Here is a 144179-nt window from a genome sequence, read left to right as displayed (position 1 = left end):
TCGTAGAGGAGACTGTAACCCGCTGGAGTGGCTGAGGAATTAAACAATGTCTTTGGCAGTACTGACTCCAACGGGAGATTTGACCCGATGACCAGTCAATGGAGGGGTTATGGAGTCGTAGCCATGGCAACCCCAGCACAACAGGAGACGAAGGACATGAGATAATCAGGAATGACATCTTTTCCAGATGTAGTGCTCCAATCTGGACAGATAGTTCACCGGTGGTTAAAGTGATGGTGTCCGTGGAGAGAGGTCTGTCATCGATGGCGAAGACCCGAATAGGAGGAGCCACTGGAAAGAGGGAAATGCCAACCTTTTTTGCGAATGCCAAGTCCATAAAGTTTCCTGCAGCTCCGGAATCAAGGAAGGCTGAGACTGGAATTGCCTGGGAGGACAACCGGATCTGCACAGGAACATGAAATTGGTGAGATTGTTCCACTGACTTAGGAACAATACTACCAGCAAAAGAAACAACAGTCTTACTTGAAGCAGGAGTATTCCCCAGCTTGACAGGGCAGGAAACCGCTAAGTGGGATTGTCCGCCGCAGTACAGACATAGGCCGGAAAGGCGTCTCCGAAGCTTCTCTTGTGCGGATAGTCGAGCCTTCCCAAGTTGCATGGGTTCCTCCGAAGGGGAAGTGGTAAACTGCGGAGAAGACGGGGGTATCATAGGGTTCTGGAAGCGCGGAGCCAGGACTGGATGAGACTTTTTACTCCGCTCTTTATCAGCCTGATGTTCTTTAAGGCGAGTGTCCACCTTAATAGCGAGAGCAATCAAATCTTCAAGGGAGTCAGGTAGATCTCTGGATACCAGGTCATCCTTCAGACGGGACGATAGGCCTTGGTAGAAGACTGCCTTATACGCCTCCTCATTCCAGGAAGTTTCCGCCATGAGGGTTCTAAAGTCTATGGCATACTCACTGGCACCGAGACTGCCCTGTCGGATTTGCAGCAGGCGTGAAGAGGCAGTAGCGACCCGACCAGGGGCATCAAAGATGGTTCTGAACATCTGTAGAAATTCCTTCACATCAAATGTCAGGGGTGACTGGCTCTCCCAGAGAGAAGTTGCCCATTCCAGTGGTTTGCCCTCCAGACGAGACATAACGTAGCCCACCTTTGCTCGCTCACAGGAGAATTGGGAAGGTTGGAACTCAAACTGAATCTGGCATTGAGTCACGAATCCCCTGCAGGCCTGCGGATTGCCACTGTAGCGCGGAGGAGGAGGTATTCGTGGCTCACGAGCAGGTGACATTGCTGGCAGAGGAACCACCACAGCAGGAGGAATTTCCGCGACAGCGGGAGTAGCGGGCAAACGGGACAAAATGGAATCAAGTACTTGCCCAATTCTGACTTGCTGGGATTCATATGCCTCCATACGGGACGCCAGCCCGCGAAGGGCTCTTCCGACGTCCGGTACCGCTTCCTCGGGATCCATGTCCCGAGTATAATGTCAGCGGGGGCCTTCGGCACCCACGGGGAGGGTGAAGTCAGGATCAAGGAGGAAGGCCGCTTCCAGCGAGTCCGAGCGAAGTACAGATGCAGGGTAATCCAAAAGCAAGGTCAGGTCCAGGCAAAGGTCACTTAAGGCAGGCAGCAAGGTTCAAGGTCAAGAACAGGCAAATAAACAGCAACAGGAAGGCAGATGAGACAAATAGAGACCCAGGAACACAATAGGTAAATTGAGCTATACTCGGGCATTGAACCTGGGTCTCTGGCGTCCTTTTAAGTTTGAATTTGGCGCCATAGCGCGTGACGTCATCGTGCCGGCGTCCTTGCGCCCACGTGGAGCCCTGGGCGCCGCCATCTTGGATTCGCCGCGCCGGGAGGAAGGACGCCGCCGCACAGGAGCAGGTAGGGAGCGTCGCCAATCCATGACAATAATTCTGCTCTGTCTTTGCTTTAATACTCTGTGTGGTTATAGGAAACATAAAAGTATTCCCTAAACTCAGGTAACTCCACAGTTGTTACAAGGCTGTTGTAGATCAATTGGTGCACCCACCAATGGGCTGAATTGGGGACAAGGGACTCTTGCACTTCTGCTCGGTGACATATCTCTAGACTGACTTTATAAATTGATCCCTACCTTTCTGTAATATTCCAGTCCATCAAATTTTCCCGATAGTTAATATCACTTTTTATTGATCCAAACAGGCTTGCTTCCTATCTAATATTTTTTTTCTTTTCACTGGCACTATTTTACAACAATAATTTAATATATTGCCAATTTCTGCACTTTTCTATGTATATTGCACAAGTTCACTCTCTTTCAACTCAGAGACAGCTAATACAATTACCTACTCCATTATCATTTCCCTTCTTGACTATTTTAATTCTTAAGGGCCATACACAGGCTGATGTTGTCTTTTGACTTGTCTTGACTTTTTGAGCAAAGTGACTGCCACCCTAATAATTTCTGGTTGGTGCTCTAGATTTAACCTCCTCTTTAATGGGTCAACAGATATTATCTCACTGATTTGGCCAACCACCTGGGAGTTCAGATCATGCAAAGATCTGCTTATTTCATTACTAGTGAAACATGTACCATAGCATGTTTGCCAAGCTTAACTCCACAGTCTTTCATTTCAGTTTGTTTTAAATGTTGGCACAAGATACACAAATCTGACCTAAACTTTATAACTAATAATTAGGCCCCATCTATAAATTATTGCCAACATTGTCTATACATTCTGCTTTTGACTTCCTCCTCTTTTATTCCACTCTTAACTTCAAGATTTCTATTGAACTTTTGACAGACTCTGGAATTCTCCCTTTCCCTCAAAACCTTCAACCTACCTAAAGAGATGCACTAAAAGAGCCATCATTCTATAAAAAAAAACTAAATTCATAGTTTAAAGTTGCAAGGAGCAGGTTTTAGCCACCTCTAAACTCCGTAAAGAAAATTCCCATAATGCCACGCTCCTGCACCAAGACCCCTGTACATGCACTATAAGGAAGCTTCCTGCTGAATGGCTCAGATCACACATTCCTAATGGGAGGGGGGGGGAGAGGAGTTCTTAGCATTTTTGAGGGAGGGGGGAGCAGGAGAGGGGAGGGAGCTGTGCAGACTCTGGCACAAGAATTACAGAGACAAGGAAGAAGACAAGAAATCCTTTTTCTTTTGATAGAGGACTCAGTTCAGCGTTTCTGTGAGTGCTTATAGCTGTATTTACATAGACCTTTCTAATACAGCTTACTTAGTTTTTATCTTTCCTTCTCCTTTAAGGGCTACCTGATGGAAGGATCTTACCTGCCTCATGGCAGAAAAGTCACTGAAGACATCAACAGACCATTAGGCCTATGCATCACTTTTCTCTAACATTAGCATCAGTTCCTCCCCAAACAATTGATCAGTAAGTTCTTGCAAGAAGTATCCTTTCATCAGCCACTTTTATTCTGAAACCCGCGAAGACCAAAACAGGAATATGCTTCCAACACCTTTTACACAGCAGTATATCTGATTTCTAAAAAGTAAAATCCTCTCTTGTATAAAGTATTGTCATTTCATAAAAATGAGTGACAGTTCAAGGCACAAGCTGGTAGGGAAGCAATTGTTTTGCAGTCTTTCCTCTATGCAGAACCAACTGCTGCATCTTTCATTTGCTTGTAACAATTGAGCACCGCAGGCTATTAATCAGAGGGCTTGTGAAGTTAGTTGTGCTAAGGAAAATTGCTCTCTTGCAACCGTTTAAAAATCCTCACAATTAAATGAAAAAAAAAAAAGACCATATAATTCATTTGCCAGTGCTACAAAATAATTTTGTACTAAATGGCAGGTTTCTTTTTTTAAACTTGATAAAAAACATATTAGATGCCAGCTATTCAGTCTGTGCATCTTGTTTAGTCCGGCTAACAAGAATGAATGATGCAGCTGTAGCTTGACATGCACATCCAGTACCTAAACAAACAGAGATGGATTGGACTTTAGGAAAGAATGACTCATGCCACACACATGCCCCACTGAAATGAAATAGTGTTGCCCATATGCATTCAGAAAGTCTGTTGATAAAAAATAATAATAATAATAATAATAATATTATATATATATATATATATAAAGCACCCTGGGCATTTGAATTCCAATAGGGTGTTGTGCTCCGTTCGTTCCTGTTTTTTATATATATATATATATATATATATGCACACACATACAGATGTAGTAGACTGTGTATTATAACAGAAATTCGTAATTTACGCTCTGCTAAATTAAGCCATGTTGTACCACTATCAACCAAAAAACACATAAATTACTACACTGCAGATCCTGAAATATGGTTTATTGAGGTATTTGTTCATATGGTCCTTTGCTGGTTTATCCATCCCTTACTTTCCTACTCTATCTTTCAGTTTTTTTTTGTATTTGTCTTGAACCTGACTGAATTAAGGGGGCAGGAAATACTCTGCGGGTTTGGGTAGCAAAAAAAAAAGATAAATGTAGCATTTACAGTAATTGTTTGTTTCCGATCAGTCATGCCCTTTTCATTTGTCAGCACTAAAAGGATCAAGCAGACATCAAGAAATGCATACATAATTGTTGTTTATAAAATGGTTTGCAAGGTTGTGCTTTAGTATTAGCAATTTAATACTGGTTCTCACTGTAGGGAAACAGAAATGGATGTTGACTTTACTCTTGTCTTAGATGCAAAATGTTCTTTGGTTCTACAACAGTGTGATACACTGAATAAATGTGAGCACACTGATTGTAGAAAAACTCACAGCATATCCAACAGGTCAGCATCAACATAGTTACATGTTCAAGCCCATTTACAGAGAGTATCTAGGAGACTGTTCAAATGGATGTCGCAGAATGAGGTTTGTCATTAGATATTAATGGACATTAACTAGCTAAGGGCCTTCAAAGGGTTCTCTGTAGAACACAACAATTTTAGCACAAACTTCTAATATATTACATAATCAGTGAAGAAAATGTTATAAAACAACTAGCAGGCCAATGTATAACTGTGGCACGTAACAGAAAATTCTTTAAAATCTTTTCAACTGGGATTAAGATATAAATACTGTAACAGGGGTGTCTTCTAAGATACTAATCTTCGGCTATAAAGGGCTACTAGTATAGGCATGGAATCCATTATCCAGAAATGTGTTATACAGAAAGCTCTGAAATATGGAAAAGTCATCAATTTTAAGAAAATATTCTAATAAATAAAAATGATTTCCTTTTTTTCTGTATTAATAAAACAGTACCATGAACTTGATCCCAACTAAGATATAATAGGGTTGATTCACTAAAGGTCGTTAAGCATTATCGCATGCTTTTTTTGCGTTAAAATTGACGCGAAAAATAATGCACGATTCACTAAATTATTATCGCATGCGTTAAAACGCATATCACATACGCTAAATAACGCATGATCGCAAGGCGTTAACTTTAACGCATTGCGTTAATTCTCGCATAGAAATAATATTAACGCATGATTCACAAACACATAAGAAGTGTTAGACATGCTAAATATCGCATTAGTCTGTGCGAAAATTAACACCTATTTGGGGCAGGCGGTAATTATAGAAAATTGTGGTTTGTGAGCTTCTGGCAAGACAACATAGACTTGGCAGTGGGATTTCTTCAATATGGGGGACAATTATTAATATATGAACGCTCCTAGTGTATTTTCTGCGATTTTCGCAACAATTTTGTACTTTGCGACAAAATTTGTGCAAAAAAAACGGATTGTTGCACCAAACACGAAAGTTTCGGATTCATTCAAGCTTCGGTATCGTGACTTTCTTTTGGCCAGGTTGGAGCTGCAGAGTGCCATTTAGTCCTATGGGAGGCTTCCAAAATCATGCACAAAAGAATCAAAGTCGGAATCCAGGATCCAGCCGTTTACGATCGTTAAATATGAAAATTTCGTGATTTTCGGATCGCCAATATGATATTATCGTGACTAAACCGCTCATCGCAAGTTAAATAACGGAAACAACATTGCGTCTAAATTAACGCAAGCATCCTATAGTGAATCGTGCGTTAAGTCGCAAAAAATAAGAAGCAATAAAAATTTTAACACATGCTACAAATAGCGCTTGTTTTTAACACACCTTAGTGAATCAACCCTATAGAATCCTTATTGATGCAAAATAATCCAATTGGGCTTATTTAATGTTGAATTGATTTTCAGCATATTAAAAGGTACAGAAATCCAAACAACAAAATGATCCCTTATCCAGAAAACCCCAGGTCCCAAGCACCCTGGATAATAGATCCTATACTTGTACTTTAGAGTTACTGCACAAACCTGCAATTTGCACATCCTAAATAATTAATAACGCTCTGTAACATTAGTCTACATGCTTTCTTTCCCTATGTCAGTAATAAAAATAATGTTATGATACTTTACCTTTAATGAAGTGCAGCTATATTATTTGTAAGGTGTCAATTTGTTACAAAGCTGAAGCTGAGCAGTTTCACACAATGTAAAGTGTTAAATGGTTTGTTACATGCTGTATCTTAATTGCTATATTAGAGTATCACATACTGATTGAGCCAGACAGTACAAAATGAAGCAGACTGTGTAGTATTACCCCATGAGCATCAAGCACTGACTGGTTATCTAACCAGTAACTTTAAGGTCACTTTATAATCATTATTATTAATAATAAATGTATAAAACGCCAACATATTCTGCAGTGCTGTACAATAAATGTTTGCATAGGTTGAACATACAGATTTAAATACTGTAGGAACTTGCTCAAGATGGCAGTGGCAGAGTGAATCCATCAGAAAACTGACCGGCACAACAAGTGTGATTGCAAGCGGGGCTTAGCCCCTCTGTGTTTATTCAAATTATAGCAGCAACAGTTCGGTGGCCGTACCCGGCAGAGTGAAGGCAGATGGGAGACAGGAGCACCAAAGTTCCAAATTTAAAGCGGTTTTCTCACTGCACAGTTCATCTTCCGCAGAACAATGTCATAAACAAAATCTCTTCTGCAGCTGCATTAGTTCAACAGAAAACAGGGCTCCTGTGTGGTCTACATAAGGTTTTCCTCCCATCCAAATAAGGTAAGGCATAGTACCTTAAAGCCCCAGCTCCTTTTGCTCTGCAGCAGCTCTTCATAGCAGGGGCGGGCCAAGCCGACCGGGCGCCCTAGGCAACCCAGTCGGCCACCTTGCCCCTGCACCACCCCCCCCCCCACAGACTCTCTTCTCCCTCCAGCCAGTATACAGACTGAAACACCAGACTTTCCCTAGGCTGTCTCTTTTACAGGTCTCTCTCAGGCTCCAGTAGCCTCTCACACATGTATCTCTCCTTCAAACACACAGGAAAGCCCATAGGTGTGGCAGCACACCCATTTTACACCTAGTAGCACAGGGATCCTCAACCTTTTTTTACCCATGAGCCACACTCAAATGTAAAAAGAATTGGGGAGGAACACAAGCATAAAAAATGTTTCTGGGGTGCCAAATAAGTGCTGTTATTGCTGATTTGGCTGTTATTTTATGCAACCAAATCTTGCTTCCAAGCCAGGAATTCAAAAATAAGCACTTGCTTTAAGGCCACTGGGAGCAACATCCAGGGGGTTGGTGAGCAACATGATGCTCACAAGCCACTGGTTGGGGACCAATGTAGTAGCAGCTCTAACCACATCTGCAACTTAATTGACTGCAAGGGATGATTAACCCTACCTCAACCAGGTAAATGTTTGCATCCCATAAAATATACCTTAAATCTACATCTACGTATTTTTGTAAACATTCTAGGCTGCCCTGTCACAATACAAAGAAAAAAACTGATGCAAGAGGTAATGAAAGCCCTGCCCAAAAGAGCTTACAATCTAAATGGGAAAGAGAGACAGAAGGTGTGGAGATGGGCAACTTTGAAGATAAAAACATTATTTAAAGACAGTTTATTATTAATGAAATATATCTTGCTGAAACAATATTTACTTCTGGGCTAGGTGCTATTTCAGCAGCTACAATTTAAAATGTTTGAGGAAGAGTTTATGAGGTGGTAAGTGAAAAAGAAAGTTTATTATGCTTGTCTGCCAGCAACATTATCCCTGCAGCAATGTTAACTACCAGAATGATTCACCTACAGTTGTCATAATTTTAGAGCACCTTATAAATCTTGCACTTGGTTATGAGGTTCCTGACCAATCTGACCTCCCTTTCCCTTAGTTACACCAAGAATGTATAATCCAGATGACTGTTTACCCTTGTCAGTACATGGCAACCACAACCTAACATATGTTAAATGTTAGCATAACACCAAACTGATAAAAAGTGAAGAACAATGCTTAAGTCATTCCCTAGATATTATATTTTTTCACTTTCCCTTTCCAATTAATAAATAATGCCTCATAACTGCATTTAAATTGCCTTTGATATAGATTAACTGGAGGCTGCAGTTAAGGACGGTAATGGCCAAAAAGTAATCATATATTATTTCATCACAAAAGCAGCAAACACAGCCCTTAAAGAAAAATAATAAAACTAACTGTATATATCAATTAAATATTTAAGTACACCTGAGACCCTAGTCATACTTGCTTGGTAAAATTCACATAAATATATTAATACCACTGTATTTATTTATTCTTTTTGCTGATGGTGACATTTTAAAAACATTACAAATTTAAACTGGCCTACAATATGAACAGAAGAGATTACAACTATACCATCTATATTGCTTCTTTAAAATACTCCATGAATATAATATTTTACCAGATGTTAAATTATTAACTTATGCCCATCAACTGGGCAGCGATATTGGGCAAAGATCTTCTAGTAGATCTTCTTGTCCATAATTATAAAGGGAATCTCCAAATCTAAGCAGGCCCAGACTGATACTCAATAAATGCCCTGGCATTTCAAGTATACAGAGCAGAGTCCTGTGGTGGTCGTTTGGGCAGACCAGTGCCCAACCTGGACCTACTGACCCACACCCGGCTCTCCCCTTGAACTGGCACACTCCCTGAACCCTCCCACAATGAATTTATTTACCATTCGATTTGGGACCCGCAAAACTGCAAGTGATGTCACCATGGCCCGAAAGTGACATCACTCTGGAGGTGGATTGACCAGGTAAAGAGGAAAAAAATGTGTTTGCTCATTGGGGGTGGGTGGAAGGGCTAAGAGTCACATCTGGATTCTCAGGCAGGGTACCTATAGACCGACCACCCAGTTGGTAAATTGGGGACTTCCTACACAAAACCTGACCACTTTGAGCGTATTCTGTGGCCCCCAACAACTGCAAGTCTCTAACACAGAGGCCCAAAAATCACTTCAACATGCCCAATAGTTATTGACTGTCTACGGAATCTTACAGCAGCCACTCTGGCATTTGTCTGAATCAACAGTTTATCAGTCTGGGCCTGGTTCTAAGCAGTTAATTAACAGAATTTCCTATGTTCCACTTGTCACCTGTAATTCCAAATGACTTCTGAACCTTTCAAGTATTTAAATTCTTTTATAACCATTATATTAAAACCATGTACACACTATTTATAAAAAATATTGATATGTATTTGATATAGCTTTGACTTTAATTGGTATATAGGGGCAGATTTATGATGAAGGGGTACGCCCCCGAAACGTTGCATTTTGAATAAACACGCAAGGGCTAAGCCCTGCTTGCACCTTACTTGCTGTGCTGGCTGAAATATTTTGACCGGACTGTGTGGAGAGTGCCGACTCTCTAGGCTGTGCACCAAGTAGTAATTCTCTGGAGGAGGTAAGGGTGTGCTGGTGTAAATATTTTTCCCAGATTTATGAAGGACCACACTGAGTATTTTAAGGATCTTCTTTCCTCGCAGTTAGGAAAGTTTTTACCTAATTGGCACATTTGTCAAAGCTGAAAAATTTGTCAGTTTGTCCAAATGTTTTGACTGCTTTGAGCAGTCTGAAACATTCATTTCCTTTAGGAAAGGAAGCATTGCTGAGCAGTCTAACTCATAGCAAATGTTAATCCCTGGAGCAAATCCCATGCAGGAATTAAGGATTTGGACAATTATTTCAAAATGTTGAATGTTAAATAGGAAACAGTACATCTTGCTACCGCTCGTAAAAAAATAAGACAAAAGGCATACTGACCTCATAGTTAAATTGTGAAAATAAAACCCAATCCTCTAACCTATAACAGCCAAATCAAGTTCAGTTAAAAGCAGAAAAATATAAGAACATTTTGGATTGAAGACTACAGTTTGATGAACTGAACTGCAACATATAATATTATATAATATTATATTATAATCAGTGATTATATGCCTGTGTGAGTGTGATTTTCAGAAAACAAAATCTACATATAAAAGTACTTTCACCTCCATCCAGGAGAAGTAGTATTAAAGGAGTATCGTCAGAATAAATATAAAACCAACAAATTTATATCAGAATAAGAGGCTTATTAAAGAATGTTTCCAAACTTGCATATATATCAGTAAATTTTGCCCTTTTCCTTTGAGGGATCATTTTGTGATGGTTTGTGTGCTCCCTCCAAGATCACCTGACAGGAAATAATAGAGCTCTAACTGTAACAGTAAGAAGTGTGGAAGTAAAAGACAGAACTTTGTTAATTAATTGGCTGATGTACCATGGCAGATATGTGTGCCCTTGGTTAGTGTGTAAGCAGAGTGATTCATATGAGCCGGTGGGGCTATTATAAATCTAAGAAAATTTATACTGAAAATCAAAGTACAGTCAACCTGTTACACCCAAGCTACTGTTTAACCATAATTTCCTCACTAAGGAATATAAACCCCTTTCTGTAATCCTGTACGTGAAGAACCAAGCACTGAACATATTCAAATTAAACAAATAAAACAGAGATTCTGCTTGTCATAAGAAATCCTTCATTTATGGCATTTTCTTTGTTTATTTCACAAATGCCCTCAGGGGGTTGCATCCTATCCAGTGAAAATGGAATTCTTTCTTCTAATGCCAATGTACGTTGAAACACAAATCCCGCTGTGCATGCCTGCAGTAATTAGCATAGTTGTCCATTCCCAATTGGCCATGAGCCCAGATTAATTTCTGGGCAGGGTTGTCAGTATCCAGCTAAGAACTGTTTAAAAAAGATTGAGAGTTTAAACAAATTGGAGAGACAAACCCAAATTAATGATTATAAGATTAACTTTAAACATACATTTGTTTATTTTATGTTGTTAATTCCTACCTTCTGTTCCAACTTAAGCTCTTCATATGAGCAATTCAAAATGGGTATATTGACTAGACACATAAGTCATGTGACAACCTAATTCCTCCCATCTCTTTGAAATTAGTATTTGTGTAAACTAATATTAAAAAAAAATGCAATGGATCTCCTAGTGCATTATAATGTGGATTAAGTCTAACCCCCTCTGTTATAAGCCCTTTGTACTAAAGCTTGCTAAAAAGATCTAAATTATTTGGGAACAATCCAAAAATGTGCTCCAGGTATACATATATTAAGATTTTTAGACAATGTATTGTGCAGTTAATAGCATATTCTTTTTTTGTATTATTATATTGGTATTAAAGCTCTCTTAATTTTATGGTAACTAGTAACTTATACTCACTTTGTAATTGCAGCTTACCAGAACCTTTAGACCAGGCAGTCCTCAATTCACTACCCTATTGCTCTGTCAAACATGTAATACTCATTAGCTAAATGTAGTATTATGGCAGGGATCCCCAACCTTTCTTACTCGTGAGCCACAGTCAAATGCAAAAAGACTTGGGGAGCACACAAGCATCATAACAGTTCATGGAGGTGCTATTAGGCAGCCTCTATGCACCCTATCAGCTTACAGGGGCTTTAATTGGTAGTAAATCTTGTTTTAATTCAACCAAAACTTGCCACCAAGTCAGGAATTCAAAAATAACTCCCTGGTTTGGGGGTACTGAGAGCAACATCCAAGGGGTTGGTGAGCAACATGTTGCCCCTGAGCCACTGGTTGGGGATCACTGTAGTAGGGAAACAGGACACTGCAGAGTTAAACTGCAAAAGTACAATTTAGCACACTACATGTTTCAAACTTTATGAGCCCTTTATCAAGTGACATGCACCAAAAAAAGTTGCGGTACCGTTTGCGTCAAAAAAGTTGCATAGTAGCCACATTTCCCTGCTTTGAAAAATTTACTGCAAAGTCAAACAGGACAGATTCACTCTTCACTAAACAGCACATAACTAATATAACAGGTAAAGAGGGCCTGACTCAAAAGAGCTCATGCTGGGCACCAATTTTGCTACTGATGGCACTTTGAAAATAATATATTGTCCCAGGCAATAACTCACAAATATAATATTGTTCAAAGCATTAAGATAGGTGCAGATTTGAAACTGTGTCAGGCATAAAAAAAGGTATGTGAAGACTACCAATAGCTTGCAAATTTGACATTTACTATGCCAGAAATTAACATAGCTGTAAATGGAACAATGTGCCAATTAAGAGACGGTGCTTTAAAAATTGGCCCTAGTCTGTAGTTCGAGCATTGTGCATATTACATACAGGTATTGAAAAACACCTTGAAAATAAGCTACAGCATAAAGCAGGGGATAGGGTATTTAATGGATTAAGAACTGTGTCAGCCATTAATAAATTTATAGACTTTGCATCATGCTTGTAGACAGGCCCGAATTTGCGGAGAGGCCGCAAAGGGCCGGGCCTAGGGCGGCACAAATTTAGGGGCGGCATGCTGCCCCGCCGCAACGAAATTTTTAAATTTTGCTCCGATACGGAGCAGTGGGGATTTCTCCCCACTGCTCCGTATGGGAGTTAAATGCCTGCGCATGCGCGCTTGCGTCGACGCGGCATGGGGGGCTTGTTCGCGCATGCGCAGGGGGCGCGAATGGAGGACGGCCTAGGGGCGGCTGCTTTTGAAATCCGGCGCTGCTTGTAGATTAGGTGATTATCCTACCAGCACAAAGGTAGATAGCATATTCTACAAATAACATTACGGCCCTTCTTTAAAAATCAAGCATGCTAAAGCTGGCCATACATGCACCGATAATATCGTACGAAACCTCGTTTCGTATGATATTCGGTGAGTGTATGGCAAGTCGGAGAGTCGACCGATATCGCAGGAAGCTGCTGATATCGGTCGACTCGCCGATTGGGCCAGTTAAAAGATTTTGATCGGGCGCCATAGAAGACGCCTGACCAAAATCTGCCTTCAGCACTGAATCGGCAGAAGGAGGTAGAAATCCTATTGTTTTTACCTCCTTATCTGCCGTTTCAGCCCTGAACGGTTTGTGGCTGATGGTCGCACAAAAGATCGCAAATCGCCACGTTTGTGTGGCCACCTTCAGCCCAGGCATTATCACTGCTGTAGTTTAGGCATCTTGTGAATCCCATTTCATAGCAGTAGTACACTGTAGCCTAGCAAAGCAAGCACTGGGGTTGGAGGCAGTACTGCTGTCCTTTGTGCACCTTGTCTCTGAGCCATCTGGCTATCTTTATATGCATAATGAACTCTTAAGAATTGAATAGATTTCCTGTGTTCTTGACCAGTTTATCTTAGCTTACTTTTAAAGCCAAAATAAAGTGCAACATGGTCAGAAAAAAACTGTAAGCTGTGTATTTAAATATGCAGTATTTCTGCATGCTATTTACATACATACCATAATAAAAGGAGCATAAAAAGAGCAAGAGCAAAAAGAAGGATTATAATGACATGATGGACTATTCCCATCTGTTAATCATTATTGCTTTTTGCTACAGTAAGAGGATTTCAGGCAGAGAAAAGCATTGGGAACCAGCTGCAGTTTCAATCAGGTGAAATGTTTTCCGTTATGAAGGAATATATATATCAGACTTTATTCCTGGCTCTCATTCTACCATTCAATTTTCTTATTTACAGCAGGGCTTTCTGATATTTCCTGACTTTCTGAGTGATTTGCTAGTAACAAGTAAACATAATCTGGAGTGATGGATGCACTGGGTTATTTTTCATTTTTTTTGGTAATCCCAGCCTGAAACAGATTTAACATTATATTCAGCTGCTATATTATATTTGACAGTATCAAAATGCTCACTGCATTCATTTGCAAGTAAAATGGCCACTGACAAAAAGGTGCCTTTTTAGTTTGTGGTTCAGTTCAAATATTCAATCTCTTGCCTGAAAAAAGAATATATGTGCCAAAACTTGTCTTTAATACATTGATAGCAAAGGAGAAGTTTTCATTACATGCTTAATAGTGACTAAACTATGGGACAGATATACTATTGATTTTAATATAACTTATTTGGTTCCAACTTAGAAAAAAATGAAGTGCATCAAAAAAAAATAATTTGATGCACATATTTTTTTTTGACGCACACAACTTTTTTTTGTCTTGCGGTGAATTTTTGCGTCCCTTTTGCAAAAAAATCCGCCAATGGCGAAACTCAGAAATTCGCTGTGAATCCATACCTGATGAAAAATGTTGCTTATCACTATTAACAATCAATGGTACTCATTACAACAATGAATCAGATCAGTACATCATTAATCAATCAAATTTTAATGATACCAGATCCAGTTCTGGAAAGTGTGGTCACAGTTTCAAGAAAGTGTATTCAATCAGTATTTATATTTTATCAAATATATTGTGGATTGAAGCTGTAACAAAAAAAGTTAACATTGCTCACTATCTACCAGATAATTATTAGATGCCTCAGGGATTTCACGACAGGTTTAGACAATATTAAACAATGGTTTTAATTAAACGGCACCAACTTATCTTAGATAATATGCCCAATATTTGGCAACAAGTTATATCTATCTATCTACATATATATATATATCTATATAGATGGAATAGCTGTAGAGAGAGTCCGCACTCACAGGTCTTACAGAAAATGTAGAGGTGTTTATTCAAATCAACATATAACGTTTCGGTTGCATCCACAGCCTATCTCAAAGACAATGTGAAACAAACAATGGTGCACTGAAAAAAACTAATTTGGCGCCAAACAATGACGTCATAGGTGTGAATACATTAGCATACAGTGTGAAAAAAACGCTCTCCAAATACATTGAATCGACAAAAAAATGATAAAATAATATGGATTAGGCATAGAACACAAACAAAAGGACTGTCAGGGGAAAGGAAAAGTGGGTGGTAACTGAGGAGAGACAGTTACTATTTTCCATCTTTCTCTTTGACTACTTTTCTTCCCATCTGCCTCTTCTATTCCCCTTGTCCTAGCTTTACTACAAATAAGTGTGTATTAAAAAAGCCTGCATATGTATCTAGTGCTGAACTGCAACTCACACATGTTGCGAAGACATCCCCAAGTTATAAGTTTATAAATGTACAAAATCGAACTGGCCCAAGGAATAAGAAATAATGAGGGACAGTAGGGCAAATATACATCAAGGAGTTGCTGAAAATGAGTAACTAACATGACTGTCCTGTGCAGCATGCATTGCCTGACATGACTGACGTCACTGTCAAATAATGCATTATATGGTGTGCCTTATGGGGAATTGGTTCGCTTATTTGTAGTAAAGCTAGGACAAGGGGAGTAGAAGAGGCAGATGGGAAGAAAAGTAGTGAAAGAGAAAGATGGAAAATAGTAACTGTCTCTCCTCAGTTACCACCCACTTTTCCTTTCCCCTGACAGTCCTTTTGTTTGTGTTCTATGCCTAATCCATATTATCTTATCATTTTTTTGTTGATTCAATGTGTTTTGAGAGCGTTTTTTTCACACTGTATGCTAATGTATTCACACCTATGATGTCATTGTTTGGCGCCAAATTTGTTTTTTTCAGTGCACCATTGTTTGTTTCACATTGTCTTTGAGAAAGGCTGTGGATGCAACCGAAACGTTAGATGTTGATTTGAATAAACACCTCTACATTTTCTGTAAGACCTGTGAGTGCGGACTCTCTCTACAGCTACTCCATCTATTATTTTGGGACTGCACCCAGGCTCCCTTGGACCTACTTATACGTGAGTGCCTGTCTTCTTGCAACATACTATATATATATATATATATATATATACTGTATATACTACAAAAAAGACCAGCATCACCAAGATTTCTTGTGAAAAACCAAAACGGGCACCTGAAGCATGGTATGCAGCGGTGTGCCATCCTTTGTGCAAATATATATTTAATTCCTAGAATACACCAGTAATAATTTCCTTCGTAACCTTTAGCCCTGCTGAAGTCTCTGCCCAAAGGGATTCCACACCCTCCCGATTGCTGTCCTTGATAATTTCTTTAGTGCATGGCTTTAATTCTGGCTTATAAATATATATAGACAAAACCCTTTGCGTGTTAATCCCTCAGTTCACAGTCCAGTCTCACGTTTCATCCCACCAGGTTTCAGTGATACCAATTATATCATAATTTTCGATACATGCAATAATCTCCAGATCTCCTAATTTACACAACAAGCTTGTGCATTTGCCAGCATACAGCGGAGGTTCCTACGTTTAAAAATACAATCCCAGTTAACCATTTAATCTAAAGGAATTTCACACATGCTGTGTGATGTGCAGCATGAAAGGTGGAAGGTACTGATAATTTCATTTTATAAACCTATGATAGACTAATGTAGTTAGTGTAACATTAAACTGAAGTGAACACATGACTTATCGGCAGAAGCTGTCAGCAGTAAAATATGAGGTCTATTAGAAAACATTTTAAAGTAAGAATACATTCTCTGTGGCTCAGTGTATGCATTGAGGAAGCTTAAAATCTGCTCCGTGAGAAATAAATCAGTAGCGTTAGACATATTAATATTGATTTTCTTACTGTAACTCTAATCATAATATCTTGTGTTTATTTAAGGCTTGACTTTAATACACTATTGTATATTTGATTAAAGGCCCAACAGCACAGGGCAACTCCTACATATGTCTTGTAGGCACATTCTAACAAACTTTATGTTTAAGGAAGGAGCGCACTATTTGAGCAAATGATCATTTTGAACAGCTCAGGTGCTCTTTGTGTTGATATTGGCAGTTAGCTCTCAGCTTGCAATTCTTAAGACATTCACAGTTGGTATTTTTAGAATCCAAACTCCAGTTCCAAGATTATTTCCAGATTATTCACAGAGGTGCCAGTAGTTTAACAATTGAGGAGGGTGGGGTTTGATTAGTTCACCTTTACAGACTGCATAAATAGAACCACAGGCAGTCCAGTGAGCTGCTTACTAACAGGCTGGTGGCTGGTTGAATTAACTTGCTTTCATTTCAACTAAAAAGGGATAAGTATTCTTTACTAACTTTATCAAAACCATTGTGTTTTTTTAACTGTTGGGTTTTATTTATTTTTTTCATAAGTAATTGTTGTTTTTGGAGCTAATTTACAAAGTTTGTGGGATCCATAGGCTTACAGCAGGTTACATTCCCTTGTAATTACCCTCAGCTTGAGGAGGGTGGGGTTTGATTAGTTCACCTTTACAGACTGCATAAATAGAACCACAGGCACTCCAGTGGAGCTTGCTCTGGTGGTAGGTGCTCTGTAAGTGATTGCTCTTTAAGTGGGGGCTCTGTAAGTGGAGTTATAAACTCTGGGAGTTAGTGGGGGCTCTGTAAGTGGAGTTATAAACTCTGGGAGTTAGTGGGGGCTCTGTAAGTGGAGTTATAAACTCTGGGAGTTAAACACTAAGGGAGTTAAAAACAAGGTAAAACAAGGTATTTACTACAAGTCCTTACACCTATTTTTGTTTAACTGTTCTTGTAACTGGGAGAATGAGTTGTAGCAACATTGAAGGTCTGACACAGTGGATAGCCTGCCACATGTATGCAGTTGTGGAACAACAGTTCCAAAGTGCATACCTCTGTTGTGGATGTGAGCGAATTGCCACTTTAGAGGCTCGCGTTAGAGTCCTAGAGGAACACGTTGCAACACTGCGTTCAATCAACAATCTTGAGAGGGGTCTCTTGTTAACTGAACAAGAACTAGTGGGGTCAGATAGTAGGGGGGGAGGGGAGCAGCAAAAGGATGATAGGGCAGTAAGCTGGGTGACAGTTAGAAAATCTAGTGTGGGTAAAAGGAAAAGGGAGGCTGCTCCAGGGTTTGCGCATCCCAACAGATTTGCCAGATTGTGTGAAGAAGATGGGAGTGTGAACTCTGGATTGGCGGTTCTAGCTGAGGCTGATCTCTCTAGCAGCCGGGAGACCAGTTTCACTAGTAGTGGTGGGGAGGAGAGCAGAGCTAGGCCTAAACAGATGGTGGTTATAGGGGATTCGATCATTAGGAAAGTGGACAGGGTAATCTGTCAGGCGGATCGCTTCAACCGGACAGTTTGCTGTCTTCCTGGTGCCAGGGTTCGGCATGTGGTTGATCGGGTTGACACATTATTGGGAGGGGCTGGGCATGACCCGGCTGTCTTGGTACATATCGGTACTAACGACAAAATGAACGGTAGGTGGGGGACTTTAAAGAGTGAGTTCAGGGATCTAGGCTCTAAGATTAGGCAAAGGTCCTCCAATGTCATTTTTTCGGAAATTTTGCCGGTGCCACGTGCAAGTTTAGGGAGACAGCGGGAGCTTAGGGAGCTAAATGCGTGGCTAAAGTCTTGGTGTAGGAAGGAAGGGTTTGGGTTCCTAGAGCACTGGGCTGACTTTTCCTTGGGGTACAATCTATACAGCCCTGACGGATTGCACCTCAATGGAAGGGGGTCTGCTGTGCTAGGGGAGAGAATGGTTAAGAGGTTGGAGGAGTGTTTAAACTAGACAAGGGGGGGGTGGGTGAGCTAGAATTCCATGGGAAAATTAGTGTAGACGGGGTAGGGGGACTAGCAAAGGGTTGTGGGGGAGGAGTGAGGGGGGCATATAGTTTATCAGATAAGGAGCTTCCGTTACAAGGAAAGCAGTCTCATAATTGCCTTAGCTCTAATTCTCCCTTAGCTAATGTAAACATCAGAGGGAGAAGTAAAAATCTCCGCTGCATGCTGGCTAATGCGCGTAGCTTGTCGGGTAAATTAGGGGAGCTGCAAGCTATTGCATGTATTGAAAATTATGATTTAATAGGTATCACTGAGACCTGGTGGGATGATAAATGCGACTGGGCTGCGAATTTAAATGGTTATACGCTTTTTAGGAGGGACAGAGAGATTAAAAAGGGTGGAGGGGTTTGTCTTTACGTAAAGTCAGACTTAAAGCCATGTAATAAAGACATTACCAATGAAAACGTTGATTCTCTTTGGGTAGAAATTTCTGTAGGGCTGAAGGTCACAAAGAAAATGATCATTGGTGTATGCTATAAACCACCCCGTATAGATGAGGGGGATGAGGCCCAGCTATTGTTGCAAATGGAGGAGGCTTCAAAACTAGGTCAAGTTGTTGTTATGGGGGACTTTAATTATCCGGACATTGACTGGAGTAATGGGGTGGCTAAGTCAGAAAAAGCTAGTAGGTTTGTAAATATGCTAAATGACAACTTTTTATTTCAGGCAGTTCAAGAACCCACTAGGAATGACGCTATTTTGGACCTGGTGATTTCTAATAATAATGAACTCATCTCTAACATTTGTGTGGGTGAGCATTTGGGGAACAGTGATCACAACATGGTCTCCTTTGAGATAATGCTGCAGAGACAGCGCTATAAGGGAGTAACTAATACGCTCAATTTTAGACGTGAAGACTTTGCCAGTATGAGGGCATCTCTGCAATGTGTCAACTGGGAAAGGCTTTTCATGGGGTTAGACACAGAAGGAAAATGGAACATCTTTAAAACATTGCTTTGTAGGTATACACAACAGTATATCCCCCTTGTAAGCAAGGAGAGGCATCGCAAAGCAAAACCTTTATGGCTGAATAAAAGTGTTATTGTCGAGGTTGGTAAGAAAAAACGTGCTTTTAGGGCATTCAAGTTAGCTGGGACAGCAGAAACTTTCATCAGGTACAAGGAAGCAAATAAAGCATGCAAAAAAGCTATCAAGCAAGCTAAAATAGAAATGGAAAGGGATATTGCTGCTAGGAGTAAAAAGAATCCTAAATTATTTTTTAATTATGTGAATAGTAAAAAAATGAAGCAAGAAGGGGTGGGAACTTTATTATCACGGGGGGGTAAGTTGGTTGATGAGAATGGGGAAAAAGCTGAAATTTTGAACTCTTATTTTTCATCTGTCTATACATCTGAGGAGCCAGATAATGAAGGCTTCCCTTGTAATATGCCCAGTTCTAGTAATTTAGCTACTGGCGCATGGGTCACTCGGGAGGAAATTCAAAAGAGACTTGAACATGTAAAGGTAAACAAAGGTCCAGGGCCGGATGGGATTCATCCCAGGGTATTAAATGAGCTGAGCGCTGTGATTGCCAAACCTCTTCACTTAATTTTTCAGGATTCATTGAGGTCTGGCATGGTGCCAAGAGACTGGCGGATTGCTAATGTGGTGCCGTTATTTAAAAAGGGATCCCGTTCTCAGCCTGAAAACTATAGGCCTGTTAGTCTGACATCAGTAGTAGGAAAAATTTTGGAAGGGGTAATAAGGGATAGGGTACTTGAATACATTGCAGTTCACAATACTATTAGTTTGTGCCAGCATGGTTTTATGCGTAACAGATCTTGCCAGACTAATTTAGTCGCCTTTTATGAGGAGGTGAGCAGGAACCTTGATGCTGGAATGGCAGTTGATGTCATCTACTTGGACTTTGCTAAAGCGTTTGATACAGTACCTCACAGAAGGTTAATGATCAAATTAAGGAATATTGGCCTAGAACATAATATTTGTAATTGGATAGAGAACTGGCTGAAGGATAGAGTACAAAGAGTGGTTGTAAATGGAACATTTTCTAATTGGACCAGTGTGGTTAGTGGAGTACCGCAGGGGTCAGTCCTTGGGCCTTTGCTTTTTAACTTGTTTATTAATGACCTGGAGGTGGGCATAGACAGTACTGTTTCTATTTTTGCTGATGACACTAAATTGTGCAAAACTATAAGTTCCATGCAGGATGCTGCCGCTTTGCAGAGCGATTTGACAAAATTAGATAACTGGGCAGCAAACTGGAAAATGAGGTTCAATGTTGATAAGTGCAAAGTTATGCACTTTGGTAGAAATAATATAAACGCAAACTATCTACTGAATGGTAGTGTGTTGGGGGTATCCTTAATGGAGAAGGATCTAGGGGTTTTTGTTGATAACAAGTTGTCTAATGCCAGGCAGTGTCATTCTGTGGCTACTAAAGCAAATAAAGTGCTGTCTTATTTAAAAAAGGGCATTGACTCAAGGGATGAGAACATAATTTTGCCCCTTTATAGGTCCCTGGTAAGGCCTCACCTTGAGTATGCGGTGCAGTTTTGGGCTCCATTACTTAAGAAGGATATTAATGAGCTGGAGAAAGTGCAGAGACGTGCAACTAAACTGGTTAAGGGGATGGAAGATTTAAACTATGAGGTGAGACTGTCGAGGTTGGGGTTGTTTTCTCTGGAAAAGAGGCGCTTGCGAGGGGACATGATTACTCTGTACAAGTACATTAGAGGGGATTATAGGCAGTTGGGGGATGTTCTTTTTTCCCATAAAAACAATCAGCGCACCAGAGGTCACCCCTTTAGATTAGAGGAAAGGAGCTTCCATTTGAAGCAGCGTAGGTGGTTTTTCATGGTGAGGGCAGTGAGGTTATGGAATGCCCTTCCTAGTGATGTGGTAATGGCAGATTCTGTTAATGCCTTTAAGAGGGGCCTGGATGAGTTCTTGATCAATCAGAATATCCAAGGCTATTGTGATACTAATATCTACAGTTAGTACTAGTGGTTGTATATATAGTGTATGTATGTGAGTGTATAGATTGGTAGGTGTGGGTTAAGTGTGCTTGGTTTACTTGGATGGGTTGAACTTGATGGACACTGGTCTTTTTTCAACCCTATGTAACTATGTAACTATGTAATTATTAGCAAAGGAACAATTGGACAATGCATATTTTGGCAATTTCCCTAGCATACTTTGTTAGATTTATAGATTACAGCTACTGCTTTAATAAATGTTTAAGGTAACAATCATTTTGAGGAATAGTGCATACAAAAGGTGCACTTTACAATAATGTCCCTTGAAAAGAAGCTTGGCACTTTTTATAAAAGAAATAGCTGGCTCAATAGTGAGAGTTAGGAATGTACCGCAAGTAGACAACAATACACAGCAAGGTCAGTAGTTTCACAGGATTCAATAAAAGTGAACAAAAACATATCTAAAGAGAGACTTTAACCCTTTAAGTGCCAAGGGACGTAGATTCTACGTCCTAGGTACCAAGGGACCAAAGTGCCATGGGACGTAGAATCTACGTCCAATGGCACTGTCGGGTTTACAAGCGCTGCGCTCGCTTTTAAAGCAGCGCAGCGCTTGTAAAGCCTTCACAACCCCCTAGGCAACGAGCGAAAGAACACATACTTACCGATCCGGTTGCCCAGCCGCACCGATCCGGTCCCTCAGCCAATGACAGCAGTGGACACGCATTGATGACGTGTCCACTGCTGTCCCTTTAAATATCGCCGCCCCCGCGTCGCCTCTTCACTCCTGCTGCGCACATGTGACTGCTGGAGCCCCCCTGCTGCCTTCCTGCTGGATTGGTCGCCCTGATTGCCTGCCTGCATTGTGTGAGCTGAACTACAACTCTCTTACCACTGTTTATTTTGCTTATTTCTATCTCAACTGTCTAAAAATTTTTTTTTTTTTCCCATTTCTTCTTCTATGTCATTATTACACTTTTACACACATACACACTTATTTACAACTTTCCCAAGCACACACAGACACTTACACACACACTTACACTTAGAAAAAAAAATAAAAAAAAAAAATCTTTCTTTCTTTTCTTTTCTTTCTTTCTTTGCTTTCTTTGGCAGTCTTTTTTTTTACTAAAACTTTATTTCTGATCTTGCTCTATAATTATCTGATTTATTTGGTTGCATTTTAGTGTTTTTTTTGCATTTTCATAATTGATTTCTGTTTTTGAATTATTCTATTGCACTGTAACTTTTTTATTGCTATTGGGTGCTGAATTTGCAGTGACGTTGGTGGATCCAGGGCTCTGGCCACTGATTTCATTGCAATTATTGTTCTTCTGTTGGTTTGAGTGGTTTTATTTGAATTTACTGATTTTATGGTGTTTTATCTTTGCATTGTTCTTTATTGTGTATTTAGTGCCCCTAAAAGGTTGCTTTTGCAGTGACATTGGTGGATCCAGGGCTCTGACCACCGATTTCATTGCAATTATTGTTCTTTTGTAGGTTTGGGTGGTTTTATTTGAATTTACTGATTTTATGGTGTTTTATCTTTGCATTGTTCTTTATTGTGTATTTAGTGCCCCTAAAAGGTTGCTTTTGCAGTGACATTGGTGGATCCAGGGCTCTGACCACCGATTTCATTGTAATTATTGTTCTTTGATTGCTTTTAGTGGTTTTATTCCATTTGGTTTCAGTTGTTCTAGAAAGATCCAGAGGTGCTAAGTTCAGATTGTTCTAGTAGTTTCTATTGCCAAAGGTTAACTCCTGGTCATCCCTTGCTGGCTTGAGTTTATCAAAAGGTTACAGTGAGGTTTTTTTTTCTAGCTTCTCCTATTACAAGTGTTGTCTTGCTTGCTGCTTTTTTTTTTTTTTTTTGCTTGCTTGTTTTCACTTTGCCTGCTGATTGCTAGATTTGCAGTTGTCGGTATATTTCTGGCACAATGGCCAAACGGTTTTACAGCACCGAGGAAGCTGCTAGGTATTGCATGGACTCCAGCTCAGAAGAATTTAGCGATTCTGGGTCTGAGTATGTGCCATCTGACCACTCTACTGAGGAATCAGAGATAGACGATAGTGACACGGTTAGCGCAGAGGTTAGTAGTGGTGGCACGCTTACTGCTGAAGAGGCAGAGGCTGGTGGTAGTGCCCAAGATGTACCCATGGAAGTAGAAGAGGGTGAGGGTAGCACTGATGCAGCAGTTGGAGAGCCTGCGTGGGGGCCTCCCTGTAATTATGTCCCTGAAATTCCCCCTTTCACTGCAGTCCCTGGCATCAGTGTGGACACCACTAATTTTGAAATTATAGATTTTTTTAATCTCTATATTACAGAGGCCATCCTACAGGACATGGTCCGTTACACAAATTTGTATGCTGAGCAGTATCTTGCCAGCAACCCTTTACCGGGTTTTTCAAGAGCCCAGGCATGGTATCCCACAAATATAAACAAAATAAAAAGATTCCTGGCTCTTACATTGGCAATGGGACTCGTAGAACGTAATTCTTTAGCTTCCTACTGGGATACCAATACAGTCCTTTCCATCCCTCTTTTTTCAGCCGTTATGCCAAGAAACCGTTATCAAATTTTATTGCGGTTTCTTCACTTTAACGACAACACAACGGCTGTTGCCCCTAATGAGCCCGGTTATGACAGGCTTTATAAATTGAGGCCCCTTATAGATAGCCTGTCTCAGCGCTTCGCAGAGGTTTACACCCCCTCCCAAAATGTCTGTGTTGATGAGTCCCTTTTGCTCTTCAAAGGGCGCCTAAAATTTCGCCAATATATCCCAAGTAAGCGTTCTTGCTATGGGATGAAATTTTACAAACTCTGTGAAAGCAGCACGGGCTACACTAGTTATTTCATGCTGTATGAGGGAAAGGACACTAATTTGGACCCCCCCGGTTGTCCCACTGACTTGACTACCAGTGGTAAAATTGTTTGGGAGCTCATAACTCCACTGCTGGGCCGAGGTTACCACTTATACGTGGATAACTTTTACACAAGCATCCCTTTATTTAGAGCCCTAAATTCTTTGGACACCCCAGCCTGCGGCACAGTCAACCGTAACCGCAAAGGACTGCCCAGGGAATTGCTGGATAAGAAACTGAAGCGTGGAGAAGTACATGCTCTAAGAAGCAATGAGCTCTTGGCCATAAAATATTCAGACACCAAAGTTGTTTTTATGCTTACTACTATCCACGATGAGACCATGATTGTCCAACACAGAAGTGGCGGTAGGCCCTCAAAAACAAAGCCACTGTGTAGTAAAGAATATAGTAAGCATATGGGTGGTGTTGATAAATCCGACCAAATACAACATTATTATAATGCCACCCGAAAAACCAGGGCCTGGTACAAAAAAGCAGCAATTTATATGATCCAAATGGCCCTTTATAATTCTTATGTCGTTTACAAGGCGGCAGTACCAGGCCCCAGATTGTCTTATTACAATTATTTGCTGCAGTTGCTCCCTGCCTTGTTGTTTGGTGATGTAGAGGAGGTTCCTGACATGCCAGGTAACGACAATGTTGCCCGAATGGTGGGTAAGCATTTTATAGCACAAATTCCACCAACACCTAAAAAAACATATGCCCAGAGAAAATGTAAGGTTTGCCGTTCCAAGGGTGTTAGGCGAGATGTCCGGTATTATTGTCCCAAGTGTCCTAGCAAGCCTGCTTTGTGTTTCCACCCATGTTTTGAAGTGTACCATACTGTGGTACACTATGAGAGGACTTGAATTTTGTGTTTTTATAGGTAGGTTATGGTTCTCTGGGTTTGTTGGTGGAATAAGGATTTAGCATATCAGAATAGTGAACTTGGCATGTTCTAGGTTTTTATGCACAAGGTTTCAGGACTCCAAACTTAGCTGTGCTGGCAAAGTGACGCTGTTTTTTATTTATTGAGTTTATCTATTCTGGCAGGTCCGTACTTTACTTATAACTAGGTTATAGATATATTCAAGAATGAAGAAAACAGCAGCACTCCGGTTGTTTTGAAAAATGAGAATCTTTACTAAGTGCCAAAGGCAACCGTTGCCTTTGGCACTTAGTAAAGATTCACATTTTTCAAAACAACCGGAGTGCTGCTGTTTTCTTCATTCTTGAATTTATCTGCCCGGGCAGTGGGTACAGCGTGCACCTGGGGCTGCAAGAAGCTATTTTCACTGTGTAAGCACATGTTAACCGATTCTATTAGGTTATAGATATATGTGATGAAAAGTTTGGTAAGGTGTGTCATATTGGCAAAAGTGTTGTTTTTTTTTTAGTAAAGTAGGGATTTATGGTGTGTGATTTTGTTTTTTGCACAGGTTGTCAGAAAAACAAAGTGTGCTTGTAGCTTGTGGTTGTTTAGACTTGTTCTTGGGCATTCAGATTTTTGTGTTTGAGCTATGGTTATTCAGGCTAGTTGCAGTGTTTCTTTGGTTATGGGGTAGGACTTATATTGTGCTGTTGGTATAGCGAACTGAGGTGCTGGGTGACTGACAGGGCGCATGATAAAACTTGTGGTGTGTGATGAATCAATGAGATGTTTTTATCTCTAAAGCTGATGCCACAAGTCCTTTTACTGGCACCTCAAAAGCTTGCCTGTCAGCGCAGTTATCTGTGCATAGTTTTGTATATTACTTTGTATTTCTGGGCAGCATTTAACTACTGTAAGTGTATGCCTTGAGTTTTTTGCAAAGGTTCTTGAGCACAGGATGACAGATACATTATGGTTTTTTGTGCTTGTAGTACAAATTGAATATCTACTGTATGTTCTGGTTAGGTTACACAAGTTGCAGTGGCTCTCTAAATATAAAAACTTTGCGTAATACTGGTGTGCCACTGGTGACTGCTGCACGGCACGTAATGGTGCACATAATTTTATCTCTGATGCTAATGCCCCAAGCTTTATTGTTGGCACCTAAATTCCTAACCTTTAGTGCAACTTCTAAGGACATTTGCATCATTTATGGGCCAAATTACTATGGATTTTTTGGCAAATATCCTTCTAAATGTGGTGCAGATTTTGTCATTTCTAAAGTAGTGTAGGAAGAAGCAAAAAACTGGTATCATAACACCACAGGAAAGATGGAACTCAAATCAAAGATGCTCCACAAAACAGAAATAGGTGAGTAAAGTACAATTTAGGGGTTTATTTGGGGGGGGGGGGGGTAAAGTAAAAAACTGCAAGGGGTGCATAGAGTGCATTTTCAGGTTTGGCGGCCATGTACTTATGTGCAACCAGACATATGGGGTGTAATTTTATTCAGGGTAACTTGCTAATTGATACTGAGCAAGTTTTTTGATAGTTGCCGTTGAGATTTTGGGGAGAAATCTAACTTTATATTTTTTTTCAGACCAAGAATGGTGTCTCTAAATAGCTGAAGTTGTCTATTTTTAATCAATGTATAGTTTATATGGGTTTTTTTTACAGTTAAGGGGCAATTTTGTCTGAAAAACTTTGAGATGTGCACATAAATTGCAGCCCCATTATTATGCATTGCCCCTGTTTTGGGGCATTTGGTGGCCACGTCTTTATGTGCACCCATACATATGGGGTATCGTTTTATTCAGGGGAACTTGCAGATTGATGTTTAGTAAGTTTTTGGTAGTTGCCATAGAGATTTTGGGGAGAAATCTAGGTTTGTATCTGTTTTTTCCTTGATTTCTGACCAAAGCACCGACTTCTGCAAGGGACTGCGGCCGCAATTTTCCATGTAGAAAGAGGAGAGTGGCGTCTCTGAATAGCTGATGGTGTGCACTTTTCAGAAATATATAGTTTGTGGGGGTTATTTTACAGGTATGGGGGGTTAACACTGAAAAACTGCAGGTAGTGCACATAGAGCTCAGTGAAATTGCCCTTTTGCATTGCCCCTGTTTTGGGGCATTTGGTGGCCACGTCTTTATGTGCACCCATACATAGGGGGTATCGTTTTATTCAGGGGAACTTGCAGATTGATGTTTAGTAAGTTTTTGGTAGTTGCCATAGAGATTTTGGGGAGAAATCTAGGTTTTTTATCTGGTTTTTCCTTGATTTCTGACCAAAATCTAGGTTTGTATCTGGTTTTTCCTTGATTTCTGACCAAAGCGCTGACTTCTGCAAGGGACTGCGGCCGCAATTTTCCATGTAGAAAGAGGAGAGTGGCGTCTCTGAATAGCTAATGGTGTGCACTTTTCAGAAATATATAGTTTGTGAGGGTTATTTCACAATTAGGGGGGGTTAACACTGAAAAACTGCAGGTAGTGCACATAGAGCGCAGCCCCCAAAATTTCAACTGAAATTGCCCTTATGCATTGCCCCTGTTTTGGGGCATTTGGTGGCCACGTCTTTATGTGCACCCATACATATGGGGTATCGTTTTATTCAAGGGAACTTGCAGATTGATGTTTAGTAAGTTTTTGGTAGTTGCCATGGAGATTTTGGGGAGAAATCTAGGTTTTTTATCTGGTTTTTCCTTGATTTCTGACCAAAGCGCTGACTTCTGCAAGGGACTGCGGCCACAATTTTCCATGTAGAAAGAGAAGAGTGGTGTCTCTGAATAGCTGAAGGTGTGCACTTTTCAGAAATATATAGTTTGTGGGGGTTATTTCACAGGTAGGGGGGGTTAACACTGAAAAACTGCAGGAAGTGCACATAGAGCGCAGCCCCCACATTTTTAGCTGTAATTGCCCTTGTGCATTGCCCCTGCTTTGGAGTGTTTGGTGCCCATGTCTTTATGTGCACCCATACATATGGGGCATCATTTTATTCAGGAGAAGTTTGTCTTTCAAATATGCCTTTGTTAGAAAATTTTTATGAGATTTTTTTTTGTCAAATCCACATTTGATCATGCGTCCAAGTTTACGTTTTAGAAAAAAAAAAAAAATGTCATAAAAAGTTCCAAATTTCACAATGCACTGACAAAAGGTATTTGGCTTTTGAGTGAAAACTACATTGCACCTAGAAACCTGAAGGTCTGTAGTTTCTAAAGATACCAAACATGAGGGGATTTTTTAGATTTACATATAAGTTATGCTGCATTAACTGTTACAAGCGCTTTTCTGCTTTGTTCTGGTGTGATATTGTACAAAGTATTGCTTTAGTTTGGGGGTTACTTCTGGACAGGAACTGTGGGGTACCACCACATATTTGGTATCGTTGGACTTGGGAGTATCAGGGCTTTTACAAACAACAAAAAAAAGTGTGTAAAATTAACTTTTCTATGGAAAAAAAACTCAAAATATACAGAAATTTTTCATAATTTTATTTTTTTTTTTACATATTTCACCCAAAATACACATCATATCTCCAGAAAAGTTATAAAATTTGGTATGTATGTCGAAGCCCAATTAGTGACGAAAAAAACGATATATAATTTCCCTAGTTTCATGGAGGTTTTCCTACCAAAAAACATTGTTAAAGTGAATGAGTACAAAATGCTTAAAAAACGTCTGGCACTGGGGGGAACCGAAATGACGAATTCGGCTGGCACTTAAAGGGTTAAAAGCTAAAATAAAATGGTTGTCTAAGCATTCACATAAAAAAGATAGAAACAATTGCCAGTTTATTATGTAAATCTCAGGGCCATCTTGGACATGCGTCCAATAGCATGTCTAATTTATATGGGGGGATGGAGGTCAAGCACATGGGAAATATAATAAAATACTACTGTAAGACCGCTGAGCTGGATGCTCATTCTCCTGTTAGTGCATGCATTTAGCACATTCTCGTGCATCTGGATTGCAGCGGGCTTGCAGATGTGAGAGTAAACAGTTGCACTTGTCTTGATCCTCACACTTGCATGTGTCATGACACACACACCTATGCAGGCGCGGTGTGCATCGATGCACTTGCTTCTATTAGGACTTTTAAGGGAGCCCAGACGTTGTCATCATTGCTAGGTTATCTTAGTTGTCTAAGAATCCCAGCGTTATATATTCAGATCCTCTGTATCCAACTCAGCTTTTCCTGACTACCAACTAAACTCTGCCCGTACCTGATTCCTTGCCTAAATCCTTTTATGAACCTTTACTGCCTGCCCTTGACCATGATCTGTCTGACTACAATTTTGTCTTATCCAAAGAACCTATTAGAGACTTTCCAAGCCCCTCTCACAGCATGATCAACCTATTTAAATCTTCAGCTTTGCTCTCTGCTTGTGTTGCTTGTAAAACCCTCATTCTATGCTTGATCCAAGAAAAATCCTTATAACTATATCTTCACCCACCCTGTTGATGCATGTAGTAACAATGCTCAAACACTGCAAACTTTCACCTTATATGTGCTATAGACAGTGCTTGTTTGTATGTAACTATATGTAACTATAAGGTCAGGTTTGATGGCTAAGGGACTGATTCAGAATGAATTATTATTATTGCTCAAGGCGTACAGAATGATTTTTGTTGTTATTGCTTGAAATACAGTTATTATAGAAATACTACAATGGATTTTTTAAATGAAGAAATATATATTTTATTCTGCTTTATCTCAGTAAAACATTTTTTTTATTCTTACATTGCACAAATACAAGAAAAAATAAATGAATTGTTACAAGACTATGCACCCTACTGCACAAGGAACCTTGGAGTGAGGTGGTTTTGAGAGCAGTTCTATTTACCTTGCATAGTGATGGTACACAAATAAAAGCACATATATTGCATAGTAGGGTCAACTGGCACTGGGTTGAATGTCTTAAGAGAGGCTGTTCTATTGAATAGCACTACAGAATATGTTGGTGTCTTAAAATGCTTGTTATACCTTATACATACATCTTTTATTTGTACAATAATGTTAGCTTATTATGATATATTTCATCACAATTCTACATATATTTAAAAACATATACATACATATATACATAAATTGTGATTAACAGGCTCTGAGCATCGCCTTGGAAGCATTCCGTACAAACCCATTCACAGACTTCGTGACTGCTACCAATCAACACTTCTGTCTACAGAAGGTACTGTAGTTATGATAGGCAAAAAAAACTGTAAGGATATGACTTACGTATTGAGAAGAGCAATACTCACAGTATTCAATGCCCAGAACAATGTCCCTGAAGTAAACTCTAGCTTGATGTTCTGCAAAAGGCTGCTCACTTGGTACCTCCATGACAGGCCTGGAAGGAAACAGTTTGAATAAACATCACAATATGGAGAGATTTTTAAAAATATCTTACATTTTTTTGCCTTACTCAAGTTTTTTTTCTCACAATTTCTGTTGTCAATTATTTTTTTTTTTCAAAACATCACCAACAAAAAACCTGGCACTTTTTATTTTTTTGACAAAAAAAATAAGGTCAACAAAAAAACATTGTGTAAATAAGCAATGCAAATAGATTATTCACATTAGTGCCACCTAGAACACTATATTTTTTCTGCAGAAAGCTTTACAATACCTGAATAAAGAGCCCTAGAAGCTCCCTCTGTTTGTTTTAAGATTGCAGCTGCCATTTTAGCTTGGTCTTCCTAGCTTTCTGCTGTAGTTCTAGCTGTTAGTAGTTCAGATTACAAATTCCTAAAGGAGGGGGGAGTGAGTTTTATGCATTCCTGTGGGAGGGGGGAGCAAAAGAAGGGAAAGAGAAGAAAGCTGTGCAGACTCTGGCCCCAGGAATGAAGGATTTTTCTTAGAGAGAAAGTCTGATACCAAAGAACATGTTTACAAAAAAGGAGACAAGAAACCCTGTGTTTCTTTTGATAGAGGGTTCAGTGCAGCTTTTCTGAGTGCTTATGGCTGTATTTACATATACATTTCTGATAAAGCTTACTTAGTTTTTACTTTTCCTTTAAGGCGTAAGGTAGCTTTGGTTAGGAACTATAATTCAAAAACAGCAGAAGACCTTCATACCATAATCTATTTTATAGAGTACTGAAATATATTCAAGTTGTAGCTCATATCAATGCACCAAAGATGAGGATTTTTCCAAAGTTTACTTTTTACATAAAAAAAAAATTAAAAACTATGAGAAATTCACAAACTTTTTTTTAAACTAAGTCAAGCAAAAGTTGCATATGTGAACCAATAGTTTAGTGTTTGTAATTACATTTTGCTTTTTATGTTGTTAGAGCTCACACTGAATATATAATATATGCTTTGATTTTGTTCCAACCCTGCCTATTTCAGATTTGCAGACACCAAGACCAAAAAGTAATTATAAGAGTTCCATCAACCCCAGAGATCCATTACTCACTAAGCATTTGTGTCTGGGGCACAGCTGCACTCTGCCCCGCATGCCCGAACAGGGCTACTTTGCTGTGCACCTACTGGCATTCTCTAACTTGCACAATTAAACATTATTTTACTTACCCTTTGCGAAAGAGGTCAAACACTGAAAAGAATTGGAAAAAACAGTATATTTAGAATCTGTGCATTTAACAGACAATATATAAATATGCATATGTATTTAACGCATTCTCAGTTTACCTGTACCTATCAATTTTATGTATGTTTATTGCATACAGATGCCTTGTTTCTATAACAGGTTACATGTATGGGTTGGCCTCCTGCATAGACATGCAAATCACTATTTAAATGCCTTGATGAACCTTAAAGAACAGAATCCATCTTTCCCAAAAATTAACACGATAAATAGGACCTGAAGGTGTTGAAGTTACATTCTGCCTATTGCTTTAAATTATAAAAATCCAGATGTTCCTATTTTTGCCATTATAAAGCACTAATTTGAAAGTTGGACTATTTTTACTGACCTTACCCCAGTCCTCCCTTTGTGAACAGTGCAATTTGCTCATAGCTACCTTTGAACTAACAAACCCATCCCTTCTCTAGGCAGCAGCCTTTCAGAAGCTAATTATCAGGGGCTTCTCTGTGCACAGGTAATTATTGTTATTGTCTCCTTTTAAGTTCTTTGGGATCAGGAAGTGGCAGAAAATGCTAAAGTGAAACTGGCTTCATATTCTTTTTAGTTCCAGAAATAGAAATATTTTAATTAAAACAACAGGCAAAAGGCATGTTCAGCACGTGTCCTATTTCTTTAGCTCATGCTGAAAAGTGGTGTATACTGTTCATGTAATAGTTCCAAAGCTAGGCAGGCAGTATAAGATGGCTCTAGCCCATTGCAGGTCTTTTCAGTAGAAAAGTTGCCTGAGTGCCAGTAAGCCTAAGAAGGGCTATCAAGGGGGTAAAGGCCTTACTTAAAGACAGAAGTAACTGTAGAGGATGTAGACCCTGCAACTGCTTGGGGGCCCTAATTATTTTGCTGGGAGGATCACTATTTTCTAGTTACGCCACTACTTAGAGTTAAGTTAGTTGTTAAAGGTGACTTATACCGCCTGCCTGGCTTTATAACTCTTTAGGTGGCTCCCAGGTCATGGAGGCACCCCCATGTACATAAAATTACCAAACAGAAAAGTTAAACTGATATAAACAGTGATGTGATAAAACAATAATTATAGAGAATCAGCATAGACAGAAACCTTTAAATAAGTGCAAGTTATAGTTAGTAATAAAAGAGGTCAGAATTAAATCACATGTACTCATATACACAAATAATTCAACAAAACCCAAACAATTATATATGTATTCAGCTTGCTTACACAAAACAAAACTTAAACAAGAGGCCTCATGCCAGAGGCAAGCATGATTGATAAACTTATAACCTTATTGTGAAAATATAATAGGTTGTAAAATTAGTCAAAATTGTGCATCAGTTTGATAGCTTGTTATCTGCCTTTCATAACATATGTATTACTTCCGATAACTTTACAATACAATACTGTGTGATATTGCATTATTTTGACTTAAGGATTTGGGCACATAACATTTCCTATGTGCACTGATAGAAATGCTTTCAACAGAATGTTGGTTCTCCATCCATGTTGCATAGGGAATATCCTACTTGGGAATTGCACGTTAGGCAGTCAGTGACTATGCAACAATGAACATGCTATGAATAAACCAGCTAGGAACACAAGCTAAAGTTATTAAATTATTACTTACATTTGTAAAATTAGTAAATAAAGGCACATAATAAGCTTTGAAAACTTTGATAAAGAGGTCACAAACTGAAACATAAAATTGTGCATAATTACAGGAACTTTCCAGTACACAGGTACATTTAAATTATTTAAATGATATTAGTAAATGTGATTGCTATTAAAAGCTATATGTGTTCTTTGCTACTGCTTCCAAAGCAGCTTCTGGCGTGTAGCCTTGTATAAATGTGGCAGTTTTGGAGTATTCAGCACTTTTTTTTTTAGCTAAGATCCTATTTCCCTCAGTGTCCTGCACACTTTTGTCATTCTGTAAGCCTTGGATGGAGGAAATATGACTACTGCAACACTGGTAAATGTAGTCTAAACCAGCACTTCCAGGATACTGCTTGTAATTTCATTTACATACATGTATATTGGAAATGTGCTTACAATAAAATTTGCTTTTGTTATTCTAGACTATGTATTGGTTTACAATCGATTTAATTTAGCTTAGGTTTTGATGAATAAAAAATTCAAGGAAATTCCTCGGCAGAGGTGCTGCTTATTCTTTCAGTATTTGACTTTGTTATTAACATGTATTCCTATGTACAACATTAAACTGTTGTTATTGAGGAAAAATGTCCTCACTACTTTAAATACACCCAACCCAGGCTTTTAGCAAGTTTAATTTCCCTCTGGGAAGAAAACACAGCAAGCAGATGAGCTTAAGGAATTTTTAGAATATAAGGAATATGGGCCAATGAAGTGAAGATTACAGTTGGCTTTCTACCCCTCACTAAGGAGCCAATACAGTTACAGCATATCTTGGCTAAAGGCACAGTTGATCCCACCTATTGGTTTTAGGAGCCTCAAGAGAGCCACTGGCCCAAATTATCTTACATCATCCAAAAAGGAACAAAATGTTCAGTCTTTTAGCACAGAGTACAGTGAAAAGCATGAGTATTTGGTTTTGTGACTATGAATCCAAGCTCTGTTTGTAAGGTAGGGAAATATGGAGAAATGCATGTAGCTGCTGCTGTGAAGTCTAACATGATGGAAAGACACGCTACTTCCTGCGCTCTCCATTCAGGTATGCCACAACTGCTATATCTCAAATATTCTCTGGACCGTAAAGGAGACAGGTTGTGTTACTAAATGCTGCATGGTCACAGAAAGGAAGATTATGCACCACAGGGGAAACATATACATGCAGGGCTAATTTCCATTCTTTCAGCAAGCTTCTTTCATCAACTGGAGAATCTAAAATTGACTTAATGGAACTGCAACAACTGTGCTATAAATGTTACTGCATAGCACAAGAAAACAGTGCCCCTGGCTGGAATGCTGCACATTCTGTTTGTGTTCACTACATATGAATAACAATGATATTCTTATACTGCTCACCAGAGGCGTGCTGCCACCAAAGACAGGTATTAACCACATAATAATAGATTATTACATCTGAATTGATGCCTGCAATTAGTGGCTGCAGCATTTTAGTCACCATTATACAAATATCCCCAGTGTTCACCAACATGCCAAATACAGGTATGAACTCTAATGTGAACATACTCCTAATATTCTGTCTCAGACAACACCAAAATCCTGAACTAAGGATTATACAAGATACTGTTTTATTAATGTTTCATATGTGAGAATACTAATTCAGATGTATAATTAAGTGCCTGATAACAGCTACTGAAGCAGTTTATCTGGATTACATAAACAGGGGCATTTAATTATGCAGTGACAAGCTTATGTTTGTTGTAATTACAAAAAAAGGCAGGGAGGATCATCCATAAATACAGCAATGGAATATAAATGAAAGAAATGTACAACTAAAATGCAGAAAGCAGCTCTATTCATATCATAATAGTAAAAGAGTACAATAGTTAACATGTAACACACAAAACCAAGAGGATTCTTTAGTGTTACTATACAAGTCTTATACTATATACAAGTCTTATACTATATAAGTCTATATATATACATATATATATATATATATATATATATATATAAGTCTTATACTATATACAAGTCTTATACTATACAACATCATTTAAACATGATCAAGTTATCAAGTACAAGGTATGACAAATAATTGGCCCGCTCGGTGTTGAACCAGGGCTGAAACTGGGGGTAGGCAGAAGAGGCACGTGCCATTTTAATATGTAAACTAGAGTTTTGTAAGTGTAAGGGTAATATCTTTTTGCAAAGAATTCTAATATGTTATACTTGGGGTGTTCTTTAAAAAACAAACATTTAAAATGTACATTTTACAGGTCCACAAATATACCTAGACTTTTTTTTCAACAAAATTGCACACAGAAGCAGTTGAAGCAAAAGTTATTTGTGCAACAATCTTAATGCATTTCATGTCTTATGACACGGGAAGGCTGTTGCACATAAAACCACTTTCATTAAAGGCACTTGCATCAAAACGTGCAACATGCATTTATGTATAGTTGAACTCGTACCCCCATGGCTATGTATAAGCTTATTTATATAAACTATAGTAGTCTTTCTGAAGCAAACACACAATTTATACCAGCGTAAGGCAACAGTATATTACATTTTAATTACTTTAAAACTTGTATTTTTTGGTGTTGTTGTCCCTTTTAATATCAGTTTCATTAAGGCCTAGAGATTAAAGGAGAAGGAAAGTCATTTTGGCATTTTACTGCCAATAGATTAGCCGCATTAGTGCCACCTAGAACACTATATTTATTCTGCACAAAGTTTTACCATACCTGACTAAAGAGCCCCAGAAGCTCCCTCTGTTCCTTTAAGATAGCAGCTGACATTTTAGCTTGGTCTTAGCAGCTTCCTTCTGCAGCTCTAGCAGTTAGTAGCTCAGATCACACATTTCTAAAGGAGGGGGAGGGAGTTCTTATGCATTTTTGTGGGGGGGGGGAGCAGAAGGGAGAGAGGAGAGAGCTGAGTAGACTCTGGCCCCAGGAATGAAGGATGTTTCTGAGAGAGGAAGTCTGATACTGAAGAACATGTATAAACAAAAAAAGACAAGACAATCTGTGTTTCTTTTGATAGAGGCATAGAGTGCAGCTTTTCTGTGAATGCTTATGGCTGTATTTACATAGACCTTTCTGATAAAGCTTTTTACCTTTCCTTCTCCTTTAAGACAAGCTTCTTAAATACACTACATGAGGAAAAAATTCTTACCCATATAAAGATTATCTTCAGCAGGATCATCTAGTACCTGAAAGATTGTAAGAAAAATGTATCATTTACCTTGTTACATTTGTATGACTGGTGTCAGAAGAATGATTACAGCCTACAGTGCAATAGGGGCACCAGGACATGATTCAAAACACTACATACAGCAGCATAATTAAGTGCTTTGGTTGCAGAAACAGGATTAACTCTCCATTGTGCAGCTCAAACTGAACAGGTTGGAAACTGCAACCTGCCTATGCTTCTGTTTCTCAACAGATACAAATTTTCTTTTGAATCTGTCCTTTAACCCTTTCCCTGCCAAAGATGTAGGTACTACGTCGGTTTAAAAAAAGCAGTTGTATGCCACCGACGTAGTACCTACGTTTTTGGTACTAGTGTAATTCTCTCTGCACCGGCGGCAAAAGCCGCCGGTGCAGAGAGTCAGCTGTGCCCCCAACCCCCTCGGCAAGGAGCCAAGGGGGCTGGCAAGTTGGTCCAGCGATGCGATCGCATCGCACACCTACTTACCCAGCAGCAGACCGATCGCAGCGTCTTCTGCTTGTCGAGTCTGTTCCCCAGCTTCTTGTTCCTCCTAGCTCCGCCCACTCACTTCCTGTGCTGCGAGGACTGCAGAGAGGACTGCCTGCCTGCGATCCCTGCTGGTAAGTGCTCTTTATTTGCCTAATACACACACTTACACACATTTACAGGCATTTACACACATTTACACACATATCTACACACAATTTAGCATACTTTTTTTTTTTTGTCCGATTTTGCACACTCTAGCACACTTATATACACACTTACACACTATCACACACATTTTAGATGTCTGCACACATGTATACACAATTTTTTGTGTATACAAATTTTTTTTTTTTTTACTTTTTTTTTTACCCCTTTGTCTTTAGTTTTTTTCCCTAAAAATTTTATTTTGACACCATGACTATTGGATCTATTATTCTGACCACTAATTACACTGTCATGTGACTTATTTTGTTGTGTCATCGATTTACACAATTTTTGTGGTTTCATTGCATTTTTATCCCTGTATAACTGTTCCTAATCTGTTTTTAGCATAGCTTTGCCATGCGGTACTTTGGTGTAGAAAAATAACTTTACCTATTTTGAATTCCTCAGAATGTGTACTTTCCAAAAATATATGGTTTTCTGGGGGTCCCTGTGTAGTTTGGGGGTGTTACACATAATACGCTGTCAGGGGTCTCTGTGTGCAAAAGCTGAGCTGGCAGGCGAGAAATCCTTATGCGCTATTTTCTTTTTGGGGTCAGTACATACCGCAGACTTTGGTATATCTATGCATATTGGGCATCAAACTGTTCAGTAGGCCTCTGGTGTTCCTATTTGGGGTGATTTGCCTTTGTACGCAAGAAATAGTGTGAGATAAATGCGGCAAACTGCAACATTTTTATGCGATTTTCTCAAATGTCATAAAAACCAATAACTTTAGGAACGCTCTGCAGATTGGTACTTTGGTGTAGAAAGGACTCTTTACCCTTGTTGGATTTGTCAGAATGTGTACTTTCCAAAAATATATGGTTTTCTGGGGGTCCCTGTGTAGTTTGGGGGTCTTACTGCATATAATACGCTGTCAGGGGGCTCTGTGTGCAAAAGCTGAGCTGGCAGGCGAGAAATCCTTATGCACTATTTTCATTTTTGGGTCAGTACATACCGCAGACTTTGGTATATCTATGCATATTGAGCATCAAACTGTTCAGTAGGCCTCTGGTGTTCCTATTTGGGGTGTGTTGCCTTTGTACGCAAGAAATTGTGTGAGATAAATGCGGCAAACTGCAACATTTTTATGCGATTTTCTCAAAAGTCATAAAAACCACTAACTTTAGGAAAGCTTTGCAGATTGGTACTTTGGTGTAGAAAGGACTCTTTACCCTTGTTGGATTTGTCAGAATGTGTACTTTCCAAAAATATATGGTTTTCTGGGGGTCCCTGTGTAGTTTGGGGGTCTTACTGCATATAATACGCTGTCAGGGGGCTCTGTGTGCAAAAGCTGAGCTGGCAGGCGAGAAAACCTTACGCGCTATTTTCATTTTTGGGTCAGTACATACCGCAGACTTTGGTATATCTATGCATATTGGGCATCAAACTGTTCAGTAGGCCTCTGGTGTTCCTATTTGGGGTAACTTGCCTTTGTACGCAAGAAATCGTGTGAGATAAATGCGGCAAACTGCAACATTTTTATGCGATTTTCTCAAAAAAGTCATAAAAACCACTAACTTTAGGAAAGCTTTGCAGATGGGTACTTTGGTGTAGAAAGGACTCTTTACCCTTGTTGGATTTGTCAGAATGTGTACTTTCCAAAAATATATGGTTTTCTGGGGGTCCCTGTGTAGTTTGGGGGTCTTACTGCATATAATAGGCTGTCAGGGGGCTCTGTGTGCAAAAACTGAGCTGGCAGGCGAGAAATCCTTATGCGCTATTTTCATTTTGGGGTCAGTACATACCGCAGACTTTGGTATATCTATGCATATTGGGCATCAAACTGTTCAGTAGGCCTCTGGTGTTCCTATTTGGGGTGTGTTGCCTTTGTACGCAAGAAATTGTGTGAGATAAATGCGGCAAACTGCAACATTTTTATGCGATTTTCTCAAATGTCATAAAAACCACTAACTTTAGGAAAGTTTTGCAGATGGGTACTTTGGTGTAGAAAGGACTCTTTACCCTTGTTGGATTTGTCAGAATGTGTACTTTCCAAAAATATATGGTTTTCTGGGGGTCCCTGTGTAGTTTGGGGGTCTTACTGCATATAATAGGCTGTCAGGGGGCTCTGTGTGCAAAAACTGAGCTGGTAGGCGAGAAATCCTTATGCGCTATTTTCATTTTGGGGTCAGTACATACCGCAGACTTTGGTATATCTATGCATATTGGGCATCAAACTGTTCAGTAGGCCTCTGGTGTTCCTATTTGGGGTGTGTTGCCTTTGTACGCAAGAAATTGTGTGAGATAAATGCGGCAAACTGCAACATTTTTATGCGATTTTCTCAAATGTCATAAAAACCACTAACTTTAGGAAAGCTTTGCAGATTGGTACTTTGGTGTAGAAAGGACTCTTTTCCCTTGTTGGATTTGTCAGAATGTGTACTTTCCAAAAATATAGGGTTTTTAGGGGTCACCCTACATTTCTGCAGCTTCCACCCCTCATAAAACTGCCATGTGTTTATGAATTAGGTAAAGATAAGCCATGAAATTAGTGTGCACAAGGTATATTTGGGGGTCTCTAAGTGCCATGTGCTTTGATAAACCTATGTACAGTGGGCATCAAACTGTTCAGTAGATCTCTGGGGTTCATATTTAGGGTGTTTTATCTTGGTACCTAATGACCTGTAGAAAATAAGATGCTGTATAGTGGAAGTTTTGAGGTGATTTTTGGAAATGCCATAAAAATCATCAAACTTAGGAAAGCTTTATGGCTTGGTACTTTGGAGTAGAAAGACATGGGTACCCATTTTAGATTCGGGGGGATGTGTACTTTCCAAAAATATAAGACTTTCTAGGGTGAATGTACTTTTTACTAGCATTATCCCACATATAATGATGTAAATGTATTGATTTTGCAGAAGCTGAAATGACAGAAATGATAGATCATATGGAGGTATGTTCTCATTGGGGCCCCTACATGCCACATACTTAGGTAAACCTATACATATTGGGCCTTAAACTCTTCAGTGGGCCCCTGGCATTCATATTTAGGGTGTTTTATCTTGGTACCTAATTCTATGTGGGAGATAAGATGCTGGAAACTGGAAGCTTTGAGTGGATTTTTAGAAATGTTATCAAAATTGCCAACTTTAGGAAAGCTTTGCGGCTTGGTACTGTGGAGTAGAAAGACATGGGTACCCATTTTAGATTCGGGGGAATGTGTACTTTCCAAAAATATATGGCTTTCTGGGGTGAATGTACTTTTTACTAGCTTTATCCCACATATAATGATGTAAATGTTGATTTTGCAGAAGCTGAAATGACAGAAATGACAGTACATATGGGTATATGTTCACATTGGGGCCCCTACATGCCACATTCTTAGGTAAACCTATACATATTGGGCATCAAACTGTTCAGTAGACCTCTGGGGTTCATATTTAGGGTGTTTTATATTGGTATCTAATGACCTGTAGAAAATAAGATGCTGTATAGTGGAAGTTTTGAGGTGATTTTTGGAAATGCCATAAAAATCGTCAAACTTAGGAAAGCTTTATGGCTTGGTACTTTGGTGTAGAAAGACATGGGTACCCATTTTAGATTCGGGGGAATGTGTACTTTCCAAAAATATATGGCTTTCTGGGGTGAATGTACTTTTTACTAGCTTTATCCCACATATAATGATGTAAATGTTGATTTTGCAGAAGCTGAAATGACAGAAATGACAGTACATATGGGTATATGTTCACATTGGGGCCCCTACATGCCACATACTTAGGTAAACTTATACATATTGGGCATCAAACTGTTCAGTAGACCTCTGGGGTTCATATTTAGGGTGTTTTGTCTTGGTACCTAATGACCTGTAGAAAATAAGATGCTGCATAGTTGAAGTTTTGAGGTGATTTTTTGAAATGCCATAAAAATCGTCAAACTTAGGAAAGCTTTATGGCTTAGTACTGTGGAATAGAAAAACATGGGTACCCATTTTAGATTCGGGGGAATGTGTACTTTCCAAAAATATATGACTTTCTGGGGTGAATGTAATTTTTACTAGCTATATCCCACATGTAATGATGTAAATGTTGATTTTGCAGAAGCTGAAATGACAGAAATGACAGTACATATGGGTATATGTTCACATTGGGGCCCCTACATGCCACATTCTTAGGTAAACCTATACATATTGGGCATCAAACTGTTCAGTAGACCTCTGGGGTTCATATTTAGGGTGTTTTATATTGGTATCTAATGACCTGTAGAAAATAAGATGCTGTATAGTGGAAGTTTTGAGGTGATTTTTGGAAATGCCATAAAAATCGTCAAACTTAGGAAAGCTTTATGGCTTGGTACTTTGGTGTAGAAAGACATGGGTACCCATTTTAGATTCGGGGGAATGTGTACTTTCCAAAAATATATGACTTTCTGGGGTGAATGTAATTTTTTTCTAGTTTTATCCCACATGTAATGATGTAAATGTTGATTTTGCAGAAGCTGAAATGACAGAAATGACAGTACATATGGGTATATGTTCACATTGGGGCCCCTACATGCCACATACTTAGGTAAACCTATACATATTGGGCATCAAACTGTTCAGTAGACCTCTGGGGTTCATATTTAGGGTGTTTTGTCTTGGTACCTAATAACCTGTGGAAAATAAGATGCTGCATAGTGGAAGTTTTGAGGTGATTTTTGGAAATGCCATAAAAATCGTCAAACTTAGGAAAGCTTTATGGCTTGGTACTGTGGAGTAGAAAGACATGGGTACCCATTTTAGATTCGGGGGAATGTGTACTTTCCAAAAATATATGACTTTCTGGGGTGAATGTAATTTTTACTAGTTTTATCCCACATGTAATGATGTAAATGTTGATTTTGCAGAAGCTGAAATGACAGAAATGACAGTACATATGGGTATATGTTCACATTGGGGCCCCTACATGCCACATACTTAGGTAAACCTATACATATTGGGCATCAAACTGTTCAGTAGACCTCTGGGGTTCATATTTAGGGTGTTTTATCTTGGTATCTAATGACCTGTAGAAAATAAGATGCTGTATAGTGGAAGTTTTGAGGTGATTTTTGGAAATGCCATAAAAATCGTCAAACTTAGGAAAGCTTTATGGCTTGGTACTATGGAGTAGAAAGACATGGGTACCCATTTTAGATTCGGGGGAATGTGTACTTTCCAAAAATATATGGCTTTCTGGGGTGAATGTACTTTTTACTAGTTTTATCCCACATGTAATGATGTAAATGTTGATTTTGCAGAAGCTGAAATGACAGAAATGACAGTACATATGGGGGTATGTTCACATTGAGGCCCCTACATGCCACATACTTAGCTAAACCTATACATATTGGGCATCAAACTGTTCAGTGGACCCCTGGTGTTCATATTTAGGGTGTTTTATTTGGTTACTTTATGACCTTTAGGAGTTAAGATACTATAGAATGGAAGCTTTGAAGCGATTTTAAAAAAATTTCACAAATTTTGATAAAAATCAATAACTTTAGGAAAGCATTGCGACTTGATAGTTTGGAGTAGACAAACAGTTGTGCCTATTCTGGATTCCCCAGAATCTCTTCTTTCTAAAAATGTAAAATTTTCTGGGATAAACTCTCTGTTAGTGGAATTTTTGGCCTTGAAATCTAAAGTATGCAGCTTTCTGGAGCAGTGCTTTGGAAATTTGGTAGTGTACTGCTGGGAGTTTTTGACCTATACAAGTGAGAAATCTCCATAAAACTATATATATTTGGTATTGGCACGTTCAGGAGACATGGGACTTTCCAAATCAGTTGTAATTTCATGCATAAACTAATTTTTGTTTCTGGTGCATGTGTTTATATTATGGAAAATATGATTTTTTTTCATTTTTTAGACATTTAGAAGCCTATATCTTGTTACAGAATTGGAATTACACAAAAATTCTACCATATTTTAAAAGCTTAGGTTGTCCTGAAAAAAACAATATATAGTTTTCCTGGGTAAACTAAAAGTCCCCCCAAGGAAAGGCCCCTAAAGTGAAACAGTGCAAAATGTTCAAAAACTGTCTGGCAGTAGAAGTTCCGCTTTGTCCAAAACGGCTGGCAGTGAAAGGGTTAACAATAAAGCCAGTGGATTTGCTCTGTGTTGTCACAAAATATTATTTTAAATGAACTAATCAGTATAATAAGAAGCCAATACGAAAGCCCATAAAATGTGCCACTTTTGTAGGAATTAAAGGAACAGTAACACCAAAAAATGAAAGTGTATAAAAGTAACTAAAATATAATGTGCTGCTGCCCTGCACTGGTAAAAGTTGTGTGTTTACTTCAGAAAGTCTACTATAATTTATATAGATAAGCTGCTGTGTAGCCATGGGGGCAGCCATTCAAAGGAGAAAAGGCACAGGCACATAGCAGATAACAGATAAAACACTATTGTATTCTACAGAACTTATCTGTTATCTGCTATTTAACCTGTGCCTTTTCTCCTTTTTTCTAGCTTGAATGGCTGCCCCCATGGCTACACAGCAGCTTATTATATAAATTATAGTAGTGTTACTGTAGCAAACACACCAGTTTTACCAGTGCAGGGCAACAGTGCATTATATTTTTATTACTTTAAAGCTCTTTCATTTTTTGGTGTTACTGTTCCTTTAAGAATAACATTGACAGAACAAGAATACATACCTCAACCAATCTGACGATATTTACATGATCCAGTTTTTTTAAAATAGCTATTTCCTGATATACCCTGTCCAGTGGAGCCATTGGTTTTGTTTGATCTCCTGAACCAGTCTTTGAGCCTCTAGGGGGAGGTCGACCTGTATTAGAAGAAATAAACATTGGGGAAAATGTTAATTTGTTTTTATTCTACTATTGCTGCACTAAATTAAAAAAACTCAGCTATCAAAAAAGGCATATTTATTTTGGTGAAACAAGCTTTACCAGGTCATGTACAAGTCATGTAACATGGAGAATAAATGTGTATGAAAGAAGATCAAAGTTCTCTGCTGGGATTTAGAAGGAAATTTGCCTTCAGGCAAGGCCTACAGTAATCCCCAAATGTATGCAATATATATATTTATGACATGTGATCCTGCTTTAGCAAACAAAAAAAGTAAAGGAAAAAAAGATATCTTCTTAGCTGCCTGCTTTCGATAACACATTTTCCACAGCCCTGTGCCCACCCACTACAGCTGATTAAGCAATTACATCTGGATCCAAGCTTGTAAAAAATAATAAAGTTGTGATAAACACAACACAAGTCTGGAATCCTACATCCTGTTCCTTCTCCAGTACATTTGCCTCTACTAAATATGCAGAATATGAGAGAACTCTTCATCAATGCCTCTGACGTATGTCTGTATTAATGCTACCTCAATGGCTGTACCTTCCTTTAGCTGTGTGCCAGTTGCCCCAATCATGATCTCATGCTTACAAGACAGATACAGGTAGATGTATGGGACCCATTATTCAGAATGCTCGGGACCTGGGGTTTTCTGGATAAGGAATCTTTCTGTAATTTGGATCTCCATACCTTAAGTCTGCTAAAAAATTATTTAAACATTAATTAAACCCAATAGGATTGTTTTGCATCCAATAAGGATTAATTATATCTTAGTTGGGCTCAAGCAAAAGATACTGTTTTATAATTACAGAGAAAAAGGAAATATTTCTTAAAAATGTGAATTATTTCCTTAAAATTGAGTCTATGGGAGATGGCCTTTCCGTAATTTGGAACTTTCTGGATAACGGGTTTCTGGATAAGGCGTCCCATACCTATATTATGAAAACCTGCATTAAATGAGTCTTGCCTCTTAGCATAACAGCAACCACATACTATATATAAAAATTAAGCCAGTCCATATGCCATCTTATCTAATAGGAAGGACAAATAAAGCACAAGTAATGTCCTAAAACCAAGTCATATTCCATCCTAGTTTTGCTGACTAGCTTTCCAGTCAGTCAGAGAGACCCTCTGTAAGCTCATCACCACCAGTTGGGGGTGCACCTGCACTACACAAATGATACAGTTGAACTCTTACTAATAAATACACATCTAAAAAATCCCATAGGAATGAAAAAGAGTGGGGAATTTTACTGCGGTGAGCTCTAATTTCACACTTTGAATAAGGCCCTAAGGCTTTGGTTTTGGCTTAGCTTAACATGGTGTTCTGCCAAATATTAATTTAAAAATTCTATTTGCTCTAAATTAATCCCAAGTGTAGTACAGATATCTTTAATGCTATTCTCTAATCTGTAAATAAAACTGTTATACTGTACATTACTGAATCAGGAATGAACTATTTGCTAAAACTTCTTTATCTTTCTACTAAAAAAACTTCAGACAACATGAATTGAAATAATGACCTATGTTCTCCAAATAAAATAAATGTGAACTAGGGACAAGTAGCAACACACACACTGAGAAACACTACCCCTACCTATCCCTGCCTAACTATGATGCACTGCTACCCTGTTTGGTTTTGGGCCTTATAATGATGCAATAGTGTTATCAAATATTGCAAAATACACAGGCCGGATTTGTGGTGAGGCCACAAACGCCCGGGCTTTTTGGGGCGGCATGCTGTCCAGCAACATTGTAATTTTGCTAACACAGAGCAATGGGGACCGGACACATAAAACTTTAGCGCGTCCTCTCCCCACTGCTCTGTATGCGACCGAAGCGGTGCACATTCCCGCTGGGCTGGGATGAAGTGGGTGGGCCGGGGAGGGGTGGGCCGGGGAGAGGTGGGCGGGTGGCAAAAGGGGGTGGCCTCGGGGCACCCCATTCTCAAATCTGGCCCTGAAAATACATACACAATTTTACTCAGATTTTAGGATCAGACTGGAGGTGGTTAAACATACTGTATGCCCCATCAGTTCAAATGCATTATGAGCAATTCTAAATGTACATTAATTAGGATACATACGTGGAAATCCATATTGCTTTAGCAGCCTCTTTTTTGATAGAACCTTCATTGCCTGGAAAAAATAAACATAACGATCATAGCATGTTAGCATTTACAGGTCTCTTTTGAAAGCAAACACCTTAGTTACTATGGTTTATTAAACCTAAACAAAATACCATTTGTTATATCACTCTCTTATTTTCTAATAAATTGTACTGGGCAGATATAAAAAGGCTGTTTTGGCTAAAAGGATGCCTTTAATGTATTGCTAGGTGAAGAAAATGAAAGCATTCTATCATCTAGGCACAAACACATTTAACTGTGGCAAAATTAAGTTCAATAACATTCAGCTATGGGGGTTTTTCATTGGAATCTGAGCAAGCATTAAGGGGGTCATAAGGTGACATTTCACGCATTGAAAGATATATAATAAAAACAGGAAAAGTGCTATTAAATCATAAAACAGAACTCCAGGATTACCTAGTTTGATCCATCATGAATCAGCCTCTAGTTTTTTTTTTAAAGGTGAATTGAACTTTTGATGTCAGAAGAGAGATTAGAAAACACAGTACCATAGCATTATAATTCTATTTCAGACTGGGTTGATAAAACTGACTGGTTTTCGTCCTCCCAAGAAGTCAAGTTATTGACTGGAAAGAAATTCAGGGATTTTATCCTAAAGCATTTCAAGCACCTATATGGATTTACTGGAAAAACCTAATAAACATTAAAGGTGACCCATAACCAAAAGAATCAAAGAACCAAGATTTAAATAATTTATATAGTGTAAGCAAAGTTTATTTTGCTTGACTAATATGATATAATAGAATTTAGTATTATCTATTAGGGTAACAGGACCCCTTTAATGTCCTTGTTGTGGGCCTTGCTAGAACTCAGTTTTGAACTCAATATGGCTCACTAATGTCCGAATGTTCAGTTGCGGTTCCTACAATTTGCACCCCGTAAGTCATTGTTAAACCATTCACCCTTTTCTTTTTTCCATTTCAAATCCAGCTCTGCTGTATCTATTGATGCAGGGGAACCCTTGACCAGGCACTAGATGTAAGGTTTCAGTTGTGCACAGCTGCAATAGAATCGGGCGCAGAAGTCACTGGCACTCCAAACACCAGAAAAGATTCCAAGCAGACTTCCCCACATGTGCATTCATTTTGTGGTGAAATGTGCATGCAGTTGCAGTAATTTTAGCAACTATATTGTTTTTTTAAGAAAATATGACAGTTGAGATCAAAATTGCACTTTGCTCACTGCACTGGACATAGTTGAGCCCTTAACTACTTTTTGATCAATTTATTACATTTGTGGTTGATTTTAATGTTTGTCTTTTTAGAAGTGGCCAGAGTACCAAATGCCGATTACATATATTATGTGCTGTTACTATATACAGACCAATAAAACATTGGTGTCAGTGAATAGGAGGAACCAGGAGTCAGAATATCACCATTAACTGGCTCTTTCATTAAAGCATTCTACAAATAGTAAACCGAAATCCATTCTTTTTCCTTTACTGACATCTCATTTTGTGAACTGGCAAACTCATGAACAATGCACATTACTTTACTCAGGCCTTGGCTTATCGACCAACAAACCTATTTGCTGTGCTGTGATTTAGAGTGCACAAAAGAAATGAAGGTGAATGGGATTTCAGTTTCTAAGGCCATTTTTCACCATAGTGTTACTGTAATTACTAGTGAACACTTCACATATCCTTTGCTTTGAAACATGCCTTGGGCTTTTATTTCTCATTGCTCTGAATCTTAATAAAGAGAAAAACGACAGCACATAGAAACTATTTATGCGGAGAATAAATGTAATCTTCCTAAAAATATAGGCAATTAATATTGCATACATTATATATATATAACCATAAGTATATAGCAAGGCTGTATAATAGAACATATATTTATAGAATACAGAAAACATTATAAAAAAATATTAATTATGGATATAATATATTGATTACCCATACTGCCCAGTTTTTTAGTCATTATATGACATCACTCTGCAAATTTGAATCCTTGGGACAGTGATGCCTAACTTGGTGACCTACATTACATCTCCCAGTATACCCTAAAAATGCTCTGGCAAAAACTTACAATACTGGAAAATCTATTAGAATATTTTATATTTCTTCTCTAGTGGATAAACGCTAAATATCCATAAAACAGCATTTTTTTTTCTTTATGAACTAAGCATTACCAATCACAGTATATCGTTTAATAACGATCAATGGTTAATCTGCCCCTTGGCCTTAGGTCTCTAAACAAGAAGCCATGGGCATACACTTGTCCGACAGACATAGTAGCCATATTGTACTATGGTGAACTGTGGCAAGCCCTACTTTCAGGCTTTAATTCTAGGAAATGCAATTAACCATAGTTTGTAGGTGCAGGGTTTGTTTCTTCTGACCCTCCAAGTTTTTACTTCAGAATCCAGACTTACTTTACATTTATACAATCTCTAATGTGACGTTCACTTAAAAACTATCTCTCTCTGTGGATAAGGGTTCTATAGTATTTAAAAGCAGTGTATCCAGTAAATTCTTTTTATTATGTGCAGAAAACATTCAGTTTAAGGTTAGGTTTTAGGATTAGAGATTAGCTGCATAATAATCTAAATTTCCGGAGAAGTGGAATCCTTTAGGAAAATACCTAATCCTAAAAACTGAAAAATCTGTAAAAGTGTAATATATGTTTTCCCTTGCAGGTAAGAACGATGCTATCCAGAGACACAGTTCCAATAACAGAAAATCACTGTACTACAATTGATGGTACCTGCCTTGCCAACCAAGTAAGGTTTACCGTATATACTCGAGTATAAGCCGATCCGAATATAAGCCGAGGTACCTAATTTTACCTAGGAAAACTGGAAAAACTTATTGACTCGAGTATAAGCCTAAGGTGGGAAATGCAGCAGCTACTGCTAACTTTTAACAATCAAAATAAATACCAATAAAATTACATTAATTGAGGCATTAGTGGGGTATATGTTTTTCAATATTTATTTCAAAGAAAAACAGTAAACTAGCTCTGTAAGCGGAGAAGAAGGTCAACAAAAACAATATGAGTACTACCCCACACTCATTGCACATTGACAAACTGGCAGCACACCCAGTTCCGGAGGAGATGTAAGGGGAAATAAGTATTGCTAGTGGGAGCCTAGGCCAGGGCACTGGCGGTGTCTCAGCCTGCAAGAGCAGGGGTGCGCTACTTTAAAAACAGTGTTGTGTTATGTGGGTTACTAAATGTTTAAAGTTACAATATTCTGCATTCATGAAAAAAACTAAAACTCCCCTTTATGTTAATATCATGTTGTGAATGTGCATTTTTTTTTTGTAACATATATTTTATTTTTCAGTTATACAGAAAAGAAAGTAAAAATATAGTACAGTGTAAAATGAAGCATATGACCATTATCAGAATTCAATGAGTCAAAAAAGTCATGATATCGACATTTGATCTTAATCATTGTGTCTGGATATTCCAAAGAGAAATGAACAACAGTACTATAGTTTCAATAAAAAATAAAAAGAAGGGAAAGGAGAAAGAACTGTAGACATAAGTATGTTTAAGTAAACAATGGATGCATGATCGTAAAAGAAAAGAGAGAAAAGGGGTAGACCATTAAATTGTTGAGTATGAAAGGCCAATAGACATGGTGGAATGATAGCTAAAGAAAGGATAAGCAGGTGGGTGGGTGTCCCCTATAAGGCTTTTTAAGTGGCCAAGCCATGCAGTTCCCAGATGCTCCAGATTTTAAGGTATTGGGGAATGTTGTTGTGGAGAGTGGCAATTCCGTATTCGAACTTCCTGTTGGAGTTCACCCGGTTGATAACCTCATTCATAGTAGGTGCAACAGATGTTTTCCATTTAGCTGCAATGGCTAGTCGGGTGGCGGTAAGTATGTGATTAATTAATGCTTGGCCACTATTGCGCATTTTCGGGAATGGTTTCCCCAATAGCATAGTGGAGGGATCTAGAGAGACCTCATGGGTTGGTTCAGTAAGTTTGCTATGTCCTTCCAGATAGGTTGAATTATGGGGGGCAGTTCCAAAAAATATGTTGTAAGGTGCCATGTAGGCCACAGCTTTTCCAGCAGATTGGAGAGTGGTCAGGGAAGAGTTTATGCAATTTTTCAGGGGTATGATACCAAAACATCAAGATTTTGTGAATGTGCATTTTATTTGATCAGTGCTGTAACCAGAAGTTATGGGGCTATACCGCAAAATCATTAAGGACCCGTAAATGACCACAAGAACATACTGAAAACACTCCACCCATATTTAAAGGTTCTGGCTCATCTTGAGTTACACTGCTGCATTTCATACAGGATGCATAAATATTTATATACTAAACAACGTCATTTGTCTGAAAATCTATTTAAAAAATAAAGTAAAAATCTAATGATTTCAATATTTTTGTGCATCTAGAGACCTCTATCAAGAGAGAGATCTACTGAATACACAAGCACACCTTAAAGTAACACTTCTCACCCACATTTAACTAACACTCTACATTTACACATATATTTTTGATAAGCATTTGCTTGTAAGAACTACAGGACTCCCCTATTTTATTAGAAGGATTAAATGAACAATTGCATGTGCTGCTACAAGAACAAAATTCAATCTACAGCTCCAAGAAAAGAAAAAGTACAATCGGAAATGGATTTAATTATGCCAGGCTGAGTAACAGACATAGCACTGCATTTGTTCATTTCAATCAGCGTCAGGTGCTTTGCCATCCTTTACAGGGCGGAAGACTGAGATAACCTGAGAAGGGATTGTTCTAACTCGGCTTTATAGCACAAAAGGAAAATGACTTTAACCATCTCATCGAGGGAACAAATCTGATAAAAGCAGGGCTCAAATGATTTATTATGGCCAAATGCAAATTGATAAAATCAGAAGGCTGGGTTGCTTATTTGCTGAACTCTGGAGCAAACTGGAGTATAAAAGAAAAATGATAAATTCATACAGTGTATATTTTACAGAAACATGTCACACCCCTGTATATACATACTTTTCTTTCTTTTTTTGCTTTTAAGCTCTTACATGTTAAGCGCTAAAAAAATAGTTACCTAAAAGTCTCACAAATGGGGCACAGATTTAACTTGTTTAACCCAAACTGATAGGGTGATCGGATACATATCATCTTATCATATGTTTGCTATTATTATTCAAACTACTCCAGCCTAGGAAATTCTATATGCTGAGTTTTGTTAATATTACTTGGCAGCTGGACACTGATGGTTGCCACTTTCTTGGGTATTATCTACAAACCTTGTGTGGAAAGTAAAGAACATTAATGATTTTCTCTTGATTAACCAAACTTGATAGTAGTTTCACAACAGCTAACAAGTCACAAATAGCAATAATCTAAGAAGTAGACAACTGATGATGCTGGAGGTTGTAGTAAAGCAAGAAATTCTATGGAATCTCTAATAACAATTAGATCACACTGAGATTATAAATACATAAAGCTGAAACTTTCATCAAAGAGGGACCTTGGGGGACATTCACTATTCCACAGGGAGAAGGCACTTCTGCCCAAGGAATGGTTGCACTTTGCACCTTTGTGCCAGAGAAACAATTTGGTGCAAGGTGCACAGTACAATATCAGGGGGTGCAGGCTAGTCCTGCCTCATTGCTGCCTTGACCAACTTGCCTCCTGCCCCTCATAAATAAAGCACTGGAGAACACAGCAGTACTGCATTAATCGTGACAGCCACAGGTCTCTGTGCCTTGAAATGGATCAAAGCACCCTATGGAGATTCAGAGACAGAGGAAGGCAGTATGTAAAGTGCAAAAAATGTCCCCTTGCACCCATTTTCTGCATTTTTGCATGCTGCCTTCCTTGATGTAAATGTATCCTCCTATCTCTAAAGTAAATTAAGAGCATTTCTGAGGTCACTGTAAGCTGGTGTAAGTGGCAAAGCTTGAATAATACTGCCTATTAAATCCTACATTATTACTGAGAATAACAACAGTAATTATTGTTTGGAGTGTGTTATTACCATAAAGAACAAAAAGAAAACAATATCATTAAGTGGGAAAAACAAAAACAGTCTTGTCAGCCTAACATTAGCCTGATAATTGCTTATGCTGTTCTTTTACATCAGCTTTCCCACTTGGCAGCATGTGTTTTTTTAAGCCTCACTGTACACATTTAACATGACAGCAAAGAATGAGTAAGCAACAGACTGCATGAATGGTACATGACTGCTTAACGCCTTGTATGAAAAAATGCGACAAACAGTTTCTTGGCACCAAGGCTATTAGGGTAAGTGACATACTTAAAATCAATATCCTAACATAGTTAAAAAAAGCACATAAGAAAATAACGGAGCAAGTTTTCCTACTAGTGTTGAGAAAAATTCATTCCAAAAACACTAGAAGAAAAAATTGCCACTCTCCATAAAAAGTAACTTCCTATTACTGATGCACCTTGAAACTATAAATTATATGATGTTAGAACCCCGAACTAAAACTAGAGGACAGATCAGCTAGAAGACAAATATTTTTTTATTTTATTTTGCCAATATGACAAGAGACTAGGGAACACCGCTCTTTTTGTAAATCAATTTGTACAGCAGGAGGCAAACAGAAATAGTTTATGCTTATTGCTTCTCAAGTACAATGTTAAGGGTGCTATAAATGGTTTATATTTATCTTCTAACAATAAAATTTGTAAAGCACATTTTACCACATACTCAAACATTACATTAATAACATACTTAAAACATTACAACTTAAAAATTGGAATATTATTGATCTTACCTTTTCTCATTTAATTTTCAGCACTACATTTATAATCTAGTGAATATAGGTTTACTGAATTAACAGTTATTCAGAATTGATCATATTTATTTTTTATTTAGTTTTTTATATGTGTTTTTTATTTAGTGTTTTGTTCAGAAACTATTCAGTTTGTTATTTAAGCAGCTATTTGGTTGCTAGGGTTCAATTTACTGTAGCAGCAAAACAGTGGTTTAAATAGGAAGAGGACCTGATTTAAAAAAAATGGTCCAACAGAAAAAAATAACAAACTACTACAAAGCTGTGTAAAAAAATATAACCACAGACATGACCTGCCAGAAAGCTATTACAAAATATCATAAATTTTAAGATGTTCATTAAATCTCATGGTAATAATTTTCTAGCTCTAGAAACGGTGGCAACTAGAAAATGTTGTGGCAATCATCCATCACCAATTTTTAATGATTTTCTAAAAATGGAACGCCTGAATTTTCCATTTACTTAAATAGGTTACACCAGAACACAAAATAATGGAGTACAATAATGGGTTGAAGGAGAAGGAAAGGCATTTTATTTCCAACAGATTTGTCACAACAGTGAAAGCTAGAATGCTATATGTAATTTGCCATATTTGAGTAAACAGCCCTAGAAGCTCCCTCTGTTTGTTTAGGATAGCAGCTGCCTTTTTAGCTTGCTCTCAGTAGCTTCTGTGCTGCAGCTCTGGCTGCTGGTAGCTCAGATTACACAACACAGTTGAGAGGGGGAGTGAGAGATGATGGGAGGGGGGAAGGAAAAGGGATGGGGAGAGGGAGAGGGAAGCAAACTGAGCAGACTCATGCTGTGCTCTGAAGGATTTTTATGAGAGCAGGAAGTCACAGAAGAACATGTATACACAAAAGAAGAAAATAAAACCTGAGTTTCTTTTGACAGAGGACTCAATACAGCTTTTTTTTATTTTATTTTTTTATGGCTGTATTTACATAGACCTTTTCTGATAAAGCTTACTTAGTTTTTACCTTTCCTTCTCCTTTAAATACAATGTGTAGGAAGGACAGCCAGCAGTTCACAAACACTTTCACATAAAATGGCACACAAAATCCGGTCAATCATGCAGCACTTTATTGACACATCTAGTAATCGCGTCAACCAGGCAGACATTCAGATCTTTACACCATGCCATACATGCTTGCTTTCACAGGTAACTACATTCTGGAGGACTTCAACCAAGAATGGCTTGGATGGTTTCTCACACTTGTCTCTAGTCCCTGGGAATCCCTGTTCTCACCTGTCTCAGCAATCCAACACTCCCTGCAGTGTCCCTTTGCTATTCTGACCAGGCCTTTTCTCACTGGTAGACCTCTGGCCTGAAACTATTTCCTCTACCCTTCTTGTTGCGGCAATAGGTGGCCCATGCTAACTAACCTAACTCAGATGCCTAATGTCTGCTTCACTTTTCTCTTACTTATTCTTAGCCTGCTTCTACTCTCTTGCATTAGGTCTTCTTCTCTCCTCCAACTTGGTCCATGGTTGTTTCCTCCCACAAATACCCTGAACTTGGGTGTATTTTAACTTTTCTACCATTTAAGTTATAGCACTCTATGGTGGCTGGGGGTAAGCAATACACCAAACTTATTTTCAATTCTTTTATTTTTATCTATACTGCCACCTGTTTGTTAAATACACAAATAACATCCTTTCTAAAATGGTTTCCCACTACCACCTACTGCCAATTTAAAGAAAAACATGCAATAATAACACAATACATACTATCATCATTCTTCCACCTTGTTTACACGTGGCATAAATGAAATACATGAATACAGTTATTATGCAATGCTTTTTACACTGCATAAATAATAAGTTATACACATTTCAAGTTTTAAAACATGACTATTACTAAATCAATTAAAATGATTCAAGTCTGTTTATTAAAACTTTCACCAGTAACGGTTTCTATAGTGTTTGTATATGTTGATTTTTTTCTGTATTTTTTACCCAGTAAAGCCAGGAAAATCTAGTCACACAGTATCCTTTTGAAGAGATCCGATTTATCTTTATTTTGACAGGAAGCTATTCCTTGAAAAGCGCACACCTACTGCCTCTGATTAAATTATAATAGAGACCTGCATGGGGTCAGGTATACCCTCAAAGTAGTTGGGTTTTGGGGTGCAAAGTCCCCAAATCCCTGATTGTGTGGGCAGCCTGTGGGTACCCCACTGGGGTATTTTGGTAACTTGCAGTCTATAATCCACCCCACCTCCCCGAGGAAAAAGCCACTGTGACCTGGTTGATCTACCTTCAAAATAACATCACTTCTGGTCCATGGTTTTGTGGCTCTCAGCTGGGTAGGTAAGTGAACCCATAGCAGGTTGGGTTTGATAACTGAACTAAGGAAAATATATATCAGGTTGGCAGGTGCAGAACAGGTTGCGGGTTATTAGGTCTGCTGCCTCATCTTGAGACACATGGCTAACTAGGGGTATATACTGTAGATCAAGGTTCCCTCTGGGAATCCTGTAAGATTTCTTTAAAGGACTCTATCCAACTGGCCAATTAATATTAAATATCAATCTTTAAATATCGAATAAAACATGAATCGCATCGCTCAGGACTTATAACAAAATTTGTAGTTTATTACGTGTAGAACAAGAGAACTGAAGTTTCGGCCACAATCTTTGAATATCAATATTTATCATTGTAGAAGCCCTAAGAATTTGTTCTTCAAAAGCAGACAAAAAATGGCTGGTTTGGGACATCAAATCCAATTGAAGACCATGGATAATAAGATTTTTTTTCCTGTCAATTTGATACATATCAGATAGTTATTGCATCAGTCGTTTCCAGGAAAATCAGTCTCTACTACATTAATTTAGAAGGAAAAGTTCACAACTGATCAAGCCTACAAAAATTTCTCATTTTCACTATGGGGTCAACATTATTATACAGTAGTTCCTTATCCAGTCGCCCCTACCAAGCTACATGCCCCATTCACTTTTAAATTAAACCTGCCATATAGCTGGATGCTATCAAGAAGCAATTTCCCAGCAGACGTATGGTGTGAAATACCAATTTCAACTGGAAACTTCTAATTCTTCCTGTAATATTTTAAAGGGATGGTAACACTGAAAATTGAAAGTTTTATATTCTATATAAAATGTATTTATATATCATATCTGCCTTTCCATCATCTGTAAATAAAATATTTATTACCAGCATCAATATTGTTTTATATAAATAAGATTAATATCCTATAACAGTGTAGTGAGCCACAAATATCTCTCAGTGCTCAAGGAAACTTGTGTGGCACAGCTGGTGGATTAATGAAATCAAGCAAACAAAAGTTGTAATGTTCCCAGTCTTTATTATTAAAAACAAGCAATCCATTTATATTTGTTTCATTGTGGAATATGGGCTAGCATGTAGCCACTGTTTTTACTACAAGAAATCAAGATTTTAGTCTATAAATCTTGTACCAAGGGCACAAAATATCATTCTCATTTTAGATTTTATCCTGCATTTTACTTAATTACAGATAACATCAGGTTTCCGTATAAACTGGTGGGATCCTTCCTTATGCTTATGTGACACAGGGAAGCAGTTACTATTCTACCTGTATCCATAGTATGTTTACGAGAATGACACTTGACTGAACTTAACTTTTAATTAATCATGAAATTTATTTGGCTTTTAACTCATGCAGGTGAAAAAGTGGCAACCTATTGAAGCAGACATTTGCTTTCATGAGTCATGAGATGTCCAAACAAAGAGCAAGATGGACCACCAGTAGAAATTTCAGCCAAGCTGTATAACTGCCTTTCTGACCTTTTCCAGTCATAGCAACCATAATGGATCATTTGTGGCTGCTCCAGTCAATTAGGCAGTTCCTCCAATACAATTGGCAGATACGAGAGGTCATAAAATCTGATTACTCACCTAGTGGCTTGAGGGAACTGACCACATGTAATTTGAACTCAAGGATGATTTACTAATGCAATTGTCTGGCTTGGAATTTGTGAAAATTAGATTACATGGGTACTGGTACTAAAACAAGATTATTTACGGTGGCCCAATTATGCTATGCGCTCCATTGTGCTTTCAAATAAAAATATTAGTATTTATTATGATTTTTAATGCAATGTCTATATATTTTACACCAATTTTAAAAAAGACTAAACCATAAGAACATTTTTATTACTCGATAAACGATCAAAATGACAAAAATTAAACAAAGAAAAAGAAAAAAAAGAATACTATATTTTTATTAACAAAGTTTGCAATAAACAAAGGACAGGAATTACTCTTATGCTTAATTGTGCCAAGAAGTCACTAAAGAGAATTTGTTCATAATGAGAAGAGGGCAGTGTCCATCATTCTCAGACACACATATCCGATCCATGGGTCCCATATTTTTTTAAAATGTATTTTGTTTATACAGTCACATGCTAGTTAGCTTTTCATTAATACAAATCCAGTTTATTAGGGTTCTTGAGTAAAGGTGGCCATACACGGAAAGATCCCCTTGTTGGCAAGGTTGCCAAACTAGCAGATCATTCACTGATACCCCCACCTTGAGGTGGACAAATAATATATTGATCCAATTGACAAAGCTGGAGTTGTAATCAAAAGAAATACTAAAGACATAATTACATGGCCAGACTAGCTGAAATGATATGCCTGTGAGTTTCAAGATTTGCTTTTTTTAATCATTGCTGTTTTTATTCTGCGTAGTACAGCACTCCCATCAGCAAATGCTGTGATGTTGTAATATTATGAAACCACATCAGTTTCCAGAAAAACCTACACCGATACTCTTAGAACTGTGCACAAATGCTAAATAACTAACTTTATACTGGGTGCAAAACATTGTACAGAGCACAGCATAACAAGTGCCAAATCATATTAGATGACATTGGACAGAGTACAACTATATTCACACAAAAAATGAAATTTATAAATAATCAAATTAAACTTCGCTTACATAATACTTGTCATCACTTTGATTGTAGGCCAGTTTTACAACACCATATGACCCCTGCAAATAGAATAAAGTAAAGCATTATCACACATAAGAATACAAACCCTGCACCAATCTGAGGGGAGGAATACAGTAGCAAACAGAAAAACATAAAAACATATTCCATTTTAATTAATGATTTTTGAGCCTTGCTGCACTCCAGTATCTATGTTTTTTATGCAGACTGTATCATGATATCATTGCAAGGCTGCGTGATATTTTAAGCCTAGTGTATCTGCAATTCTGACCCAGGTTGTAGGCTAATGCCACACGATGCATACAGTGTATATATATATATATATATATAAATGCTTGCCGAGAATACACCATATGCTCCTACCTGTGCCTGTACCCGAATGAATGGAATACATACGGAAGCAGGTACATGTAGCCGAAATCCGCATAAAAACGCTAGAAAACTCAAAGTCTCGCGTTTTTATGCAGATTTCGGCTATATGTGCCTGCACCCGAGTGTATTCCATTCATTCGTGGATAGTCGACCAATTGTGCAGCGTATCAATTAGTCACCGTAACTTTTTCAAAAGGTTGTAGTGACTAATTGCCCTGTGTGTCTTTGCCTTTAAGCTTACTTATTTTGTAGTGCAATCAACTCCAGCTTTTTCAGGTGTCATGTAATTGTCATGGCAAATCTAGCAGGCCCTAATTTGTATAACCTAAGATCTGTTGCCCACCAGCCATGACATAAGTTCTCGCTGCATCAGAGAGTTCCCAGATTTAAGATTCTGCTTTATGTTTATAACACTAAAAAATTACTAAATGAGTGATTTGCATTTAGTCTAACCATATTGGTCTCAGCACAACTAACTTGTGCTACAAGACATTAAAGGGGTAGTTCATCCTTAACTTAGTATGTTATAGAATTAGTTATTACTAGCAACTTTGCAATAGGTCTTCATTATTTATTTTTTATAGTTTATGAATTATTTGCCTTCCTTTCTGCCTCTTTCTAGTTTTCAAATAGGGGTCACTGACCCTGGCAGCCAAAAACTATCGCTCTGTGAGGCTACAATTTTATTATTATTAGCCTCACATATATTATTCCTTTTTATTGCTTATCTTCCTATTCAGGCCCTAACCTCTTCATCTTCCACACTATCGTTCAAACAACTTCCTGGTTTCAAAAGTAAACAATACAACCAGATATCTGCTGAAATGCCAAACTGGAGAGCTGCTCAACAAAATGCTAAATAACTGTAAAACCACTAAAAGAAGACCAATTGCAAATTGTCTCAGAATACCAATTTCTGCATCACACATAGGGGCTGATTTACTTACCCACGAACGGGTCGAAATGAGTCCGATTGCGTTTTTTTCGTAATGATCGGTATTTTGCGATTTTTTCGTATGTTTTGCGATTTTTTCGGATTCTTTACGAATTTTTCGTTACCAATACGATTTTTGCGTAAAAACGCGAGTTTTTCGTATCCATTACGAAAGTTGCGTAAAAAGTTGCGCATTTTTCGTAGCGTTAAAACTTACGTGAAAAGTTGCGCATTTTTCTTAGCGTTAAAACTTAAAAGGTGCAAAGTTTCGCGTAAGTTTTAACGCTACGAAAAATGCGCAACTTTTCGCGTAAGTTTTAACGCTACGAAAAATGCGCAACTTTTTACGCAACTTTCGTAATGGATACGAAAAACTCGCGTTTTTACGCAAAAATCGTATTGGTAACGAAAAATTCGTAAAGAATCCAAAAAAATCGCAAAACATACGAAAAAGTCGCAAAATGTTCGTTTTCAAGTCGGAACTTTTCCAATTCGGGTCGGATTCGTGGGTTAGTAAATCAGCCCCTAAATGTTCATTTAAAGGTGAACAACCCTTTTTAATAACGCTTTATGTTATTTAATTACAAAAAGAACCAGAACTGTTATGTTTGAGAGATTACCATATCAAGCCATTTATTATATTAAAAGGTATAAAAAAAGCTGTCATGAAAACTATTTGTCTACAACAGTTATTAACATAGTTCCCTTTTAGAATTTTCCCTTTTTTAAATATGCAGCTTTTCTCTCACCCTCCATGCTGAAAATTGTATACATTATCTAAAAATGTATAATTATCAGTAATTATTATAATTATATATATCGTAATATGTGTAAAGAAGAGCTCTCAAAGTACACTTGCACTATATATCACATATATACATACACCCACACACACAGATACACTTTTCAGCTATAACAGTGCATTACAAGATCCACATGAACCATATTAAAGTTTTATTCTTGGAATAAACACATTTAGAAAATTCAGTACCTTAATATTGTGGCGGTGTAATTTAGGGTTCCCATCAGTGTCCCTCTCAGTGAGACAGGCCTCATTTCAGTCCCTTGAGATAAGTATCCCTGTACAAAGTTCCCCCTTGCAGCTATTGGTTCAAGAATATTCCTGTTTATTGGCTTACCCACCCCACATTGCTGAAATAGGGGAGCTGCTTTTGCGTTGAAAGCAACAGCAGTATGACAGCAGCCATAAACTACAGTAACTAACATATACAGTATGTCAGTTATATTTTTTTTATTAAATGGAACTTCATGGCCTTGATCTTGAGTGTGAGGGTGTGGTCAAGGGCAAGCAGTCAAAAAGTAGGCATAACACGCTTCACATGCCAGACTTTTCAGATTTCTCTTTGAAAATCTGGTAACCTTAGTGTAATTTTTATTATTGCACTATTGCTTATTGAATTCCAGTCGACGTTTGAGACATATGAAGCTAGAAAAGGGTAAAATCCAACACACCTTCTGTGTGATAGATTTAATCGTCATGTTCTTAAGACAGAATTGGATTTTTAAGGACCAGTAATTAGTAAAACACACACAAATGTATTGATCACATCTGTCTCTCCAGTAACTGTATAAAAAATATTTGTCAGTCAACAACCTAAGGCTGTCGCTAGAATCTAGACACCACTGTGGCATTACAATGCTAGACTGCTTTACAAGTGACACAACCAGTGTGTTTATTGCTACCCTGCTAAGTTCAAATCATTGGAGCATTTTACATATAAAGATAAACTGCGCTGAAAGCTGATCAAAAAGCTTTTTTAACACTTGTTTTCAGTAACAAGCAAGATCCAAGAAGAAAAACATATATAATTACCCACATGGCACATTGCCTGCCTGGAATAAAACAGTAAGGAGCTCTTGCTGTGGACTTATAACATCTGTAGCAGTTTATAAAAAAATGTTGTTTTCCTAATTTTCACAGGAGAATATACAGTGTGTTAATGTTATGGATAATAAAACACAGAAAAAGCAATATTATTTTTACAGTATATATTTTAGAAATCACATAGGGAAGAACTTTAAAACACATAAACAAGATTATAGTGCATATGGAAGCCACTCCAAAATAGAATCATATGCAAAAGGTAATACCTACGGCTTGGCTAGATTTTCTTAAGATGTTTATAATAAGTTTTAGTGAGTGGTATCTATATGTATTGAACCATTAAACTTGCCAATAAAGTTGCAGCAGTTTTGCCACTCAGTAAAATACATAGTTTTGAGAAATACTGTTCTGTTAGTTTCAGTGCCTATGTCCCGCTTGCTTGTACTATGAGCAGTACCACATTAACATTTACATAATTATAAGTACTAAGCATATTATAGAAAATCTGCAGAGAGTGCAGACCTGTATACGCTATAAACCATTAATTAGCCCAATGCACATATAGGATAATTATAGAAATCAAGGGCTGATAGAAGATGTTTAGCAAAGGACTGGAAACTGGATTGGAGATTAAGCAGATACAACCCCTTCCTTGAAGTAATTTTTATATGTGTTCTACAAATATAGTGGCAGTATGCTGCATGTTGCAAGCCCTATATTGACTAGACTTACAGTAAATTCTAGTATTTTGCATTTGCGTGTACCCTATAACAGAGCAAACTTGGAACGACAGCATGCATTGCAGGTACAGACACAGTCAGCAAACAGCTCCTATGCAAAATTTAGCAATGGCCTCCTCGACATTTACCACAAAAGAACCTAAGGCCTAAACAAGTGACAGAGGAACAAGGCTTTTGTAAAGCTTTACTGCATGTTCGGCCTGGACAGTTTCAAACAATCCTGCAGTTTACTCTACTGATTGCCTTTATGCAAGTTGTAAGTATTGTGCATAAGGATAACATTACATATCTAATAGTAAGGGTCTTTGCCCAGGCTGGCCTAGCAAGCACAATATAAGAATGTATGATTCTCAAGCTCAACAAGGGCCTTTTTATGGTACAGGTATAGGATCCCTTATCCGGAAACCCGTTATCCAGAAAGTTCCAAATTACGGAAAGGCCATCTCCCATAGACTCCATTATAAGCAAATAGTTCTAATTTTTAATAATGATTTCCTTTTTCTCTGTAATAATAAAACAGAATCTTGCACAGGTATGGGATCCCTTATCCGGAAAGCTCCGAATTATGGAAAGCCCGTCTCCCATAGACTTCATTTTAATCAAATAATTCAGAATTTTAAAACTGATTTCCTTTTTCTCTGTAGTAATAAGACAGTACCTTGTACTTGATCTCAAATAAGAAATGATTAATCCTTATTGGATGCAAAACAATCCTATTGGGTTTAATTAATGTTTTGTTGATTTTTTAGTAGACTTAAGGTGGCCATACACGCACCGATATTATCGTACGAAACCTCGTTTCGTACGATAATCGGTGCGTGTATGGCATGTCAGCGAGCCGACCGATATCGCAGGAAGCTGCTGATATCGGTCGACTCGCCGATCGGCCAGGTTAGAAAATTTTGATCGGGCGCCATAGAAGGCGCCTGACCAAAATTCTCCCTTCAGAGCTGAATCGGCAGAAGGAGGTAGAAATCCTATTGTTTCTACCTCCTTACCTGCCGATTCAGCCCTGAATGGTGTGTGGCGGATCTGACGATGTTTCGTGCGACCGACGGTCGTACGAAACATCGTGAGATCGCCACGTGTATGGCCAGCTTTAAGGTAAGGAGGTCCATATTACTGAAAGACCACTTATCCGGAAAACCCTTGGTCCCGAGCATTCTGGATAACGGAATGCCCTATACCTGTACTTAATCACAACTAAGATATAATTAATCCTTATTGGAGGCAAAACAATCCTATTGGGTTTAAATGATTTTTTTGTAGACTTAAGGTATGGAGATCCAAATTTCGGAAAGATCCCTTATCCGGAAAGCCCCAGGTCCAAGCATTCTGGATAACAGGTCCTATACCTGTACTTTCCTGAAGGGTAGTACTGTGTTACTCTATGTTAGTGCCAACTTTGTGAGGACTGTTTAAAATGAACACAGGCAAGGAAGCATTGCCTTGGCTACTAAAACCCTGTTAGGCCCAAGGCAATCTCAGTTTATCTGCTTTTTTAAAAGTAAACACAATTTCAAGCAATTTTGCAATCAACTACATTTATATTGGAGCAGCTAAAAAGCCAGCCCATAAGCAGCCTAATAAAGTGCTTCTCAGGTATCTGTAGGTGACAAACACATTACAATGCAGTTCCCTTCTGGCCAGATACAGGAACAAATGCTGCTTTTACCAGAAATGGCCAATACATATCTGAAACTCTAATGTGGAGCTGTTAAGGGGGTACAGCAGAATGCGTACCCACCCCACCCCCTTACCATCTTTACTATTCTGGCATGTTGGTAAAGGTGATGAGGGCAGTAACGAATGGGATGGGGGAAATAACATAAAGGGGCCTGTAAAGAACGTTTGTGGTGGGTAGAACAGTGTGACAGACGGACAGATAATAAAGACAGACAATAGTACTGTTGATCTATTATATAAAGCAACAAGAAGATTTAAGACCACTGACTCTAATCTAGGTTAGTCTGAAACTGGACAAATATAGATAAACAAATGCATAGCAATATCATGGTTCAAAATTATTGTATTTTTACCATGCTAATCTCATTCACTAAACCATGCACACCTGTGCAGAAACAAGCACTTTATATTATGATGCTAAATTGTCTTTAAAGGACATGTAAACCCCACACACAAATATTTAATCAGTGAACAGCCTCTTTGAAATCTTTCAATACCTGCCACACTGGTTGTCCAGAGGTTAATAGTAAGGCTGCAGCATTCCCTTAATGACTTAGATTTCCTTCTCCTCCTGTAACCCACTCAGCCCCCTCCCTCAGGAATTTGCTTTGACTTCTGGCTTGTGGGCATGCTCAGTTGTTCTAAGCTCAGATTCCTAAACATGCCCTTCAGTCTAGCAGCCAGTAAAGAGATGGCATTGCTGGTTCCCATAGAAACTCAGTTCTAGCTGTCTGCTTCAATTTTTTCTCATAAGCTCCTCTCCTGAGCTCAGCTTGAACAAAGAAGAACATTTATCAAAGCCAGTTCTGCCTGTGTGAGCCTGTATTCTTGATGAAATGTATGCTGAATAAGGGTCTGTGTGTGTATGTTGTTTGCAGATATAAATGTATCTGATTATGTATCAGAGGAAGAATTTCCACTGGGTAAATAGCTGCTATTTGCTTTAGGAAAATGTGATGGTGCTAACGGAGGGGATATATGCAATACAAATTATGCCATTTGGGTGGGGGAGATGTACTCAACTGGTATACATTGTAGGCAAATGTAGACTTTACATGTCCTTTAAGCTATATATTTCCACCAACAGCCAGCATCACAATTTCCCAAAGTATACTTTCATGGCTGGTACTGAAATGTGACATTGTGGAATCTATGGCACATGACAGTGAGGTCCTTGATGGCCTGTACTGTGAATCCTATGTTTTATGGCAAATGGAGAAGAGGGGATATGCTTTGTGCACACACACTGCAAAGGACACACGAAATAATGGTTACTTTATAAATATGTATCTTACAAACCTTTCATTCACAGCACATGCACCAAGGATGTCTGCTCCCATCTAGACAGAAAGTAAGTGGCTCTATTAATTGTTACATCATGTGAAAAAAAAAGTCTGTAATCTGCCTCACTGGAAACCGTTGGCTGTACAAACAAATGTGGCTTCTTTTCCTGCTCTCTGCTTATCTCTGCTCTGATTCCTGCCCCTCTCTCTTGTTTCCTGTATTTCCCTTTGATGCCTGATTTGTTGAGCAGTATTAAACAAGACGGATGTCATTACAGAGAATCCAATGCTGCTCTGAACATTTTTTTAAAGGCAAACTGGTTTATTTTATGGTTGCATAAAGTATGATCTTATTTATATTTATAGCTGTGGATGGAGGTTCAGCAGTGGCCAGCTGCCTCTGTAATTTACTAGTGAATAAAACACTTACATTTATCCATGCAGGAGTATTTTTAGCTCCTTTTTTCTCTTACTAATAAATACATACCTGAAAGAGAAAACACTGTAGTGTTCCAGAAAGACGGACGTCATAGTAAATGGTGAGTCATAAGCAAAGTCATAATTATATATTTACATGAATATCTCCCTTAGGAAGTGCAAGGTACCGGAAAGCTTAAACCAGATACCAAAGCCATGAAAAGCATTTAGTGGTCTAAAAATCAATTTGTCATTCAGGTCAATGTTCTACAAACATGAATGGCAAAATAGTTTTTTAATAGAACATTTGTACATTATGCAAAATGAACACGAAATGAACACAGCTGCCATTTTCTTGTCAAGCCTTTTTGACAGAATAGAACTGTTCTGAATCATCCTCAGCTATGTTTAATGAAACACATTATATCCAAATGGAATCTGCTGCTATGCAAATTCTCTGCAGTCCTGTCTGCTCAGAATCATACATTTCAGTATCATATTAGATCTGATGGAAAGATTTTGATTGTAACCTAATTCCTTTGCTGATTAAACTAAAGCTGTCAAATACTTACTTTGCCAATTTCACTCTGTAGCTTGTATTGGTTCAGCTGCACACAATCCTTTAAAAGAAGAGAGGAAAAAATTAACAAATAAATACTATATCCAACATGCTTTTCATGCTGTTTGCACCTGTTGCTTTAAGTATGACATGTTATCATGCACCAGTGGCCTTTACATAGATATAAAGAAAGAGATTTACCGAGCAAAGAACTTTATGTAGAAAGGCAGCAATTTATGCGCCACGATTATAAAAAAAACTTTTAACATTAAAATACTTCCCCATCGATGAGCGGCTGACGCAGATATGCGCTAGGACAGTCAGATAAACTATATAAAGAAGGATCCATATGTAAAGAACTGAAACCAAAAAACAGCTTATCAGACTGTATTCTATATCTATCGAAAAGGAGACTTCAGTTAATAAAGATACTAGAATCCATACGTATGTTCAACAAACTAGTATACTCTCCAAGAGAAATACTGTATCTGTTAGCCTGAACCGATGTAAAATGTCATATGTGTTATCTCCTCAACTCTTTTCTATTACACTGTATAAAAATGTAAAGTCTTGAACGTCTCATAAATAAAGAATATACAAAAAAAAATACTTCCCCATAATATTAGCAATGTCCCAAACTACTGTTTCTTAACCTTTTCTTCAATGAAACCCAGACTTTATATGGGACAGCGAGTTCCAGTGTATATTCCAATATATAGAATATAGAAGAATAAACTATCTGCAAATCACAAATTGAGTATGAGGTAATTAAAGGGAAACTCAACCCAGTAAAAATGTACAGAATAATTCACCTTATACTATAAGAGTATGAGACAAACTACTACAGGTATAGGAAACCTTATCCGGAAACCCGTTATCCAGAAAGTTCAGAATAACGGAAAGGCCATGTCCCATAGACTCAATTATAAAGAAATAATTCTAATTTTTAAAAATGATTTCCTTTTTCTCAGTACCTTGTACTTGATCCCAACTAAGATATAATTAATTCTTACTGGAGGCAAAACCAGCCTATTGGGTTTATTCAATATTTAAATGATTTTTAGCAGATTTGAGTTATGGAGATCCAAATTACAGAAAGATCCCTTATCCGGAAAACCCCAGGTCCCAAACATTCTGGATAACAGGTCCCATACCTGTTCTTTTATTTATATATGACTAGCCAAGCTGCATTTTAAAAACAGTATTCAACATTACACTGATTTTATTGATTGGATGAGGTACATAATGAGCAACAGATTATGCCTCTGTAATACATATATCTGACAAGGGGAACATTGCCACCTGTGCCTCATACAAATGACTGTGTTGTGGTTTATGTTAAAAAAAACCAAAATGAAGACAAAGGCCAGACAGCTAACTTTACGGTTATTTATCTCTTTTCAGACTGCACACTGCAGCAAATTTAATCTGTGCAGTAATGGAGTACTGTGGAAATTAACATTTGCTAAGAAGGCAAGTCTCCTGCTGCTCTCTGTAAGGTAGTCATCAATCATTTCCCACCGGTGACCTGTTTGCTGGCTTAAAGCTTATTTGCTCTATGACCAGCTTCTCATCAGTGCTGCTCTAGCTACAATGGCATTTGTTTGCAAAAACAATTGTGTGGGCAGAGGGAAGCAGTACTGCCCTCCTACACACAGGGGTCTTTTAAATGTTTGTTGTTTAATGGGAAAAAAGAAAATGTAGCTGCTTTAAATATTTATGCATGATGGAATAATGGCTTTTTAAGCAGAATTTATTCATATGGTGCTGTACAATTTTCGAGATTCAGTAGATATCAATGGTGAGTGGCTGTCAATGTACATGTACCAATGAAAATATTACTGGCAATCGCTGCTCATCAAAACGTTACAGGCATGAATGCTGAATGGGGGTTATAAATGTCACTCTCTTGCAATGTTAACTTCATACATTTTCTTAACAGCAACTATACAGATACAGTTACTGTTTGATATTTAGTTAAAAATGCTTGTAATTTGTTATTGAATACCACTATTGTTCATCCTCAGCGCATCTCATTATGCCCTGAATATACTCCAGTAAAGCAAGCTCAGCTATTTGACAGCAAGTAGTGAGACATAAATAATTATATTTCAAATATGTATTAATCATATTGCTAGGTATAGTTTAGTGCAATTCATGGTGTAGGCTGTACTCCTTGTATTGTGTTGAGTGGTTACAAGCATTTAATAAACATTGTTCTAGCAATGCTCTTGTCCATACTTATTGTCATTATGAAGTTAATTTCACTATAGAACAAAACCGATATTGCTAAAACCAAGATTAGTGTTGAACAAAATTGGATAAAAGCTCTAGTAATAGGGTGCTTGTTGTAGATCTATTACATGTGACCAGGGAAAGAAGAATCTGATCAGAATTTAGGTAAAGATTTGAAAATATAGGTTTTGGTTTGTCAAGCCAATTCCATTTTAATTAGCAGCAAAGAATTGCATTGTGCTAACCAAAGTTAAAAAAAAGAGTGTATTTTGTTGTAACAAGATACCATTTATTGGCTAATTGATATGCAGTCATGTGTAGAAGTACACTACATGTACACAAGTTTTTGCTTTTTAACCTATTTAACCCTTTCACTGCCAGCCGTTTTGGACAAAGCGGAACTTCTACTGCCAGACAGTTTTTGAACATTTTGCACTGTTTCACTTTAGGGGCCTTTCCTTGGGGGGACTTTTAGTTTACCCAGGAAAACTATATATTGTTTTTTTCAGGACAACCTAAGCTTTTAAAATATGGTAGAATTTTTGTGTAATTCCAATTCTGTAACAAGATATAGGCTTCTAAATGTCTAAAAAATGAAAAAAAATCATATTTTCCATAATATAAACACATGCACCAGAAACAAAAATTAGTTTATGCATGGAATTACAACTGATTTGGAAAGTCCCATGTCTCCTGAACGTGCCAATACCAAATATATATAGTTTTATGTAGATTTCTCACTTGTATAGGTCAAAAACTCCCAGCAGTACACTACCAAATTTCCAAAGCACTGCTCCAGAAAGCTGCATACTTTAGATTTCAATGCCAAAATTTCCACTAACAGAAAGTTTATCCCAGAAAATTTTACATTTTTAGAAAGAAGAGATTCTGGGGAATCCAGAATAGGCACAACTGTCTGTCTACTCCAAACTATCAAGTCGCAATGCTTTCCTAAAGTTATTGGTTTTTATCAAAATTTGTGAATTTTTTTTAAAATCGCTTCAAAGCTTCCAGTCTATAGTATCTTAACTCCTAAAGGTCATAAAGTAACCAAATAAAACACCCTAAATATGAACACCAGGGGTCCACTGAACAGTTTGATGCCCAATATGTATAGGTTTGGCTAAGTATGTGGCATGTAGGGGCCCCAATGTGAACATACACCCATATGTACTGTCATTTCTGTCATTTCAGCTTCTGCAAAATCAACATTTACATCATTAGATGTGGGATAAACCTAGTAAAGAGTACATTCACCCCAGAAAGTCATATATTTTTGGAAAGTACACATTCCCCCGAATCTAAAATGGGTACCCATGTCTTTCTACTCCACAGTACCAAGCCATAAAGCTTTCCTAAAGTTGGCAATTTTGATAAAATTTCCAAAAATCCACTCAAAGCTTCCAGTTTTCAGCATCTTATCTCCCACATAGCATTAGGTACCAAGATAAAACACCCTAAATATGAACGCCAGGGGCCCACTGAACAGTTTGAGGCCCAATATGTATAGGTTTACCTAAGTATGTGGCATGTAGGGGACCCAATGAGAACATACCCCCATATGATCTATCATTTCTGTCATTTCAGCTTCTGCAAAATCAACACATTTACATCATTATATGTGGGATAAAGCTAGTAAAAAGTACATTCACCCCAGAAAATCATATATTTTTGGAAAGTACACATTCCCCCGAATCTAAAATGGGTACCCATGTCTTTCTACTCCAAAGTACCAAGCCATAAAGCTTTCCTAATTTTGACGATTTTTATGGCATTTCCAAAAATCACCTCAAAACTTCCACTATACAGCATCTTATTTTCTACAGGTCATTAGATACCAAGATAAAACACCCTAAATATGAACCCCAGTGGTCTACTGAACAGTTTGATGCCCAATATGTATAGGTTTACCTAAGAATGTGGCATGTAGGGGCCCCAATGTGAACATATACCCATATGTACTGTCATTTCTGTCATTTCAGCTTCTGCAAAATCAACATTTACATCATTACATGCGGGATAAAGCTAGTAAAAAGTACATTCACCCCAGAAAGCCATATATTTTTGGAAAGTACACATTCCCCCGAATCTAAAATGGGTACCCATGTCTTTCTACTCCACAGTACCAAGCCATAAAGCTTTCCTAAGTTTGACGATTTTTATGGCATTTCCAAAAATCACCTCAAAACTTCCACTATGCAGCATCTTATTTTCTACAGGTTATTAGGTACAAAGACAAAACACCCTAAATATGAACCCCAGAGGCCTACTGAACAGTTTGATGCCCAATATGTATAGGTTTACCTAAGTATGTGGCATGTAGGGGCCCCAATGTGAACATATACCAATATGTACTGTAATTTCTGTCATTTCAGCTTCTGCAAAATCAACATTTACATCATTACATGTGGGATAAAGCTAGTAAAAATTACATTCACCCCAGAAAGTCATATATTTTTGGAAAGTACGCATTCCCCCGAATCTAAAATGGGTACCCATGTCTTTCTATTCCACAGTACCAAGCCATAAAGCTTTCCTAAGTTTGACGATTTTTATGGCATTTCCAAAAATCACCTCAAAACTTCCACTATGCAGCATCTTATTTTCTACAGGTTATTAGGTACAAAGACAAAACACCCTAAATATGAACCCCAGAGGCCTACTGAACAGTTTGATGCCCAATATGTATAGGTTTACCTAAGTATGTGGCATGTAGGGGCCCCAATGTGAACATATACCCATATGTACTGTAATTTCTGTCATTTCAGCTTCTGCAAAATCAACATTTACATCATTATATGTGGGATAAAGCTAGTAAAAAGTACATTCACCCCAGAAAGCCATATATTTTTGGAAAGTACACATTCCCCCGAATCTAAAATGGGTACCCATGTCTTTCTACTCCAAAGTACCAAGCCGCAAAGCTTTCCTAAAGTTGGCAATTTTGATAACATTTCCAAAAATCCACTCAAAGCTTCCAGTTTCCAGCACCTTATTTCCCACATAGAATTAGGTACCAAGATAAAACACCCTAAATATGAAAGCCAGGGGCCTACTGAAGAGTTTGAGGCCCAATATGTATAGGTTTACCTAAGTATGTGTCATGTAGGGGCCCCAATGAGAACATACCCCCATATGATCTATCATTTCTGTCATTTCAGCTTCTGCAAAATCAATACATTTACATCATTATATGTGGGATAATGCTAGTAAAAAGTACATTCACTCCAGAAAGTCATATATTTTTGGAAAGTACACATCCCCCCGAATCTAAAATGGGTACCCATGTCTTTCTACTCCAAAGTACCAAGCCATAAAGCTTTCCTAAGTTTGATGATTTTTATGGCATTTCCAAAAATCACCTCAAAACGTCCACTATACAGCATCTTATTTTCTACAGGTCATTAGGTACCAAAATAAAACACCCTAAATATGAACCCCAGAGGTCTACTGAACAGTTTGATGCCCACTGTACATAGGTTTATCAAAGCACATGGCACTTAGAGACCCCCAAATATACCTTGTGTACACTAATTTCATGGCTTATCTTTACCTAATTCATAAACACATGGCAGTTTTATTAGGGGTGGAAGCTGCAGAAATGTAGGGTGACCCCTAAAAACCCTATATTTTTGGAAAGTACACATTCTGACAAATCCAACAAGGGAAAAGAGTCCTTTCTACACCAAAGTACCAATCTGCAAAGCTTTCCTAAAGCTAGTGGTTTTTATGACATTTCAGAAAATCACATAAAAATATTGCAGTTTGCCACATTTATCTCACACAATTTCTTGCATACAATGGCAAATCACCCCAAATAGGAACACCTAAGGTCTACTGAACAGTTTGATGCCCAATATGCATAGATATACCAAAGTCTGCGGTATGTACTGACCCCAAAATTAAAATAGCGCATAAGGATTTCTCGCCTGCCAGCTCAGTTTTTGCACACAGAGCCCCCTGACAGCCTATTATATGCAGTAAGACCCCCAAACTACACAGGGACCCCCAGAAAACCATATATTTTTGGAAAGTACACATTCTGACAAATCCAACAAGGGTAAAGAGTCCTTTCTACACCAAAGTACCCATCTGCAAAACTTTCCTAAAGTTAGTGGTTTTTATGACATTTGAGAAAATCGCATAAAATGTTGCAGTTTGCCGCATTTATCTCGCACAATTTCTTGCGTACAAAGGCAACACACCCCAAATAGGAACACCAGAGGCCTACTGAACAGTTTGATGCCCAATATGCATAGATATACCAAAGTTTGCGGTATGTACTGACCCCAAAATGAAAATAGCGCATAAGGATTTCTCGCCTGCCAGCTCAGTTTTTGCACACAGAGCCCCCTGACAACCTATTATATGCAGTAAGACCCCCAAACTACACAGGGACCCCCAGAAAACCATATATTTTTGGAAAGTACACATTCTGACAAATCCAACAAGGGTAAAGAGTCCTTTCTACACCAAATTACCAATCTGCAAAGCTTTCCTAAAGTTAGTGGTTTTTATAACATTTGAGAAAATCGCATAAAAATGTTGCAGTTTGCCGCATTTTTCTCACACAATTTCTTGCGTACAAAGGCAACACACCCCAAATAGGAACACCAGAGGCCTACTGAACAGTTTGATGCCCAATATGCATAGATATATCAAAGTCTGCGGTATGTACTGACCCCAAAATGAAAATAGCGCATAAGGATTTCTCGCCTGTCAGCTCAGTTTTTGCACACAGAGCCCCCTGACAGCCTATTATATGCAGTAAGACCCCCAAACTACACAGGGACCCCCAGAAAACCATATATTTTTGGAAAGTACACATTCTGACAAATCCAACAAGGGTAAAGAGTCCTTTCTACACCAAAGTACCCATCTGCAAAACTTTCCTAAAGTTAGTGGTTTTTATGACATTTGAGAAAATCGCATAAAATGTTGCAGTTTGCCGCATTTATCTCGCACAATTTCTTGCGTACAAAGGCAACACACCCCAAATAGAAACACCAGAGGCCTACTGAACAGTTTGATGCCCAATATGCATAGATATACCAAAGTCTGCGGTATGTACTGACCCCAAAATGAAAATAGCGCATAAGGATTTCTCGCCTGCCAGCTTAGTTTTTGCACACAGAGCCCCCTGACAGCCTATTATATGCAGTAAGACCCCCAAACTACACAGGGACCCCCAGAAAACCATATATTTTTGGAAAGTACACATTCTGACAAATCCAACAAGGGTAAAGAGTCCTTTCTACACCAAATTACCAATCTGCAAAGCTTTCCTAAAATTAGTGGTTTTTATGACATTTGAGAAAATCGCATAAAAATGTTGCAGTTTGCCGCATTTTTCTCACACAATTTCTTGCGTACAAAGGCAACACACCCCAAATAGGAACACCAGAGGCCTACTGAACAGTTTGATGCCCAATATGCATAGATATATCAAAGTCTGCGGTATGTACTGACCCCAAAATGAAAATAGCGCATAAGGATTTCTCGCCTGTCAGCTCAGTTTTTGCACACAGAGCCCCCTGACAGCGTATTATGTGTAACACCCCCAAACTACACAGGGACCCCCAGAAACCCATATATTTTTGGAAAGTACACATTCTGAGGAATTCAAAATAAGTAAAGTTATTTTTCTACACCAAAGTACCGCATGGCAAAGCTACGCTAAAAACAGATTAGGAACACTTCTAGAGGGATAAAAATGCAACAAAACCACAAAAATTGTGTAAATCGATGACACAACAAAATAAGTCACATGACAGTGTAATTAGTGGTTAGAATAATAGATCCAATAGTCAGGCTGTCAAAATAAAATTTTTAGGGAAAAAAACTAAAGACAAAGGGGTAAAAAAAAAGTAAAAAAAAAAAAAAATTTGTATACACAAAAAATTGTGTATACATGTGTGCACACATCTAAAATTTATCTGATAGTGTGTAAGTGTGTATATAAGTGTGCTAAAGTGTGCTAGAGTGTGCAAAATCGGACAAAAAAAAAAAAAAAAAAGTATGCTAAATTGTGTGTAGATGTGTGTGTAAATGTGTGTAAATGCCTGTAAATGTGTGTAAGTGTGTGTATAAGGTAAATAAAGAGCACTTACCAGCAGAAGGTCTCAGGGATCACAGGCAGGCAGCCCCTCTGCAGTCCTCGCAGCACAGGAAGTGCGGGGGCGGAGCTAGCAGGAGCAGAGAGCAGAGGCACAGACAGTACAAGCAGCAGACAGCGTGCGATCGGTCTGCTGCTTGTAGCTAGGTCCAGCGATGCGATCGCATCGCTGGACCAACTTGCCAGCCCCCTTGGCTCCTTGCCGAGGGGGTTGGGGGCACAGCTGACTCTCTGCACCGGCGGCTTTTGCCGCCGGTGCAGAGAGAATTACACTAGTACCAAAAACGTAGGTACTACGTCGGTGGCATACAACTGCTTTTTTTAAAACGACGTAGTACCTACGTCTTTGGCAGGGAAAGGGTTAAACATGAATATTTGGTCTTCTGCAAAACAGTATATAAAAATAATTATGCTCCATTTACATTTTGTAGCCCATTGTGTAATTTATATTATGATAGACACATATTTTGCATGTGGAAAAAGTACAAACCTACACCCTTACACTTATCACTAGCTCAAATACCGAAAAATAGAATTAGGTGCAAACAACCAGAACATTGTTAGAAACAATCTGTCTTATTTAAACCTCAGAATTTGAGTTTGTTTTGCTATTTGTGGTTAAGGGCCCTGAGAGACAGGGAGATTAGTCACCCACCACAAATCTCCCTTGTCACGGGCGACTAATCTCCCCAATATGCCATCCCACTGGCTAGAATGTAAATCACCGGTGTGATGGCATACGCAGCGCAGCAATTTGCCGAAATCTCGGAAGTTGCCTTGAGAGGAAACTTTGGTGATTTCGGCACGGCGTATGCCATCCCACTGGCGATTTACATTCTAGCCGGTGGGATGGCATTTTGGGGAGATTAGTCGCCCGTGATAAGGGAGATTTGTCGCACGGCGACTAATCTCCCTGTCTGCCAAGGCCCTAAGTGTGTAGTATCACCATGACTAGACTGAAAGACCTCTTAGAGGCCTTTGAAAATAAAGTTATAGAAGTTTATGAGTCTGGGAAGGGGTTTACAAAGTTTGCCAAACATCAATCATTCCACTGTCCAGAAGATCATCTAAAAGTAGAGAAGATTTTAAACAAATGTCAACTTGCCCAAGCCATGCCATCATGGAACCTACAGGCAATTCTTACCACTGCTGATGTCATTGTGTCAAATAGTCTATTAAAAAGAAGCTGTATAAATTAGATCTACATGAGAGGTGTGTAAAGGGCAAACCTTTGTTGTTCAGGGCAACATGAACACCTAGGCAAAGACCAGGACTATTGGAACATGTGCTTTGGACAGACAAGTTAAGGAGTTATTAGGTGACAATACCAGAAGGCAGCATTGCTTATTAAGAATCTGATACCAGCTGTAAAGCATGGTGGTGGAAATTTCATGGTTTATTCAGTGGTGTAACTATAAAACAGGCAGGAGCCCAAGTCTGCTTCTTGTATAGGGAGGCCTGCAGGTGACCAGTGCCAGATAGGAAAACAGAGGTGACCGGCAATATAGTCTGGGGGGGGGGGGGGGTGAGGCAGCTCAGCATCATAAAATCCTATGAATTCTTTATTATACCATAGAATTCTTAAGGGTTATATGAGACCATCTCTCTCTATTTAAAAATGACCCTTAACATTCCAGTAAATCCACCAAATAATAGCTGAAAAAGTAAAAAAAAAATTCTGGAATCCCAGTAGAGAATTTATGTTAAAAAAAAAAGCTTTACATAAAGGAGGAATTTTTTTTTACAGGACTGTAGGTGCCCAATTACAAAAATAGATAAGGATTTTTTTTTTACAAATCTGCACACCCTCCTCCTTGACAAGTCACAAAGCAAAGAGAGAGAACAAAGGTAAACTCCTACTAAGTACTGAAAGGACCATTTCTTTAAAGGGGACCTGTCCCCTTAAGAAATAATTCCAAATTGTTTTCTGTTGTGTTTGTCAAGCAAAATAAACTTTACTTACACTATATAAATTATTTTAATCTTATTTTCTTCAGCCTTGGAATTCACAATTGCAGCAAACAGGAAGGGTCCATTTTGTGGACACTGTTATCAAAGCAGGCATTGCATCCTGCCAAAATCTTGTTTCTGTGCCAGTATGGGGGGACCTGATGCCCATATCCATGCATTGGTTACACAATTACATGGTGAGGAGGGAGGGGGAATGTGAGGAGTGCAGCAACATCTAAGAAGTTCTGAATTGAAAGTGAAAGTAACTCTTTGCCCCACCTCTAGGCAGGGCAGGCAATATATGATTGACAGCTGGGATTTTTAAATGCTTTTATAATGGGTGTGGATGTATTAATAAAAAAATGATGTTTAATTTGAAAAGGGCTTTTATTATACAGCTTTTTATGTATACCTTTGTTTGTTGAACTTTTTAAGATCCCTGTTTGTCGAAAAATATGGTGAAGCACTGCGTAATTAGCTGGCGCTATATAAATAACCAATGATGATGATGTTAAAAAGAATTAAGTTCATCTGATGAGTTTTAAGCTTTGGAATACGTGTATACATATTAGAATGCCAGGTTCATGTTCACTGAGATGGTGATTTAGTTCACATAAGCACATATAAAGATCAGAAGTCACACTTGTGCTGGCCTTGTTAAATAGGAAGTTTAACGTTTCCCCTGGTGACTTAATTAACTGTTGGTGCTGTAGTCTGAAGTGCATCTTTACTGGATGTGACAGGGGCAAAGCTATAGACCTCATGGCTTTTCTGCCTGTGGTCTGCTTCTGTGCTGTCCTTATATAAATCAGCTGTGCAGAATACAGTAATAGGCTTATTGTAAGACAGAGGATTAAAGTGCATATAACTGGCATTGTGGCAAATTGTACACCCAAGAGTAGTTATTAAAGGTTAAGTCATACTGGGAAAAATAAGGCCTGGAATAACCCTTTAGCAACATATTTTCTTTGGAAATTTCAGTAGATACTTGGCTTTCACATAGCTCGGCTTCACAGTTTTACTTTTATCATTTAAATTAAGACACTGAAGATGAAAAAAAGATATGCAAAAGTCAATGGGAATACAACTTCCAAAAGTCCAGTATAATTTTGTCCAACCCACAGTGGTTATATCAGTAGTGTATAATTACAGAATTGCCCTGTCAGCCCTGTTACACAAACTAACAAAAAAATAAACACACAACACAAAGTGCCGTAATGATGTCCAAAGTTAGAGTAGTCAGCCAAAACATTGTCATATCAAATCATACATTTTGAACTAGGTGATAAGGGTAAGATATGTAAGCAAAAGTTTGCCCCTGTCCAGTAATCTGTTACAACCAATCAGATGTCTGCATTCATTAGTGTACCTTGCCCTAGATCTGGGAAAATAAATTGGCACTTGGTTGCTAGTTATTTGCCCACATGGCACCACAAAAGCCCTATGTAACGAATGTGACCCTATACAGCCAATAAAAAAGATTAACACAGACCTACGAATGACTAATGGTCACTATAACATTGCTCAATGATACAGATTTGAAAGTGGGTAATTTGTAAAATTAGTATGGGATCTGTTATCTAGAAACCTGTTATACAGAAAGTTCTGAAATACTGTTCCATCAAAATAATTCTTGATTTTTTAAAGATTTGTTTTTTCCTGTAAGACAGTATCTTACACTTGTTAAGTTAGCTAAAATATAACCATGTTTTTGACAAAATAATCATACTGGGTTTATTTAATGTTATGTTAATGTTATTAAAATGCCTTAGGACATGGTGCTCCAATTTACAGAGGATACCTTATCAAAAAAAACCCAAGGTATCAAGCATTCCAGATAACCAGTCCTATCTTTGTATTTATATATGTATTGTCATCAAAAATTATGATTTGTATTTAGAAGAGCTAACTTACATCTGAATCAGAGATGGAGACACGGTTGGACTCAATTGTTGGCCTTCGAACAATCCTTGGAGATATGTGTGATGCAGGACCTGTTGCATATGGACCATAAGCTAGGTTGTGGGATGGAAGGCAGCCTCCTGAAGGTCTTTCTTGGAGAGAGAACTTTCTGTTTGACAAAGTGGGGCGAGAAGAAGCTCTTTGGAAAGAGCTCAAGTCCCTTTGTTCTTGGGAAGAAAGAAATACATCCTCACTGGTCTCAGAGCTCATATAGTTGTTTTTCAGTCCATCCATATCATCAGAATTTATTCTTCCTGGAGCCTGACATTCTTCATCCACTTCAATGGCAGCAACTCGCTCAGCAAGTTCTGTTTGAGAGTCTTGATTTGGGTCAGAATCACAATCCATTATGACAGACCTTTCACACATACAAACAGTATTCTTATTATATTCTTCTTCAAATTTCTTCCTAAAACAAAAAATATTGTATTAATAAATCATTGTCACAAAAGCTTTATTTACTTTTTAGCACAATACTGTATTTTATTTTTATATTCTAAAAAACTATTTTTTGCAGAAAGTGTGAATACTAATGATTTGTCTTCACTCATTTCTGTTTAATTAACTTTAATTATATGCACCACTGGTCTGAATCAAATTATTATGTCTCTTTAAATCTGAATGTCAAATGTAGCTTTCTGAAAGTAAGCAGAGAATTGCTTCTCAAAGTGGTAAATGTATAATATGTCATATGTGCTTGATTATGTAATACAAAGTATGTTTTAATAATTCATATAGAATATGAAATAAATGGACTGATACCATAAATCTGCTTGTGCTGAATATAACATTAGGACAGGGGTGGGCAAACTTTTTGGCTCAGGGGCCACATTGACTAACAGACGGGCCGGGACAGCGTTACGCTCGGGGCTGCAATCAGAAATTAGGGGGCCTCTCAGCTCCCCCCCAGCTCCACTTTCCAGCATCCTGCAGCTCCACTACCCAGCATCTTCAAGTTCCCCACCCAAGTATCCTGCAGTTCCCCACCCCAGCATCCTGCAGTTCCACTCCCCAGCATCTTCCAGCTTCTCCTCAAAATCCTCCCACCAGCTCCCCCCAGCATCCGCCATGACCTGCGGCTCCCTCCTCCAGCGCCCAGCTGCTTCCTCCATCCCGTCCCTTCTGTTCCCCGGCTCCCCAGTGCATTCTTTTATATGGTTGCGCCCCGTGCGTGCTGACGTTGTGCGCACGCACGGGGCGCAACCAATCAGGGCCCGTCATTCTTTTAAGGGGGCCGGAGACTGCGGGCCGGATTGAAAGGGCTAACGGGCCGGATGTGGCCCGCGGGCCGTAGTTTGCCCACCCCTGCGTTAGGACATTCCTCTCAAAATTCTTACAATCTCTAATCTGCATCAAATGTATGCCTTTTGTCATTAGCATTCCAAATCGCAACACCTTGCTGACAAACCTCAAAAACCAATGGCATAATGTATAAATATATATACATTTCAGTGGCTATTTACTAATTTGGATTTTTATTGCTAAAATAATAAAAAAATAATAAAAAATGTGCAACTTTTTCAAGATTTAATATGCTACCAAACAGCTAAAATTCCAAATCTGACAATTTGCCTGCTAAAACATGCAGAGATTGTGTAGAATTGAATAGCAAATGTCCCTTCCCTTTCCTGAAAGATCCTTCTTTTGTTTCAAAACTTTAATGGTTTAAATGTCATGTTTTTTCATGCAACAAGTCAAAAAATGTAGGATCTTCATGACTTTTCTAGCGCACACTTTTCCAGTTCTGACTTTTAAGTAAATTAGTGGACTTGAGACTTTAAAATGAAAATAAATGAGAAAATGTTAGCGTTGTGCCCCATAGTGTCTGTTTTTGAATCTGGCAAGATACTTTATTTATACAGCATTTATAAGTCCATAAAACCCTTTCTTAATTGAGCTGATCTAGTATCTGCTTGAATATTTTCATGTACGATCCAAAAAGAAACTTGGTGACCTTTCAAGTTTCTTTTATATTATAGTGAATAAATCTTTATCTATTATTAGAATACAAAACTTTTATATGTACAAGTCTTTTCTGGTAATAAAATCATTGTGATTTATTCATTTTAACAACATTTTAATCTACAAATATGTACAGTCTAATACTGTAATCCAAGGTGTTACATGAGAAGCAATTACCCTTGCATTTTCACACATATCATGTAAACATTGTGTCTAGCATTTTTAGAGTGCATTTATTGCATCACTTCTGGAACATGCTTTCAAAACCAAAGTCTGGTGTGTCTTATGATGCAACACACTGTAAAAACCCTGGAGCTTCCTCCTGCTAGAGGGTGGTGGTAGATCCAGGGGTCCCCAGCATCAAAAGCTGCAGTTGTGCACCATTCATCAGAAGAGGCAGGATGGAGGAATTGTCAACTGTGCAGAAGTGTGTTTGGACGCAAGTACCATAATGAATTGAATCAATATGCACTCTCCACTGTACCCATTTTGGAGCACCCACATTATATATTTGCTAAAAGCCATAGTATTAAAAAGAACAGACATATATTTAAACAGAAAGGAATGATATATGGAATTTTCAAAAGTGAGGCAATTTTCTATTAATCTTTAAAAATACACAGAAATAATTAGCTAATAAGTTATAGCAAATTAGCTGCTTGCCAAGGAGCCAAGGGGGCTGCCAAGTCGGTCATGAATCACATTTTTTGCAGGGCCACACTTCTAATAGCAGACACAATCCTCCTTCAGCCCCCTGAGCCCGCCCACGCACTTCCTCCATGCGATCCTGGGACCCTCATCACTGGAAAGGACCCTCCTGCTTACTAAAAAGGTAAGTGGCCTTTTTTTATACATTTACACAATACACATTATACTAAAGTTATGGATTTTTTTTTTCTTCTGCACACTTCTGCATATATTTACACACTTCCATACTCATATACACACATTCACACACTTTTCAGAGTTGTTCCTGATTTTATAATTTTGGCTTTTGTTTTTCCCCTAAAAACTATTTATTTCACGGTGCGGCCATTGGATCAGGTATTTTGACCACTAAGCACGCTGTAAAATAATTAATTTTGTTATTTCATTGATTTCCCTAATTGTATTTAATTTTTGTGATTTTATTGCAGTTTAACACTTGCATTGGTATTCCTTGCATTTATTTTAGCGTATCTTGGCCGATTGGTAGTTTAGTGTATAAAGACATCTTCACCTGTTTCGAATTTGTCAGAATATGTACTTTTCAAAAATATATGGTTTTCTGGAGGTCTCTGTACATTTCCAAATCAGTTGTATTTTGTGCATAAAATACTTCATGATTCTGATATATGTGTTTATATTATGGAAAATATTTTTTTCTTCAATTTTTAGACATTTAGAAGCCTATATCTTGTTACAGAAATGGAATTACACAAAAAAATTAAGCACATTTTGAAAGATTAGGTTTTTCCGAAAAAAAACGTAAACTAAAAGTACCCCCTAGGAAATGCCCTTAAATTGAACAAGCGCAAAATGTTCAAAAACGGCCTGGCAATAAAAGTTCCTCTTTGACCAAATCAGCTGGCAGTGAGTTAAAAGGGGCTTTAGCACAGGTTAGAGCATATATAAAAGTGCTTATTAACTTGCTATTTTCCAACTATATGCACTTCAACTGTGTTTAGGTGTCCATTTAGGGTTGCCACCTGTTTGGTTTTCACCTGGACAGCCCAGTTGTTTGACGGGACTCTATAGAGAATGACACAGCGATCAGCTAATGATTGATCAGTGAGTGACAGTCCTGAAGCCTGACATCAAAGTCCCACCCACCAAACGTAACCTCCCTGTCTCCCTGTCCCCTGATATCACCCACCTTGCCCCCGATGTCAACCATTTTGCACCTCCCGTCCGGACTTCACCAGCATAGAAAAAAATTTGGTAGCAGAATTTGAAGACAAATTTAATGGTAACTTTAAACACAAATCTATGACAGAAAAAGTTAAATGTTCTTTATATGTTATTTCAAAGAGCATGTTGCTCGTAATAAACGTCAGTGTGGCTGCTCTAAAGCAAAAATGCTTTTTAGCATAAAAACAACAATTACAGCTAATTTCCTGAAGTCTTGGATACAGTTTTTAATGTTATGAGCACTTCTGGTTACCACAAATAAAAAACAGCTTACTGAATGCAGAGCTTCAGCTGTCTATTTAAATGTCTTAGGGCATTTGATGGCTGATTTACTGCCATGTTATCGACAGTACAGTTGTTTTCACAAAACAGCAGTTGCCTCGCCATTATATTTTTATTACCCTCAGTTTTTCTAAAGGTCAAAAGTCAACTGAAGGAATTAAAACAAATATATATTAGAGAAGGTACAGTATCTAATCATACATACACATTCAGGGTCCTGTAGTTATTACCCCAAATAAACAGGGACTTTCAATAGCTAACACTTTGCAGTAAATAGTATATTGAGGTACAGAATTGTATTTGGTATACTAGTACATTGAAAAGACTGACCTATGTGTATTTTCTGTGATATTCTTTAGTACTGTCTAGTTCATACCTCCCAACATTTGAAAAATGCAAACAAAAAGAAAAAAGAATACCCCTGAATACCACTCCCATTTTACAACATTTGGCAGGTTATTTAAAGTTTGAACACATTTCTGGGGTTGCCCTTTAAGATGCAAATCTCAGTTCCCCCAAGAGACCTGGTTATATTATTAGCTACAATTGTATCTAAGCGCAGGTGTTGCCTGTTAATTATTCTGGGCTCTCTGCCAAAATATTACTTATATAATTAAGGCTAACGTCAGACGAGGCGCCTGGCGTATATTTTCAGCAAACCGAAAATCACTTGCTGAAAATATTGCCATACGCGTTTTTATGCGTATTTCAGCTACATGTGCCTGCACCCAAGCGTATTTCATTCATTCGGGTGATAAGTTTTAGAAACCTTGTGTCCTTTTTGGCGTTCAGTGCAGGAGATCAAAGGGAAATGATGGACTTTTCAATAAGAATCGGGGACCGTGGGCTGAGCTGTTCGACACAAAATCGGGACTGTCTATTTACATACTAGAAAATGATTCTTTAGTGCCATTACATGGGGGAGGGCAGATCTAAGAAGCATAGCAGTGCACAACAGAGTGACAACAAAAAATACTTTGCCTAAAGCATCAGACTGTGAAGCACACAATGAAACAGTAAGCTGGATATAAGAAATCTGTTTCATGAAGATTACTCATTTGTTGCTATTTTAAATGCAGGTGCCTCACATACTTTAATACTCTAGTCTACCAGTTACCAACCACTGTGAATGTTCTAATTGCAATGCCATCATTATATGACAAAAATAATGTTTACAATAATGCACCTACTAACCTACTTCCCAAAACTTGTTCCACAGGTTGGAATAGGTTTCTCTAAGGCTAATACCACATGGAGCATATTCTCGACAAGCTGAAAATACAAGAGCATACACTCCTACGCTTGAAAATCATCTTACCTGTGCCTGCACCCGACAGCACTGAATATGCTCAGGTGCAGGCACATGTAGGCGATAAATGCAAGACTTTGTATTTTCGGCAGATATCGGCTACATGTGCCTGCACCCGAGTGTATTCAATGCTACTGGGTGCAGGCACAGGTAGGAGAATTTTTAAGCTTATAAAGTGAATATGCTCCATAGGCTATGTGTGGCATTAGCCTAAGACTCTACTAATCATGATAAAGATGTGGTTCATAATAACTGTCCTGTACAGTAGTGGGCATGAATTCTACATGTGCTCTTCAATATTAATACAATAACAAGTACTACTAGATCTCTTTTTGAATCTACAAGATGGTTGATTCCCTATTAAGAGTTACCTAATTAACAAAATGTCTCTCGGATGGTATGTTTAGCCAAGTATAATCACTGTATTGATTGATTATTTGCTGAGAGAGTTAAGTCAAGGGCATTAAAGATGAATATAAGTGACACCAGAGGGAGATTGCAAGTCATCAAAACAAAAGGGTTTCTCCATGTATCCATAAAACCCGTGTAAAGATAGGAGAAGATCATCCAAGTACTGGAAAAGTTACCTCAGAAATATAGGAAAATTATTCAATTGAAAGCTAAAATGTATAATCATACTTCAGCCATGAATCATTTCAGTATGTTCTTTAATAGCTTGGTTCCACAAAGCTAACCAAATCTCTTTTAGTTCAACTGTCATTATCTCCAATTTAAATTCTATTTATTGAACTCTTTGCACTTAGATGTCACCAGTTATGCAATTAACTAAGCCACTGATGTATTTCCTGAGGACTTTTATAGACTTCACACAGGCTACTGAATCCATTCTATTGATTGTTCACAAATCAAGTGCATGGTGCAATTTGAACAGGTATATGCACACAGATGTCTCATATAGCAATTCTATGGTGTAAAATGTCTATTCAGATCACTGGCATCACCTGCTTGACTGATTACTTTACACAATAAAAGCACAGCTCTGAAATCACATTATAGTTTTAAAGTATTGAAAAAAATGGCAGAACAGTTATGGGATCCTTTATCTGGAAGCCATTATCCAGAAAGCTCTGAATTACAGGAAGGCCATTCCCCCTAGTCTCAATTTTAAAAAAAGAATTACAATTTTTTGCAGAAAGATTTAATTTATCTCTGTAATATCAAAACGTTACCTTGTACTTAATCCCAACTAAGATATAATGAATCTTTATTGGAGGCCAAACAATTCTATTCCATTTATTTAATGCTTTAATAATTTTTAATAGATTTGGAGATCCAAATAACAAAAAGACCCCTTATCAGGAATCACAATTCCTAGGCGTTCTGGAAAACAGGTTCCATACCAGTACTAGCTATTAAAATCATAGGCATTTTCTTCTGTCATTCTCTTTTAGACATGGAGCAAGCAAAGGTTCCAAAGGTAGTTTAGTTTAGAAAATCAACCTGTCTAAACTCGGTGATCAAAATATATACATTATTTGAGTTAATAACAAAAACTCACTTGAGTTGAGAGTAGAACTATTTTATGAAGCTTTTTTAATAACACCGCACTGTATTTAACAGACACAAAGTTTAAAACTTTTCAAAATGCTAAAATAGGGATTAAAACTTCTGGGCACTTTGATACGGGTCCCTTTATGTGCAGTTGTTATATACCAGACTATACATTAACCTTAAATATGGCTAAAATATCAATAACACACTAATACAGGGCAAAGCCCAAGGTATGCCTCAGAAGAGGGCACTGTTTTTATGGTCTGTGGGTGGGCTTTAATTTTTCAATGTCAGGGAAAATATACAAAAATTAAGGCTAAGTTTGCCAATGTTTAAAAGACACTCAAGTAAAAAGCAATGGCAATAAACATAATCATCTTTTAAAGGAGAACTATACCCCCGGGCACTAAAAAAACCCTTAACTATCACTGCCTTGATCCCCCTCACCTCTCCCTTATCGCATAGTTCCTAAGTTTAAACACTGTCACTAACCCCTAGCTAAAACAGCAGCAACATACCTGGCTGACATCTTCTTAGCAATTGAAGACACGGACCCTGCTTGTGCACGCCCAGTTGAAGCCGATTTCCTACTACCTCCAACTGCGCAGGTTTGTATCGGCAGAAAGACCCGGTGTCTTCAGTTCAACATATGCAGTTAACGTAACTTATGCAAAAAGTTATGTAACTTCCATATCAAGCAATGACAACACAAAGCAGAGCATTCATTTACTAAATTAGTTCCTTCCACATCCGAACTGTCTTGTACTCTTTCTGGAAACAGGGTTTCCTTGTTGCCTTTCCTTTCTATGCCTCCACACTTTCCAGTCTCTACACTTTCTGTTTCTGAACTCTTAATTTCCTTGATATAATGGAATGTTTTTATAGCCCCTTTTTCCTATTTACTGATATGAATGGTTATTTGGGTCAATGCTATCCAACAGGAAAGTCAGGTTTCCCTCTAGATTTGTATGGCTGTCAGATTGCTCAAGAGCTTTACTTACCACTTTTTGAAAACAGATAGTTAATAAAATGTTTAGTAAATAGCTGGCCCACTACATCAAAACAATTCATAGATTAAGACCTTACATCATGTCTGCTGCTCTTCCCAGTAAAGTTACTGTTAAAATAATATATTTTTGGAAGATATATGCTACATTGTTTAATTGTCTGTATATAATAGAAGTGCTTCTGTCTGTGTAACAATATACACCTTTAACTGGGAGGTAACTACTTAAGAAGCAGACCCTGAAGATTCATGAGGCCCAGGAGTGTAGGGGGCCCAGTAAGGCCCTAATTTATGAGCAATTTCAATATTTATAGGTAAAATGAGTCAACTTTCAATGTTTTGGGGCCCTAAATTGAATTTGTTATGGGGCCCAGTAATATCTAGTTACACCACTTCCTTTAATGAATTAATATGTTAATAAATGTGATGCCAAAATTATTATAACACCACATGTGCAGATTAATATTATTTTAGTAATACTACCATAAAAGATCCAACAATTTTACATTCTTACATTCATGTCCCACTTTTCACACTGACAATAATAATGTACTCTAGTTAGTGCTTTAATTGCATCTTCACATTTAATGGCTGTGTCTGATTGCATTGCATTTCATCTGGTGTTTCATTTATTCTCAAAGCTCTTCAGCAGAATAAATTACAGCCAAAATTTGGTTTTGTTTAAGCTTTTAGTCTGTGTGCTCCAGCTAAACCAGAATCGAATCACCTTTCCATTCTTACAGAACCTTATAAACCATAATTAGCATAAACAGCTAATTTCTTTCACTAGTAGACCACTGTGTTTTGTATAGAAAAACACAAAAAAGCACCACTCAATGGTACACTAGTTACTAGGGGGCCAGCATAATAATCATTTTGTTACAACAACATTAAGGTCATTTTAATGGATTAAGGGCACTTAAGTAAGGTACAAGTGGGCCGTGGGCAAAAATATCATTGATGGACCCAGACTGGCCAATGTTTTCCCCAACGCCTCCCCAGAACTTTCTCTCAGCTGCACTGTATTGCTCTGGCAACATACTGTAAATTAAAAAGAGATCCAACTGAGGAATTTAAATTGGATCTATTTATACTGCTGAGAAAGGCATATTGTAGGGGTATAATTATAAAGAGAGAATTTTAATATCTATAAATAAAATTCCCCTGAATAGCAGTCTTCTACCATTTGCCAAAAATTTATAAAGGGTTAGAGAACCCACAGGGTAGATCGATTAAATTGGGAATTGACTCACATCAAAATTGTCACTCTTTATTGATAAAATAATGCAGACAGTTGTTTCGTGTATACCAATATACTGAAAACAGGGGGAATACAAAACTGAAATAAAAGCAAAAAGAAAGAGAAAATCAAGAGTGTCACGTTAAAACATAAAATAAAAATTTGGTTAGAATTAGGAATAATAATTAAAAAAAAATAAAGTAAAAATAAAAGTTAAAAAAATATAATCAGAAAAAAATACTTTATTATTATGGTAGAAGATGTAGAAATTAAACAGTTGGTAGCCAATAAGCCATTCAATATGAAAGGTGAGTTGGCCATTGTGGTAAGATATCACTACCAACTACAAGGTGCAGTAGATATAATAAAGAAATATTGGCCCATAATTCTGAAAGATCCAAGTTTAAGGGATATAGTACCATCAAATTGGTTATTTGTAGAACAAATATAACAGCTTTGTGCCACCCAAATGGAGCAGATGAATACTGTATTGCAGGCCCAAGGGTAGTGTTGACTAACAGAACTGGAGTAACTTTCTCAATGAACCAAAAGTTAGACACCACAAGTCACCTCCTAAAACATAGCATTAGGAGTAATATGCAAATCACAACGTCCTTGGGCTTCCCCAGTTGTTTTAGTTCCAAAGTGAGATGGCTCCACAGTGGCATGAACTACCATTGACCCAATAACTACCAATAACCCTATGGTGTCAAGATGCCCAGAACAGGTGTACTGTTAGACCTGTTATAACTGACAACCATGTACTTAATAAAGGTTATTGACAAATTTCTCTTTACCTTGAGGCCAGGAAACCTTTGGCATTCTTGACTTCATCTGATTTACAGTGGTGCTTGAATCCTTTAAAATGTTCAATATTTTTATCTGATCTAAAACATCATCTAATTTTCAAACAAGTAGATGAAAAAAAACCTAGCTAAACAAATAAAACTAAAATTATTATATATCATGTATATATTGAAAAAAATGATCCAATAACATATCTGCATGTGGCAAAAGTAAGTGAAAAATATAGATAATTTTAAAGGGTTCACAAACTTTCAAGAAGCACTGTACATGCATTTATTGTTTAATACACAAAAATGAAGCAGTCATGAATCTGCATTTTTTTGCCTTGCAAAGTGAAAATCTCCTGTCTGACACATAAATCAAATGACAATCCAATTAATGATTCCATTTTGCATAAAACATTAGCCACAGTAGGCCTCTGATAAGTGAATGTTATCCAAACTGCCCACTCTGACTCATAAATAAACCCAAACATATAGATAAGACTTCTGGAGTAGTGATGAGTGAAATTCTTCACCAGGCATGAATTTGTGGTGAATTTCCTCTTTTTATTGCTGGCTGATTTTTTTGCGAAACGAGTGTCAAAATTCGCACCGTTTCACAAATTTTTAACTGTTTTGCAAATTTTTTGAAAGATTTGTGACATTTTAAACAAAGCAAAACAGGACAGATTCTGGAGTTGCGGATTGAGGCTTGGCATATAATTTAATCAACTAAGGACTATGCTTCATGATATTTGGTATTTAGGACAGTATAAGACAATATAAACTGATATGTAGTTTTTTATATATTTCTAGTAATTTCACATAGCAGTGAAAACAGAATAATCTGAAGACTGTAACTCACTGACCATCGTGTTTTTTCCAGTTTTGGTGGTTATGGCAAAAGGAGATAAAATAAACAGTTTATAGTAGGGAAATACATTCCATGAAAAGCTAACAACAAAACAACTATTACGCAAGAAATAAAGAAATGTTCCATAAATGTGCCATTTAATGAACAATGAACAAATGTAAGATTTTACAAATGATGTTCCTGACCTACCTGACCTGACCTGTTCCTTTTAAGAGTATACCCATAAACTAACTGCTTTAGAGACATTGATTAAATAGGATGCTACATACATATCTTGCGGGAATGTGTTTCACAGTGTAATTACAATATTACAATACAAATTAGCCCCATCCAGAGGAAAGCAAAGCTGCTTCTATTATTAGAAAGGAACTATAGAGGAATTCAAGGTGTATTTTTCCCCTATTTAAAAACACTCCTTTGAATTATAAATAATATATTTGCTACCTGTTACAAGGTTTAAAGTAGTAGAGAAAATTAAAACAGGGCTGTGGAGTCGAGGAGTCGGAGTCAGAGTCAATCTTGAGTACCTGGAGTCGGAGTCGGCAAAAAATGAACCGACTCCGACTCCTACTAGATTTAAATGGGAATAAAAAAAAAAAAATAAAGCAAGTTTAAATGTCCCAATTCACAAACAGTCATAATTAATTACTTCTCTGCTATAGGAATAAAGCCCAATGCACGCAGTGCATAAATGAACACGTTGAGTGACCACAAAGCATGCTTTTCATTGACTGTATGAATGTATAAAAAACATTAGCATATTAAAAACAGAGTTGTAAGTATCAGAAACTGAGGAGTCGGAATCGGAGAATTTATCTACCGACTCCACAGCCCTGAATTAAAATAAAATGAAATCAAATTAAAACAAGGCGAGAACAGTCATTATAAAGATGTATTTAACTCTAGATGTATGGGCTACGGGGCAAAATTTATCAAAATGTGAGTTTAGAGCTCACCCACATTGTATTCATTCCTATAGGATTTTTAGAAGCTTATTTATCAAATGGCAAGTTCTAACTTTCACCGATTAATAAATAAGCTTCTAAAAAACCCATAAGAATGAATAGAACATGGGTGCGTTTTATGTTTTAAGCTGTAAACTCACATTCTGATAAAACTGCCCCAACATGTCATAGGATTACAAGACTATAAAAAGTGTGAAATACAAATAGCAACAAATTAGATAAAATAAGAATAAAAATTCACACTGGGGCAACAAAGACACTGAATTTTAGAAAAGCAAATTCTAGCTCCTTAAGGGAAGTGCTTCAGGGCATAGATTGGGGCATTATGTTTTCTGATAAAACCACAGCGCAGACATGGTTGTCATTTAAGATTATATTAAATCATTACTGTTCTCAATTTATTCCATTAATAAGAAAAAGTAGAAGTGTTAAGAATCACCCTATGTGGCTTAACACTGAGGTAAAGAAGTTAATAGGGAAAAAAAGGAAAGCTTTTAAGAAATATAAGTCAGAGGGGACAGTAGCTGTGTTTAATGAATATAAACACTATAACAAGTGTAAAACAGCAATCCTGAAGGCAAAGATAGCAAATGAGGAGTGCATTGCGGCAGAGGCCAAAACTAACCCCAAAGAGTTTTTTAAGTATATTAATAGTAAAAAGATGCAGGTTGAGGGTGTGGCCCCATTGAGTTATAGTAACAATATGGTTACAGCGTATACAGAAAAGGCAGATGTGCTAAACCAGTTCTTTTCTTCTGTGTATACAGTAGAGGAGCCAAAGGGCCAAGTCCCACCCAATAGCTGCACTGTTGCCTCAGCTCCAACTACACAGTGGTTGACACAGGATATGGTGCTTAAAGGGTTACACAAGATAAATATAAACAAGGCACCTGAGCCAGATGGAATGCACCCTCGGGTACTGAGAGAGATAGGGTCAGATTTACAGTGGCCATTTTTTCTAATATTCTCAGACTCGCTTTCATCAGGTATGGTATCTAGGGATTAGAAGAAGGCGAATGTCATTCCTATATTTAAAAAGGGAGTAAGATCTCAGCCTGGTAATTATAGGCCTGTACGTTTGACATCCGTGGTGGGCAAGTTATTTGAAGGCTTGTTAAGGGATCACATACAAAATGATGTACATGTACTGGAGAATGGTATTATGAGCAGTAATCAGCATGGCTTTATGAAGTACAGGTCATGTCAGACCAATTTAATTGCTTTTTATGATGAGGTGAGTAAGAAGCTGGACAGTGGGGATGCAGTAGTTATAATCTATTTCGATTTTGCCAAAGCATTTGATACTGTTCCCCACAAACCTCTACTTGGAGTAAGGTTCTCAGTGGGGTCCCTCAGGGTTCTGTACTGGGTCCACTTTTGTTTAACTTGTTCATAAATGACTTAGGGGAGGGTATTATAAGCAATGTCTCAGTGTTTGCAGATGACACAAAACTCTGCAGACCTGCAGTCAATTCTATCCAGGATGTGACATCCTTGCAGCAGGATCTTGACCAACTGGCAATCTGGGCAGCTAAGTGGCAGATGAGATTTAATGTGGATAAATGTAAGGTCATGCACCTGGGATGTAAAAATATGCAAGCCACTTATACCCTTAATGGGACTGCACTAGCAAATCCATAATAGAGAAGGACCTTGGAGTCCTTGTAGATAATAAACTTGGCTGTAGCAAGCAATGCAAGGCAGCAGCTGCAAGGGCAAACAAGGTTTTGAGCAGAATTAAAAGGGGCACAGATTCAGGGGAGGAGGGTGTTATTTTTCCCCTTTACAGACCGCTGGTAAGGCCCCATCTAGAATATGCTGTTCAGTTTTGGTCTCCAGTGCTCAAACTGGCATATCAGGACTACCACTATAAATCTATATATAAAGAGTGCCATCACCATGCAAGCACAATGTATTTTACATTAAAAACCTACCATATATAATTACTAAAATCATATAAAACACTGTATTTAATAAATCTATGCAGTATAATTAATAAGCAAATGGTCTGTATACAGAAAAGTACAAAAAGGGAGGACCAACATTTCAATAAATATACAGAGATTGAATGTCTTATTGTATATTTGTAAGGACATAGAATGAACAAATTCTCTTCCCCATACATGCACAAGTAGGTGGGCAAATATGTATAAAATTGACTTAAAAAGATTTTATTCTAGTGCTCCATAAGGTAAGATATGAGTTTCTTTTTAAAGTTATTGAGAGTCTTCTTTATGGATAAATCCAGGGAAGGAATTACAGCGCAAGGCGCAGCAAGGGAGAAAGGTCTAAGATGAGAGTTGCCTCTGGGTGTGGCTGGTGTTAAGAGACAGTGAATCTGAGAGAAGTGGAAGGGATAGCCAGGAAAATACAGGAATACATAACACAGGATAAGATATAGTGAGGAAAAGAGGAGTGAAGACTGATCGTTAGCAGAAGGGTACTGTATGCTATCCTATAGTTAAAGGCGAAGGAAAGGCTAATAAAGAGTTAATCTCAAGCTGCAGGCATACCTTCAGTTCTCTCAATAGTTCCCTTAAAGCATTTTAAAAATTTAAAAAGCATACTGCCCAATAGTCCTCCTATTATTTAGTAAAAACGCCACACTTTTGGCTCACCTAATCAAATATTTACTCAGTCACACTTACTTCACATTTTCTAGAACAGACAGCCATCTCTAAAAAGGTATTCTCCCTTCCTTTCCCTCCTTGCTTCATACTGCACATGTGTTTCATTCCCTCCCCCCCCCCCCCCCTCTGGCAGATCTGCTTCTGATTGGCTGGTGGGCATGTATAGCTCAGAACAGGAGACAGGATCAAGTTACACACATGCTCAGAGAATAGAAAGGCTGCCGCTGGCAGCCTACAGGAAGGGAAGAGAGATTTCAGTGATGTCACTGTAGTCTTCACACTGCTGTAGGCTGCCAGCACCATATCTCAGAGAAGCAAGCAGGGATCTGGGAATTTAGATATGCAGTAAGTACTTAAAAATAATGCCTTTAGACTTACTTTTAATTTATATTAACCTTTCATTGTCCTTTAAGTCTCCCCATATTTCTCCCGTTCAGATGATCAGAAGCCAAACAGGAAGAAAAAACGCTGAGCTGTGTAAAGAAAGTTCCCATAATGCCTCGCTCCTGCACCGAGACAAAGAACGGTGTACATGCTCAGTTTGTAAGACTATGAGGAAGCTTCCTGCTGATTGGCTGAGATCCACATTCCTAAGGGGGGAGAGTGAGCTCTTAGCATCTTGAGGGAGGGGGAGCAGGAGAGGGGAGACAGGAGAGAGCTATGTGTTTCTGGCAGAGGAAACCAGACACAACAAATCTTTTGACAGAGAACTCAGTGCAGTGTTTCTGTGAGTGCTTATGGCTGTATTTACATAGACCTTTCTGATAAAGCTTACTTAGTTTTTACCTTTCTTTCTTCTTTAACAGGCAGCCATGATAAATATTTTGCCAGGGGAAGAACAGATTTCATCTTAGGAGAGAGCAGAAGGATTGAAGCAGTGGAAGGCCAGGAAACCGGTTAGAAGTAGGTTACAACATTGGATAGGACAAGTGAATAGCCGAGTGTTTTCGCAGTTGAGAAAGAAGGGGATCTGGAAATATTATAAAGGAAAACGTGGCAGGTTTTGGCAGTGGCATTAAAAATTATTAAAGGTGGCCAGTCAATGATTATTCTAAAGGTGGCTTACCAAACAAACTGATCTTTGCATGATATGCCCACCTTTAGGTAGACAATATCAGGCCCCATACATGGGCAGATAAGCTTTTGGGCCAAATTGGCAGCTTAATTCTGCCTTTTTATGGTCACCTTTAAAAAACATGCCAAATTATTTTATAGCCGAGTTAATGATCAGGCCATCATTAGTAAAAGAAGAAGGGCCAGGTTTGGGTGGAAAGACTATATGCTCTGTTTTAGCTGTCTTGAGTTTGAGGTGGTGTTGATTCAACCAGGAGGAGCTAGCTAGGAGGCAGTTAGAGATAAGGGTATGAATGTCACTATGTACTGAAGGGGTGTATAAATACTGTATATTGAATGTCACCTGCATAGTGACATTTAAGCACAAATGAACAAATGGGGTCTCCCAAAGAGAGACTGTACAGGGAGAACAGCAAATGGTAAAGCAAAGTAGAGAATCCTGAGGCTCCCCCACAACATGCTGAACCTGAGAAGAGGATTTGACACCAAACTCAACAAAGAAAAATATGACATCCTATAAAAATCCTAAAACACACATACAAATCAATATAAATGAATAAATATATCATAATTACCAAGTTGGGATATGAGGTGCGCTGAATGCCAGATTCAGTTTTGGATTTGGCCGAATCCAAACTTGATTCAGCAGGATTCCGATTCAACCGAATTCAAGTACCTGTCCTAACTAAATCTGATCCTTTAAAATCATGTGACTTTTGGTCACACAAAAAAGGATGTTAAAATTTTTTTATATGTTCATTTTTTTTAACCCTTTTTAAATTTGCGCTGGTCATCTTGGAGTCAATAAGGAAATTTCTACCCGCAGAAAGGGCTGGAATTCGGCAGGCATTGGGTACTGTGGGTCAAAGGCTCACCAAATGAAAACCTTTCGGGTTTCTGTACATTATTCCAAAATGTATTTTTGTCAACTCAGAAGTAATAATTCTCTAAATAGGAAGTATATGTCTTTGTACTGAACCCCCGCAAATATATCCCCTTCAGCCTTTCTAATGATGTAGAAGTAAAGCTTTAGATTATTAATGCCCTAGATACATTTAATTTGCTTAATTCCACTGACAAAACTGTGTTGAGTGAAAAATATTTGAAAGTGGGTTAAGATGCTGTCTGTTCCTTTGAAAGAGGAAACTCAGGATGTGATAGTCAATGTAATTTAGATTACAGAGCACATAAATTATCACTGCTGCTATTTATCACATTCCCATCTTTTCAGCAACCACCTTCTGTTTCATTAATTCACTTACAGACTCCGTAACAGGTGGACAGCAGCAAAATAAAAAAACACCAATAATCAATGTAGCTTACTTGCCTTTCTGTCTTTTATAATATGGTTAGATGGATTAGAAAATTAAACTGAGCTGGACCCTGTTATATATCTTTAAAATGGTATTTTACCAATTTAGCCAGTAAGACACCTGTCAAGGATGGGATTACACATTTACCAACAATGTAGATGTTGGTAAATTTGTAATACCCTTAAGCTGAGCGCCTGGCCTGCTACCGATCTGCCACAATCTTAGCTTATTACTTCTGTGATACACTCAATAACTGGGCCTCCATTCATTCTCAAATCATTGTCCAGCCCACTTTTGTCATCGCTTCAACCATTCACATTTAGTAGGTCATTATGCCTGAAGTCTCGTTTAGTCCTTAGAAGCCTGGGCTACAGAAGCAAAAAATATTACAGAAGTAATATGCGGTCAACAAAATATCAACTTACACCCAACCCATACCTGCCCACTTACTACCAACACCCAACCCTAACCTGCTGGGCCTTGGTATGTATAGACCTGTGACCGACCTGCCCCTCTCTGATGTCATGAAGGGGTGGGGCACACAGGCACACATCTATAAACACTAACAGCTGAAGGCATAAGCTTGGCATAGTAAGGTCGTGGGTGGAGTGGGCGCTTAGAAAAGTTCAGTCCAAACCCATCTGCAGTTCACAAAAGTTATGTGGATGCAGCACATCACTAGTTTGGTCTCATTTACAGACAGCCTGGCCACAGACTACTAATAGCTGTTCTACTTTGAGCACGGCAAATGAAAATCTGGTGGACAAATCCTTTTTTATAAAAACATGCTTAGGAGACACCTCTCCCACCTGCCATCACATTCCCTCCGTATTGTTAAAGGAACTCACGCAAGCTAAAAATCATAACAGCACTAAATTGTGAAAAAAGCCACAGCAGGTTTTGAAGATCCGCATCTAGACTCAATAAAAAAAAAAGTGTCAACATAAAGAAATGGTGTCAAGCCCATGTAAAATTACATCTAAAATTATGCATTTTCAAAACTAAGTTTGGTTTTGTCAGTCACAGCTGTGCCCATTTCAGTAGAAAACATTAATGAAATAAGGATTGCCATAGTCAAAATCAACAAAGAGAACAGCAACAGTCCTAAAAAGCACCAGTGCCATTCTGTCTGCTGAATTTAACATCTTTTATTATGTAAGTACCAAGGTATGGACAGTAGTATTTATTTTGTCAAACTCCAATCTGTTGTGTGCTTTACTCTGAACTCTATTAGCTATGAGGGACAGCCTTAATTGTTAAGATAGAGGCATAAAGACCAGGTGTATTGCTAAATAGAGCCTCCTGTAGGCTGCCAGTCTACACTGGGCTACCAAATAATCAATCACAGCCCTTACTGGTCACCCCTTCCCCCCCAAGGAACTTTTTTCATGCGTGTGTTGCTCCCCAATTGTTTTTATATTTAAATGTTGCTCATGGCTAAAAAAAAGTTGGGGACTCCTAGTTGTAAATAGATTAGTTAGACAATAACTATTAGGTAGTGCTTCTAGAGCAGTTGTTCTAAACCTTCCTAATGCCGTGACCCTTTACTACAGTTCCTCATGTTGTGGTGACCCCAACCATAGAGGAGAGGTGTCTCGGTTCCTAAGATCATCGGAAATATGTGTTTTCCTATGGTCTTAGGCGACCCCTGTGAAACGGTCGTTTGACCCCTAAAGGGGTCCCGACCCACAGGTTGAGAACCGCTGTTCTAGAGACTATGTTTAGGTAACCCCTTTTTAATATATACTGTAACTGACTATTACTTTGTGTGTTCTAATGATTCATGATTGTAACAAATAACTAAATTCATACATGAGATTACTCAAATAGATGTGAAGAAATGGCAAATGAAGTTAAGATTTTACAGGGGAATATTACTGTAGAAGTATTTCAACACTTTAAAAAATGTGGCCCTTCCATTTCCTGCTCTCGAACTCCCATCAACTTAAAAGGCCAATGGTTGGAACGTTGTGCTACAAATTAGAGACTTCAACCCCTTTATTGTCACCTTATTTCAGTTCTTTTTTAGTTCAGTAACACAATCTAGCAAACCTGCTATTACTGATAACCCACATTACAGGGAAAGCATGGTAAAGTTACACATAAAAGTTACTTTATTTCATGTTAAAAAAAAAACGAAAATCCTATTACCATAGTAAATGATTTCTTCAATTTCCAAATGGCCGTAGCATATATGCCATCTGGTCTTCCCAAGATCCATCTGGTCTCATCCAGAGCAAAGCACAGAAGACAATATGTGCCACAATATGTATAAAAGCTGTCACTATACGGATAACTGTTTAAGAATGAAGAATAAGGTAATTGTGAGGTGAAATGATTTTAATAATGTCAGAAATAATTAAATAATATTATTTGTGCCACAAAAAAATATGTAATGATTACTAATCAATTTATTAGCCTCTATTTATGTAGCACCAACAGTAGGGGAGCATTTTGTCCCCTTAAGCTGTTTGATAAGGACGGTAAGTCACATTTTCTAGATTTTTGGGCATTTAGTTCACTGTTGCTATTTTATTATTTTATGAGAATAACTTCAGGTTTTAGATTTAGAGGTTTGGATGGTTGTCACTGTTTTGGCAGATATATATATATATATATATATATATATATATATATATTACTCCTTTTGTTGTGGGTAGTGGCATACTTGCATGTGGGGGGCCAGTCCCAGTTGATCCTCCTTCTTCTTGTACAAGGTAGGCCTGCAGTTATAGAAGTATAGAGAATATGGGAGAAAGTGAGCTAAGGGCTTGAAGCATAATGTTGGCACTGTCTTGATTCTGCTATGTGTTCTAAGGGCATTCAAAGATCATATTATATAATATGATTATAAATATCATATATAATATATATATATTATATATATGTAAATGATCATGATCTGTGACCTTTAGCGTCAGTAGTAAAAGTGGGATTACCCAAAAAGGGTGTGTCGTCAACAAAATATTCTACGTTGGGACATGTCAACTCCAAAAATAACTGTTTGCCTAATAAAAGAAAACATGATTCTAAGCAACTTTTCAATATCAATTTATTAAAAATTATAAGTGCTTTAAAAGTTATTTGTAAATGTAATTGCTATTTAACGCAGTATTTGCTGAACTCCTAGTTGTTACTTTTTAAACAATGTTGCAAGTTTCAAGCTCCTCCAGCAAGACAGGTCTGTTAAATCTGCTGGCGTTGTTACATTGTTTCAAACCCCAGAGCCATCAGGGCAGAGAATAGAAAGGACAGGCAGACACTGCTTTTAATAACAGTTATATATACAAATAACTAAAAAAAATCCATTACAAATATGTAATTAATGTATATTGAAAAGTTGCTAAGAATTAAGTTTTCAGGCAAAAAAATATTTTTGGGGTTGACATGTCCTTTAACCTTTTTACTGTCAGCCGTTTTGGTCAAAGTGGAACTTGTATTGCCAGACAGTTTTTGAACATTTAGGGGCCTTTCCTCGGGAGGACTTTTAGTTTACTCAGGAAAACAGTATATCCTTTTTTTCAGGACAACCTATGCTTTCAAAATATGGTAGAATTTGTGTGTAATCCCAATTCTGTAACAAGATATGTAAATGTCTAAAAATGGAAAAAAAAAAACAAATTTTCCTTAATATAAACACACATGCAAGAAACAAAAATTATTTTATGCACAAAACTACAGCTGATTTGGAAAATCCCATGTCTCCTGAACGCGCCAATACCAAATATATATAGTTTTATGGAGATTTCTCACTTGTATAGGTCAAAAACTCCCAGCAGTACACTACCAAATTTCCAAAGCACTGCTTCAAAAAGCTGCATACTTTAGATTTAAGGCCAAAAATTCAACCAACAGAAGGTTTATCCCAGAAAATTATAAATTTTTGGAAAGAACAGATTCTGGGGAATCCAGAGTAGGCACAACTGTCTGTTTGCTCCAAACTATCAAGTCACAATGCTTTCCTAATGTTATTGGTTTTTATCAAAATTTGTGAAATTTTTTAAAAAATCACTTCAAAGCTTCCAGTCTATAGAATCTTATCTCCTACAGGTCATAAACTAATCAAATAAAACACCCTAAATATGAACGCCAGGGGTCCACTGAACAGTTTGATGCTCAATATGTATAGGTTTACCTAAGTATGTGGCATGTAGGGGCCCCAATGTGAAAATACCCCCATATGTACTGTCATTTCTGTCATTTCAGCTCCAGCAAAATCAACACATTTACATCATTATATGTGGAATTAAGCTAGTAAAAAGTATGCTCACCCCAGAAAGTCAAATATTTTTGGAAAGTACATATTCCCCGAATCTAAAATGGGTACCTGTGTCTTTCTACTCCAAAGTATCCAAAATTCCACCAACAGAAGGTTTATCCCAGAAAATTATACATTTTTGGAAAGAACAGATTCTGGGGAATCCAGATTCTGGGGAATCCAGAGTAGGCACAACTGACAGGCTTACTAACAGGCTGGTGGCTGACTGAATCAACTGCTTTTTCAATTCAACAAAAAAAAGGGATAAGTATTTTTTATTAACTTTATTCAGAATCACTGTGTTTTCTAACTGTTGGGTTTAAATTTTTTCAAAAGTATTTGCTCTTTTTGGTGCCAATTTACAAAGTTTGGTTAACTATAAGGCTTACAGCAGGTTTGCCAGAGTTACATTCCTTTGTAATTACCCTCAGTTTGAGGGGGTGGGGTTTGATTAGTTGACCTTAACAGACTGTTGAAATAGAACCACTGGCACTCCAGTGGAGCTTGCTCTGGTGGTAGGTGCTCTGTAAGTGATTGCTCTTTAAGTGGGGGCTCTATAAGTGGAGTTATAATCACAGGAGTTAGTGGGGGCTCTATAAGTGGAGTTATAATCACAGGAGTTAGTGGGGGCTCTATAAGTGGAGTTATAATCACAGGAGTTACAAACTAAGGGAGTTAAAACAAGGTAAAAAAAAAAAAAAAAAAAAAATTTTTTTTGTTTATTTAATAGCCTTTTTTCACAAATTTTTGTTTAACTGTTTCTGTAACTGGGAGAATGAGTGGCAGCAACATTGAAGGTATGACACAGTGCACAGCCTGCCGCATGTATGCAGTTGTGGAACAACAGTTCCAAAGTGCATACCTCTGTTGTGGATGTGAGCGAGTTGCCACTTTAGAGGCTCGCGTTAGAGCACTAGAGGAACAAGTTGCAACACTGCGTTCTATTGACAATCTTGAAAGAAGTCTCTTGCTAACTGAACAAGAACTAGCGGGGTCAGATAGTATGGGGGGAGGGGAGCAAGGAAAGGATGATAGGGCAGTAAGCTGGGTGACAGTTAGAAAATCTAGTGTGGGGAAAAGAAAAAGGGAGGCTGCTCCAGGGTTTGCGCATCCCAACAGATTTGCCAGATTGTGTGAAGAAGATGGGAGTGTGAACTCTGGACTAGCGGTTCTAGATGAGGCTGATCTCTCTAACAGCCGGGAGACCAGTTTCTCTAGTAGTGGTGGGGAGGAGAGCAGAGCTAGGCCTAAACAGATGGTGGTTATAGGGGATTCGATCATTAGGAAAGTGGACAGGGTAATCTGTCGAGCGGATCGCTTCAACCGGACAGTTTGCTGTCTTCCTGGTGCCAGGGTTCGGCATGTGGTTGATCGGGTCGACACATTATTGGGAGGGGCTGAGCATGACCCGGCTGTCTTGGTACATATCGGTACTAACGACAAAATGAACGGTAGGTGGGGGACCTTAAAGAGTGAGTTCAGGGATCTAGGCTCTAAAATTAAGCAAAGGTCTTCCAATGTAATATTTTCGGAAATTTTGCCGGTGCCGCGTGCTAGTTTAGGGAGACAGCGGGAGCTTAGGGAGCTAAATGCGTGGCTAAAGTCTTGGTGTAGGAAGGAAGGGTTTGGGTTCCTAGAGCACTGGGCTGACTTTTCTTTGGGGTACAATCTATACAGCCCTGACGGATTGCACCTCAATGGAAGGGGGTCTACTGTGCTGGGGGAGAGAATGGTTAAGAGGCTGGAGGAGTGTTTAAACTAGACAAGGGGGGGGTTGGTAAGCTAGATTCTTATGGGAGAGCTAGTGTAGATGGGGCAGTGGGACCAGTAAAGGGTTGTGGGGGAGGAGTGAGGGGGGCATATAGTTTATCAGATAAGGAGCTTCCATTGTTACAAGGGAAACAGACTAATTTTCACCTTAGCTCTAACTGTCCTTTAGCTAATGTAAGCTGTAGAGGAAGAAGTAGTAATCTCCGCTGCATGCTGGCTAATGCGCGTAGCTTGTCGGGAAAAATAGGGGAGCTGCAGGCTATTGCATGTATTGAAAATTATGACTTAATTGGTATCACTGAGACCTGGTGGGATGAAAAATGCGACTGGGCAGTGAATTTAAATGGGTATACGCTTTTTAGGAGGGACAGAGAGATTAAAAAGGGTGGAGGGGTTTGTCTTTATGTAAAGTCAGATTTAAAGCCATGTAATAAAGACATTACCAATGAAAACGTTGAATCTCTTTGGGTAGAAATTTCAGTAGGGCTGAAGGTCACAAAGAAAATGATCATTGGTGTATGCTATAAACCACCCCGTATAGATGAGGGGGATGAGTCCCAGCTACTTTTGCAAATGGAAGAGGCTTCAAAATTGGGTCAAGTTGTTATTATGGGGGACTTTAATTATCCGGACATTGACTGGAGTAATGGGGTGGCTAAGTCAGAAAAAGCTAGTAGGTTTGTAAATATGCTAAATGACAACTTTTTATTTCAGGTGGTTCAAGAACCTACTCGGAATGAGTCTATTTTGGACCTGGTAATATCTAATAATACTGAACTTATCTCTAACATTTGTGTGGGTGAGCATTTGGGGAACAGTGATCACAACATGGTCTCCTTTGAGATAATGCTGCAGAGACAGCTCTATAAGGGAGTAACTAAAACGCTCAATTTTAGACGTGCAGACTTTGCCAGTATAAGGGCATCTCTGCAATGTGTCAACTGGGAAAGGCTTTTCATGGGGTTAGACACAGAAGGAAAATGGAACATCTTTAAAACATTGCTTTGCAGGTATACACAACAGTATATTCCCCTTGTAAGCAAGGAGAGGCATCGCAAAGCAAAACCCTTATGGCTGAATAAAAGAGTTAAGGTCGAGGTTGGTAATAAAAAACGTGCTTTTAAAGCATTCAAGTTAGCTGGGACAGCGGAAACTTTCATCAGGTACAAGGAAGCAACTAAAGCATGCAAAAAAGCTATCAGGCAAGCTAAAATAGAGATGGAAAGGGATATTGCAGCTAGGAGTAAAAAGAATCCAAAATTATTTTTTAATTATGTGAATAGTAAAAAAATGAAGCAAGAAGGGGTGGGAACTTTATTATCACGGGGAGGTACGTTGGTTGATGAGAACGGGGAAAAAGCTGAAATTTTGAACTCTTATTTTTCATCTGTCTATACATCTGAGGAGCCAGATAATGAAGGCTTCCCTTTTAATATGCCCAGTGCTAGTAATTTAGCTACTGACGCGTGGGTCACTCAGGAGGAAATTCAAAAGAGACTTGAACATGTAAAGGTAAACAAAGGTCCAGGGCCGGATGGGATTCATCCCAGGGTATTAAATGAGCTGAGCGCTGTGATTGCCAAGCCTCTTCACATAATTTTTCAGGATTCGTTGAGGTTTGGCATGGTGCCGAGAGACTGGCGGATTGCTAATGTGGTGCCGTTATTTAAAAAGGGATCTCGTTCTCAGCCTGAAAACTATAGGCCTGTTAGTCTGACATCAGTAGTAGGAAAGCTTCTGGAAGGGGTAATAAGGGATAGGATAGTTGAATACATTGCAGTTCACAATACTATTAGTTTGTGCCAGCATGGTTTTATGCGTAACAGATCTTGCCAGACTAATTTAGTTGCCTTTTATGAGGAGGTGAGCAGGAACCTTGATGCTGGAATGGCAGTTGATGTCATCTACTTAGATTTTGCTAAAGCGTTTGATACAGTACCTCACAGAAGGTTAATGATCAAATTGAGGAATATTGGCCTAGAACATAATATTTGTAATTGGATAGAAAACTGGCTGAAGGATAGAGTACAAAGAGTGGTGGTAAATGGAACATTTTCTAATTGGGCCAGTGTGGTTAGTGGAGTACCGCAGGGGTCAGTCCTTGGTCCTTTGCTTTTTAACTTGTTTATTAATGACCTGGAGGTGGGCATAGAGAGTACTGTTTCTATTTTTGCTGATGACACTAAATTGTGCAAAACTATAAGTTCCATGCAGGATGCTGCCGCTTTGCAGAGCGATTTGACAAAATTGGAAAACTGGGCAGCAAACTGGAAAATGAGGTTCAATGTTGACAAGTGCAAAGTTATGCACTTTGGTAGGAATAATATAAACGCAAACTATCTACTGAATGGTAGTGTGTTGGGGGCATCCTTAATGGAGAAGGATCTAGGGGTTTTTGTAGATCATAAGTTGTCTAATTCCAGGCAGTGTCATTCTGTGGCTACTACAGCAAATAAAGTGCTGTCTTGTATAAAAAAGGGCATTGACTCAAGGGATGAGGACATATTTTTGCCGCTTTATAGGTCCCTGGTAAGGCCTCACCTTGAGTATGCGGTGCAGTTTTGGGCTCCAGTCCTTAAGAAGGATATTAATGAGCTGGAGAGAGTGCAGAGACGTGCAACTAAACTGGTAAAGGGGATGGAAGATTTAAGCTATGAGGTTAGACTGTCGAGGTTGGGGTTGTTTTCTCTGGAAAAGAGGCGCTTGCGAGGGGACATGATTACTCTGTACAAGTACATTAGAGGGGATTATAGGCAGTTGGGGGATGTTCTTTTTTCCCATAAAAACAATCAGCGCACCAGAGGTCACCCCTATAGATTAGAGGAACAGAGCTTCCATTTGAAGCAGCGTAGGTGGTTTTTCACGGTGAGAGCAGTGAGGCTGTGGAATGCCCTTCCTAGTGATGTGGTAATGGCAGACTCTGTTAATGCCTTTAAGAGGGGCCTGGATGAGTTTTTGAACAAGCAGAATATCCAAGGCTATTGTGATACTAATATCTACAGTTAGTATTACTGGTTGTATATATATAGTTTATGTATGTGAGTGTATAGATTGGTTAGTATAGGTTGTGTGCTGGGTTTACTCGGATGGGTTGAACTTGATGGACAATGGTCTTTTTTCAACCCTATGTAACTATGTAACTATGTAACTATGTAACTATGTAACTGTCTGTTTGCTCCAAACTATCAAGTCACAATGCACCCTCGGGTACTGAGAGAGCTAGGGGCAGAATTACAGTGGCCCTTGTTTCTGATGTTCTCAGACTCTCTTTCATCAGGTATGGTACCTAGGGATTGGAAGAAGGCGAATGTCATTCCTATATTTAAAAAGGGAGTAAGATCTCAGCCTGGCAATTATAGGCCTGTAAGTTTGACATCCGTGGTGGGCAAGTTATTTGAAAGCTTGTTAAGGGATCACATACAAAATTATGTACTGGGGAATGCCATTATGAGCAGTAATCAGCATGGCTTTATGAAGGACAGGTCATGTCAGACCAATTTAATTGCTTTTTATGATGAGGTAAGTAAGAAGCTGGACAGTGGGGATGCAGTAGATATAATCTATTTGGATTTTGCCAAAGCATTTTATACTGTTCCCCACAAACGACTGCTTTCTAAACTAAGGTCTATTGGTCTTACTGAAGTCGTTTGCACATGGATTGAAAACTGGCTACAGGATCGGGTACAGAGGGTGGTTGTTAATGGTACATTCTCTACTTGGAAAGAGGTTCTCAGTGGGGTCCCTCAGGGTTCTGTACTGGGTCCACTTTTGTTTAACTTGTTCATAAATGACTTGGGGGAGGGTATTATGAGTACTGTATCAGTGTTTGCAGATGACACAAAACTCTACAGACCAGTCAATTCTATCCAGGATGTGACATCCTTGCAGCAGGATCTTGACCAACTGGCAATCTGGGCAGCTAAGTGGCAGATGAGATTTAATGTGGATAAATGTAAGGTCATGCACCTGGGATGTAAAAATATGCAAGCCCCGTATACCCTTAATGGGACTGCACTAGGCAAATCCATAATGGAGAAGGACCTTGGAGTCCTTGTAGATAATAAACTTGGCTGTAGCAAGCAATGCAAGGCAGCAGCTGCAAGGGCAAACAAGGTTTTGAGCTGTATTAAAAGGGGTTTAGATTCACAGGAGAAGGGGGTTATTCTTCCCCTTTACAGAGCGCTGGTAAGGCCCCATCTAGAATATGCTGTTCAGTTTTGGTCTTCAGTGCTCAAACGGGACATTATTGAGTTAGAGAGGGTCCAGAGAAGGGCAACTAAGCTGGTAAAGGGTATGGAAAGTCTCAGTTATGAAGATAGACTGGCCAAGTTGGGTCTGTTTACACTGGAGAAGAGGTGCTTAAGAGGTGACATGATAACTATGTATAAATAAATAAAGGGATCATATAATAACCTTTCTAATGTTTTATTTACCAGTAGGTCCTTCCAACGGACACGAGGGCACCCACTCCGGTTAGAAGAAGGGAGGTTCCATTTAAATATTTGGAAAGGATTTTTTACAGTGAGAGCTGTGAAGTTGAGGAATTCCCTCCCCGAATCAGTTGTACTGGCTGATACATTATATAGCTTTAAGAAGGGGCTGGATGGATTTTCAGCAAGTGAGGGAATACAGGGTTATGGGAGATAGCTCTTAGTACAAGTTGATCAAGGGACTGGTCCGATTGCCATCTTGGAGTCAGGAAGGAATTTTTTCCCCTTTGCGGCAAATTAGAGAGGCTTCAGATGGGGTTTTTTGCCTTCCTCTGGATCAACTAGTAGTTAGGCAGGTTATATATAGGCATTATGGTTGAACGTGATGGACGTATGTCTTTTTTCAACCCAACTTACTATGTTACTATGTATCAAGCCACAAAGCGTTTCTAAAGTTAGCAATTTTGATGACATTTCCAAAAATCCCCTCAAAGCTTCCACTTTGCAGCATCATATCTCCCACATAGCATTAGGTACCAATATAAAAAACACTAAATTTGAATGCCAGGGGTCCACTGAACAGTTTAATGCCTAATATGTATAGGTTTACCTAATTTTGTGGCATGTAGGGGCCCCAGTGGGAACATACCCCAATATGATCTATCATTTCAGCTCCAGCAAAATCAACACATTTACATCATCATATGTGGGATAAAGCTAGTATAACGTATGCTCACCCCAGAAAGTCATATATTTTTGGAAAGTAAACATTCCCCTGAATCTAAAAAAGCTTTTCTAAAGTTAGCAATTTTGATGACATTTCCAAAAATCCCCTCAAAGCTTTCAATTTGCAGCATCATATCTGCAACATAGCATTAGATACCAAAATAAATCACCATAAATTTGAACGCCAGGGGTCTACTGAACAGTTTGATGCCCAATATGTATAGGTTTACCTAAATATGTGGCATGTAGGGGCCCCAATGGGAGCATACCCCCATATGATCTATCATTTCAGCTCCTGCAAAATCAACACATTTACATTCTTTATGTGGGATAATGCTACAAAAACGTACACTCACCCCAGAAAGCCATATATTTTTGGAAAGTACACATTCCCCCGAATCTATAATGGGTACACATTTCTTTGAACTCCAAAGTAACAAGCCAAGCAAATCTTTCCTAAATTTGCAGATTTTTATGATATTTCAGAAAATCGCCTAAAAATGTTGCAATTTGCAATGTTGCATTTATCTCACACAATTTCTTGCATGCAATGGCAAATCACCCCAAATAGGAACACCAGAGGTCTACTGACCAGTTTGATGCCCAATATGCATAGATATACCCAAGTCTGCAGTACATACTGACCCCAAAATGAAAATAGCGCATAAGGATTTCTCGCCGGCCAACTCAGCTTTTGCACACAGAGCCCCCTGACAGTGTATTATGTGCCGTAAGACCCCCTAACTATACAGAGACCCCACAGAAAACCATATCGTTTTGGAAAGTACACATTCTGACAAATCCAACATGGGTAAAGAGTCCTTTCTACACCCAAATACCAATCTGCAAAGCTTTCCTAAAGTTAGTGGTTTTTAGGACATTTCGGAAAATTGCCTAAAAATGTTGCAGTTTGCTGCATTTATCTCACACAATTTCTGGTGTACAATGGCAAATCACCCCTAATAGGAACACCAGAGGTCTACTGAACAGTTAAATGCCCAATATGCATAGATATACCAAAGTCTGTGGTATGTACTGAACCCAAAATTAAAATAGTGCATATGGATTTCTCGCCTGCCAACTCAGCTTTTGCATACAGAGCCCCCTGGCAGCGTATTATGTGCCGTAAGAACCCCTAACTATACAGAGACCCCCAGAAAACCATATATTTTTGTAAAGTAAACATTCTGATGAATTCAAAATAAGGAAAGTTATTTTTGTACACCAAAGTTACACATGGCAAAGCTATGCTAAAATCAGATTAGGAATACTAATACAGGGATAAAAATGCAATAAAACCACAAATATTGTGCAAATCAGTAAACAACAAAATAAGTCACACAACAGTGTAATTAGTGGTCAGAATATCTGATCCAAAAGTCACGCTGTCAAAATAAACAGTTTTTAGGGAAAAGAAACTAAAAATGAGTTGTAAAATGGGAAAAAAATAATAATAAAAAAAAAGTTTGTGTATACATGTGTGTACATATGTAAAAGTTGTGTGATAGTGTGTAAGTGTGTATATGAGTCTATATGAGTGTGCAAAAGGAAAAAAAAACTGCTAAATTGTGTGCTGTAAAAATGTATGTAAGTGTGTGTGTAAGTGTGTAAATGCAAAAAATACAAATACTTACCTGTCCTGAAGCAGGGGTCACAGTCCTGGTCCTCCTGCTGCAGTCCTGGAGTGAGTGGGCTGGCGCTTGGGGGGAAGCAGGAAGCGGGTTCCAAGCAGCAGACGTGATGCGATCGTGTCTGCTGCTTGGAGGTTGGTCCTGCGACGATCGCACGCAGGACCGACATGACAGCCCCCTTGCCTCGTTGCTCAGGTGGCTGTCACAGCTAAAAACTCTCTGCAGAAGCGGCACATGGCGCAGCGCTGTACAATAAGTGGGTTTCATACACTGGACATACAGAGCAACATATAAAGCAATCAATAACCAATACAAGAGGTGAAGAGAGCCCTGCCCAAAAGAGCTTACAATTTTAGATCTCAGCCACAATTTTGTGATGTTTGGGATGTTCCCTCACTAATCACCTGTAACAAGAAAAAGTATACATAAGAGTAAAAGGGGCAGCTCAGCCTATTCATTGGCACTGGTAACTTAGATTGTATTCATGCCTTTGTTTTGTGTGTGAGCACAGTGCTTCAAACCAGAGGGCATTTAGTTCCTAAAAAGGCACAGGCAAATTACTAGAAAAGTATCATTTGCATGAGAAAGTGTTATTTCCAACAGTCTTTTACATATGGCTTTTTATGTGATCTATTTTAATAGAGAGCTGAAATGTTAAAGGAAAAGTAACACTAAAATTTTTTAAGTGAAAAAGCTATTCTACCCTGCTCCAATAACTGCCCTATCCTACAAACCCCTTAGTATTTTGAATGCTTTAAAAGAAAATACCTGTTAAAACTTGGCTTCCTGTCAATTGAACTAAGCCGATACGGAGAAGGGAGGAGCAGGCATCAACTATGCGACGATCGATTTATCGAGTCTAGCCTGACTCCTTCCTATACAGAAGGAAGGCTAGGCTCGATCAATTGATCCTCGCATAGTTGATGCCTGCTCCTTCCTTCGCTGTTTCGCCTTAGTTCAAGAAGAGGGAGTAAGCTAAGAGAGGAGTAAGCTAAAATAAGGCAGTTTTGTATTTCCATTAAAATCAGTCTTCTGCCTACAGTGTTCTAACAGACACATTTTGCAGCTGTTGTAAGGATTAAGGCTTTATAATTATATTGGTTTAGCATGGGATAAAAATGCAGTAACAGTGTAATTTTATTCAGAACAGAGGTGATTGTATTTTTACATAATTTAGATTCCTGTATGTTTAAATAATATGATAGTAACTGTTAGGGTTTATAAATTATGATCAGACAGGTAAAAGGGGAGGGGGGAGTTGACAACTGAAACAGAGAGTAAAAAATGAGAGTAAAGACACAACTATGTGACAGTCCTGGTTATTCCAGACTGCAACCCAACCTGTAAAAACACAATAGCAGATAAAAAAAATGTAGGGGACTGAAGGTTTAGTTGCCCTTTAAGCAGTCCTTTAAGTTTTAGGCAGGTCCTAATATACAGTTGGGAGGGGGAGAATGCTTCCCTGGGCAAAGTATTTTCCTGGCAGTTCAGTAACTGGCCAGGAGATGTCATTATCCTAGTCTTTAAAAAGGGACGCTTGGCCTCTTTGGATAACACCTGTTGGAGGAGGTGGATGGTGCTCAGTGCCTGGGCAACGGTAGGTCCAGTAGATGAAACAATGTCAGGATAGTCTTGTAATAACTTGCTCCAGGACTGCGAGTTAGTATCAGTATAGCTAGTGAGCAGCCTGAAGCTCCACCAAGGAGAATATAAGGATTAGCAGTCCGGGATTCAAGTGTGCATACCTAGGGGTAGATTTATTCCTGACTAGGTCCCCCTTGGTGGGCCTGTATTTGATGTTGGACACTTCTGAGTTAGATTCAATTCACACATTAATCATTAACCCAAATGGGTATATATTGTACATATATGTATGTACACCAATCCTTAGAGTACAATACAATACAATATACAAGAAAGTTTTCACACCAGCACACCCTGTAAAAACCTTCACATCTTCAGTCCTCACTAGGACCATTCTTAAGGTTATATATATATATATATGAAAATCCAGTATAAAACACATTGGGAAAACTCACCAATTAAAGGGGGAGTACAGGTGTACATGCCCCAGACCTTCAGCTTTAGGGAGGTTACCATACTCTTCAGAAATAGCAGGCAGGCACAAAAACAGACCATAACAACACAAATTATGTGTAGTATGTAAAAAGTATCTATTTAAGGCAGGGGTGGCTTGATTGTAGTCCACCAGAAATCCACGTGGGATCGATTGGTAGACCAGAGGTAGAGGCCAGTGAAAACAAAAAATTGTGGTGTGCACGAAGAATTTTCTGTGAAAACACACAATTTGGTATTTATTCTGACCTAAGCACATGATTTTTTAAATTCCCTTTAAACTTGTGTGAGCACGTAATAATTTTTGGCACACCCATCCGAAAATTCAAGTTAACATTGCCTACACCTATGATTAAGTGCACCTTACAGTATGAAATGCATAAGGCCTGTTTTTTTTTTAGATGATCATTAAGGAATCATTAAGAATGATAGTAGTTCCTGGAGTTTAGTGTATAAATTCAATCCACAGATGAGAACGAGAATAAATTTAATGGGGTGAACTTCTGATAAAATAAAAAAGCAGGGCTGTAAAATCAATGCATTTGTAGAGCTATGCTCAAATATTGACATGTCATATTTGTTCTGAAGTTTGCAGCAATGGAGACCAAATATGAGTCATTCCACTGTTAAACCCCACAATATGAAAGTATTAGATATTGTGTAAACAGACTGTGCAGAAGAGCCATTTTTTGCATGCTGAATGCAGTCTGGCAACTTGGTGTCTGATAGAGGAGAGTTTCGTAGACAGAGAGAGATAGATGAATCCTGCAGTCGGAAGGAGGAAGAGAGAGGTCCAGGGATAGATGATGTGAGTTGGACTGCAATGTTACAGTGTTATAAAACTTGTAAAAGCTTTTCATCAGAACTTGTAGATTTATATAATATAGCATGGTTCATGTTTAAAGTGACGGGTGTCTCAGAGAATTGTTGTTCCTGAAAAATCCCTGGTTTGTAAGACAAACCATCTGAACATGAGGATTTTGGTAATCCTATGTCTAGAAATCAGTTCTTGGTATATACTCCAATGTGATAACCTACAGTTATTGAATAGAAGCTGCTTAAAACACAATAGTAATATGACCATTAAGCAAGTCATATATGGTCATAAAACCTCATGTGCCCTTTTTAAAAAATTCTCAATAACATTTAGACAACATATCCCAGGATGGGGTTTAAATGGATTTTATACTGACAAATAAGAATTATTATCTAAAAAAAACACCTGTGTTATGGGATAGCTCAAGAGAGGGGAAAGAAGCACAAGGCCTTATGAACAACAACAAACAGAAGATATAGTTACATAGTTACATAGGGTTGAAAAAAGACCAGTGTCCATCAAGTTCAACCCATCCAAGTAAACCCAGCACACCTAACCCACACCTACCAATCTATACACTCACATACATAAACTATAAATACAACCACTAGTACTAACTGTAGATATTAGTATCACAATAGCCTTGGATATTCTGATTGTTCAAGAACTCATCCAAGCCCCTCTTAAAGGCATTAACAGAATCTGCCATTACCACATCACTAGGAAGGGCATTCCACAACCTCACTGCCCTCACCGTGAAAAACCACCTACGCTGCTTCAAATGGAAGCTCTGTTCCTCTAATCTATAGGGGTGACCTCTGGTGCGTTGATTGTTTTTATGGGAAAAAAGAACATCCCCCATCTGCCTATAATCCCCTCTAATGTACTTGTACAGAGAAATCATGTCCCCTCGCAAGCGCCTCTTTTCCAGAGAAAACAACCTCAACCTCGACAGTCTCACCTCATAGTTTAAATCTTCCATCCCTTTAACCAGTTTAGTTGCACGTCTCTGCACTTTCTCCAGCTCATTAATATCCTTCTTAAGGACTGGAGCCCAAAACTGCACTGCATTCTCAAGGTGAGGCCTTACCAGGGACCTATAAAGGGGCAAAATTATGTTCTCATCCCTTGAGTCAATGCCCTTTTTTATACAAGACAGCACTTTATTTGCTTTAGTAGCCACAGAATGACACTGCCTGGAATTAGACAATTTGTTATCAACAAACACCCCTAGATGTCTTCCTTTGTGTGTACAGGGGTGGATGCCATATCTGTCAGTGCACACTCTATTCAGGTTGGGCAGTACACAACTGGCTAGAAAACGACTCATTAGATATAGGGTGCTACATTGAAAAGTTCAGATTTAATCTAATAAAATCAAACTAGAATCCTTACAAAATAAAACAAGTTTTGAAAATTGTTATATTTTTACTGATTACAATTGTTTTTAAACCTCTTCTGGGGGCAGCCTTAATAAGTTTAGTTTTCAGTAAATTTTCCAGTTGAAGGATTAAATAGATTTCTGATGTCATCCAATAGACTATGTAAGGAAGCCCAGCCTTTTGGTGAGTACAAAGTGATAAATGTTTTTCCTACAATGACTAAAGCATAAATTACAGAAATTAAATGTAATGGAAAAACACATTAAGTTATTGAAGAGATATGGTATTGGCAGTTGGGCTTTGCGTGCTCTGTAACTGCTAAATGCTGGCTACAGCAACAATTATTTGCTCAATGCCACATACATAGCCTGACATTAAAAAAAAATCTGGGCTTTGTAGTTGTATGTGAACTTACCTTGGTAGGTTGCAGCTAAAAAGGCACGCACGACACCTCAGCATGTCAAAAACTTACATGATTAGAATGTTTGCATTGCTGCAGAACTCCTATGTTAGGGATGGGAAATACAGTGCCACAGTTGTCAGCAGTGCTAATCATATCACCAAAGCCTCTTTTCATCTGCACACCTAGGTGACCGTTAAAAAAGGATTAGCTGTTGCCACATTTAGTTCACTAAAGAGTTTATCTTACTGTGTTTAGTGGATGAATGCAAAGACAGCTCTCCAGCGCAAGAGTTCCTGTAGAGCTACCCAGACAGTCACACTCTCTCCCTGCTCCAGATGAAGCAGTTAGCATCCTGCTGGGAAAACATTAGTAATTGTGTGTTGAAATGCTAATGGACCTTGTCATGTTTATCAAAGCTGAGAGAGTGATCATGCATTCCAGGGCTTTGTTGCTCCAGGAAACCAGCAAAAATAATAAACATGCTGCTCTTCCTCATTTATCAAAGCTGTTCAATTTATGTTTTTTTTCCTATATGAAGGGTTATATAGGAAAACCTTGTTTAAAACATGAAGATATTTACACAGTTACGGAGAGATTTAAACTGCCTTTACACACACAAGATACAGGACTGCACATAGGAACTGAGAATATCATCTTCATGCTAAACAACTACTAATAAAGCATGGGTAGAGGACAAATGTTGCTATGTCATTATTAGAACTCATGGACAAGATTTTAAAAAGAAATTATAACCAGTTGGTTCATCTAGCCAGCCCATTAAATACATAACTTTAGTTTTCTTTTTCCCATATGTTTAAATTCCTTTCATTAATTAATCTTTACCACAATACGGAAGCTATTTCATGTACCTAACAGCCTTTATGTTGCTCCTTACCTTTATAGTTTCCCTCTAACCAACTTAAGTTGGGGGTCTAAGTTCCAGTCACCTCTGGGAAACAATTCCTTTATGAATTCCCTTTATATGTGTGGATGTTTCTATGAAACATGGCTAAACAAGAAAGTTTTTAACATAGAGTGGGCTATAACCTTTACAGAAAAGGTTGTGGTAGAGCTGGCTTAGAAACCTCCCTTTTCCACTTTATGTGTAGGAATTAGGATAGAGTCACATGTAGCCGTTTCTTACTGTGAAGTTAAGAAGTTAAATGTATGCATTTATGTTCAGAAGACACACGTAATTTACATTTATGAGGTTATCTTTGTAGGCAAGAACAGTGATATAAGATGTGCAGTTTTTTGCAATTTGTTGAAGTTTGGTGTAAAACAAAAAAGAGTACAAAATGTAAAAAAAATTGCTTGCCATTTCATGAAAATGTTTTTGGAAAATCGGCTGGCAGTGAAAGAGTTGAAAACAATGTGAATATAAACGACTACTTCCAGATAACTGTCATTGGTGGCTATTCAGTAAACCTTTGTGTCATTTATTGAGGATGAAATGCAATAGTTCCCTTCAAGTCGATTTTGACAGGGAAGCAGACCTAACATGTCAGAAGTTCTTGAATAAAAATGTGTTGTTATGGCTTCCACAGTAAACCTCAATGCAATCATCTATTTAACAAGCTATGTCAGCTATGGGGGTTTTAAAAGGAGATGGGTAAAAAAAATGGCTCCTTATCTGTGAAAGTGCAGAATGACAAAGCTATTTGCAAAAGTATTTTGCATTACGAAAGTTTTACAGTGTAGCTGATAAATTAGTGTTTTGGGATAGCAGACAGCTAAAGTTTTTCTAAATTTAGTGTAAGTCAAATGAAAACCTAGAATTAAAGGGGAAGAAAAGTCATTTTGGCATTTTACTGCCAAAAGATTTTCCACATTAGTGCCACCTAGAACAATATATTTATTCTGCAGAAACCATTACCATACCTGATTAAACAGCTTTAGAAGTTTTCTCCCTTTGCCTAAGACAGCAGCTGCCATTTTAGGTAGCTTCCTGCCTGCAGTCTAGCCTTTATAGCTCAGATCACACATTCCTAAGTGAGGGGAGAGGTAGTTCTTAGCATTCTTGTGGGAGAGGGGAGAGAACTGTGCAGACTCTGGCCACAGGCATTAAGGATGTTTCTGAGAGAGGAAGTCAGACACAAAAACATCATGTTTACAATAGAGACAAGTAATCAGAAATAGAGGTGCAGCATAACTGTAAGGGCTCTGGCACACGGGGAGATTAGTCGCCCGCGAACAGGGAGTTTTGTCGCAGGCGACTAATCTCCCCGTGTGCCAGAGCCCTAAGTGCTAATGGCTGTATAGACCTTTCTGATAAAGATTACTTAGTTTTTAAACTTTCCTTCTTCTTAAGTTTTAACTTCTACCTCAAATAATTATTATCATATCTTATCTTTCTGTAATGTTATTAGATACATAGTCACACCACATATCTTGAAAGGGCTATAATTTGACTTGCAGGTCAACGTTACCTCTGGAGTACTGTCTGTGTTTTGCAGGCAGGAGGAGGGAAGCTGATCTGCTGCCATACACAACTTTGTGTAGCTTCACTGACAGGCAGAGCATTGGCTTGACTACAGCTATACGGAATGGAGCAGAGATTGCCCTGAGAATGCATGCTTATGCTTTTTTTGGGTCGATCTCTGCTCCATGTAGTTGCACTCGGGCTGTAACTGTGTCTGTTAGTGCAGCTACATGTAGCTGTGAATGACAGCAGATCCACTTCTCTCTGCATGCCTGCAAGTGCAAGAAGAGAGAAGCAGACTGTATGCCAGGTGTGAATTTGACCATAGGTAACAAGGGGTGTTTATGCTACCCTCTCTCTACCAGGGCCAGAACTAGGAGTAGGCAGAAGAGGCACCTGCCTAAGGCACAACAAGAGGGGGAAGGGGGGGGGGGGGCACAAGGCACGTACCTATTCTGCCTACCCCTAGTTCAGGATTGCTTAGCCCCAGCATTGCTTGTAACCATGCTCCCCCCTCCAGCTGTGGTGTTACTATGAATGTGCGTGCCTGTGCCCTCACATGGGGGGCTGGCGAGCTGGCCAGCTGGGTTGCCTAGGGCACCTGGCTGGCTTGGCACTCCTCTGTCCTCCACTAACAGTCCTAATTAAGACTGCATATTGGATATGATGGCCCCCCAAGTGACCTTGTTGTATAATATGGGACCTATTATCCAAAATGCTCCAGACATGAGGTCTTCAAGATGTATTTTTGTAATTTGAATCACCATTCCTTAAAGGAAAAGTAACACTAAAAATTTTTAAGTAAAAAAGCTATTCTACCCTGCACCAATAACTGCCCTATTCTGCAAATCACGATCGATTGATCGAGCCTAGCCTTCCTTCTGTATAGGAAGGAGTCAGGCTAGGCTCGATCAATCGATCGTCGCATAGTGGATGTTGCTCCCTCCTTCACCGTATCGCCATATTTTTATTGACAGGAAGCCAAGTTTTAGCAGGTATTTTCTATTAAAGCATTCAAAATACTAAGTGGTTTGCAGGATAGGGCAGTTATTGGTGCAGGGTAGAATAGCTTTTTTTACTTAAAAAATGTTAGTGTTACCTTTCCTTTAAGACCACTAAAATACATCTAAACGTTAAAATAACCCAAAAATGTTGTTTTTTCACCAATATGAATTCATACTATCTTAGTTAGTCTCAAGTACAATGTACTGTTTAATTAATAGAGAGTACCAGGAATTTATTCTATAGGGCACGTTTAGCATGTGGCCTTCCATTTCAGGTTTATAAGGCCCTACTCTTCTGCACTCCTACTACTTCTCCACTGGGTAAGCACCTTCAGTTCTTTTCTGTAAGAGTTATAATAGGCTTAATTTATAGACAGTCTTAACAAGGTACTGATACCCTGCCAATGTGGATCCCCCATCTGGAAAGTTGCAGCTCAAAAGCGATCTATTCATTATAAATGTGAGTGCCTGCAGCTTATTTCAGTTTGGGTGTCTGAAGAGTATTTTCTATCCTTTTACACCACAATTTCACTAATGAATTATAACTTTACAAAACAAGGAAACTTAATAAAACAAGGAAATTGAAAATTAGATACTAATAATGACTTGCATATTCCATTATATCTGTTTGCAAAAAAATAATCTTTTCAAATTATCTCAATAACACAGATATTTAATATGAAATTGAAAAGAATGGTAAACCTCTTAATTTTACACAAATTAAATTGAAGTTGCCTGTCACAAACTGTAACAAGTCTAAACAACCTATGCTACTGTAGACATTTAACAGTTTCCTTCAATATTGTCAATGCAATCGATGTTACATTTGTCACAAATTATTTGTCTTTAAGATGGTACAGACCGGTTAAACCGGTATACCGCCCAGCACTACTTTATATTACTATACAGCATTTGACAAACCAGTATTGTAAAATACATTTTTATATGTTACTTAAAAGAAAAGGAAAGGCTAAATCACTGGGGAGGGGGGGGGGGTGCTCAATTGTGCATGTCTCAGCCCCGGGATTCAGAAGGAACAAGACAAGAGCAAGAGAAACACTCCCATATACCCAGGGCTGGTGCCGGTGCCTAACATTTACCCTTTCCTTCTCTTTTATGTATAATTTTGTTGGCTATTATAAAAGATGTATAGTCAGCTATATCATACTGATGTGCTGGCACAGCATTCTGAATGTGTTTCAGTGATAAAAGTTATGTGAAAAATACATGTAAATGTTTTCTGCCCTAGTATATAATCAATCTGTTCATTTTAAAATATTTTATGGCTTGACATCTCAAGTTTTAAATCTCAAGAAAAAAATCTGTACATTACTATAAGCAGTGGATTTCACAAAAAAAAGCAATTGTTTTATTAAGATGATTGATGTAAATAAAATATGGCCTTAGTAAAGTGCATGCTGGCTGCATTAGTGCTCTAACAACGGTATTCACTGGAGGTGACAGAGAATAAATGTAAATGCATAACCAGCTGTATGGTAAGATCTTCATGACAAATGGGCTGATAAATACAATAACTTATTGTGATAAAATTCCATCCAAGAAACGCAAGTTTTGTGTTTTCCCCTTAACTTGTGTCTTACAGAATAGATAAACCAAGTTTCCGTATACAGTAGCAATTGGGTTCAATTACTTACCCTTGATCGTCCAGGTAACCAACTGCAAATCCAATTTGATTTCACAATAGAAGGATCCACTCTTTCTAGATGGCTGAATTTGGCTGCAGCCACGAGCTTACACAGATCACTTTCCAAATCACAGAATTCCATTGATCAACATGGAAGGTTTGAGCTAATGTAGAGCAACCAGATTTTCTAAGAATAAGACAAAGACATTGATAACATATTAACAACAAAGTATTGCACATTCAGTAAGAGTGTTAAAGGCAAAAGTATCTGAAGGATGATTATTAATGTTGGTATTTTTAAGGTTAAGCTGCCCATACGTGTGAACATCCACTGGTTTGGTGGGCAATATCGGGTTGATCCGATCTTTGAGTTTGAGGGAAAAATGAATGGATCACAACAAAGGTATGCAGGCCATCAGAAAGAGGACTGCATAAATCCACAGATGTGCTCCTCGATCCGATGGCTAATTCAAACCTGCCCGATAAATATCTTCCTCAATTTTTGGAAGAACTGAGTTAGCAGCTAATGTCAACTCGTTTATGGCCACATCAAATCATTTTTGACAATTGAAAACAGCAGTTTTCAGTTTACAGGTAATGCAGTTTTGTTAATTTTGGAGGGTTGCATAGACTTCAGATTTTGTTTAGAAATCATTCAGATCATTTTTGAAACAATTTAGTATAATTTCAAATATAATGTATTTGGAAAATGCCTCATTTCAAATGCCATGCAAACAAGAATACAGACAGGTTGGACAAACATAAAATCTTGTGACTTCACCTCCCACACTATTCACTGAGAATATTATTAAAGGGGCCTGTCACCCACACAAGATTTTTGAGGTGATACAAAACTTGCCTTAATGTCCTCAATATGGCGCTACCTGCTTTCTGTAATTGTGAATTTCAACACTGGAGGAAACAACATTTAAATAATTTATACAGTTTGATTAAAGTTTATTTTGCTCAGCTAACATGATAACATTATTTCTCAGGGTTACAGGTCCCCTTTAAAATACAATCACCCACATGTCCTCCAGTGCTACACAACAGAAGGTAGTACACATCAAACATGAATACATACAAATACTGACCAATTCAGATGGTTAAGAGGGCCCTGCTCATGTATGGTCTAATGATCACACTGCCAAGCATGTGTCTACTAATGTTCATATTTTTTTTTCTGCGATTCGTGTTTTTTGTGCTAAAAAAATTGTAAACATTTTTTTGCCATTTATTATGCACTAAAACCACAAAAAAAGCACAAACTGAAAAATCTGCCATCTTAAAAGTCATGTAGAATTCAATGGGAGTTGTCCTAGGCAAACTGTAAAAATCTTTATTTAATTTGTTATTTTGGAGATTTTTAGGGATTTTTGTTGAGAAAATTCTTACAAAAATGAAACATTTTAGGTTTTCCTTTATACAAATTTTAAATCATTTGTGCTTTTTATATGTGAACCTTTTAATAAATGACTATTGCTAATGTATATACTATATTATCTAAACAAGCTGTCCTCAGGCATCAACCCCCCTCAGTGTCACAAATTCTCTTGACCAGAATATAAAAGTATAAAAAACTAAGATCAGTACAGGTATCGGACCCCTTATCCGGAAACCCATTATCCAGAAAGTACCGAATTACGGAAAGGTCATCTCTCATAGACTCCATTTTAATAAAAAAATTCACATTTTTAAAAATGGTTTCCTTTTTCTCTGTAATAATAAAACAGTACCTTGTACTTTATCCCACTTAAGATATAATTAATCCATATTGGAGCCAAAATAATCCTACTGGGTTTAATTACTGTTTAAATAATTTTTTTTCGCAGACTTAAGGTAGGAGATCAGAATTACCGAAAGACCCCTTATCTGGAAAACCCCAGGTCCCAAGCATTCTGTATAACAGGTTTTGGAGAGTAGTAGTCAGCACCAAGCCTTGTGATTAGTTAGAAGTCGTGCAGGTTCCCCAATGGCCACTTTCCAGCTTGATAAAAGGTCTTATGTGACCTGAAACGTTGCTGCTATTGTTGTTTGCCCCCAAAAATTTTTGCAATAAAGGCATTTTAATCTACAAACAGAGAGAGACAACAGAACAGCAGCTAGAAGCACTGAAATACATTATATGCGCCAAACCTTAATGATATAATTTTGGTTAAATATAACAGAACAAGGCCAAAGAACAGTGTTTTTATCTCATGTCAAAGTTGCATTATCTCATTGCTGTGTCAAAACTGGCAACAGACTGCAAAGCACATTCCTGTAATTCTGTAATGTTATCTATCAGCAGGCTTTCTGGGCAGCTAGACTGACCATTATCAAGAAACAGAGGCTTGTGTAAAACCATAGATCAAACTAAGGCCTGTCATGTACTGAGATTATTACAGCACTGGGTAAATATATTGTTTATTTACTCGTTACAGGTGAATATATAAAGTCATTATGTTTTGAATTTCCGAAACGCTGGGTTAATTACATTCAAATCTAGTGATAGTTTTGTGATTGTTGGCATTATAGAGATGTTTACATGAATTAGCAATTATATATTTATCTTTTATCTTGCTTTAATATATATGAGGTCTCAATAAAAAGATGAGGAATAAAAATAAATTTAAAAAAAAGGCACAGAGACATTACTGTAGTCATGTACCACAGAAACAGGTCACATTAACAACTTAAAAGGTGGAGGGGCATAGAAGAAAGGGCAAAATTTAAACTACAGGTGTGGGACCCGATATCAGGAAACCAATTATCCAGAAAGCTCTGAATTATGGAAAGCCTGTCTCCCATAGACTCAATTTAAATCAAATTCAGATTTTTTAAACCGATTTCCTTTTTCTCTGTAATAATAACAGTACCTTGTATTTAATCCCAACTAAGATATAATTAATCCTTATTGGATGCAAAACAATCCTATTGGGTTTATTAATATTTTACTGATTTTTTAGTAGATTTAAGGTATGGAGATCAAAAATACGGAAAGACCCCTTATCCGGAATACCCTTGGTCCCGAGCATTTTGGATAATGGGTCCTATACCTAAAAAACCAGACCAAACATGGCCAAAAGGTGCAAATGTAGCCATTTTATCATAAAAGTAGGTCATACTGGAGATTCATCTAGTCAGATTTAGCCAGACAAAAATCTCGTGCTTCAGATTTGATTTTTACTGATTGTGCCTGCACTGCATAATTTTATCACAAAGAAATAAACTCATATTCTTATTTGTTTCTTGTAGTTTTTATTAAAAGACTGTACAACAGTTCTATACAACAGAAGGTAGTACACATCAAACATGCAGAATACATACAAATACTGACCAATTAGAGGGTAAAGAGGGCACTCTAATTAGTTCAGCCATTATGAGGCAGTCCATTCCTTAAACTTGGGTTTCTACCCAGGCTATCTAGGATATTTCTGTAGTTCTCGTAGTTGTTTTGACCTCTGGAGAGTCACCACGAACACAATATTTTCTATCACCTGGGATATAGGTCTCTGGAGAGAAGCCTTAATCCTCTGCTCAGAGAGACTATTAAAGCACAACATGATATGCAACAATTTAAAAGTGGTTTCTTGAGAGCAGTAATCCACAACACTACAGCCAGGGATATCTCTGATATACCAGAGGTGATTCATTCCAAATGACAAAAGCTAGAATATCTGTCACAGTTATAGAGACCTAACTTGGTAAAGCTGCCCATGGCATGCTAGCATTTAATCACTATATCAGGGTTACTTGGATATAAGAGAATTTAATGTGTGACTTGTGACTTCCTGTTATGATGCAAGTTAAATAGTTTGGTGTGATGATTGCACACAAAATGGCAACAGTTTTGGGCATAAACATAGATACTGCTATTTGCCAAATACTATACATATATATATATATAGTAAAAAGAAAAAGAGAGAAAAAAAGAAAGTTTATCTACAGTGATCAAAATTAGATAGCATGGATTGCTAAACAATTTGTAACATAGAATGCAAAGAGGGAAATACTAATTGTAATTGTACAAAGATACTGTTAGCCCCCAAAATTCTGTACATTCCACTCAGGTCAGTAAAGCAAGTTGGAGTCAAGCTCAAGACAACCCTATTAACACAAAGCAAATCCTTTTACAGCATAATATTAATGTACTATACACTGAAAGAAAAAATGTACTTTTACTAATTGTACACATTTCCCCAGTTTTATGAATTGTGTTCAATATAATATATTGGTGGTGCTGATTAACAGTGAACTAGCTGACTCTCTAAACAACAGGTCAGTCATACTGACACAGATACAAATCAGTCAATAGAGTTCCCCCTTCAATAAGGAAATATAATTAGGAAATGCTTATTTGTGTGTTTTCATTATGCCATGGACAGAAATACTTTCACTCTTATTGGTATCACCAATGATACCATAATATATAAATAATATATATAACATAAATAATTTCATATTGAAAACAAACAGTGGTAGGTTAGCACTGTCTCTGGAAATGTTTTCCAGCTGATTAAGGGCATAAGTTAGGGCTCATACACACATGCATTTCACTCTGCAGTCCCCTGTGCTGGAGTTTCTATTTTACGGGGCTGTACTGACAAAGGTGCAGGTGGAAAATATCACATTGTGTTTCACCTGTGTTACTCTCATTTTTACTAAATGATCCCACATACCCTAACATTAACACTAAGTAAATGGGGACAATCCACATGACCATTGCAAATAATGGTCAATAATGTTTTTGATTAGCAAAAACCCACTCACTTTCCAACAAGCACTCTTTAGGATCAGAAAATCCAGGCTACAGTATGCACCAAGGGTACTGGAAAATTTGCAGGTATACATTAGCCCACAATTTGGCCTCTGTTATACTGGTGTGTTACATCTTCAACCTGCATGTAAAACTGATTATTCAAACTAAGCATAAATTCATGGGAAACTTTTCTTTTACACAAAAAATGGAAATATCTTATTGCTAAATCTAAACAATGTGAACTGCAAACACAGTATAAAGTAAGTGCATTAATCAGCAAAACCATTCTAGTAAACACTGCAGATTAAAAAGAAAGCAAAATACACTGGATTGTACAAGACTGTAACCCTACAAAATACTACCAAAAAGAAATTTCTACTATTTCAGTACAATGGGACAGATTCAATGCAGTGAGAAAAGATAATCTCATGGTTTATCACGTAAAAACAAAAATTCAATTCAGGGAAATGTTACCAACCGACTGTTGCTGAACCATGCACACCTAAAAGACATGAAAGGGCCAGAGGTACAGTATAATTTAATAACAGGAGGTATCAAGATGCTGAGATCTCTTTTGCTACAAACAACCAGAACAACTTTCTGTATTAAGTTTATTAGGTTAGTGCACTTAGGGTCTGACTGACCCACAGGAATACTGAGAAATATCCCAGTGGGCCCCGATCCTGCTGAGCCCCACTCACTTGTTAGAGACTGCCTGACCGCCTCCACCAACTGCCACCAATGAAGCACCTCTGTGTTGGGCCCCACCAACTGCACCATGCCCTTCTTACTGACTCATCTGTCACCCTGCCAGCTCCCCATGTACATCCACACTGTCCTCCTTACAAGGCCCTAAGGACCACTCGCTTGCAGCAGAACAAATGAGGTAAGAAAATTAAAGATGTGCACAGTGGAATGCACAGAATCTTTAATTTGTATGCCAGTGTATCAGGCATGAAGGTGGCAGAGTGGGGCAAACAGCACAGATGTCATTGTCATGTGTGGGTGAGTTAATGTTTTCAACATATCTATTTACTGCAATGATATTACTGGCATGTTTGGAGTGTTTATTGTCTATTGTTGGACATTTCCTGCAGTAATCTTATCAGCATGCCCCGGGTTAATGTACTGATAACACATTTCTGCAGTGATCTTACTTTCCTGTTTAGGGTTAACATGCTCTTTCTTGAATTGATCTTGTTGGAATGTATAGTGTTAATGTGCTCATAGTCCATTTCTGCAGTGAACTTACAGGCATGGCTAGAGTAAATGTGCTCATAACCCATTTTCTGCAGTGATCTTACTGGCATGTTTAGCACTGTGTGCAGAATTTATTTTCTGCAATGATCTTGCAGGCTAAAATTGTGGTAAAGGGCCTAATAATGTTGGCTCCAATTTAATCATGGTGCATTTTTTGGGGGGTCCAAAGTTTTGATTTCCTCTTATCACCCATATTTTTCAGAGATATCCCTGCTCATCTGTGTACATAGTGGGGTGTAGGAGGGTGGCAAAAAACTGTCAGGGGTGGTGGGCACCTGTAGTGAGGTTCTTTGGCGGGTCAATGGTACCCCACTGGCTATATTTATAATAAAAAATATTTATAAGTTAAATTATCAGTATACCATATATAGGTAAATAGCAATTGTAGCTGCTGGGTGGTTTAGAGAGGTCCTTAATGACGTTTGAGGAGCAGGCTAAAGTAATTGCTGATGGCCCAGCAATCTCTAGTTTTACTATAGGATACATATAGTCCAGTAGACAGAATGCATTGCAAAGGTACTAAAACACAAGAGATGGATACTTAGCACCATCAAAGTGCACTTTATCCCATGTATCCGCTGTCATGATGACATAAAGGGCATCGGGTCAGGTAATCTGCTACAGGATGTAGCACGTAGGATGTAGACTGTAAATACAAAATATGATAACAAAAAGGTTACCCTATGGAACTATTCTCACTGACTGCATTATCAAAGACACAGCAGTACATAAAAAAGCAACCCTCACCACCACAAAGAAGAAGAAGAGAACGTCTGACTGTTTGTTTTTTAAACTGCTGTTTAAACTTCTGTCCTTTAGCACTAAATATAAAACAACTAGCAGTCAGAATTCTTAAATACTTCAGGCACCACCTTTATACATAATAATCACACACATAGACACACAACCACATGCCTTATTCAGACACATCAGAGAATGTTCTTTGCCTTATCCTGACTATTTAACAGGTTAATATCAAAATAACAAGAAATTCCAGAAATACTCCTCTTCAACATTAACATTTTTTCCACCCACTACTAAGAGAAAAATACAAGTGTGGGAAGAACTGGGATTTAAAAACAAAGCTCTACATTGTCTGAGGAAAAGGGAAAACCCTGCATACTGAAAATATATGTATTGAACTCTCTCCAGGTACCTCACAAGTTTGGGGTATGTATGTTTCCCACATCTCTGAACCTTCTAGTGTGGAAATCATTAAAGCAATGGTGGTTAGAAAGGAGTGTATGCATTACAAATTAACATTCATTAGCCTTACATACCTTCTAGATGTGCTGACCCATCTGTTCAATGTTCAGTACACTTTATTATAACCTTAGAGCTGATTATAGAAAGTGATCATACAATGTATTAAATATGATAAGAAAAGTATGATATGATGATACATGTACTAAATATGATGATAAATGTATTAAAGAAAAGTGCCACAGAATTGCTGTATGTCTGACTAGCTGTCAGCATCAGCAGGAGCGTGAAATGACTGCAGAGAGAACTGCTGCACCAAACTGCAGTTTTGCTGCGTGAACCTGATTTGCAGTCTGTACATCACTCTTTCAAGTTGTGACTATTAGCACACAATGCTCATTTATCATTCACAGATGCAGCACTTGGTGCAATAAAGGGTACCAAATTCCATCTATTAAAATACACACATAGCACATAGAAAAAGGAGAAACATTCATATTTTATTATATTATTTGAAACCACAGCACTCCAGTATAGGGGTGTGTGACAGCTGCAGCTACCTTGCTATATCAGACAAGGGGAAAGTTTGCTTTGACCCAAAAAAGCATTGTACTTGAAGGCATAGTTCACCTTCCAAACACTTTTTTCAGTTTCATTGCTTTCAAATACTACACCAGAAATAACGAAGTAATTAGCAATGTTTTTAATTATTTATTTTTTCTTTTTTAATTATTATCCTAAGAATCAAACTGAAAGATATCTCACCTTCGTGTTTTTATATATCATTACATTTTTGTTTTAAAGCAACTACTGCTGCTTGCCTGAGGTATCCTTAATCATGCACACTAATGAAACAGAGCTCCCTAGTGGTGCCAGAATCATGGGAGTGGAAGATAATTGATTGGCAATAATATATTAACTAACCATTTCACATATATTTAAGTGCCTATGTATTATTCACTTGATCGCACCTGAGGTATAGACATCGTTAGACCATTTCTATCTAGCTTTCCAAAATATAATAAATTACTCAAATTATGGGTATTTCAAACTGTATTTCCAGTCAGAGAGACTGCATATGGATGTGATTAGCAATTCCTACATACTTGATGGAAATAAAGAATGCAATGTTTTGCTCAACACTGAATTAAAATGAATACATACTACAGTTCACTACTTCTCTAAAATGTAGATTTTACTGGCAATACAGTGTGGCTTGACAAAAAGAAAAATACTTTTGGGAGCCTGTTATATGTAATCCTTACTTTTAAAGGAACAGTAACACCAAAAAATGAAAATATTTTAAAGTTATTAAAATATAATGTACTGGTGCCCTGCACTGGTGCAACTGGTGTGTTTGCTTCAGAAACACTACAATAGTTTATATAAATAGGCTGCTGTGTAGCCATGGGGGCAGTCATTCAAGCTGGGAGAAAAGGCACATGTTACACAGATAAAAAAAAAGTTCTGTAGAATACAATGGGAAGCTACAAAGCTTATCTGTTATCTTCTATGCAACCTGTGCCTTTTTTTTAATTCGAATGGCTGCCCCCATGGCTACACAGGAGCTTTGTTTATATAAACTATAGTTGGGTTTTTCAAGCACACACACAACTTTTTGGGCTCTGGCACACGGGGAGATTAGTCGCCCGCGACAAAACTCCCTGTTCGCGGGCGACTAATCTCCCTGAGTTGCCTTCCCCTGCCATCCCACCGGCGAAAATGTAAGTCGCCGGTGGGATGGCACACGCGGCGGCGCGATTTCGCGCAAATCGGCGAAAAAGCATCGCGAGGCAACTTCGGCGATATTCGCAAAATCTCGCCGCCGCGTGTGCCATCCCACCAGTGACTTACATTTTCGCCGGTGGGATGGCAGGGGAAGGCAACTCAGGGAGATTAGTCGCCCGCGAACAGGGAGTTTTGTCGCGGGCGACTAATCTCCCCGTGTGCCAGAGCCCTTACTAGTGCAGGGAAATAGAACATAATATATTAATGACTTTAATCATAACAATAATGCTGAACTATCAGATAGGGTAAAGAATTCCTTTGTTTTTACCTGCATATCTGACAGTTCAGCTCTTAACGTTAGTAGAGCTGATTAACAATCTTTCCTACAACCAATGGTCGTGGGAAGATCGTAATTGTTGCTTGTATAGCCACCTTAAGGGCTCTGGCACACGGGGAGATTAGTCGCCCGCGACTAATCTCCCTGTTCGCGGGCGACTAATCTCCCCGGATTGCCATCCCACCGGTGAAAATGCCGATTTGCTGAAATCACCTGCGCAGCGTGTGCCATCCCACCGGCAACTTACATTTTCGCCGGTGGGATGGTAGTTCGGGGAGATTAGTCGCCAGTGACAGGGGAGATTTGTCGCGGGCGACTAATCTCCCCGTGTGCCAGAGCCCTAAAGCAAATTACTTCAGTGTAGGCCAACAGTATATTATATTTTAAATGTTTTATTTTTTGGTTTTACTGTCTGCCTTTAAAAAGTGTTTTCAAGACCTATCAATTAGCTTGGTTTTCTCTGCTGGACCCCTCAAAAATCATGGGGATACATTGTTTGCTGCTGCTCTGGCTGTGGATCTGTCAAGGGCTATAAAAGTTTGATGCTATGTGCACATGGAGCATGTAAATGTGTTATACATACCCAAGTATACGTGCATTTAAATGCAAATGCTTTCACCATTCACTTTCATGACCTATTCTACAATTTTCACAAGTTTTTCATGGGCCAATATCAATTATAATGTGCAATAAATGTGTGAAAATTCTGAATACTTTGTTAAGATAAACACTAAACAGATTAAAATGAAAAACGCTTCAATAAACACTTGTATCACTCAAATTTTTACTGTGTTTTCAATACATTGAAGAAGCATTAAAAATGCATCTGAAATACATGATGTTTTCCTCTGCGTCCTTATGCTTAAAATCACATTCTTGCACATATATAGCAGAGGAGATTACATAATGTACAGCAAGTGTCACATTACATGGGCAGACAATGCACTGATATCCACAGTTTTAAAAAAAACTAATACAAGTGGAGCCTTGTTTTATAGTGAAACTACAGTGAAAGAACAATCTGTTGCTTCATCCATCACTGCTTTATCATTTTCTCGGCACGGCAATGAGCTATTGATGGATTTTTATGGTCCCAAGCCTGCTTTTAATGTCTCTTTTTAATGCTATTATGGCAGATGATAATTTACTGTACAGACACATTGCAGTTTTGTGCAAGCTGTGGTCAATTCACTGTTGACACAATGTTTCTCACATTTTATGAAAACCCCACTTCCTGCCTCTGACACTTTCTGTCTTTTTCTAATCATCAGCTACTAGCTCATATGGAACCCATCTGGGAAGGCTACATGCATTTATGTTCATACATAATTTATTTACATAACCTATAAAATAAAAGGGTCACAATGGCCCCTCTATATAAAGCAGGTTGCCTTGAAAGCTTTGGTTACATCCACTTTTATAATTAAGCTTACATGCAATTTGCACCTCAGGGATTTGTGAGCAAACAATACCATCATATTTGAGATGCCTTTATCCCTCTCAGCAAACACCCAGGCCAGAACAACTAAGCTGTGGCATTTGCGTTGCTAAATATTGTAAGTGATAGGCAAGTAATTCCATTACTGAAAGAGAATGGTCACATGGAGATAAATTATCTTTATACTTAACACACTCTGCTAGCTTATAATAGCTGACTAATGCTGTTTTTATTTTAGATTCCATAACAGCAGATAGTACATAAGGGCTTATTTACAAGCACATGCATTACGAAGTATAGAAATGGAGCCAAAATTGCATCCATCCAAATACTATTCACAAATGTAGCTGAGTCTGTACAAAATCTTTTTCACCTAATGCCAAAATTCTAGTTGTATCTGCTTTGCTACATTAGGTATAATGTGCAAAGTACAAGGCAAACAGACATAAAGTTGCACCTTTGTTGAGGCCTACCTGCGTGCGCACCCTATACACAACTGATCTGGTCGTAATGAATTGTGCATTAACATTTCCAGCACCACAAAATGACACACCTTGCCCCCATTTTTAATCCAGCAACGGCATACTGGTAAACTGTGTGCAATTGAGCCACAAATTATTTTCGAATTCTGGGAATGCTGGAACACTGCATGGTGAGTAAAAAACATGGAAGACTGCAACCTAATTTAACACACTTTGCTTGCATAGTATATGAGCCCTATTCGTTATGGTCTCCTTTCTCATGTGAAATTAAGAAGAAAAAAATTTAGAAAGCCATATAGTCTCTGCTTCAGATCCATTTCTTATGTTTCCTTGTTTTTGTGCTTATACTTATTCTGGCTGTATTAAATTTATATAATCTCTGTATTTCATACATTTAAGCTATGCAAAGCGCTGCTCGGTCTGTTAAATCGACTGATTGAGTCATCAAATACTGTCTGCAAGAATGAATCCTTTTCCACAGAAAAAAGCACAAATGCTACTAAGTCATATTTCAGTTTTAGTTTTTTCAGTGCATAACTGCATATCTGTCTAATAGCATTTTGTCAATGCTATTATCTTATCTCCAAAGGTCCTAATAAATGTATAGTAACTGATCTATTAGGGTAAATAGCACATAGGGAAATTTGTTGCCTGCAGTTAAATCTCAGTTACCACAAGCGATAATTCTCTCTGAAATGCCTTCCCGTCAGCAATGGTGGGAAATCACATATAGCGCTTTGTTTTCTGAAGTTGCCCAAAGTTTTTGCAGGCCCACTTAATTGCTGGTGGAAAAGCATTTTGAGTGGCTTTATATTATATATAAAAAATATATAATTTTAGCAAAAAGAATTCACAAAATGTTACCAGACTAGCTTTCAGCATAATCTAAATGCCATTTCCACTAGCTTCATTGTAGAATGAACCATTCACCGACACAAACAAGAATCATCAGCAATGTGGAACTTAAAATGCAATAACATCACTAAAAATGAAGTGTGCTTAATGGTAGTCACACTGGCCAAAAACAAACTGTGTGTAGTATTACCCTTTATTTATATAGTGTGTATTTAAATGTGCACACGTCAAATTGTGTGTTGCCCTGCTTCGCTATTGGCTGACATGATAACTCCTTTAGTAAATGACCCTCTGTTTTTTACATTCACCAGGAATGACACAAGAATAATTACCCAGCAGCAACTGCCAAAGGTAAATCAGTAGAACTGCACACTGCAGCACAGTTCTCTCAAAAATAATTATTCAAAAAGAAGATTTTAATTGCACTGACAACCTAGCTCCTGCAGCTTGACTTCATATGAGCCTCTATACAAGCATCTGTGATACATGTACACTGACTGCACGACCAGGGCCAGAACTGAAGTAAATCTACAGTATTGCTAGACTCCTCAAACTACCATACTTATTTTACATTATTAGACAGTAACTGACATATTAGCTGCTGCTAAATAAAAAAACACAGTTACATTTACATATTATTCTTAAAAGACATTCGTACATTTGTAGATTTTTTTTTTATTTATTTTTTTTTTTTTGAAGAATCAGCTCATAAAGTCCCAGAACTTTACAACTCTGCAATAACCATGCCTAACTTTGTCAATTACTCTATTTTCAGTTTATGCCCTTTCTTACACATGCCCCCAAACACACCCAGGTTGCCTTGGTATTGAATAGGGTATGATCCGCACATACAGAATGGAGTTTTGAAACAACATTGGTAATGGTAAACCTTTCAGGCATATTTTATATGCACAAAGCTAAAGGGCAGATATTTTTAATGGAAATATTACAATTTAATGTATTTCCATCTTTTCTGCCTCTTTTAACCACCGATTTCCAAATCCTGTCTTTGTTACTGTGCATTTTTAGGTCCTGTAGGGACAAGCCAATTTGCTCAAGGTCAAACAAAAGAAAGTATATATTTCTGCTACACTAATCCTATTCTCCTGCTAAAGCAATGATCTTTTGTTCAAATCAAATTGTGCCTACATATATTATTGTAAATTCTAAGAAAAACACTTAACAAGCTAGCGTGGAAATAAGCTATCACCACAATTGCAATGCACTGGATTCACAGGTAACATGGATTCTATTATATGATTAGACATTTATGGTTAGATTTAAGAACAGTATAGGGTGAGCTCCAGGGATGATATGATACAGTAACTGTTACATGTGCTGTCAGACAACTCTGCAGAGCCCTTGACATTGTGCAACAATAGCAGTCCCAAAATACTTTTTACAGCACAGCAATACATCTGGAAGTATCTCAATTTATACATCAAACAAGCAAGTAAGTAAGCAAGTAAGGTTGAAACCATCAGGACAAATGAAAAGGGAGAGATTAATGCCCTGTAGCTTTACAAAGGAACATCTCATCATGCCAATAACTTTTATTATTCTATTGTTCTAATGGTATTGTGACAAAAAGACAATGCATTATGTCACCATCACTCTTACAGGGCATATATTATATATAAACTAACTTTTTCTGTGTGAGGTTCGAAAAATAATTGGTACAATAGGTAAGAGACTGCCACTGAGCGGAATAAACCTGATTGGTTACAGCAATTACACACTGTATAGTATCTAGTATAGATCACTGCTGGGAAGTATTTTGTTTCGGATATCTTCTTCAGTCTATATTTATTCATTCATGTGACATTATTTAGACCGTTGTATCTATTTGTTTGATATTTTTCAGCCAAATTTAAACTCAGAAACTAAAAACACATCACCAACAATGATCAAATATAACAAAGTTTGACAAAAAAATTAGGTGTTGACAATGGAAAGAACTTAAGCAATGCGGTATGCATAAACATTATGCTGGCATACCCTGCAAATGTGCCCAAATATTAAAAACATATACCTGGATTATCTACTTGCAACAGACTGATCAAAGCTATCTGATTGCTATGGGTTTGTGAACCTCGCTGAGGGAGATTATAAATAGCTTTAAGGGTTTCACTAAAAGGATTATAGTTGAAGGAAAGGTAAAAACTAAGTAAGCTTTATCAGAAAGGTCTATACAAAAACAGCAATAAGCACTTGCAGAACTGCTGCTAAAAGTCCTAAGTTAAAAGAAATACCCCCTTTTTTCCTTTTATTCTGTATACATATTTGCGCAGCAGTAGTCTATTAGCATTAGAAACTATAACTGACAGGCTGAGAATGGACAGCCCGGTTGGCAAAACAGTCAGATTTAAAAACTTCAAGTAACAATTACTTACAAAACCAGACCTACCAGCAAAAAATGATCAACATGACCTATAGGGAACTTTTAATGTACCTTAATATTTTGAAAAGTAGTTTTTAGTGCCAGTTTCACTTTAAGAGTCATAACCACACAACAGAAATGGTTAAGTAAATACTGCATCTTAATTGTCAAGATCTTCTCAAAGAACATCACGGGGATTAAAGCTCCAATGGAGCTCCAATAGAGAAAAAGGAAACACATTTGCATATAAAGGAGAACTCGAAGATGAAAAAATGAATGGCTTATATGCGCCTGTGTGAATACAGTCCCATAAAAAAGAATGAATTGTGTTTCTTCCTGTGCTCCCATGCAGTGGAAGGCAGAAGAATGCAACCACTGGGGAACACAAGCCAAAATGAGTATGAGCCCTTAGTATTCTAAGAAATTACTGTATTGTATTTTTTCCTCCTAAGGATCACCCTAGGAGAAAGTGAAGTCAACTCACCTAACACATCACCATCCCCCCCTCAGTGAATAAAGGTTTCCTTGTCCTTTAAACCATTTAATTAAAATTGCAGTAATTAAAATGCCAAGTGTGCCATTCCCTGAATACTTCTTAAAGGAACAGTAACACCAAAAAATGAAAGTGTATAAAAATAATTAATATATTATATACTATTGCTCTGCACTAGTAAAAGTTGTGTGTTTTCTTCATAAACACTACTGCAGTTTATGTAAATACCCTGCTGTGTAGCCATGGGGGCAGCCATTTAAATTGAAAAAAGGAGAAAAGGCACAGGTTACTAAGAAGATAACAGATAAACTGTGTAGAATACAATGGGAATCTGCTACTCATCTGTTATCTTCTTATGTAACCTGTGCCTTTTCTCCTTTTTTCAATTTAAATGGCTGCCCCCATGGCTACACAGCAGCTATTTCTATTAACTATAGTAGTCTTTCTGAAGCAAACACGCAACTTTTACCAGTGCAGGGCAACAGTACATTATAGTTTAATTATTTTAAAACATTTTTATTTTTTAGTGTTACTGTTCCTTTAAAAAGTTCAAAATTCACCCAGATTTCACACAGATGAAGAAAATGAATCATACTCACATGTACAGTCAAGTTAAGAAAATCATAAATCTATTAAGTACAAACCTATTAAGCAACTATGCAGAATGGCTCCAAAGGTAGGAGAAGCAATCATACCAAATTGGCAGCAAAACAATCCTAATGGGTTTATTTAATGTTTACATTTTTTTAGTAGATGAGGTAAGATAATTCAAATTAAGAACCCTTATCGCTAAGGGCTCGCACTCACGAGGCTCTGTTCCTGCTTTCCCCTGCGGCGGATCCTTCCTGTATTCTACCATAGGAGAACGCAAGAACAGATGCAGTCCATTCTTCTCACACAGGTGCATGTAAGCGCCAAACACAGGTACAACATGCTGTGTTCCACTTGCCTTCCTCGCTTACATGAGTACACCAACATTAAACAGATTAGAATGCATTTTTATCTGCAATCCCCTGTGGTGGAATGTAGAAAGCCACAGCATAGGAATGCAGATAAAAATGCTCCTCAAGTATTACTGATTATATATCCCATACCTGTGTTATTATTGGAGTATTTTAATTAGGTTAGAAAATTGCCTAAACTTGTGTAGTTAGTTACTCACAGACTCAATTTTATTTGGATTATGTAAATTAGTTCCTCTTCTGATAAAAAAAGATGGACCCACACTATATATAATCTAAAATGCAATGTATGGTTCAAATTGTGCCTTATATAATGAAAGAACCTATTCATCCCTTCTTTTGTTATTGACATTTTGTTGGTCTAACATTGTTGGATGCCCTAGTTTTTGTGTGCAACTCATCTATGGTATTGAATCAAATACACAACAGATGGTCTGTATTTATTTTATTTCCTTCTCCCAGATTACAGAGACATCCAAAAGCTGACCCACAAACTTGCATAAAGCAGTAGTACTGCAAAATGCAGGGGCAGAATTGATGGTATCATGGTCTGCACTTAGTGCTGCAGATTTTCTCGACTGGCAGTTGTTTTAGCCCTAGGCAAATCTGCATTTTGTAAGTGTGTGGTCGATACTGTCCTCATTAAATACATAGAAAACACATCCACTGACTTGCATCCAACTCTTCTACCAGCCAATGAGATTTCTGAGTTCACTTGTGAGCAGTCAAATACAATTACACATGCTGTCATTCCAACTCTTTCATACCAGATGCAGATCTGAATGAATCCCCATATACCAGCTATACATTGTATGATCCACTGCATTATGAATAAGGAAGGAGCTGCTGACTTCCTGTTGGAGCCTGGCATGGAGATCTAGGAAATTAATGCAATTGTGGAATTGCTACATACTGGTAATATTTTGCTAAATTCAGATAAAGAAAAACAAAGCACATGTAACTCTTATAATATTTTGCATTCACTTGCTACAGATAGTATAGCAGTGGTTTGCTGCTGAGGCATTAAGAGCTGAGATGATTTTTTGTTGTTGTCTTATTCTGAATATCAGTGTTTTTATACAGGTATAGGACCCATTATCCCGAATGCTCGGGACCAAAGTTATTCCGGATAAGGGGTCTTTCCATAATTTGGATCTCCATACCTTAAGTCTACTAAAAAATCAATAAAATGTTAATTAAACCAAATAGGATTGTTTTGCATCCAATATGGATTAATTATATCTTAGTTGGGATCAAGTACAAGATACTGTTTTATTATTACGGAGAAAAAGGAAATCAATTTTTAAAAACTGAATTATTTGATTAAAATTGAGTATATGGGAGACAGGCTTTCGGAGCTTTCTGGATAACAGGTTTATGGATAATGGAACCCATGCCTGTACTAAATTTTGAGTATTGCATCAGTTGCTAGCAGCCTAACTGTGATTTTCTTCAAAGTTTCTAGTGGTTGTAGATATTGTGTACCTGATAAAAATACTCCATTCCTCTTTAAATGCACAGCCAACTAGTTTTACGTCAAAGGGTAGTGGTGCAGGAAGGAATTTCATGATCCTTTCATATACAGTATTCCCTGTTTCTTTTAATTACAGCAGAATGGTATGAAGTAGCACAAGGGTTAATTATAACCAGACTAACAAGTTCAATGAGATATCTGGAGCAAGATTAACTGACATGACCTACACACACACACAAAGCAGACATAACCCTTTATCTGGGAGAAAGTGCATAAACTGCAGGAGCCATTAGTAGAATCACCAGGTAGTCTGCAGCAGCCCCCTTCTACTTGTTAAATGTCTGTAGGTCCTTAGATAAAAAGGGGTGAATTTTATAGATACAGAGTGGGACCCTAAATATGTAAACCATTACAATAACAAACTATGGCGCACACAGTCAACTGCCATAAATTGAATACTGCCAGGGGGTGCTTGGATTTGCAATTCGACAACATCAAAAGGGCCACTGACTTCCCATCACTGAACTAGCAAGTGCAGATTTATACCATGCAGTATTTATATATGTATCCAGTATTTTCAGACATTATACTGACACAAAGTGGGTTTAGATACTCACAAGGTGCCACTGTGCAACTGGTACCAGACTAACATATATATATTTGGTTTTTCACTAAAAAATCCTGATGTTGCTGGTCTTTTTGTGGATTCTATGTTTTTTACCGTGCACCTGGGTAGAGATTTTTTGAAGCAGAATGGTACCCTATGGACACACATATATATATATATATTTATATATAAGACATAAATTGTTAATTATGAATGCATAAACCTATTGCTGCACTGTTTTTTGTAAGAAGGGGCAACCATAATTCCTAACCACATATAAACCTCATATATAAAAACAATGTGGTGCAGGTCTCCTCCAATTGTAGCCAAAAACTTAAAAAGTAATGATAATGAATGTTTGTATTGTATATATCTATATATATATATATAATGGGCAATGCTTGCTATTTATGACTAAACTAGTGTTAAGTGTTGCTTCTTCAATCAACAGACTTGTGGAGAAGAGTAAGGACCAAATGTATATATATATATATATATATCTCGAACCAAGGGTGGCACACCGCTTCAATCCTTATCCCGGGTGCACGGTAAAAAAGTTTAAATATTGAAAAAAAGACCAGCAACACCGGATCTATTGCAAAAAATTAATTGTGTATTAAAAAGTGCATGAACAGCCTTGAGAAAGGTCCCAAGGGGGACCGAAACGTAATGTTGGCAGTTCATGCAGTTTTTAATTCACAATTAATTTTTTGCAATAGATCTGGTGTTGCTGGTCTTTTATATATATATATATATATATACTGGCAAATACCATACCCAAATATTGACAATAGCAAGTCTCTATTTGCACATTGTCCTTCTAAACAGCTGTGGGAAAGCACACACACATACACAGATACACACACACAGACTGTACATGTAATTCCCAGAAAGAGAGAGTGGAAATCCCACAGTGCCACACACACTCACACAGTCACACACACTAACACACACACACACACACACACTAACACACACACAGTCACAGCTTCCCGGCACTTCCTCGCTGTGTGCGCTGCTCTCCCAGTCCCTCTGCTTAATGAACTGTGAGTATGGTTACAGGGCATCTCCTGTCACTCCCCAGTCCCATGCACACCCTTCTGCTGCGCTATAGGATATTATGCAAAGCTGCCGCTCCGACTGACTTTACCCTCCCCGGCAGTAGTAGTAGTAGTTGTAGTGACAGTAGCAGCGAGGAATACGCAACCTTTAGCATTCCAGCTACTACAGAACTGTCAGTGTCAGTATCCCTCAGTAGCAGGCGCGGTATGCCCGACTCTGTGTTCTGCAGAAGCTGTAGCGCCTCGGTTCCCCGCGTATCTTACCTATACAGCAGCTCGGTGCCAGCGCCGGCTTCAGTTGCCAATCTCTTCCCGGCTCTACATCTCAATGTGCCTGAATTTGCACTGAGCTCCACTACTCAGACCGACTGCCTATCAGAGGAATGCAAACATCGACTTAGCTCCACTCTCGGACAAACGTATTGTAAGAGATTTTCTTATTGGTCAGTGGCAGAAGGGCGCTTGATTGGCTCTGCTCTCCGCAGTAGTTTGGGATGTGGTTTCGATAGACAGTTTTCCTTCACTTTCAGCAGCGCAGAGAAAGGGAGTATCGGCTGGATTCTCTCCAGATGCGGTGGCGGACAGATGGGTTCAGTCAATATTTTTACAGACGCTTTTCCGCCATTCTTATAGAAATCAATAATAATTATCATTGAAGAAATGCTTATGTAAATGCTCCCTAGCGGGCAATTGGATGCAGCCCTAGCAAAAAGGCTGTTTGAACACGCAAGATCAAACATAGAAATCCCGTATATATATTTTTTTTTTTTTTTTGAAAGGTGTTTATTTTTATTTTAATAACAGACAATACAACACATACAAAACATTAGCTACAGTAAAGTGTAGCTGGTAACTTTTGCAGTCTGATTATAAGGTAGAGTATATTTGTTTTTGGTTCGCTGGTTCTTTAAGGCTGTAGTTCAGTTCTGCATTTCCCCCGCCGTACTTCCTCTCAATAATCATCATTTCATAACAAATGTGGCTAAAATGCAATACAAGGTCGCTTCACTTCCCATGCGAACTGCAAAAATAAGTAGAGCTATTTTTTTTAGAAACTCACAGTATCCAAACGCTGTATAACTGAATAGCAATAAGAAAGCACCATGTGGGTTTTAATATGTTTCTGTTTCACAAGGATAATCTGGCAAACCTATACCCATTAGCACAGTATTTAAGGGCATACCTGGTGCCTGACTTACTAACAAACAAGTATGGTAAGGTCTAAGGTGTAGCTGCAGCTCCTCCCACTGAATCATCTTTTGATTGATGAGATTTTCAGTTTGGATAGATTAGAGAAGCACTTATCAGCTCACACACATGCATGTATCCAATAAGTGCCCTGGCACAGTGTCCCAATTGAATAGGTTTATGAATGTGCCACAACATTGCTGTGTGCTCCTGTATTGCATTAGACAGCAGCGCCAGGCAATACTCAGTGCAGCACTGCCAGCATCAGTATTTTCCATCAACCAGGGACTACATTCTGTCATCCCATTGCTTCTCTGGGGGGAGAGGAGGATTTTGCAGCAGTACCCTTTAAGTGCATAGCCCAATTTTGTGCATTCTTATTACTTAGTGCTAGACTGATTGCCAGAGGAGCCACAAAAGCTGTCACTGGTGTGCCATGAGTAGGCTGCACAGTCTGCATTCAGCTACAGGTGAATATGTCTAATGCACTCTAACATTCAGGAATGCACAACAGTCTGCATGCTGGGCATACCAGCCATTTCTACATTCTCATAACCAAAAGCCTTAACCAAACATTGGATAGATCATTGCAAATTCTGGTGCAATTTGCTCAGATTGTATTCCAGTGATGAAATATGACCCATTTCTTGCTCCACTCCTGCTCATTTGCAAGTCTATGATGTTAGTAAGGCAAGTCATTTATTACAGTGGCATAAAGGGGACATGAATAAATGCAATGGAGCTCATCCCAGTGCACAAAACATGGGACTGCAATGTTCAGATAAAAACATTTCATAAACATGACACTGTCATTCTATGATTTATTTTACCTAGGTATTCACTCTATTTCTTTTTTCAGATTAGCAGTGCTGTACTTATGCTGTACTTATGTAAATACCCAGAAAGCATAACATACTGTTAAAGCAATGTAACACTAAGGTGAAGATTTTGCAATATTCAAGATTGGGTATACTATTTCAAAAATAGTAAGTGGCATTGAAAAAGGTCAGTCTTACCATTTTGCCAGGGTCTGCATTATGCAGCTCTTAATACACCCACAGTTTCTGGGGCAGAGTAGAAAAATTAACCTTTGCCAGTTCTATCTGCAGTATTGTGTCTTGTTAAATGAGACTGGCATTTGATGTGTAGGTCATGGGTTCTGGGGGAAGCTGCCATGTACAGGTTAAGTTTCAGTCTCACTGTATGCTGGGAGTAGATCTTGTAAGAGAAAACATGATTGATGTGATCCTTGAAGATAAACAGCCCTAAAGTTTACCTAATGGTAATCTGAAATGTTCATTTTATACATACATTTTTCTATTTTTAATGGATTTTATAGAGTTTTTTAAAGAGCACTTTTTTTTATCCAGAACCAAGTTGTTGGAGAAATCTCTACTTATCAGTTATGTGTGACTCAGAGAATGTCTGCATACAACCATGCATTTATTAGTACATGTAAAATGGTTGTTATAGGCTTAAACTGATTTTGTTTTTCACTATTATTTTTTTTTTTACTAATTTTTAAAGGTTTAAATATATTAAATATACCAGGAATCCTGCTGTGGCTACTGCACACAAAATACATTGGCATTTTCCTCACTTCTGCAAGTGCATCATGCATAGCAGACACACTCGATACAGAAGAAAAAGGCACTGTTAAAATTAATTTCCCATAGCTACTGAAAGCAGTTAAGTAGATTATGAGGAGAGTTATTCCACAGTTTAGTGATTTTATGTTCCCAAACAAATTGTAGAAGCAACAATTCAGCAGTGAGGGATAAAACGTACACTGAATGCAGGGGCTTCCACAGTGACTTGGTCCCAGAGGAAATTAAGGAATCATTTCACATATAAAATGGTAGTCACCTAATATTGTGGCTACTGTGGCTAGAATAAAAAACTTTCATGGTTTTAAAAGATAGAGAGATTCAATTGCTGGGACAAGTTTTGTGGGAGCTGTGTACATTGATAGACTGCAGAACATAGCTAATTGCAGTTACATTCTGGTTACCATTATACCCCCCAGAGTTCAACATTTCTATCGTTTTGCCCTTAGTTAATACAAGGTTATATATAGAAGTAAATATGAGCTTACCCATTGCTCCCCTATACCTCCTGGTTATCTAAGGCAGAAAAGTATAACCCCCTTTTTGACAAAAACTTATACAGTTGAGTTTATGTAGAAAAGGCACATAAACACTATCTTAACTTCCATATATAAATATAAATGTATTTTATTTTTACAGAGACATGCCTGATTCCACAGATTGAAGGGAAACTATAAGTCTGTCAGTGTGTTATCTGTGTGTTATCTGTGTTTGCCAGTTCCCCGCACTCCGAGTCTCACTGTAATACAACCTCACCCTTATATTGTTTTATTGTGAAGTGATGGATTGTGACTTGAAGTCCCTCTGCTTTTCAGAGAATTTGTACACCACCCACTATGGAGAGATTTCAGGTGCCACAATCCCTCTCTTTACATTGGAACCATGTGATGGAGTGGGTTGCATTACACTCTCAGTATAATGGATCTTGGGAAATAGCTCTTTGGAGTATCATGGTGTTCTTCATTCTGTGGAATCGGGTATGTTTGTGTAAAACAAAAGTATATTAATATCTGGAAGTTTAGATAGTGTTTATGCACCTTTCTTACATCTTTCACCTTTACTTACTTTCCAACTGAATGGGCTCATATCAAAAAGGGAGAATATGTTCCCTTTAAGTTGGTTTTGCTAATCCCTGTTGCTCTGTGACCTCTGTTGCTAGCAACTGGCTTTGGAGCTTTTAGAGGCTGCCTATTCTAGTGTTTAAATCATGCTGATCTTCATTCATTTCTATATTTTCTGGATGAAGTACATGCACTGCTCTTTTACTAAACATGTCTTTAGGGGCTCTTTCTGAAATAAGATAAATCATTTATATGTAGAACATATAGATGCTGGGCAAGTGAAAAGTGAAAGCTGTGAGGTTTACATTACCCCTAGGGTGCTGCTGAATGCATTTTCTCTGCAACTCTATAAATATGTGTTCATGTTAGGAAAAACCTGCCACATTAGGTTCTGTCCTATCTCATGAAATCACCTTATACGAAGGAGTAAAATACAACTCTAAATTGATCTATTTGTATAAATGCAGTTTGGTAACAATATCTCATTGAACTTGAAAGCCACATTATGCATATTTTTAAATGAAAGTGATATAGTTTCCATCCAGTTGCTAAAGACAATTGTACAATAGCAGGAAAGTTAATTTATGAATATTGTACAGAATAAGGGATAGCATTACAAAACAAACACCCTCACTGACAATCCTAAATAAATAGATATGGATAAACAGGGCACATTTATTTTAATGATGTAGGAGGGAAATCAGAGTTCATATGGTAGGCACACACAAACACAGGGAGTAGAAATACTGCCAACCATCACACCAAGGTGCTGGTCATTTTAATGGTTTTATTTTAATTGTAATCCTATAGATTAATCCAGCTATTTATTCAAATCTTATATTTTCTAGTTTTGTATGGGCATACTTTTATTTGCTTATATTTTAGTGTGCACTAGTAGCCCTTTTTCAGTAGGATTCCAATTCGGCCAAATCAAGGTGCCAGGCTGTACTGAATCCAAAACACAGAAGTTGAACATTTTTAACCAAATGCTGTGTGTGTGGATCTCTTTAGCCGTTATGTTGCCTAATTTGGATATGCAAATTAGATGTTTCCTTTAATTATTTAAACCACACCAATAAATGGACAATGGCAGCTGTGCAATTTTTGATATAATCTTCTTTGCAGTATTAATTTTCTTTAAAAGAGGGCAAGATTTTCAGGGGATTTTAATGTACCAGGCCATTTATATAGGTTAACATATTGGACTATTACATATATTTAAGCCATATTAACTATGCATAGTATGACTTTATTGGCAAAGCTAGTCAGTGATTTCCCCCTAATCTACTGGATTCTGTATGGAACCATGATCCATTTGAGTTGATGGTTCTCCAGTGTGTAATTGCAAAACTGCAATTACCAATTTCTATTTCTATCAGGCAGGGAACAAACTCCTTTTGAGAATGGTTGGTAACTTTAAAAAAAGCTAATGGAAGAACTTAACTTCTCCATACTTTTCATGCGATTTACTTTTTAAACATTAGATTAAAAAAAAAGAGTTATTTTGCATTTAAAAGGCAGCGGTGCATCATTGATTAAACATAGACTCTGGCAAATTGCAGAGCCTGACTGCTCCCTGCTGGCTAATCCTCAGCATTACTATGCAATATTAAAAGGAAACAATCAGTATTTAGTTTAATACTGCCCCTGAAGTACTCTTTAGAATGCATTTGTTAATTATCTCCTAGTTTACAGATGCAGTCATTAAAATACATGTGCCTTTCAATCAAATATCATTTTTAATAGGTCTATAATTATCATTTCACTAAAACTAACCGCTTATTACTTATGTTTCATGCCATTAGTAAGGAAATATAAGGGGTTATATATGACTGCAAGGGCAGTTGTGGACTGGCAAAATTACCTGCAGTCAGTTCTGTGTAAAACCCCTTTCATTAAAGGCACTTCTGTGTTGTTGCTCTCAGCGCCACAGATTCCTCCATATCCAAACCACATGCTACTGTGGTTATTGATGCAGGGAAACCCTGGAGCTACCACCATTTCTGAACCAGACAGTAGCTGCAGGGTTCCCACAGTGCCCTGCGTCAGTTGATACAGCATATTTGCCACTAAAGAGTCATGCACTTTTAACAAGGCGCAGCAAAATGGTGCCATCCAGAGTGGAAGTGCAAATGTGTTTATTTTGATGCATCAGGTGCAACTCCCCATGATTACCACAGCAATGCTGTAATTCTAAGAAAAAAACATGGCGATTGCATGGCAATTAGCAACAGAACATACCCCCACCTCCTAGTTTCAAAATCTCATCACTCAAAAGTTCTATTTATTTGTGCCCATTAGGCGTGCCTCTGGGTCTGCTTCTACCTCAGGATGCAAACCTGATATCACCCTCACCACCCAGCACTTACCTACTGTTCTAACACCAGTGCAAGGGGTTGTATGCTTAGATTGTAGGCTTCACTGGGGCAGGGGCTAATGTAAATGATGTATAGTCTCCGTAAAATGCTGCAGAATATGTCAGTATATATATATATATAAATAACAGGTAATAAATAAATATAATGTTTAATTGAAGGAATACTGTAATGGGAAAACATGTTTTTCTCAAAATGCATCAGTTAATAGAGCTTCTCCAGCAGAATCCTGCATTGAAATCTGTTTTTCAAAAACACAAACATAATTTTATATGGGGCTAGCCATATTCTTCATTTCCCAGGGTGCCACAGAGCACACTTTACTGCTGCACTGCAAGTTGGCGTGATAACACCCCCCTCCCAGCAGCCGATCAGCAGAACAATGGGAAGGTAGCAAGATAGCAGCTCCCAGTAGATATCAGAATAGCACTCAATAGTAAAATTAAACAAGTAGCGCTGGCTCTTTATGAAAGCTCAGACTCAGGCACAATGCACTGAGATGGCTGCCTACACACCAATATTACAGCTAAAAAAATGCATTTGTTGGTTTAAGAATAACATTTTAAATGGTAGAGTGAATTATTTGCTATGTAAACAGTGTAATTTAGAAATAAAAAGTATACCATAAAAATCATGACAGTCCCTTAAAACAAAAAAATGAGATGTTTGGACTAAGGAGGAGCAGAACATTATCAAATTCATGGGTGGTAATATGGAACTTTCTGTAAGTGGGACCAATTGTCATATGAAGTTTAAAACAAAATCCACATTTAATACCATAAATAGGGATGGTATAAGTTTATTCTAATGGGGCTGATTTACGAATCCACGAATCCGAATCCCGAATGGGAAAAAATCGGATTGGAAACGAACATTTTGCGATTTTTCGTAAATTGACGCAACTTTTTCGTAGCTATTACGACTTGCTCATAAATTGTCGTGACTTTTTCGTAGCCATTACGACTTGCTCGTAAATTGTCACAACTTTTTCATAGCCATTACGACTTGCTCGTAAATTGTCACGACTTTTTCATAGCCATTACGACTTGCTCGTATATTGTCGCGACTTTTTCGTATTGAGCGCTCGTAAACGGCGGGCAAACCTTTGCGATTTTGTATGATTTTGGAAGCCTCCCATAGGACTCAATGGCACTCTGCAGCTCCAACCCGGCCCAAGGAAAGTCACGATACTGAAGCTTGAATGAATCCGAAACTTTCGTACTCGACACGACGGCTACGAAAAAGTCACGACAATTTACGAGCAAGTAGTAATGGCTACGAAAAAGTCGCGTCAATTTACGAGCAAGTCGTAATGGCTACGAAAAAGTTGCGACAATTTACAAGCAAGTCGTAATGGCTACGAAAAAGTTGCGACAATTTACGAAAAAATCGCAAAATACTGATCATTA

The 144179-nt window shown here is 38.1% G+C and overlaps 1 protein-coding gene across 1 annotated transcript; it reads right to left on the bottom strand.

Moving 5' to 3' along the window:
• Positions 1 to 57189: 57189 nt before the first annotated feature.
• camkk1 (calcium/calmodulin-dependent protein kinase kinase 1) lies at positions 57190 to 112557 on the bottom strand. Its single transcript, NM_001100271.1, has 4 exons — positions 112460 to 112557; positions 78062 to 78518; positions 65861 to 65908; positions 57190 to 58051 (listed from the first exon to the last, which is right to left on the bottom strand). The coding sequence occupies exons 2-4, from the start codon at positions 78455 to 78457 to the stop codon at positions 57983 to 57985; spliced, it is 513 nt and encodes a 170-aa protein (NP_001093741.1). The 5' UTR covers positions 78458 to 78518; positions 112460 to 112557; the 3' UTR covers positions 57190 to 57982.
• Positions 112558 to 144179: the final 31622 nt, after the last annotated feature.

Source organism: Xenopus tropicalis, chromosome 2, assembly GCF_000004195.4.
Source record: "Xenopus tropicalis strain Nigerian chromosome 2, UCB_Xtro_10.0, whole genome shotgun sequence".
In the NCBI taxonomy this organism is placed as follows: domain Eukaryota; kingdom Metazoa; phylum Chordata; class Amphibia; order Anura; family Pipidae; genus Xenopus; species Xenopus tropicalis.
Note: the sequence above shows the minus strand (reverse complement) of the source record. Positions and strands in the feature narration are given on the sequence as shown.

Excerpts from the sequence above, each read along its gene's own strand:
- camkk1 (NM_001100271.1), bottom strand. The coding sequence starts at position 78,457 with ATGGATTGTGATTCTGACCCAAATCAAGACTCTCAAACAGAACTTGCT. Across the intron at positions 65,909-78,061 it reads TCTCCATCTCTGATTCAGAT|GATTGTGTGCAGCTGAACCA; the intron begins GTAAGTTAGCTC and ends CTTCTTTTAAAG. Across the intron at positions 58,052-65,860 it reads TACAGAGTGAAATTGGCAAA|GGGTCATATGGTGTTGTAAA; the intron begins GTAAGTATTTGA and ends TTCTATTTGCAG.